The following is a 137,500-nucleotide window of genomic DNA, read 5'->3' as shown; positions in this document are numbered from 1 at the left end:
GAGAGGTAGAGTCGTGTGTCTTAGAATGGTGGGAAAGGCACGCTAAGCCGGGTATAGCAGGTTTCTATAAGAGGAAGGGAAGGGAAGAGGCAGGGTGGAGGTATGGGTTGCAAAATTATTTTGAATATCAGCTAAATGGGTGTTATGAGGAAGGGGGGGCGGCAGTACGGAAACATGGTGCAACTCAAGGACAGGTTGGCAGAGTTACATAATGGTAGATTTGATGCAGTACGTGTAAGGGCGGGAATGGAGGCTGTGCTGTGGGGGTTTTAGGGTAAGAGGTTTTAGGGTAAGACAGAAGGATTCGACTATTTTAAACTTGGAGGTAAGTGAGGATATGGGTGGTTATCACAAGGGACAGGTACTGAATACTACAGAAGGCATGAGCAATTATGCTGATTTCTGGTTCCAAAAGAAGTGGGGGAAGGGGGAGGAGGGCGATGCTATTGAGGAGGTGTGGGGGGGGGAAGAGGTTTAGGGTCATGTGGAGAGGAGGGCATGGGGATGGGAGGTGAGATTAGCATGGAGGAAGTTGAGGAGGCTGTGTTCAACATGAGTACTGGCAAGGCGCCGGGTATAGATGAGATATCAAATGATTTTTATAGAATTCAATGGGAGCACATTAAGTACTGTCTGGTGAGGGTCATGAATTGTATGCGACGGGAGGGACAGTTAGGACAGACTCAGCAAACGGGTGTAGTCGTATTAGTACGCAAAAAGCAAGAGGGAAGAGTATTGAGTGAGTACAGAGCTATTTCGCTAATGTGTGCTGACTACAAGATTTTCGCGAAGATACTGGGCAATAGGATGAAGAAGGTGTTAGGTGGGGTTATTCATAAGGGGCAGATGGGTATTCCGGGCAGAAGCATGAGAGATGGACATGGCCGCATTAGGGATTTTTTGGAGGGCTGCAGCGGAGGAGGGCTTTTGGGCATTGATTGGGAAAATGCATATGACTGTGTGGATAGAAGCTTTCTGAGGGCTAGTTTGTTGCATCTCGGTTTTGGCATGGGAGTGGTGAGGTGGGTTGAAACAATGTATTCATCTGCAATGGTGAGAGTACAAATTAATGGCAGGTTGGGAAGGCCTGTAAGGATGGAGAGGGGTTTGAGATAGGGGTGTCCCCTGTCTCAAATATTGTTTGCGTGTATGCAGCATCCATTTTATGGGCTCGTTAAGGGGAGGGGGATTTTAAATGGGGAGAAGAATGGGTGTATAGATGTGGTGGGGTATGTGGATGATACCACTGTTCTGATGGCCAGAGTGGAGGGATTGCGTACGGTGGAAAGTGTGTTGGAGCTTTTCGGGAAGGCATCTGGCATGCGGGTGAACAGAGCAAAATCAAGTTTGCTGGAGGTGGGTGCCTGGGTGGGGGGAGCTTGGGGTTGGAGTTTGGGTGGGAAGTAGTGGCTAGGCTAAAAAATTGTGGAGTTATATACATGACAGATGCGCGAGAGGCTAGGCAGGTGAATTCGGAGGTGGTGGTGGAGAAGGCAGTAAAAAGGTTAAGGAGTTTACGGGCGGGGGATGTCACCTTACAACAGCGGGCGATAATTGTAAATTCATTAGTTTATAGTAAAGTATGGAGTATGGCTGTGGTGTATCCACTGCGGACTCCAGACGTACATGAGATTCAGAGGAGGGCATTACGTTATGTTTGGGGTTTTGGGAGGGCATGGCTAAGCAAGGAGGTGGTGATGTCGAATATACACAGTGGAGGAGTAGGCCTTTTAGCGTTGGGGCCGAGAGTAAAGGCTTTATATGTGAAACAGAGGTTCGTTAGGGAGGGGGGGGGAAAGAGGGGTTAGAGTGGGGACAGTGATGAAGGATGTGAGGAGATGGTGGAGCAGAAAAGAATTAATTGAATGCGAGGATATGCTGAGGTTATTGTTATTGATTAGGGAGGTGGAAAAACTTAGGGTGGGGCGTTTGGTGACGATGAGCAGAAGGCCGGAAATCATACAGGGGGTATCGGTTTATCCCTTGTATGATTGGAGTATGATATGGAATGACTTTCGAAAGCTTAAGTTAATGCCGAGAGTACGGGAGTTTGTATATAGATTTATAATGGGGATATTAGCATCGAAAGCTGTTTTGTGTTCAATGGGATTGATGAGGGAACAGACCTGCGATCACTGTGGAGAACAGGAAACAGCTTTTCATGCGGTTTATTTCTGTGAAGAATTGAGGGAGGTAAGGGTGTGGTTAGCGAAGGTTTTTAGGTTGATGGGTGGGGGTAATGTAGAGACCCTGCGAGCCTTAACATTAGAAGTACGCGGGGTCTCCAGAGAAGTGAAAAGGGCGATTATGTATGTAGTGGTGGATTTTCTGTATATTTCCTGGGGGATGAGGGACACGGGAGGAGGAAGAATTAGGATTAGGGCAATTGCAGCGGGCATATATAGAACGGTTTGCAGAAACAAACTTATTTACGGGGGACAGTCGAGGACACGTTTTCCGGAGACCTACTGCAAACTTACGGTCAATGGCCTCATTCAGTTGGCCAGCTAATTATACGTAAAGGACTGGTTTTCTTTATAAGCGGGTTGACATTAGTTTTTCGGAGGGAGAGTGTATGAGGTAAAGGACTTGCTAAGGAATGTGAGGGTCGGGAAGGTATGTACTGAGTGGTGCTGTGTTGACATATAAGTTTTGTGTGCAAGATTTTGATTAGCTCACGATTTGTATAAAATAGGTCCTTGAGATTAAAAGAGTTATAGAAGTCACTCCATGTTGGTCTACCAGTTTTTGCAAAGATAATTTTTCTGGTATGTATTTTCGCAGTTTTTTATTGTAATTTTGTAGGGAATTTCTTTCCCCTTAGATGGGGTTGATATTTGTTTTTACATAATTTGTTTTCCATCACTTTTGTAATGTTATTAAGTTTCGTTGCTGATGCAACGTATGTTGTAAAAATCTTGCAGTTGTTGTTGCTTTATACGCTTATGTAATTTTGTGTAATGTTTATTGTTGTTATAGAGTAATGTTGACGGATAATTACCAGAATTTGTTCTTAAGTTAAATCTCATAATCAGTTGCATGTATATATAAAGTTACAAAAATTTATATTTGATCACTGCTGTGATCAATACGTGTGCGAATGATGTGGCTGTATTATAGATGAGTTTTCATGGGGGGGGTGTCCCCCCTCCAACAGTTTTGTGTGTATGTGTCAGATATATTATCATTTTGTATAATGTGTGTCAGTGAATGGTGTGTATGTATTTTGAGTGTTTCGTAATTTTTTCTCTTGCACTTGTGATATAATTCTTCGTAATCTTGTCCAGATCCTGTATTATTGTGGTATTTAATATTTTATACTACCTTGTAATTTATGATGTTTTAAATAAAATATAAAAAAAAAATACTGTAAACTTATCTAAAATATATTTAGTTGGATTAGGCTAAATTAAACTGTGCTTGTTATAATAAGGTTAGGTAACTTTTCTAAGGTTCTTTTGGTACAAAATTATTAATTTTTATATTAACATAAATGAAAATATATATATATCTTTAAACGAATAAGAGAAAATTTTAAATAAAACTTAATTTTAAATAAAGTCTTGCTAATTGACATGTTTTACATATTTAGCACGATATATATATATATATATATATATATATATATATATATATATATATATATATATATATATATATATATATATATATATTGTATATATATATATATTGTATATATATATATATATATATATATATATATATATATATATATATATATATATATATATATATATATATGTATATATATATATATATATATATATATATATATATATATATATATATATATATATATATATATATATATATATATGTGTGTGTGTGTGTGTGTGTATTATGAGGGGAAAAGTTCAATAGATAGGAGTAGCGATGGAGTATATAGTAACAATAGTTTCATTGCCGGCTACTTGTTAAGGTAGGGTAAGTCCAGCTCCCGTTATTCCCCCCTTCCTTTTTTCCCCTCCCCAAAAGTGATAGTTTGATTGCCGGCTGCTTGTTAAGGTAGGGTCATTCTAACTCCCACTATCCCTTCCCCCCCCCACCCCGAAATGTGACGTGTGGGGCTCCGGCCAAACAGTAATCACTCGACTCACAGCTCCCAGCACTACTGTAAGTACATGCCTGCCTTGTATTCTAGTGGATTTATTGGTTGAAAGCTTCACTTTTGACCAATAATAAACTTAGTCCTTTCAGTCTTGCTTTAAGTTGACTGTTGTAATAATCACCACGTCTTTTAGGTATTGTACTTATCATGGAGAGTGATTTCTTAAGCAGTGGGTAACCTATCTATCTTTCCAGCTTGGATGACAGAGAGGGTCACCTGTCAATCAGCAACTAGAATTGAAGGAGACGGACTAACGTTCTGAGATGTCCCATATTCTGATCCACTTACCTGTTTGTGTATGCAAGTAGCAGGATATAACCCCTCATCATTGCAGTGGAAAAAAAACTGCTTTCCTGTCATCTGGAAAGATTAATCACGGCTATACTGTGAAGAACTAGCCAGTGGGTTGTAACCAACACCTGCGACCCCACCCCGCACCCATCATCAGCAGCGGCTACGATTTCAACAACACGCAGTGTCACCAACACCAGACACCCAAGTTTTATATATATTAGCGTTGAATTCAGATATCATTTATATTTTTCATTTTTCATTTTCTTTAATGTAGGATCAATATTTCATATTTAAGTGTTTTATGTTTTATATTTTCTAAATAATAAAGTGTTTATGTTTGTCAGTTTTTATCCTTTTTCTATACATTAATTTTCCTGAGGAGGAGCCAGCTTTGGTAATACTCCCCTCAAGGAAGGTTCCTTGATGTTGGTGAGGGGCTCTTGATTTAGGGAATTGGATCTGTGCTCCAGTTCCCCGAATTAAGCCTGAATGCCTTCCACATATCCCCCCCCCAGGCGCTGTATAATCCTCCGGGTTTAGCGCTTCCCCCTTGATTATAATAATAATAATTTGGTAATACTGTCTTTAGTTGTTACAGGGCTGAGTAAACCTTCACATATATATATATATATATATATATATATATATATATATATATATATATACAAGGGTGTGTATGTGTGCTCACCTATTTGTGGTTGCAAGAGTCGAGACACAGCTCCTGGCCCCTCCGCTTCACTGACAGCTACTGGGTTCTCTCCCTGCTCCATGAGCTTTATCATGCCTCGTCTTGAAACTATATGTGGTTCCTACCTCCACTACATCACTTGCCAGACTATTCCACTTCTTAACAACGCTGTGGCTGAAGAAATACTTCCTAACCCATTGTTTCTGTGTCCCATCTCTGGAACATCCTGTCTCTGTCCACCTTATCTATTATCTATGTCGTTATCATGTCACCCCTGACCCTCCTGTCCTTAAGTGTCATCAGACCGATTTCCCTTAACTTTTCTTCGTAGGACATTTCCCTTAGCTCTGGAACCAACATTGTTGCAAACCTTTGCACTTTCTCTAATTTCTTGAAGTGCTTGACCAGGCGTGAGTTCCAAACTGGTGCCGCGTACTCCAGTACGGGCCTGACGTACACAGTGTAGAGTCTTGAACTATTCCTTAATGAGGTATCGGAACGCTATTCTCAGATTTGCTAGGTGCCCATGTGCCGCAGCAGTTATCTGGTTAATGTGTGCTTCCGGCGACGTGCTCGGTATTATACTCGCCCCTAGATCTTTCTCCTCTCTGTGTGTGTGTGTGTGTGTGTGTGTGTGTGTTTTGTTATTTACTTGAAACTCCTCGTTCGTTGATGCATTAATATGTGTACTGCTTGTGAAGACTTGTATTCCAAACAGGAAGAGAATGGAATTAATTCTGTCGCTTCTAGAGGCACGTATGTACTTGCATCAGGAGTAATATGTCCAGTGGTACTGGACATATTACCCTTATATTACCTAGCAGAGCTAGGTGTTTTACCGTGATCCGAGGACATACGATGGTGTGAGTGCCTCTGAGCTAATTTCATTCTAATCCCCGTTTGTTGTACTAGCTTCCACAAGCGATATATATATTATTGTAACCACAAACGAGTGGTATTTAATCAACAACACTGCGACTAGCTGAGGACTTGAACCCGTGTCGTTTTAGACCGTCTCATGGTGAACGAAAATTCACAATGCTCTAGCTCTGCTGGACAGCGTCTAGCGTGGCTGGTTATTCTGCTTGAATCTCCTCCACATCGTTAAAACGTCTCTTCTTGAGAGCCATTTTTATTTTTGGGAGGAGAAAGAAGCCACAGGGGGATAGATCTGGAGTGTAGGGATGGTGGGCGATGGCCACCATGTTGTTTTTAGCAAGTAGATTTTTCTTTCTGGTCTTGAGTCAGCAAGTGAGGTATAAATTTCACAGCCACTCGCCTCATGTTCAAATTTTCAGCCAAAAATTCTTTGACACGACCCATAAGGAATTCCCACAACACTTCCAATGTCATCTGATCCACCAGGAGGCCTGGTCACAGACCGGGCCGCGAGGGCGTTGACCCCCGGAACTCTCTCCAGGTAAACTCCAGGTCATGGACACTGACAATGATCTTCGCGAATAACCTTCCTTACCTTTTCAATATTGGCATCTGTTTTTGATGTTGATGGACCACCAGAGCGTTCATTTTCGTCAACTGATTTTCATCCTGCTTTGAATCAAGAAAATCATTCAGTCCAAGAGAGCCGTTCAACCCATTGCTTTATCGCCAAATGCTTGCTTGCTTGATGGGTTGGGAGGAGGGGAGATGGAAGTTGTTATTGTTTGGAAGGGGAATCCCCTTCCATGAGGACTTGAGGTAGCAAATTCTTTTCCGGGGTTACTTCCCTTCTTCTTTTAATGCCACTGGGAACAACTTGATAGTCACTGGACCTCTGTTGCACCAAAAATCTGTCCATAGAGCTCTGTACCTCACGTTCCTTTAATATTTTCCTAAAGTGGTTCACAGCATTGTTATTGTAAAAGTCACCAGCACGGCTTGCAATAGCTGTGTAAGGGTGATTTTCCTCCATAAAGGTTTGCACATTTGAACACATTGTACACATTTCTTTAATCGTTGAAGAAGGCAACTTCCTCAATTTCTCTCTCCCCTCCTCTGAAGCAATTTCCTCAGTTGTGGCACCTTTTGGAAGAACAGCCTCCTTGATTGCCATTTTGTTGGCCAAGATAGTAGCGATGGTTGATTGGGGTTTGGTATACAACCTGGCCAGCTCTCAGACACGCACTCCACTTTCGTACTTGGCAGTTATCTCTTTCTTCATTTCCATACTAATTCTCACCCTTTTTACCACAGGGTTGGCACTAGAAGCTTTCTTGGGGCCCATGGTGACTTACCTTGCAGTTACAAGCACTAAAAACACTGGAATAATGTGAAATGTACCGAATGTATGCATAGATGCTACTGCACTGGCTAGCTTGAAAACACTGGCACCCACGGGACAGCAGAGGCATGCTCAGGCCCCGGACGAATCACGTTGGGCGAGTTTTCTATCGTTAGGTGGGGCCAAATTTTTACACCCAAATGCTTTGTTAGGCAGATTTAACGTTATGCGATGCGTTCATTAGGCGAGGGTTCACTGTATATACGTATATATATACAGTGCTAGTCACATGACGAAAATCAAGACCTACCATACAGGGGGTCTTTTTTCATCAATGCATTATGCCTGGTAGCAGCCATTAGCATGACATCACGGCCTGCCACCACACTCTACAGTGACTCCTCAGTTTACCTGGAGAGAGTTCTGGGGGTCAACGCCCCCGCGGCCCGGTCTGTGGCCAGGCCTCCTGGTGGATCAGAGCCTGATCAACCAGGCTGTTACTCCTAGCTGCACGCAAACCAACGTACGAGCCACAGCCCGGCTGGTCAGGTACCGACTTTAGGTGCTTGTCCAATGCCAGCTTGAAGACTGCCAGGGGTCTGTTGGTAATCCCCCTTATGTATGCTGGGAGGCAGTTGAACAGTCTCGGGCCCCTGACACTTATTGCATGGTCTCTTAAAGTGCTAGTGACACCCCGGCTTTTCATTAGGGGGATGTTGCATCGTCTGCCAAGTCTTTTGCTTTCGTAGTGAGTGATTTTCGTGTGCAAGTTCGGTACTAGTCCCTCTAGAATTTTCCAGGTGTATATAATCATGTATCTCTCCCGCCTGCATTCCAGGGAATACAGGTTCAGGAACATCAAGCACTCCCAGTAATTTAGGTGTTTTATCTCCGTTATGCGCGCCGTGAAGGTTCTCTGTACATTTTCTAGGTAGCAAACCAACCATACCCCCGGCCGGGATTGAACCCGCGGTCATAGTCTCAAAACTCCAGCCCGTCGCGTTAGCCACTAGACCAGCTAGCCACAATAAGATTCATCCAACTAGGTATATTTACACCATAGGAAGGTTAGCACAGGCACCTCTGTGACCACAAATGCAAGTTTTTACAGACGAATCTCCAGCTAGCGTGGCCGTGACGAACTCTAGCTCAAGTCCCTTCACTGCCGTCAACATGACTTAAGAAATCGTAATGACACGATTGCAAATAAACCATACCCCCGGCCGGGATTGAACCCGCGGTCATAGAGTCTCAAAACTCCAGCCCGTCGCGTTAGCCACTAGACCAGCTAGCCACAATAAGATTCATCCAACTAGGTATATTTACACCATAGGAAGGTTAGCACAGGCACCTCTGTGACCACAAATGCAAGTTTTTACAGACGAATCTCCAGCTAGCGTGGCCGTGACGAACTCTAGCTCAAGTCCCTTCACTGCCGTCAACATGACTTAAGAAATCGTAATGACACGATTGCAAATAAACCATACCCCCGGCCGGGATTGAACCCGCGGTCATAGAGTCTCAAAACTCCAGCCCGTCGCGTTAGCCACTAGACCAGCTAGCCACAATAAGATTCATCCAACTAGGTATATTTACACCATAGGAAGGTTAGCACAGGCACCTCTGTGACCACAAATGCAAGTTTTTACAGACGAATCTCCAGCTAGCGTGGCCGTGACGAACTCTAGCTCAAGTCCCTTCACTGCCGTCAACATGACTTAAGAAATCGTAATGACACCTAGTTGGATGAATCTTATTGTGGCTAGCTGGTCTAGTGGCTAACGCGACGGGCTGGAGTTTTGAGACTCTATGACCGCGGGTTCAATCCCGGCCGGGGGTATGGTTTATTTGCAATCGTGTCATTACGATTTCTTAAGTCATGTTGACGGCAGTGAAGGGACTTGAGCTAGAGTTCGTCACGGCCACGCTAGCTGGAGATTCGTCTGTAAAAACTTGCATTTGTGGTCACAGAGGTGCCTGTGCTAACCTTCCTATGGTGTAAATATACCTAGTTGGATGAATCTTATTGTGGCTAGCTGGTCTAGTGGCTAACGCGACGGGCTGGAGTTTTGAGACTCTATGACCGCGGGTTCAATCCCGGCCGGGGGTATGGTTTATTTGCAATCGTGTCATTACGATTTCTTAAGTCATGTTGACGGCAGTGAAGGGACTTGAGCTAGAGTTCGTCACGGCCACGCTAGCTGGAGATTCGTCTGTAAAAACTTGCATTTGTGGTCACAGAGGTGCCTGTGCTAACCTTCCTATGGTGTAAATATACCTAGTTGGATGAATCTTATTGTGGCTAGCTGGTCTAGTGGCTAACGCGACGGGCTGGAGTTTTGAGACTCTATGACCGCGGGTTCAATCCCGGCCGGGGGTATGGTTTATTTGCAATCGTGTCATTACGATTTCTTAAGTCATGTTGACGGCAGTGAAGGGACTTGAGCTAGAGTTCGTCACGGCCACGCTAGCTGGAGATTCGTCTGTAAAAACTTGCATTTGTGGTCACAGAGGTGCCTGTGCTAACCTTCCTATGGTGTAAATATACCTAGTTGGATGAATCTTATTGTGGCTAGCTGGTCTAGTGGCTAACGCGACGGGCTGGAGTTTTGAGACTCTATGACCGCGGGTTCAATCCCGGCCGGGGGTATGGTTTATTTGCAATCGTGTCATTACGATTTCTTAAGTCAAGTCTTCTAGGTAGCAATTTTACCTTCCCTGAAAGGTGCTGTTAGTGTGCAGCAATATTCCAGCCTAGATAGAACAAGTGACCTGAAGAGTGTCATCATGGGCTTGGCATCCCTAGTTTTGAAGGTTCTCATTATCCATCCTGTCATTTTTCTAGCAGATGTGATTGATACAATGTTATGGTCCTTGAAGGTGAGATCCTTCGACATGATCACTCCCAGGTCTTTGACGTTGATGTTTCGCTCTATTTTGTGGCCAGAATTTGTTTTGTACTCTGATGAAGATTTAATTTCCTCGTGTTTACCATATCTGAGTAATTGAAATTTCTCATCGTTGAACTTCATATTGTTTTCTGCAGCCCACTGAAAGATTTGGTTGATGTCCACCTGGAGCCTTGCAGTGTCTGCAATGGAAGGCACTGTCATGCAGATTCGGGTGTCATCTGCAAAGGAAGACACGGCGCTGTGGCTGACATCCTTGTCTATGTCGGATATGAGGATGAGGAACAAGATGGGAGCGAATACTGTGCCTTGTGGAACAGAGCTTTTCATCTTAGCTGCCTCGGACTTTACTCTGTTGACGACTACTCTCTGTGCTCTGTTAGTGAGGAAATTATAGATCCATCGACCGACTTTTCCTGTTATTCCTTTAGCACGCATTTTGTGCGCTATTACGCCATGGTCACACTTGTCGAAGGCTTTTGCAAAGTCTGTATATATTACATCTGCATTCTTTTTTTCTTCTAGTGCATCTAGGACCTTGTCGTAGTGGCCCAATAGTTGAGACAGACAGGAGCGACCTGTTCTAAACCCATGTTGCCCTGGGTTGTGTAATTGATGGGTTTCTAGATGGGTGGTGATCTTGCTTCTTAGGACCCTTTAAAACATTTTTATATGGGATGTTAGTGCTATAGGTCTGTAGTTCTGTGCTATTGCTTTACTGCCCCCTTTGTGGAGTGGGGCTATGTCTGTTGTTTTTAGTAACTGTGGACGACCCCCGTTTCCATGCTCCCTCTCCATAGGATGGAAAAGGCTCGTGATAGGGGCTTCTTGCAGTTCTTGATGAACGCGGAGTTCGATGAGTCTAGCCCTGGGGCAGAGTGCATGGGCATGTCATTTATCGCCTGTTCGAAGTCATTTGGCGTCAGGATAACATCAGATAGGCTTGTGCTAACCAAATTCTGTGGCTCTCTCATAAAAATTCATTTTGATCTTCGACTCTCAGTCTGGCTAGCGGCTTGCTAAAAACTGAGTCATATTGGGACTTTAGTAGCTCACTCATTTCCTTGCTGTCATCTGTGTAGGACCCATCTTGTTTAAGTAGGGGCCCAATACTGGACGTTGTTCTCGACTTTGATTTGGCATAGGAGAAGAAATACTTTGGGTTTCTTTCGATTTCATTTATGGCTTTTAGTTCTTCCCGCGATTCCTGACTCCTATAAGATTCCTTTAGCTTAAGTTCGATGCTTGCTATTTCTCTGACCATTGACTCCCTACGCATTTCAGATGTATTGACCTCTTTTAGCTGCTCTGTTATTCTTTTCCGTCGCCTGTAAAGGGAGCGCCTATCTCTTTCTATTTTGCATCTACTCCTCCTTTTTCTTGGAGGAATAAGCCTTGTGCATACATCGAGTGCCACCAAGTTAATCTGTTCTAGGCATAAGTTGGGGTCTGTGTTGCTTGGTCCCACTTTGTTTTTGTTATTGAAGTTGAATTTGGTGAATGCTCCCTCGTGACTAATCTCATTATGTCGGTCTGGGGCTCCGCGCATACATGTCTGAACCTCAATTATGTTGTGATCTGAGTATATTGTTTTTGATATGGTGACATTTCGTATCAGATCATCATTGTTAGTGAAGATGAGGTCTAGTGTATTCTCCAGTCTAGTAGGTTCTATTATTTGCTGGTTTAAATTGAATTTTGTGCAGAGATTTAAAAGCTCGTGTGTGTGTGAGTTCTCATCAGAGCTGCCTCCTGGTGTTATTACTGCAATAATATTATTTGCTATATTCCTCCATTTTAGGTGCCTTAAGTTGAAATCCCCCAGGAGCAAGATGTTGGGGGCAGGAGCTGGCTGATTTTCCAGACAGTGGTCAATTTTTAACAGCTGTTCCTGGAATTGCTGGGATGTTGCATCCGGAGGCTTGTAGACTACCACAATGACTAGGTTTTGGTTCTCGATCTTTACTGCTAAAACTTCCACTACATCATTTGAGGCATCAAGCAGTTCTGTGCAAACAAGTGACTCTGCGATGTACAGGCCAACCCCCCCCCCCCCCATTTTGCCTTTTCTAATATCCTTTAACCCACTACCTATGTAATCAGGTAATCTTGTAAATACATGGCGCAATCACAGTTAAACGCGTTATATAGCCATACATAACTAGCGTAGCATGGTGTTTTGGTGCATAGACAACTGGTCGAGCATCAATCCATCATGAGACCACCTGGCATAATGTGCAATCCTGTGATTTTGTATAGCATTGTTGTTTAAGGTTGTGTACAATAGACTCTACTAGATAGCTATCGAAATTATATAACCCATAATTTGAGTTATATACGGTATTCCTGTCATGTTTCAAGAGAGAAGATTGTTATGTTTCTTTCTGTGACAGAACTGTTTGGTACAGTAATTTGGGCAGCATCGCATCCCGGTGGGTGATTACAAGAGCTAACCTGGTTAAAGATAGTGTTCAACTCCTGCCCTGTCCTGACTGAGTATTTATGTTGGGCTATTCTGGTTTCCAGAATTTTACCTGATTGACCTATATATGAGAGAGGACACTGAGTACATGGAATCTTGTAAAACCCACCAACTTTGTTGAAGGATGTGTTTTTAATCAGCCTTTGTTTCACTGTTCCCATGTTTTTGAAAGCAAGGTTTATATTAATCTTTTTCAATGCCTCACGCAATCGAACCAGATTTTCATTGTATGGTAAAACTAGCACATTTTTCCTGGTCATCATTTCCTTAGGTTCAATCCTGTAGAAAGTCTTTTTTGCTGACATTAGTGTCTTCTCGACAAAATCCCTGGGATATCTCAGTTTTGTGGCTACGTTGAATATCTTGCTGATTTCGTCTTCTAGGTATTCTGGACTGCAGATGCACAAGACTTTCAAGAACATTGTGAGGAACACACTCCATCTTACCCTAGTTTCATGATTGGAATAGTAGTGAATGTATGACTACACATTGGTGGACTTCCCGTAAAATGTAAATTTGAATTTTCTATCAAAACGATGGCTTAAAACATCTAGGAAAGACAAAGTTTATTTATTTCATGTTCCGAAGTGAACTTAATGGAAGGTACCAGGCCATTGAATCTAGGTAGAAACTCATCAGTGTTGTGATCTCTCGGTGATAGGCAAAGAACATCGTCTACGTATCTGAACCAACTAGCTTTATCTGGGAGAATGTCTTTAAGAAGTATAGTCTCATAGAATTCCATATACAAGTTGCTGAGTAAGGGACTAAGGGGATTTCCCATTGCCATGCCCTGTGTTTGAGCATAGTATTTCCCTTCAAACACGAATTTACAATCAATAACACAAAGTTTTAATAATTCGATTATTATTTTCGTGGGATAGGGTATAAGGAATGTTTCTAGTTCCTCTTCAACGTACCTTGACGCCCTGTGGAATAAGGCGTCATGAGTTTTCATCCACCATGAGGCAGGCCAAAGCAGCATGGGCTCAAGTCCTTGGCTAGTCACAGTGTTGTTACTGATCAGTACCACTTGCTCCTGGGCACAATAATATAAAATACTGCTCGTTGTACTAGTACACCAAACAGGGACTAGAATGAAATTAGCCTAGAGTCATCCACACCAATGTATGTCCTTGGGTAGCGAGTACAAAATCCAGTTTCGCTGGATGTGCTACTCTTAAGGATTGTGTGGTCCCGTGGATTAAGGTGTCATGAGTTTTCGCCCACCATGAGGCAGGCCAAAGCAGCATGGGTTCGAGTCTTTGGCTAGTCGCAGAGTTGTTATATATATATATATATATATATATATATATATATATATATATATATATATATATATATATATATATATATATCACAAAAATCACAAGGGTATTAAAAGAGGACAACATCAAAGCTGCTTTCATAGAAAACCTGGAAGCTTTCTACAACAGATGGGAACATAAAAAGTCTGGGCTGAATGGTACTGCCCTTGATACTGGCCATGTAGTCACAAACTGTAAGGCTGGAGGTGATGTCCTGGGAGACAGTAATAGTAAAGCTGGAGGTGCTGTCCTGGGAGACAGTAATGGTGAAGCTGGAGGTGCTGTCCTGGGAGACAGTAATGGTGAAGCTGGAGGTGCTGTCCTGGGAGACAGAAATGGTGAAGCTGGAGATACTGTCCTGGGAGACAGAAATGGTGAAGCTGGAGATACTGTCCTGGGAGACAGTAATGGTGAAGCTGGAGATTTTGTCCAGGTAGTCGGGAATTATACGCAGGAAGGAATATATATAAATGACCTCATAGGGGACAGGAGCCATAGTAGGGAAACAAGTGTAGTCAAAGATAAGATAAAACCAATATTGCAAACTAGAAATACCGCAGGAAATAGCAAACAAGAGGACTCCAATAGCAATAGTGAGGATAAATTACCAAAAACAGCTGGTGGGAGCTCCATTGTTGGTGCTAGGGAGGATAGAAGTAAGACAGGGAAACATGCACCAACAGGGAATACAGTCACAGAAACCCAAGGCAAGCGGAAACCAAGCCTGTGCACATACTATGCACTTGGTATCTGCTGGCATGGGAAATCTGGAAAAACAGATGGGACGTGCAACTATGACCACCCTAGAAAATGCCATGCCCATATGACAACAGGAAAATGCAAACTCCCTTCCTGTAAGCTTTTTCACCCTGAAATGTGTACCTCTTCAGTACAGGAAAGACTGTGCTATAACTTAAATTGCCAGGCATACCATCTAAAGGGGACAAAAAGATACAAAACATCCAGGCCATGGGAAAACCTGGGTAGCCACAGCCACTCAAGAGGGAGAGGTTTTTTAGTGCCAGGAAGGAAAAAAAACTGGCAGGAAATGGCAGAAATCGTACACCAAATCCAGTCATTCCTGGAGTGGAACCACAGTCGATGGCCTCCACTCCAAACCAACAGATACAGATACTAATGCCGGAAAAAAAATCCCCCCCCAGTACCAACAATACCACCAGTCCGATAACGTTTTTCTTTGCAAATATACAGGGTCTAAAGCCAGCAACAAACAACAAAATACCTTTCATCCGTGGACTGCTTGCAGAGGCAAAGGCAATGTTCGCGGCTTTCACTGAGACACACATAAAGGATCACTTGGACAATGAAATATGGATCCCAGGTTACAACCTATACAGATGTGACAGAGTGAACAGGCAAACGGGGGGGGGGGGTTGGCCTGTACAGTGCAGAGTCACTTGTTTGCACAGAACTGCTTAATGCCTCAAATGACGTAGTGGAAGTTTTAGCAGTAAAGGTCGAGAACCAAAACCTAGTCATTGTGGTAGTCTACAAGCCTCCGGATGCAACATCCCAGCAATTCCAGGAACAGCTGTTAAAAATTGACCACTGTCTGGAAAATCTTCCAGCTCCTGCACCCAACATCTTGCTCCTGGGGGATTTCAACTTAAGGCACCTAAAATGGAGGAATATAGCAAATAATATTGTTGCAGTAATAACACCAGGAGGCAGCTCTGATGAAAACTCACACTCACACGAGCTTTTAAATCTCTGCACAAAATTCAATTTAAACCAGCAAATAATAGAGCCTACTAGACTGGAGAATACACTAGACCTCATATTCACTAACAATGATGATCTGATAAGAAATGTCACCATATCAAAAACAATATACTCAGATCACAACATAATTGAGGTTCAGACATGTATGCGAGGAGCCCCAGACCGACAAAATGAGACTAGTCACGAGGGAGCATTCACCAAATTCAACTTCAATAACAAAAACATAAAGTGGGACCAAGTAAACCAAGTTCTAACCGATATAAGATGGGAAGATATACTAAGCAACACAGACCCAAACTTATGCCTAGAACAGATTAACTCGGTGGCACTCGATGTATGCACAAGGCTTATTCCTCTAAGAAAAAGGAGGAGTAGATGTAAAATAGAAAGAGACAGGCGCTCCCTTTACAGGCGACGGAAAAGAATAACAGAGCGGCTAAAAGAGGTCAATATATCTGAAATGCGCAGGGAGACACTGGTCAGAGAAATAGCAAGCATCGAACTTAAGCTAAAAGAATCCTTTAGGAGTCAGGAATCGCGGGAAGAACTAAAAGCTATAAATGAAATCGAAAGAAACCCAAAGTATTTCTTCTCCTATGCCAAATCAAAATCGAGAACAACGCCCAGTATTGGGCCCCTACTTAAACAAGATGGGTCCTACACAGATGACAGCAAGGAAATGAGTGAGCTACTCAAGTCCCAATATGACTCAGTTTTTATCAAGCCGCTAACCAGATTGAGAGTCGAAGATCAAAATGAATTTTTTATGAGAGAGCCACAAAATTTGATTAACACAAGCCTATCCGATGTTATCCTGACGCCAAATGACTTCGAACAGGCGATAAATGACATGCCCATGCACTCTGCCCCAGGGCCAGACTCATGGAACTCTGTGTTCATCAAGAACTGCAAGAAGCCCCTATCACGAGCCTTTTCCATCCTATGGAGAGGGAGCATGGACACGGGGGTCGTCCCTCAGTTACTAAAAACAACAGACATAGCCCCACTCCACAAAGGGGGCAGTAAAGCAACAGCAAAGAACTACAGACCAATAGCACTAACATCCCATATCATAAAAATCTTTGAAAGGGTCCTAAGAAGCAAGATCACCACCCGTCTAGAAACCCATCAGTTACACAACGCAGGGCAACATGGGTTTAGAACAGGTCGCTCCTGTCTGTCTCAACTACTGGATCACTACGACAAGGTCCTAAATGCACTAGAAGACAAAAAGAATGCAGATGTAATATATACAGACTTTGCAAAAGCCTTCGACAAGTGTGACCATGGCGTAATAGCGCACAAAATGCGCGCTAAAGGAATAACAGGAAAAGTCGGTCGATGGATCTATTATTTCCTCACTAACAGAACACAGAGAGTAGTCGTCAACAGAGTAAAGTCCGAGGCAGCTACGGTGAAAAGCTCTGTTCCACAAGGCACAGTACTAGCTCCCATCTTGTTCCTCATCCTCATATCCGACATAGACAAGGATGTCAGCCACAGCACCGTGTCTTCCTTTGCAGATGACACCCGAATCTGCATGACAGTGTCTTCCATTGCAGACACTGCAAGGCTCCAGGCGGACATCAACCAAATCTTTCAGTGGGCTGCAGAAAACAATATGAAGTTCAACGATGAGAAATTTCAATTACTCAGATATGGTAAACATGAGGAAATTAAATCTTCATCAGAGTACAAAACAAATTCTGGCCACAAAATAGAGCGAAACACCAACGTCAAAGACCTGGGAGTGATTATGTCGGAGGATCTCACCTTCAAGGACCATAACATTGTATCAATCGCATCTGCTAGAAAAATGACAGGATGGATAATGAGAACCTTCAAAACTAGGGAGGCCAAGCCCATGATGACACTCTTCAGGTCACTTGTTCTATCTAGGCTTGAATATTGCTGCACTCTAACAGCACCTTTCAAGGCAGGTGAAATTGCCGACCTAGAAAATGTACAGAGAACTTTCACGGCGCGCATAACGGAGATAAAACACCTCAATTACTGGGAGCGCTTGAGGTTTCTAAACCTGTATTCCCTGGAACGCAGGAGGGAGAGATGCATGATTATATACACCTGGAAAATCCTAGAGGGACTAGTACCGAACTTGCACACGAAAATCACTCACTACGAAAGCAAAAGACTTGGCAGACGATGCACCATCCCCCCAATGAAAAGCAGGGGTGTCACTAGCACGTTAAGAGACCATGCAATAAGTGTCAGGGGCCCGAGACTGTTCAACTGCCTCCCAGCACACATAAGGGGGATTACCAACAGACCCCTGGCAGTCTTCAAGCTGGCACTGGACAAGCACCTAAAGTCAGTTCCTGATCAGCCGGGCTGTGGCTCGTACGTTGGTTTGCGTGCAGCCAGCAGCAACAGCCTGGTTGATCAGGCGCTGATCCACCAGGAGGCCTGGTCACAGACCGGGCCGCAGGGGCGTTGACCCCCGAAACTCTCTCCAGGTAAACATATATATATATGTCGTGCCGAATATGTAAAACTGGTCAATTATCAAGAATTCATTTAAAATTAAATCCTTTCTAAAAATTTCTCTTATTACCTGGAGTTTACCTGGAGAGAGTTCCAGGGGTCAACGCCCCTGCGGCCCGGTCTGTGACCAGGCCTCCTGGTGGATCAGAGCCTGATCAACCAGGCTGTTGCTGCTGGCTGCACGCAAACCAACGTACGAGCCACAGCCCGGCTGGTCAGGAACCGACTTTAGGTGCTTGTCCAGTGCCAGCTTGAAGACTGCCAGGGGTCTGTTGGTAATCCCCCTTATGTATGCTGGGAGGCAGTTGAGCAGTCTCGGGCCCCTGACACTTATTGTATGGTCTCTTAACGTGCTAGTGACACCCCTGCTTTTCATTGGGGGGATGTTGCATCGTCTGCCAAGTCTTTTGCTTTCATAGTGAGTGATTTTCGTGTGCAAGTTTGGTACTAGTCCCTCTAGGATTTTCCAGGTGTATATAATCATGAATCTCTCCCGCCTGCATTCCAGGGAATACAGGTTTAGGAACCTCAAGCGCTCCCAGTAATTGAGGTGTTTTATCTCTGTTATGCGCGCCATGAAGGTTCTCTGTACATTTTCTAGGTCAGCAATTTCACCTGCCTTGAAAGGTGCTGTTAGTGTGCAGCAATATTCCAGCCTAGATAGAACAAGTGACCTGAAGAGTGTCATCATGGGCTTGGCCTCCCTAGTTTTGAAGGTTCTCATTATCCATCCTGTCATTTTTCTAGCAGATGCGATTGATACAATGTTATGGTCCATGAAGGTGAGATCCTCCGACATGATCACTCCCAGGTCTTTGACGTTGGTGTTTCGCTCTATTTTGTGGCCAGAATTTGTTTCGTACTCTGATGAAGATTTAATTTCCTCGTGTTTGCCATATCTGAGTAATTGAAATTTCTCATCGTTGAACTTCATATTGTTTTCTGCAGCCCACTGAAAGATTTGGTTGATGTCCGCCTGGAGCCTTGCAGTGTCTGCAATGGAAGACACTGTCATGCAGATTCGGGTGTCATCTGCAAAGGAAGACACGGTGCTGTGGCTGACATCCTTGTCTATATCGGATATGAGGATGAGGAACAAGATGGGAGCGAGTACTGTGACGACTACTCTCTGTGTTCTGTTAGTGAGGAAATTATAGATCCATCGACCGACTTTTCCTGTTATTCCTTTAGCACGCATTTTGTGCGCTATTACGCCATCGTCACACTTGTCGAAGGCTTTTGCAAAGTCTGTATATATTACATCTGCATTCTTTTTGTCTTCTAGTGCATTTAGGACCTTGTCGTAGTGATCCAATACTTGAGACAGACAGGAGCGACCTGTTCTAAACCCATGTTGCCGTGGGTTGTGTAACTGATGGGTTTCTAGATGGGTGGTGATCTTGCTTCTTAGGACCCTTTCAAAGATTTTTATGATATGGGATGTTAGTGCTATCGGTCTGTAGTTCTTTGCTGTTGCTTTACTGCCCCCTTTGTGGAGTGGGGCTATGTCTGTTGTTTTTAGTAACTGTGGGACGACCCCCGTGTCCATGCTCCCTCTCCATAGGATGGAAAAGGCTCGTGATAGGGGCTTCTTGCAGTTCTTGATGAACACGGAGTTCCATGAGTCTGGCCCTGGGGCAGAGTGCATGGGCATGTCATTTATCGCCTGTTCGAAGTCATTTGGCGTCAGGATAACATCGGATAGGCTTGTGTTAACCAAATTTTGTGGCTCTCTCATAAAAAATTAATTTTGATCTTCGACTCTCAGTCTGGTTAGCGGCTTGCTAAAAACTGAGTCATATTGGGACTTGAGTAGCTCACTCATTTCCTTGCTGTCATCTGTGTAGGACCCATCTTGTTTAAGTAATGGCCCAATACTGGTTGATCAGGCGCTGATCCACCAGGAGGCCTGGTCACAGACCGGGCCGCGGGGGCGTTGACCCCCGAAACTCTCTCCAGGTAAACTCCAGGTAATAGGAGAAGAAATACTTTGGGTTTCTTTCGATTTCATTTATGGCTTTTAGTTCTTTCCGCGATTCCTGACTCCTATAAGATTCCTTTAGCTTAAGTTCGATGCTTGCTATTTCTCTGACCAGTGTCTCCCTACGCATTTCAGATGTATTGACCTCTTTTAGCCGCTCTGTTGTTCTTTTCCTTCGCCTGTAAAGGGAGCGCCTGTCTCTTTCTATTTTACATCCACTCCTCCTTTTTCTTAGAGGAATAAGCCTTGTGCATACATCGAGTGCCACCAAGTTAATCTGTTCTAGGCATAAGTTGGGGTCTGTGTTGCTTAGTATATCTTCCCAGCTTATATCGGTTAGGACTTGGTTTACTTGGTCCCACTTTATGTTTTTGTTATTGAAGTTGAATTTGGTGAATGCTCCCTCGTGACTAGTCTCATTATGTCGGTCTGGGGCTCCACGCATACATGTCTGAACCTCAATTATGTTGTGATCTGAGTATATTGTTTTTGATATGGTGACATTTCTTATCAGATCATCATTGTTAGTGAAGATGAGGTCTAGTGTATTCTCCAGTCTAGTAGGCTCTATTATTTGCTGGTTTAAATTGAATTTTGTGCAGAGATTTAAAAGCTCGTGTGAGTGTGAGTTTTCATCAGAGCTGCCTCCTGGTGTTATTACTGCAACAATATTATTTGCTATATTCCTCCATTTTAGGTGCCTTAAGTTGAAATCCCCCAGGAGCAAGACGTTGGGTGCAGGAGCTGGAAGATTTTCCAGGCAGTGGTCAATTTTTAACAGCTGTTCCTGGAATTGCTGGGATGTTGCATCCGGAGGCTTGTAGACTACCACAATGACTAGGTTTTGGTTCTCGACCTTTACTGCTAAAACTTCCACTACATCATTTGAGGCATCAAGCAGTTCTGTGCAAACAAGTGACTCTGCAATGTACAGGCCAACCCTCCCCCCCCTTTTGCCTGTTCACTCTGTCACATCTGTATAGGTTGTAACCTGGGATCCATATTTCGTTGTCCAAGTGATCCTTTATGTGGGTCTCAGTGAAAACCGCGAACATTGCCTTTGCCTCTGCAAGCAGACCACGGATGAAAGGTATTTTGTTTGTTGCTGGCTTTAGACCCTGTATATTTGCAAAGAAGAATGTCATCGGACTGGTGGTATTGTTGGTTCTGGGGGGGTGGGATTTTTTTCCGGCATTAGTATATGTATCTGTTGGTTTGGAGTGGAGGCCATCGACTGTGGTTCCACTCCAGGAATGACTGGATTTGGTGTGCGATTTCTGCCATTTCCTGCCAGTTATTTTTCCTTCCTGGCACTAAAAAACTTCTCCCTCTTGAGTGGCTGTGGCTACCCAGGTTTTCCCATGGCCTGGATGTTTTGTATCTTTTTATCCCCTTTAGATGGTGTGCCTGGCAATTTAAGTTATAGCACAGACTTTCCTGTACTGAAGAGGTACACATTTCAGGGTGAAAAAGCTTACAGGAAGGGAGTTTGCATTTTCCTTTTGTCATATGGGCATGGCATTTTCTAGGGTGGTCATAGTTGCACGTCCCGTCTGTTTTTCCAGATTTCCCATGTCTGCAGATACCAAGTGCATAGTTTGTGCACAGGCTTCGTTTCCGTTTGCCTTGGGTTTCTGTGACTATTCCATGTTGGTGCATGTTTCCCTGTCTTATTCCTATCCTCCCTAGCACCAACAATGGAGCTCCCACCAGTTGCTTTTGGTAATATATCCTCACTATTGCTAGTGGAGTCCTCTTGTTTGCTATTTCCTGAGGTATTTCTAGTTTGCAATATTGGTTTTATCTTATCTTTGACTACACTTGTTTCCCCACTACGGCTCCTGTCCCCTATGAGGTCATTTATATTTATTCCTTCATGCGTATAATTCCCGACTACCTGGACAAAATCTCCAGCTTCACCATTACTGTCTCCCAGGACAGCACCTCCAGCTTCACCATTACTGTCTCCCAGGACAGCACCTCCAGCTTCACCATTACTGTCTCCCAGGACAGCACCTCCAGCTTCACCATTACTGTCTCCCAGGACAGCACCTCCAGCCTTACAGTTTCTGACTACATGGCCAGTATCAAGGGCAGTACCATTCAGCCCAGACTTTTTAAAGATATATTTTTTTCATTAATGTTAATGTAAAAGTTTTTTATTTTGCTCCAAAAGAATCTTAGAAAACTTACCTAACCCTATTATAACAAGAACAATTTATTTTAGCCTAACCCAACTAAATATATTTTAGATTTGTTTACTATAATTTAATACTAAACAAACACAATGAAATATATTTTTTCCGTTAGGTTCAGAAGGATTTTGGCGAGATTATTGCATACACAAATTTTCCCTTGTTCTATATGGCAAGATAAGCATTGCTATTTAAGCCAAGATCGCAAGTTCTGCCTATTCGGCACGACATATATATATATAATGTCGTGTTTGTGTAAATTCAAGGATTATGTGGATTAAAGTAAAGGTTGGATGCGAAAAGTGGGTCATAATAAGCGTGTATGCACCTGGAGAAGAGAGGAATGTAGAGGAGAGAGAGAGATTTTGGGAGATGTTAAGTGAATGTATAGGAATCTTTGAACCAAGTGAGAGAGTAATTGTGGTAGGGGACCTGAATGCTAAAGTAGGAGAAACTTTTAGAGAGGGTGTGGTAGGTAAGTTTGGGGTGCCAGGTGTAAATGATAATGGGAGCCCTTTGATTGAACTTTGTATAGAAAGGGGTTTAGTTATACGTAATACATATTTTAAGAAAAAGATGATAAGTATACAAGATATGATATAGGGCGAAATGACAGTAGTTTGTTGGATTATGTATTGGTAGATTATTATTATTATAATCAAATATGTATTGGTAGATAAAAGACTGTTGAGTAGACTTCAGGATGTACATGCTTATAGAGGGGCCACAGATGTATCATATCACTTCTTAGTTGTAGCTACACTGAGAGTAAAAGGTAGATGGGATACAAGGGGAATAGAAACATCAGGGAAGAGAGAGGTGAAGGTTTATAAACTAAAAGAGGAGGCAGTTAAGGTAAGATATAAACAACTATTGGAGGATAGATGGGCTAATGAGAGCATAGGCAATGGGGTCGAAGAGGTATGGGGTAGGTTTAAAAATGTAGTGTTAGAGTGTTCAGCAGAAGTTTGTGGTTACACGAAAGTGGATGCGGGAGGGAAGAGGAACAATTGGTGGAATGATGATGTAAAGAGAGTAGAAAGGGAGAAAAAGTTAGCATATGAGAAGTTTTTACAAAGTAGAAGTGATGCAAGGAGGGAAGAGTATATGGAGAAAAAGAGAGAGGTTAAGAGAGTGGTGAAGCAATGTAAAAAGAGAGCAAATGAGAGAGTGGGTGAGATGTTATCAACAAATTTTGTTGAAAATAAGAAAAAGTTTTGGAGTGAGATTAACAAGTTAAGGAAGCCTAGAGAACAAATGGATTTATCGGTTAAAAATAGGAGAGGAGAGTTATTGAATGGAGAGTTAGAGGGATTGGGAAGATGGAAGGAATATTTTGAGGAATTGTTAAATGTTGACGAAGATAGGGAAGCTGTGATTTCGTGTATAGGGCAAGGAGGAATAATATCTTGTAGGAGTGAAGAAGAGCCAGTTGTGAGTGTGGGGGAAGTTCGTGAGGCAGTAGGTAAAATGAAAGGGGATAAGGCAGCCGGGATTGTTGGGATAAAGATAGAAATGTTAAGAGCAGGTGGGGATATAGTTTTGGAGTGGTTGGTGCAATTATTTAATAAATGTATGGAAGAGGGTAAGGTACCTAGGGATTGGCAGAGAGCATGCATAGTTCCTTTGTATAAAGGCAAAGGGGACAAAAGAGAGTGCAAAAATTATAGGTCGATAAGTCTGTTGAGTATACCTGGTAAAGTGTATGGTAGAGTTATTATTGAAAGAATTAAGGGTAAGACGGAGAATAGGATAGCAGATGAACAAGGAGGCTTTAGGAAAGGTAGGGGGTGTGTGGACCAGGTGTTTACAGTGAAACATATAAGTGAACAGTATTTAGATAAGGCTAAAGAGGTCTTTGTGGCATTTATGGATTTGGAAAAGGCGTATGACAGGGTGGATATGGGGGCAATGTGGCAGATGTTGCAGGTGTATGGTGTAGGAGGTAAACCATACCCCCGGCCGGGATTGAACCCGCGGTCAATCCCGGCCGGGGGTATGGTTTATTTGCAATCGTGTCATTACGATTTCTTGAGTCGTGTAGGAGGTAGGTTACTGAAAGCAGTGAAGAGTTTTTACGAGGATAGTGAGGCTCAAGTTAGAGTATGTAGGCAAGAGGGAGATTATTTCCCAGTAAAAGTAGACCTTATACAAGGATGTGTGACGTCACCATGGTTGTTTAATATATTTATAGATGGGGTTGTAAGAGAAGTAAATGCGAGGGTCTTGGCAAGAGGTGTGGAGTTAAAAGATAAAGAATCACACATAAAGTGGGAGTTGTCACAGTTGCTCTTTGCTGATGATACTGTGCTCTTGGGAGATTCTGAAGAGAAGTTACAGAGGTTGGTGGATGAGTTTGGTAGGGTATGCAAAAGAAGAAAATTAAAAGTGAATACAGGAAAGAGTAAGGTTATGAGGATAAAAAGATTAGGTGATGAAAGATTGGATATCAGATTGGAGGGAGAGAATATGGAGGAGGTGAATGTATTCAGATATTTGGGAGTGGACGTGTCAGCGGATGGGTCTATGAAAGATGAGGTGAATCATAGAATTGATGAGGGGAAAAGGGTGAGTGGTGCACTTAGGAGTCTATGGAGACAAAGAACTTTGTCCTTGGAGGCAAAGAGGGGAATGTATGAGAGTATAGTTTTACCAACACTCTTATATGGGTGTGAAGCATGGGTGATGAATGTTGCAGCAAGGAGAAGGCTGGAGGCAGTGGAGATGTCGTGTCTGAGGGCAATGTGTGGTGTGAATATAATGCACAGAATTCGTAGTTTGGAAGTTAGGAGGAGGTGCAGGATTACCAAAACTGTTGTCCAGAGGGCTGAGGAAGGGTTGTTGAGGTGGTTCGGACATGTAGAGAGAATGGAGCGAAACAGAATGACTTCAAGAGTGTATCAGTCTCTAATGGAAGGAAGGCGGGGTAGGGGTCGGCCTAGGAAAGGTTGGAGGGAGGGGGTAAAGGAGGTTTTGTGTGCGAGGGGCTTGGACTTCCAGCAGGCATGCGTGAGCGTGTTTGATAGGAGTGAATGGAGACAAATGGTTTTTAATACTTGACGTGCTGTTGGAGTGTGAGCAAAGTAACATTTATGAAGGGATTCAGGGAAACCGGCAGGCCGGACTTGAGTCCTGGAGATGGGAAGTACAGTGCCTGCACTCTGAAGGAGGGGTGTTAATGTTGCAGTTTAAAAACTGTAGTGTAAAGCACCCTTCTGGCAAGAGTGATGGAGTGAATGATGGTGAAAGTTTTTCTTTTTCGGGCCACCCTGCCTTGGTGGGAATTGGCCAGTGTGCTAATAATAATAATAATAATATATATATATATATATATATATATATATATATATATATATATATATATATATATATATATATATATGCAAGGAATTCGCAAGAGCAGGCGAAATATACACAAACACTGATCTCTGGCTGAAGGAGACTCGAACCTACGAACTTTGGAACAAGGTATGCAGTGCTATACCATTCTCACCACACTGGACCAATACCTTGGCGTGCAGCTTGCGCTAGACGTTTGATCTGAGGCGGTCAGCTTTCAGGGAGAAGGCTTACAGCTTTTCATCTCATCCCCTACATGCATCAGCCTTGCATTGTTAAAATCTCTAGTAAGGCTGATGCATGCAGGGGATGTGATGAAAATTTACGAGACCTCAAGAATTATGCGTGGAGGACAGAAAAATAGAAGACTTCAATGAATCATTCACAATAACACACCTTAGTTAAGGGATGCTTACCCATAATATACAGTAGTTTTTGCATTGGCCATCGTAAATTCAAGCTGTTAGGGTGTATTCCATCAGCATTGTCTTTCAGTAATTAAATGGTAAGTGTTAATACCAGTTATGTGTACCCAGCAAGCTTTATCTTATACAGTCCACACCAATTATACCAGAACAGCTGGTTTTAACATTATAATTATTAATTTAATGTCAAGTCTAGCTTTTTGTAAGTGGTGAAGAAGTACAGTCGTGGGAGTTACAGTTCAGTGAGTTGTGGGAGTTACAGTTCAGTGACCTACTGTGACTAAGTCCCACTTACTTGCTGGTAACAATTAAGGTAATATCCTGTAAATCTCATGCAGGTAATTTACTCAATAATTCACAAATATTTTAATATTGGTGAGGGGCTTTGAATCCAAGGAATTGGACCTGCTCTCCCTTGTTTGGGTCAAAGCTGATTCTCTCCAGTTCCTCAGACGCTGTATGGCCCCTGTGGGTTTAGCACTCTGCCTTATGAATATAGCAATTATCTGCAAAATTTGGAGAGTACTAGCACACTCAGCTCACACACTAAGATCCGGAGTTCGTGTCTCCTCCGGTACGGCTGGAAAGCATTAGGGACGTGTTTCCATAAGACACCTGCTGTCCCTGTTCACCCATCAGTAAAATGGGTGCCTGGGTGTTAGTCGACTGGTGTGGGTCGCATCCTGGGACAAAACTGACCTAATTTGTCCAAAATGCTCTGCATAACAAGGGGCTTTCTATATAGTATTGATGTCAGCTATGCCAGTATACCTTGTACATGTACATGTATTTTTATATTAAACTTCAGGTGTACAGATTCTAATATTAAGAGTAAATTTATCACATTTTAAATTTTTATATATTGATGAAGCAGATCTTCTACGGTGCCTGAGAGACTGGAATAGGTTGGATGATTATTATTATTATAATCAAGGGGGAAGCGCTAAACCCGGAGGAATAGGTTGGATGAGCAAAGTGGGATTTCATGCTTTATCTGAGGAAGAGGAAGATAGTTTCAAATTCTTGGATCAAGAGCCCTTTACCTGCATCAATAATAATCGCTCTTGAAGAGCGATTATTTTCTTATTACTGATATTTTTGTTTTTAAGACACCAGCTACCTCCCATCGAGTTAGGGTGACCCAGATAAGGAAACACATTTACCGTCACTAATTCAAGTTATTTTGTACACAGACATAATTTAAAAGAACCTCCAAACATAAATATATCGCCACTCCATCAAAGTTGGGATGTTGCTGGAAATATTCCTACATCCAGGACTCAAATCCAGCTAACCTGTTACCTTCAAGTCTTTGATAAATGTTACCTTGTTCACGCTCCATCAATACGTCGAGTTATAAAAATCACTTGTCCACTCACTCGAATCAGCTAAATATAATTAATGGCTCTCATGATTATTATTACAATCAAAACAAAGCGCTAAACCCACAAGGGCCATACTACGGTTCTCATATTGTAAAGCAAAACAGGGGGATTATTATAATCATGGGGGAGCGCTAAACCTGTAGGATTATACAGCACCTGTTGCGGGGGGATGGAAGGTATTCAGGCTCAATTCAGGGAAATGAAGCACAGATCAAATTCCCTAGACCAAGAGCCCCTCACCTGCGTCAAGGAAACTCCTTTGAGGAGAGAACAAGGGGAAAATTCTTGGGTCAATGTCTTGATAGCAACTTGAAACTCAACACTTGCATCCAGTACATAACGGTAGTCTCCAAATCAGTGGGCATCCTCTCTAATTATTATTATTGTAATCACAACTAAGAGCTAAACCCACAAGTCATACAATGCTGCAGGGTAGGGCATGCTAACGGTTTAATATACTTGATCTGAGACTAACGAAGGTGGAGAGTATAACAGAGGCAGAGTTAGTAGCGGTGGTGAGGAGTGCTAAGAAGTATATAATCAAAGGTTGTGTCACAATCTTGCTGTCAAAAAGTCAAAGACGGAATCAGTCAAATTATTATCAAAAAGAAGCGCTTAACCTGCAAAGGTCATACAGTGCTGTCATCCTATCTAGGTTACTAAATACGTATCACAAACAGCACCACAGGTATGGACCATTGGTTAAGCACAGTGGTCTGCAATTTTATTGAAAATCCAACGCAAGGCCTTGATTTTTTGTAGTTATTAATTGGCACTGTAGTGAAAACTGATACCATGAGAAGTGGCATGGTTCACCTATTTTTTATATTGCAGATTAGTGTTAAAAAGTACATATATTTTTTTTAAATAGCTGTCTCTACATGGTGCTACTTACCATGATACCTTTCTAGGTGCTGGTGTTCAGTGATATTCGTACTCTAGACTAATTGTGTATTGTATTATAATAATAAAGGGGGAAGCGCTAAACCCATAGGATTGTGCAGCGCCTGTGGGGGGAATCGAAGGTATTCAGGCTTAATTCAGGGAATTGAAACACAGGCCCAATTCCCTAGATCAAGAGCCCCTCACCAGCGTCATGGAACCTTCCTTGAGGGGGGAGGGGTATTGTATTATATAAAACCTTATACAGATGTAATAATCATAACCTTGGGCATAAAAATTCCAACCACACAACAGTGCGAAAAACTATTGTCAAAGACCTGGGAGTGATCACGTCAGAAGATCTCACCTTCAATGACCATAACATTGTATCAATCGCATCTGCTAGAAAAATGACAGGATGGATAATGCGAACCTTCAAAACCAGGGATGCCAAGCCCATGATAACACTTTCAGGTCGCTTGTTCTATCTATGCTGCAATACTGCTGCACACTAAGAGCACCTTTCAAGGCAGGTGAAATTGCTGACCTAGAAAATGTACAGAGAACCTTCACGGCACGCATAACTGTGACAAAACACCTCAACTACTGGGAACACTTGAAGTTCCTCAACCTGAACTTCCTAGAATGCAGGCAGTAGAGATACATGATTATATACACTTGGAAAATCCTAGGGGGATTAGTACCAAACTTGCACACGAAAATCACTCTCTATGAAAGCAAGACTCGGAAGGAGATGCAACATTCCCCCAATGAAAAGCAGGGATGCCACTAGCACGATAAGAGAACACAGTAAGTGTCAGGGGCCCAAGACTGTTCAACTGCCTCCCAGCATACAAAAGAATTGCCAATAGACCCCTGGCTGTCTTCAAGAAGTCACTGGACAGGCACCTCAAGTCAGTACCTGACCAGCCGGGCTGTGGTTCGTACGTCGGGTTGCATGTGGCCAACAGTAACAGCCTGGTTAATCAGGCCCTGATCCACCATGAGGCCTGGTCACAGACTGGGCTGCGGGGGCGTTCACCCCCGGAACTCTCTCCAGGTATACTCCAGGTAGTAACGTATAATTAGTAAACCTGAGTAATTCAGAAGAGGTGGTTACAGCCTTTCATATTTTAAAAGGTCTAGGCCGCTAAGGGCTAGAAGAGCTTTATATGGAAGCTGGAGAGTCTGTGTAAATGGACAAGAGCAAAACACAAGAGTAAGGGGCGGTCTGTTGCATTCATGGATTCAGAAAGGGCCCATGATAGAATAGAATGGGTGGTCATGTGGCGGATGTTGCAAATGTATAAAATATAAGGTTAAGATTATTATAATAATCATGGGGGAGCGCTAAACCCATAGGATTATACAGCGCATGTGGGGAAGGGAGGTATTCAGGCTCAGTTCAGGGAACCGGAGCACAGATCCAATTCCATAGATCAAGAGCACCTCACCAACATAAAAGAACCTCCCTTGAGGGGTATGAGGTTATTAAGAGTTATTTATGCAGAGTGAGGCTTATTTAGGGCATGTAGGAGGGAGGGGGACTCTTTCTCAGTAAGAAGAAAACTAGACAGGCATGACTGGTCACCATAATTGGTTAACATAGTTATAGATGGGGATGTAAAAATAAACACTAGTGTTTATTTAGATACCCAAGAGTTGCACATGTGTCTAATTTATCAACATGTCGGTTCTCTGAACCATTCATCTACAAACACTAGTGTGTTGGCAAGGGGTGTGGGATTGAAAGGTGTTGGATTTGATACAAAGTAGGACTTATCCTAGGTGCTCCTTGCTGATGACAGTTTCTTTTAGGAGATTCCAAATTATCAAAAAGAAACGCTAAACCCAGCGCTGCAGGGCAGGGAAGGATGTGAGGGTACTGGGTAGCAAGATTTGAGAGAGATGATTAGTAGGTTATGGAGTACAGCGGGTCACTGGATTGTGCAGGGGTAAAGGGTAGCAAGAGATTGAGGTAGAAAGGGCTGAGGGGAGTGCTAAAGGTATTATCGTAAGAGCTTTTGGAGTAAATCAGCTGCTGTCAAAAAGTCAATGAGAGAGTCTGGATTAAAGGAGGGTCCATTAGCAAGAAGGGAAGGTAAAGAGAGAGCAGCAGAGTGGAGATGACGTTGGAGGTAAATTCTGTGTGCCCGTTGATAGTGTGGGCAGTCCAACAGAATGTGGCTAACAGATACTGGAACCTGACAATTCTCACAGAGAGGAACAGAGCGCCTCTCCATGAGATACCCATGAGTAAGACGAGTGTGGCTGATGCGAAGGCGGGAGAGAGTGGTCTCCCAACCTCGACACTGATGACAAGAAGATAGCCAGTAACCTATACTCGGTTTAATTGAATGAAGTATGTTATAGAGCAGATCAGACCAACGTTGTTGCCAACGGGTGCGAAGGTGGGTAGCAATTACAGCAAAATAGTCCATGAATGGAACACCTCTATATGAAACTGGGACCGCGCAGCAGTGTCCGCCTGTTCATTGCCCTGTACCTCGACATGACCAGGGACCCAACAAAAAACAATATCTTTGTGCTTGAAGAGCGAAGGTAGGCGAAGAGAAAAGGGACGGAGTAAACAGGGGTGACGAACAAATAAAGAACTGCTAACATCCGTGACTAACCTATATATGGAAAGATTGAGGTCATGAGAGTGAACATAATATCAAAGGCAATGAGCATTGTGGCAATCGGTCAAGGATGGAATATTCGTCACTGCATAGAGGCTCTCAACAGGCGAAGAGTGAAAAGTACTGAGGCATAAATGTAATCCCTGGTGATGGATGGGATCAAAGCTGGAAAGAGTTGCAGGAGAGGCCGCTGAATATATCTGGTTGCCATAATCAAGCTTTGATAAAATTAGGGCTGAATGTAGTTGAAAGAGAGTTCTACAATCAGCCCCCTCATGTGTTTTAAGGAGGTTCAGGCATCTATGACAAGTTGCCATCAGAGATGATGTGAGGTTTCCAGGATAACCTACGGTCAAACAGAAGGCCGAGAAACCTGACCGTATCACGTTCTGGGATACGCAAACCATATAGGTACAATAAATTTTCTGACAACATAACGTCTAGAGAAAGTAATTTGGTGTGTTTTAGTACTAGAAAATTTAACCCCATGAGTAGTGGCCCAATTGGAAACACAGTTGACTGCATGCTGGAGAGAAACTGCAATGAGGTGACAGCACCTGCACAAGCTATAGCAAAGTCATCAACATTGAGTGATGACCAAATATTAGATGGAAGAATAGATGCCAGGTCATTTATAGCAAGGAGAAAAAGTGTTGTGCTCTGAACACACCCCTGAGGGACACCTTCAGCTTGGACAAAGTCCAGGGACAGCATACCATTAACCCAAACACAAAAATGTCTCTCAGATAAGAAGTTCCTAAGAAAAAAATGGCAGACTGCCTCTGAGGCCTAAGGAGTGGGCCTGGGCCAAGACATTATATCTCCAAGTTGTGTCATATGCCTTCTCAAGGTCAAAAAAGATGGCGGTAACAGAGTGATTATTGACAAAAGCATTACAAAAGAAGGGGTCAATAGTAGAACGGCCCTTACAAAAGCCATATTGACTAGTGGAGAGACTATTGTGTGTCTTTAAATACCACATCAAACATCTATTTACCAGACACTCCACCTAGCAAACTGCACTGGTAAGAGCAATGGGATGATAGTGGGAGGCATCATGTCCTGTAGTACCCGGTTTACAAAAAGGGAAAACAATGGCAGATTTCCACAGCTGGGGAAGAACTCCTTACGATCAAATAAAATTAAAGAGTCATAAGAGGACAGCAAGGGCTGACTGAGGTTAATGCTGGAGCATACGAATATGAATGCCATCAGGCCCAGCTGCCGATGATTGGGAAGCGGAGAATGTTGCCTCCAGTTCCAGAAGTGTAAAAGGCACATTATAAGACTCTTCTCTGATAGAAGAAAAGTCTAAGGGCTTAAACTCTCTGGCAGACTTGGAGGAACGAAATGAGGGACATAGATGGAGCCCCTGATACTGACAAGGTGATTACCAATTTCGGTGGCAACAAAAAGATGGTTTGCTATAGCGACACCGGCAATCCGAAGAATGGGAGCATATTTGCCACTCAGTTTCCGTATTTTTTTCCAAACTGCACTCATAGAGGAAGCTGAAGTGATGGCAGAAACATAATCCCATCAGCAAGTGTGTTTAGTGTCACAGATGACATGGCGGATGACCGCTCTCTTCTCCATAAAATCAAGGAGTTGCTCTGTGGTTATACTGTACCGATACCTGCCCCATGCTGCATGCTTCGAACATACTGCCCAAGCACAAGCAGGAGACCACCAAGACATGCACCTCTGAGTATGCCTGCCCAAGGTTTGGGGTACAGAATGTGAAACTGCAGTTAAAACTGAGGTTGAGGTGTAAAAGCTCATTAATGGAGGATGGAGAAGGATTTGACATGAGTAAAGGTCCCAATTCGCTCGGTCAAATTGCCAGCATGGGCTACAAGGAGGTGGTGAATACGAAGAAGGATGATTGGAAAATGATCGCTGTCATGCAAGTCCAGGAGGACAGATCAGGTAAAGTCTAGTGCAGTTGAGGAAGAGCAAACTGAGAGATTGATGTGAGAGAGAGAATGAGTACAAGGCTCAAAATGGGTGGGAGTACTTGTATTTAAAATATGGAAGGGTAGAGAAGAAAAGCCATGGGAGTCACGGCAAGACCTCCCCAGAGGAAAGGTTGAGCATTAAAACTGCCAAATATCAGAAGGGGTGGCAGTAAGGAAGAAACCAGAAATGCTACATCCAGGATTGATAATGTTTGAGAAGGAGATAGATACAAAAAACAGATTGTATACCACTTAAGTGGATGCAGGCTGCAGTGTAATGCAGCGAAGTACGAACAAAGAGCTGATGGTATCGAATACAGGTGTGTATAAGACATGCACTTTCATTGAAGGTTCCATCGGGAACAGGATCCGATGAATATAGTAAAACATAGCCCATGATGGGATGGATAAGAGCAGAGGGTAATTTGGGTTCTTGTAAACAAACACAAACAGGCGAAAACTGGGAGAGCAACACCTGAAGCTAACCTCGGTTACATCCGAGGCCATGGATGTTCCACTGTAAATAAGCCATGATATGCGAAGAGAAAGATACAAGAAATCTGAAGGCAGAGGTATCTATGGACTAGAAGGGTTAGGAAAGTCCACATGTGGAGGCAGTGGAGGATTGGGACACGCGAAGAAAGGAGTTGTACAAATGGAGAAGAGTGAAGAAGAAAAGGAGGTGGATCGGTGTCCATCAATGATCTAGTCTCCTCAATATATTCGGAGACAGCTTGAGAAAAAACTTGGAAGGGGACAGGGAAGGAAGGTACTGTAAAAGGATGACGAACCTCCACACTCACAACAGAGCCAGTAAGAGGTGAAGAACCAGGTACAGAGACTGGAAAGAAAAAAATGTGCAGGTTCTCACCTCTTCACCTTCTCACTTGTTTCTATGTCTACAAGACCTCGTACAACAACTCCTCCCCACCGCCCCTCTACTTCTCCAAAATCCAAAAAAAAACCATTGTTAAAATCTCCTTTAACCCCTCTCTTTTTTTTTTTTTTAAAGAAGGGAAAGGGGTTAAAGGAGATTTTAATAATGGGGATTTTCTGGACTTCAGAGAAGTAGAGGGGTGGTGGGGAGCAGTTGCTGTACGAGGTCTTGTAGGCACAGAAACTCGAGTGAGAAGAAGAGGTGAGAACAGAATGAGGTGGTGAGGTAGGGGCCTCTGAGTCCAGGATTGCAAAAGAATTAGAGACGGGTGAGTGTGAAAGGGGTGACCACAGAAGAGGCTGTGAAAGTTGAGACACCAGAGGTGGGGGGTTGTTTAGTAACTAGAGAATAAGACAAATGGGGAAGTCTGCCATGGAGGCATAGATGAGAGACTGCCATAGCATAAGGAAATTATTATTATTATAATCAAAAAGAAGCGCTAAGCCACAAGGGCTATACAGCGCTGCAGGGCAGGAAGTGAGGGCATCAGGTGGCAAAAGGGAGATGGATGAGTAATAGGTTACGGATAACAGCAGGGCAGTGGATGGTGAAAGGGTAAAGGGCAGCAAGAGACTGAACTAGAAAGGGCTGAGGGGAGTGCAAAAGGTATCATCAGAGTTTGTGGAGTAAATCAGTCGTTGTCAAGAAGTCAATGAGAGAGTCAGGATTAAAGGAGGGTCCATCAGCAAGAAGGGAAGGTAAAGAGAGTGTAGTAGAACAAAGATGACGTTGGAGGTAAATTCTGCGTGCTCGTTTTTAGAGAGGGCAGTCTAACAGAATGTGGCTAATCGATACTGGAACAGGGTGCCTCTCCATGAGATACCCATGAGTAAGACGAGTGTGGCCAATGCAAAGGCGGGAGAGAGTGGTCTCCCAACCTCGGCACTGATGACAAGAAGACGGCCAGTAACCTATGCTCGGTTTAATAGAATGAAGTTTGTTACCGAGCAGAGTTGACCAACGTTGTTGCCAACGGGTGTGAAGGTGGGTAGCTATTCCAGCAAAATAGTCCAGAAATGGAACACCTCTATAGGAAATTGGTAGGTCATGTACTGCTGACCGCGCAGCAGTGTCTGCCTATTCATTGCCCTGTACGTCGACATGACCAGGGACCCAACAAAAAACAATATCTTTATGCTTGGTAGAGATACGGCGTAGCCAAAGTTGGATACAGAGAACTAGGGGGTGAGATGTATCAAATTTTCGTACAGCCTGTAGAGCACTAAGGGAGTCTGAGACTACCACAAATGATGACACAGGCATAGATGCGATACGAATAAGTGCTGCAAGAATGGCATACAATTCAGCAGTAAAAATGCTAGCCGAAGATAGTAAATGCCCTCGCACGACGCTGTCCGGAAACACTGCTGCAAATCCGACACCGTCTGAAGACTTAGAGCCATCTGTGTACACAGCGATGGCATGAGAATGAGAGTGGAAGTGATCAAGAAAAAAAGAGCGGGAAGTCACCATAGGCAGTTGGACTTTCGAGCAAGGGAGTGAGAAAGAACAGACCCGAACAGCTGGAACTTCCCAGGGGGGTAGGGAAAAGTGAGATGCTACATGAACATATAAAGGTGGTAACTGAAGGGAAGACAAGAGCGAATGTAGGCGAAGAGAAAAGGGACGGAGCAAACATGGGCGGCGAACAAATAAAGAATGCCTACTAATATCAGCGACCATTCTATAAATGGAAGGATTGTGGAGATCGTGAGAGCGTACATAGTAGCGAAGGCAATGGGCATCACGGTGATCAGACAAGGATGGAACATTCGCTTCTGCATAGAGGCTCTCAACAGGGGAAGAGCGAAAAGCACCAAGGTATAAACGTAATCCTTGGTGATGGATGGGGTTAAGGCTAGAGAGAGTAGCAGGAGAGGCCGCTGAATAAATCTGGTCACCATAATCGAGTTTCGATAAAACGAGGGCTGAATGTAGGCGAAGCAGAGTTCGATGATCAGCTCCCCAGGAAAGATGAGCAAGGGTTTTAAGAAGGTTTAGCCGGCTGTGACAAGTTGCCTTCAGAGAGGTAATGTGAGGCTTCCAGGATAACCTACGGTCAAAGAGAAGGCCTAGAAACCTGACTGTATCACGTTCGGGGATACGAGAGCCATTGAGATACTAAGGATGATCGGAGATGACAGAGCGTGTAGTGAAAGTAATTTGGTGAGTTTTGGTATTGGAAAATTTAAACCCATGCGTGGTGGCCCAAGTGGAAACACGGTTGACCGCATGCTGGAGAGAAACTGCAATGAGATGACAGTCAGCGCCTGCACAAGCAATAGTGAAGTCATCAACATAGAGTGATGACCAAATATTGGGTGGAAGAACAGAGGCCAAATCATTTACAGCAAGGAGAAAAAGTGTTGTGCTCAGAACACATCCCTGAGGGACACCTTCAGCTTGGACAAAGTCCGGGGAAAGCACATTATTGACTCGAACACGGAAGTGTCTGTCAGTTAAAAAGTTCTTAAGGAAGGATGGTAGATTGCCTCGGAGGCCTAAGGAGTGGGCTTGGGCCAAAATATTACGTATACCTCCAAGTTGTGTCATATGCCTTCTCAAGTTCAAAAAATATGGCAATAACTGAGTGATTATTTGCAAAGGCATTACGAACATACGTATCCAAGCGTAGTAAGGGGTCTATGGTAGAACGGCCCTTACGAAAGCCATATTGACTAGCAGAGAGACTGTTGTGTGTCTCTAAATACCACATTAAACGGCGATTTACCAGACGTTCCAGCACTTTGCAAACTGCACTAGTAAGAGAGATGGGACGATAGTGGGAGGCATCATGTCCTGTAGTACCCGGCTTGCGGAAAGGGAGAACAATGGCAGATTTCCACAGCTGGGGAAGAACTCCTTGTGCCCAAATAAGATTGAAGAGGTGTAAGAGGACTACAAGGGCTGACTGATGTAAATGTTGTAACATACGAATATGAATGTCGTCAGGTCCAGCTGCCGATGATCGGCAAGCTGAGTGTGTTGCCTCCAGTTCCTGAAGTGTAAAAGGCACATTATACTGTTCTTCTCTGAGAGAAGAAAAGTCCAAGGGTACTAACTCTCTGGCAGACTTTGAGGAAAGAAACAAGGGGCATAGATGGAGCCCCCGGGAAATACGGACCAGATGAGTGCCAATTTCAGTGGCAACATCAAGAGGGTTTGCTACATCAATACCGACCAGTAGAACAGGAGCCGGGTCAGGAGAGTATTTACCACTCAATTTCCTCACTTTTTTCCAGACTGCACTCATAGAGGAAGCAGAGGTGGTGGTGGAAACATAGTCTCGCCAGCAAGTGCGTTTAGCATCACGGATGACACGGCGAGTGATCGCACGCTTCTGCTTAAAATCAAGAAGTCTCTCATTGGTTCTATTGTATCGGTACCTGCCCCATGCAGCGCGTTTCAAACATACTGCACGAGCACAAGCAGACCACCAAGGCACGCACTTCTGAGAATGCTTGCCTGAGGTTTGGGGTAGAGAATGAGAAGCTGCGGTATAAACTGACATCGAGAAGAGGTGTAGAAGCTCATCAATGGAGGATGAAGAAGGAACCTCACTAAAAGCAGTGAGCTGCGAGTAAAGGTCCCAATTTGCCTGATCAAATTACCAGCGAGGGCTACGGAAAGGTGGTGAATATGAAGGAGAAGTAAGAATGATTGGAAAATGATCACTGTCATGTAAGTCCGGTAGAACAGACCAGGTGAAGTCTAGTGCAGTGGAGGAAGAGCAGACTGACAGATTGATGCAAGAGAGAGTATGAGTACGAGGATCAAAATGGGTGGGAGTACCCGTATTTAAAATATGGAGGGGGTGAGAGGCGAGAAAAGCCTCCAACTGGATGCCACGTGAGTCACAATGAGACCCATCCCCAGAGGAAATGGTGGGCGTTAAAATCACCAAGTAACAGAAGTGGTGGTGGCAAGGATGAAACAAGAAAGGCAAAGTTTGGGATAGAAAATGCTCGAGAAGGAGAGAGATATAAAGAACATATTGTAAACCACTTATTCAAGTGGATACAGGCTGCAGTGTAATGCAGCAAGGTATGGACAAATAGATGACAGTACGGAATATCATTGTGTAGAAGAAGGGCACTTTCATTAAAGGTCCCATCTGAGAAAGGATCCGAAGAATACAATAAATTATAGCCTGAGATAGGTTGGAAAACAGCTGAGTGTAATTTTGGCTCTTGTAAGCAAGCACCAACAGGGGAAAACCTGGAAAGCAACATCTGAAGCTCACCCCGATTACCCCTGAGGCCGCAGATATTCCACTGTAAATAGGCCATGACTGGCGATGAAGAAAATACCAGGAATCCGTAGGGAAAGGCACCTACGGACTAGAGGGGTTAGAAAAGTCAACGCGTGGTGGCATTGGAAGACGTTCAAGCAGCGAAGGAACGGAGCGTTGCGAAGAATGGGGTTGTGAAGATGGAGGAGAGGGAAGAGAAGGAACAGGAAGTGAATCAGTGTCCATTGAAGATTTAGTCTCTGCAATATATTCTGAAATGGCTTCAAGTGTTTCTGAACTCAAAGATGTATGGGAGACCATATTGGAGATAGAAGGGGGAGGGTGAGTAAAGATTGGGACAGTAATGGACTGTACCAAAGTAAAGGGGGACAAAAGAGTGTAAGGGACTGGAGATGAAGTGTGGGGGAGGGACAGAAGAGGCAGAAACCTGGAGGTGGCAGAAGAGGGAGAAACTTGGGAGGGGACGGGGGTGGAAGGCATAGTACGAGGAGGAGGGTGAATCTCCACACTTGTAATAGAGCCAGAGAGAGGGGAAGAACTAGGCACAGAGACTGGAAAGGTAAAGTGTGGAGGTGGAAGAAGGGAAGGAAGGGGCAAAGAAGATTTGAGCAATGTGGATTTTTTGGACTTCTGAGAAGTAGAGGGGCGATTGGTATTAGGTGTCGTACGAGGTCTTGTCGATACTGGGGCTTGTGAGGAAGGACGCGAAGATGTGAGAACAGACTGAGTTGTAGTCGGGACGTCAGAGCCAAGGACAGCAAAAGGATTAGATGCCAGAGTGGCTATGGGAGGGGTAACAACAGAGGAGGCTGCAGAAGATGGGACCCCAGAAGTGGGGGGATGTTTTGAAACACGAGATTAAGAAACACGGGGTAGTATCCCTTGGAGGCGGAGATGAGTAACTGCCATAGCATAAGGGAGACCTGCCTCTTTGAGGCAACGGATTTCACGTTCATTTAAGTAGACCGGGCAATGGCGGGAGTATGAAGGGTGAGCTTCATTACAATTAAGGCAAGATGGAGGTTGACTACAAGATGTATTAGAATGGTCGTCGGCACCACAGACTGGGCATTCGGCTATAGATCTGCAATATTTCGCTGGGTGACCAAAACGCCAGAAATTTCTACTGTTGCGGTGTAGGTATCACCTTTCGAACTTGTAACCAATGTCCCGCGACACATACAGAGGACGGGAGTTCTCGGCTGTCAAAAGTTAAACGAGCCACATTGCAAGAGTAACGTCTCAGCCCACGGGCAGGAAGGACATAAGTGTCTACGTACTTTGATGATTGGGAGATCCTGGAGTTCCAGCTGTTCAAAAATGTCATTGCCACATGACTGGAAATTCTGTTGGACTATGGTATGGGGCAGAATGACAGTATCACTACAAGAATTGAGAGAAAGATGTTTTTCAATAGTGATAGTAGTATCGATATTCGAAAGGAGAGAAAGATCATGAGCTTGGGTAGCATTCTGGACAGTGACGATGCGCGTACCGCTCTTGAGAGCATAAAATGAAATATCTCTGCCAACATGACGCAGGAGCGCTTTGCCAATACTATGGTCAGAAAGATAGGCAGAAGAAGTCGGTCTTAAAGTAAAGAATTGAGTCCATTGTGTGGTCCGAAACTGAGCGTGGAGAGGGAGTGCATGATGTGTCGGTCTTTTCCGAGTAGAATGGGAAGGTAACGAAGGAGCATCATCAGGAGATTGACATTGGCATTTAGGAGTAGGACCAGAGTTGGTCCGGCATGAAATGGGCTGGCGATTCGAAAATTGCCATACCGTAGAGGGAGAGGCCGGAAGCATAGTCAAAGGAGAGCGGAGGTCAGACAAATCGAAGGAGTCAGTCGAAGCCCCGGTACCTGAAGCGGGTGAGGAAACTGCACCAGCAAGAGGTACAGGGGCATCAGGAGTGTCCAAAGAGTGGTCTAAAAACAAGGCAGGGTCAGAATGGGGTGCGGTATCAAGAAGGGGCCCGGGGGTAGTGGGTTCATGGATTGGGTTCTCCATGGTTAGGTTACTCCTTTGCTTTTTGTTTTTAAGAAAAAAAAGAAAATAAAATAAAATAAAAATAAAAAAAAAAGAATAAAAAAAGGGGGGAGCGGGGAGGAATAGTTCCCAGGAGGAATGAAGGGGCCGGAAATCTCCCTCCGCGCCCAAGAGGACCTCCGCGCCCAAGAGGACCTCAGCACCGCTAGTAGCGCAGATGCAGCATGGAACCCGTGCCATACCCTACCCTTCATGCCAGTAAACCAGCAATCCGGGATAGCAACCTCACATCTGCCGAGTTACCTCGGTGGACAAAAGAGAGGGCGGCCGGATATCCGCCACAAAGCATACCTCCTTCGGCCACCACCCCCGGAATCCGAAAGGTGGCTTCCAGAGATACACTCGTCGCCCGAAAGACACCTAAAGCTACTCCAGGATACCGGAGAGGGATCGGGACATCCCCAGGCGATCCAGATTCCAAGGCAAACTATGCCACCGTCAAGAACCTCAACGGAATGGGATGGACCCCGGTATCCTTTCCCCTACCTAGGAACTAGCATGCCTGTGGGAGAAATCCCAAAGGCCAAAAAGAGGAAGGGCAAAAGGGAGGGGTGGGGAGGAGGAGGAGGAAAGGAAAAAGGGGAGGATGGGATAGGGAGGGGGTTTTTGGGGGGTAATTAGGTTCGGTCTGAGGAAGGAGACCGACAGGTCTGATTCCTCAGACCAAGAGCCTCTTCACCACAACAAGGAGCCCCCCCTTGAAGAGGAGCATAAGGAAAGCCTTCTGCCTCTGAGACCGGATTTCTCACTCATTTAAGTAAACTTGGCAACGGCCATAGTAAGATGGAGGGAGGTAGACTATGAGATGTACTGGTATGGTCAACGGCACCACAGACTGGGCACTCGGCCATGGACCTGCAATATTTCCTGGGATGACCAAAACGCTAGCAATTTCTACACTGTTGCGGCGTAGGGATCACCTTTGGAACTTGTAAACGGTGTCCCACAATATAAACCTGAGGCCAGAAGCTCATGGCAGTCAAAAATTAAGCAAGCTACATTGCAAGGGTAGAGTCTCCACCTGCAGGCAGGGAGGACATAAGTGTTTACTTCGAGGATTGGGAGGTCTTGGAGCTCAAGCTATTCCAGAATGTCTGGAAATTCCACTGGTATGAGGTAGAATGACAGTACACCTACAAAAATTGACAGAATGACATGTTTCAATAGTACAGGAATAGCATCTAAGGTTGTAAGGAGAGAGAGTGCAAGCTTGGCTAGCATCTGTACCATGACAATGCGTGCACTGTTCTTGAGAGCACGAAAGGATATATCTCGACCAACATGGTATAGGAGCGCCCTGCTAATACTATGATCGGAGTCAGGAGAAGTCGGTCGCAGAGTAAAAAACTTAGTCCATCGTGTATTTTGAAACACAGTGCGTAAGGGGAGTGAGTGTCATGCTGGTCTTTTCTGAGCAGAGTGAGAAGGAAGCAATGGAGTATCATCAGTTAATGGTCTTTGGTCCCACACCTGAATGCCAGAGTTGGTCCAACGTGGGACAGGTAGACAATCTGAAAATCATTGCACTGTCGAGGGAGAAGCCGGAAGCATGGTCGAAGAAGTGTGGAGGTCTGATGTATCAAAGGAGTCAGGCGAAACCCTGGTTCCTAGAGCGGGTGATGAAATGGTACCACTTAGGGCATTAGAAATGCCCTAAGTGGTTAAATAATGAGGTAGGGCCAGAACAGGGTGTGGCAGCAGAAAGAGGCCCAGGAGGAGCTGGTTCATGGGTTAGGGACTCCATTGTCAGGTCACGTTTTTTTTTTTTTTTTTTAGAAAAAAAGGGGGGGGGATGTGGAAGGATAGCTCCTAGGAAAGAAAGGGCCGTAAATCCCCTTCCACGCCCAAGAGGACCCCAACACCGCTAGTGCAGATGCGGCACGAAACCCGTGCCATACCCTACACTTCATGCCAGTAAACCAGCAATCTGGGATAGCAACCTCACATCTACCAAGCCACCTTGGTGGACAAAAGACAGGGCAGCCAGATACCCGTCATTACCCCCCAGAATCCAAAAGGCCACCTCCAGAGATACACCTGTCACCTGAAAGACACCCAAAGCCACCCCCCGGGAGACCAGAGAGGGATTGGGACATCCCAGGTCATCCAGATTCCATGGCAAGCTACACCATCATCGTGGACCTCAACGGAATGGGATGGACCATGGTACCCTTTCCCCTGCCTAGAAACTAGAGTGCTTCTGGGAAGAATCCCAAAGACTGGGGATAGGGGAGGGATGGGGAGGATAGGATAAGGAAGTGGGGATTGGGGGGTAATTAGGTTCGGTGTAAGGAAGAAGACTAAAAGGTCCAATTCCTCACACCAATAGCCTCTTTACTGCAACAAGAAGCTCCCCCTTAAAGAGGCTCCTAGTGAGGAAATTAGACATTAGTACCAAATATTTGGCCTAAGTTGGGCAGTGCAAACATACTATCCATGTTATCTTACAATATAATCCTACAATAAAATGTATAGAATTTTAAAAAGCACCAACAAAAATCTTTTTATTAGTCTCAAGAAATCCTTCAAATCAAAATGGAGAATCTCAAATGTTTATAAAACTTGAAAACCAACATAAAAACAGCATACAGATTTTCAGTTTTTCTCAATCCGTGCACTTCTGGAATTGCTGGCATGTCAAAAATTAAAGAACTGCACAACATTTTAATGTCACATTCTAATAAAATACATTTGTTGCAATTAGGAAGAACATGACAATTCCACTTGAACTAATCCTGCCTGCACTTCAAGTAACGTGTTGTCACTTTATCATGCTCACTGAAAAATAAAGAACAAATATTAGTAAAATAATATACAATCTATTTAACCCAATATTATTTCTTCAGCCTTAAAAAATTATAGTGTAAACTTATCTTAGTCGATACGAACCAGTGATAAACAAGAAAAAATCACTAACATGAATAACAAATTGTGTAAGGAGTATTAGGGAACAAACTGAAACACTAAAAGTCAAACAAAATAATACTTACATAATATGAACAACAGCTCCCCATCCTGAGAGTGCATCACGATCAAAGGCATTTACGAGTGACTGACTGATGCACTCAAACAAATCCTCAGGTTCCATATCCTCGCGCCATGTGGTCTCGCACATGCCTGAAAAAGTTTAAAACACTGATACAAAATGACAATTGGAATTACTATTTAAATAAACCACTTTTTCTTTGTTAATTTTTCCTTGTTTCTTTTAATAACCTTTAACCATTATAGCAAATTTCCTTTAAAATTACCTAGCATTAAGTCACGTGTCAATAACCTCTCTACTTGGCATCGACATTTCCAACATTCATGAGGTTATGACTAATTATGTACACCAAGAGCTATATCACATGATGGCACAGTACCAGTGGTACTAACAAAATCTACGGTAAACTAAAACATCACAAATGGTAAGTCCTCCATCCTATTTGCAAACATTCAGGATTGGAAAGTAAATAAAAAAGGCAAATTATTAGAAAATGCAATTTTTTACAGAACATATACAAGAGATATTTTGGATGCTGAGATAATAAAAAGCTATATTTATAGATGTGACAGAGAAAATATGTCACAATGAGGAAAAGGACTATGTGAAAGACCTATTTTGTTGCACAGAACCAGTGAATTCATCAAATAATACAGCAGAAGTTCTAGGAATTAACATGGAAAATAGGAATCTAGTTCTTATCATTGTATGTATATATAAATCAATATCAGCAATGTCTGAAGAATTCAAGGATCAGATAAGGCAAATAGATAGCTGCCTAGAAAGTCCTGAAAACAAAACAAAAAAAATTATCCTCCTGGGACTCTTCAACTTTCCAAATATGAAATGAAAGATAGTAAGTCACAGGATTTCTGTGTAAACCATAAGCAAGCATTCCTGGGTATGGTGTTTTAGCTGATAAACAGGAAAAAATGTTGATTTTTGGCATGTGATGATGGATTAAAAAAGGAGAGCAAGTACTATACATATATATAAGGTGGACCCAAGCATACCGTTGGCATCATATAACGTTAAATCCACATACCGATACATTTTATCGCTAAGATTTTGCCTCGCATACCGCTAAAAAACCCGCTCAACGCTATTCGTCCGAGACGCGTCTATGTGAGGCCTGAGCCAGCCTCACATGTTCCGCCGGTGGCATTGTTTACAAGCCAGCCTCCGCGGTAACATCCAAGCATACAATCGGAACATTTCATATTAGTACAGCGATTTTGGTGATTTTATCTGCAACATAAGTGACCATGGGCCCCAAGAAAGCTTCTAGTGCCAACCTTGTGGTAAAAAGGGTGAGAAATATTATCGAAATACTGTGGTACCATGGTCAACTGCTGCTGCTGCTGCTGCTGCTGTAGCACCGTCAGCTGCTGTAGTACCGTCTGCTGCTGCTGTAGCACCGTCTGCTGCTGCTGCAGTAGCACCGTCAGCTGCTGCTGCTGTAGTACCGTCTGCTGCTGCTGTAGCACTGTCAGCTGCTGCTGCTGTAGCACTGTCAGCTGCTGCTGCTGTAGCACTGTCAGCTGCTGCTGCTGCTGCTACTGTAGCACCGTCAGCTGCTGCTGCTGTAGCACCGTCAGCTGCTGCTGTAGCACCGTCTGCTGCTGCTGTAGCACTGTCAGCTGCTGCTGCTGTAGCACCGTTGTTGGTGTGGCTTATTGAGAATACCAAGAAACAATTAACCCCAGAGGGTTATGCACCCAGGATAACCCAAAAAAGTCAGTGTCATTGAAGACTAACTTATTTCCATTGGGGTCCTTAATCTTGTCTCCCAAGATGCAACCCACACCAGTCGACTAACACCCAGGTGAACAGGGAAAAATGCCTGGAACTAGTGCTCATATTGGTGAATTTAAAGCCAGCAAAGGTTGGTTTGAAAGATTTAAGAATCGTAGTGGCATACACAGTGTGATAAGGCCTGTTCTGGAAGAAAATGCCAAACAGGACCTACAGTACTCAGGAGGAAAAGGCACTCCCAGGACACAGTGTCTCATCAGTCATTGCTGCATCTTCAATAAAGGTAAGTGTCATTTATTCTTCATTTAGTAGAGTAGTACATGCACAATATATATTGTGCATGTACTACTCTACTATTGTGCATGTATCCTTCTCTTTGTGTGTAGGAAATTGTATATTTCATGTGGTAAAATTTTTTTTTCATACTTTTGGGTGTCTTGCACGGATTAATTTGATTTCCATTATTTCTTATGGGGAAAATTCATTCGCATAACGATAATTTCACATAACACTGAGCTCTCAGGAACGGATTAATATCGTTATGCGGGGGTCCACTGTATATGGAAAGTCCTGGGGATGCAATTATTGAACAGGAGAAAGTTGTTCTAGTGGCTGTAAGCATACGATTTTTATTTTGGACTCTTTTCGAGCAGGAAATTTCCGAAAAGCGTAAAATTGGCCAAATGAGCACCTTCCAGGCACTAAATACTATAGTTTTGATAGTTAAATGACAAGTTTCTTGCGATCATTCAATGCTAGAAAAATAGGTGAAAACTGGATTGGTTTGAGCCCTGTTGCATAGAATTCTCCATGACATTCAACTTTGTACCTGCATAATTTCGAAGGTACTACATCAATCTTTTTTTATTTCCGGCACCATTACCTTTAGAAAAGCATTCTATACTGCTTTAGAAGATTATTCTTTTTTTAAATTATGACACAGAGCACTTAATTTGGGGCTTTGGACAGTTTAAAGGTTAAATGAGAGTGCACAAAATTTGGGTAAAGAAAAGTGCTGCAAGAAAAATCTCTAATAATTGCTCATCCCCTGCCAACAAAATGTTTGTAATCAATCATTTTAATTACCACTTTCATCAAATTGCTCACAAGTGTATTTTGTCCTGCTTATGCTTTTCCTGAACTATTCAATGAAACTTTTATATGAGCAAAGCATATTCATGAAGGAACACTTGGCTAAGTATACAAAAAACTGATCAACAATTCAGTTTAGTTCACATGTATTAAGGTATTCCTAATGATAACTGGACATTCTCTACCTTGTTTCTCTCTCTCTGAGGTCAATGCAAAAAAAAATGTCTTGCAGTAGTATATCATCAGTGGTTTAGCATCTCTTATTGTAAATCTTCTCTAATTCTAACTAATGTTGTCTTCTTGTAGTATATACTGAAGGCATATTTACCCAATTTTATCTTGACATCTTTCATATTCTTCTTACATAATGTGGCAACACTGGCCTTTCTGGATATGTTCATTTCAATGTATTTTAATTTCTTAGATCAAATAAGGATGGAATTCCTAACTCAACTTTTTTTAATGTGTACTCCCCACACAAACTATCATTTAAGTATTCACTTTTACGTATTTAGTGTCCACCAGTTCCGGTGGTTCTGGGCTACTGCTGTAAAGTGAATATTACTTTACAGTAGTTGAGTGACTCGAAGTAAAAACTATTATTCACAGGGATACATGTCACTGCGATAGCATAAAATTTCAGTAAGGATAAGAAAACTGTGTTGACCATTATGCAGAAAGCAGCTAATTTAGTCAATTTGTTTAGAGCTATGAATCATGGTGAAAAAAATTTGTATACAGTAGACCGTCATTTAGCATGAGTTTATTTGGCATGATACGGGTACAGCACGATTGAAGAGTTGCGGGCCAATTTTATGTAACACGTCATAAAATTAATTTAACATGGTTCAGTTTGCAAGAAGGAAAAAAAATCCCTTTTCCTCAAGCAGCCGCCTTGTTGTGGATCAGCTTGGGAGACCTCCCGCCAATCCCCTGCCACCCCCCCCGACACCACCCCACCATCCCAGCATTCGTACTTCATACATGTCCAGTTAGTTCCTCTTCTCTGCTACAAGCTGTGCTTGTGAATTGTGTTTTGATCTTTTAATTACTATATCTTGTATCTGCCAAGTAATCATGACACCCAGTAGGCATACCAGTATTGCTGAAAGTGGCAAGAAAAGGCATAAGCATTGAGTCTTAGAATTAATGAAGAAAACAAAGATATTAGACAAGAGATAACTGTAATGAAGTGTTACTTTGTACACACAAAAAGAGGTAAACATGAGTTTGTGTGACTTACAGACTTGACTGAACGACTTACTGACTTGACTAAATGACTTATTGAATGACATGACTGAATGACCTAAAGTTAGACACTCCAATACAACTATCGACTTCAGTACCAGAACCTCTACCATCCACCTCAGCCCAGTAGGGCCAAAGCATAACTCTCCACTATCTTCACAATCATTCACAAACACCAGCACCCACAATTTAAGGTAAGAAGTATTATTATTTCTGTTACATTTGTAGCCTTAACTAGTAAAAACAACATAATGCATCACAACAATGAACTACAATTACATATTCACTTTTATTTATGTAAGATGTGGAGGCCTAAAAACAAAAAGTTGTATGGCTTTTTAGGGCTCCCAGGAACGTAACCCTCTTTTTCCAATAAGTTCTTCAGTTCATCTAACACAGTTTTACCTAACACGGCATTTTCAGGAACGTAACTATAGTGTTAAATGACAGTCTACTGTATATACAACATCATCAATTTCCTCAGAGGATATGAAAATGCTTTAACTGCTCATTGCTGATGCAGAAACTTGATTAACTTCATCTATGATGACAAAGTACTGTATACCCCACTTCTCACACCCAGAGATGTGAAAATGTGATTAATACAATGAAAGTATTTCCCCTTTACCCCTGCCTTATGGCCCACGTTCACTTATGGCTGGTAATATATAGTAAGCTACTTTACCCTTGGAGGGTGGGTTCCATTGGTCTACGGCATTGAAGTCAGGGTCAGTCCCGTAGTTCTATGCCATGAGCTCGGCTCACTCAGATAAGCTGTGAGTGATAAATTTGGGCCTAGATATGAGAGAATGGGTCTGTGCAGTAAGACTGCACCATATAAAACGAAATCCTGCAGCAATCACTGCATAAGGGGTGTATTTATGTATGGTTTTTACGGTTGTATTCTTGGTTTCTTGGTTTTATTTCATAGAATGGAAGATATATTACAGAAATAGAGATTATTTTGACTAGTTTCAAGACTGAAAGAAACTTGAAACTGAGCTCAAAGTAGCAGAAAATGTTTGATTTTTGTCGATATTCCAGAGTACACGTATGACATCAAACGTCCAATACATATCCATCTGTCCAGTCTAATACGCTTTTAGGAATGCGCTGACATAATATATATAATTATTACAATAATGCATTAGTCAGCATAATAGTAAAAGTCAACTAAAATGCCGGGAACAATGGGCTAGTAACCCATTTTCCTGTAAAGATTACTAAAAAGAATAAGAAGAAAATTGTCAAAGTGGGAAGTCTGAATGTGCGTGGATGTTGTGCAGATGATAAGAAAGAGATGATTGTGGATGTTATGAATGAGAAGAAGCTGGATGTCCTGGCTTTAAGTGAAACAAAGCTGAAGGGGGTGGGAGAGTTTCAGTGAAGAGGAATAAATGGGATTAGGTCAGGGGTTTCAAATAGAGTTAGAGCTAAAGAAGGAGTAGCAATAATGTTGAAGGATAAGCTATGGCAGGTAAAGAGGGACTATGAATGTATTAATTCAAGGATTATGTGGAGTAAAATGAAGATTGGATGTGAAAAGTGGGTTATAATAAGCGTGTATGCACCTGGAGAAGAGAGAAGTGTAGAGGAGAGAGAGAGATTTTGGGAAATGTTGAGTGAATGCGTGGGGAGTTTTCAATCAAGTGTGAGAGTAATGGTGGTTGGGGATTTCAATGCTAAAGTGGGTAAAAATGTTATGGAGGGAGTAGTAGGTAAATTTGGGGTGCCAGGGGTAAATGTAAATGGGGAGCCTTAATTGAGCTATGTGTAGAAAGAGATTTGGTAATAAGTAATACATATTTTATGAAAAAGAGGATAAATAAATATACAAGGTATGATGTAGCACGTAATGAAAGTAGTTTATTAGATTATGTATTAGTGGATAAAAGGTTGATGGGTAGGCTCCAGGATGTACATGTTTATAGAGGGGCAACTGATATATCGGATCATTATTTAGTTGTAGCTACAGTTAGAGTAAGAGGTAGATGGGAAAAGAGGAAGGTGGCAACAACAAGTAAGAGGGAGGTGAAAGTGTATAAACTAAGGGAGGAGGAAGTTCGGGTGAGATATAAGCGACTATTGGCAGAAAGGTGGGCTAGTGCAAAGATGAGTAGTGGGGGGGTTGAAGAGGGTTGGAATAGTTTTAAAAATGCAGTATTAGAATGTGGGGCAGAAGTTTGTGGTTATAGGAGGGTGGGGGCAGGAGGAAAGAGGAGTGACTGGTGGAATGATGAAGTAAAGGGTGTGATAAAAGAGAAAAAGGTAGCTTATGAGAGGTTTTTACAAAGCAGAAGTGTTATAAGAAGAGCAGAGTATATGGAGAGTAAAAGAAAGGTAAAGAGAGTGGTGAGAGAGTGCAAAAGGAGAGCAGATGATAGAGTGGGAGAGGCACTGTCAAGAAATTTTAATGAAAATAAGAAAAAATTTTGGAGTGAGTTAAACAAGTTAAGAAAGCCTAGAGAACAAATGGATTTGTCAGTTAAAAACAGAGTAGGGGAGTTAGTAGATGGGGAGATGGAGGTATTAGGTAGATGGCGAGAATATTTCGAGGAACTTTTAAATGTTAAGGAAGAAACAGAGGCAGTAATTTCATGCACTGGTCAGGGAGGTATACCATCTTTTAGGAGTGAAGAAGAGCAGAATGTAAGTGTGGGGGAGGTATGTGAGGCATTACGTAAAATAAAAGGGGGTAAAGCAGCTGGAACTGATGGGATAATGACAGAAATGTTAAAAGCAGGAGGGATATAGTGTTGGAGTGGTTGGTACTTTAGTTTAATAAATGTATGAAAGAGGGGAAGGTACCTAGGGATTGGCGGAGAGCATGTATAGTCCCTTTATATAAAGGGAAAGGGGACAAAAGAGACTGTAAAAATTATAGAGGTTTACTGAGTATACCAGGAAAAGTGTTATAATTGAAAGAATTAGAGGTAAGACAGAATGTAGGATTGCAGATGAGCAAGGAGTTTCAGAGTGGGTAGGGGATGTGTAGATCAAGTGTTTACATTGAAGCATATATGTGAACAGTATTTAGATAAAGGTAGGGAAGTTTATATTGCATTTATGGATTTAGAAAAGGCATATGATAGAGTGGATAGAGGAGCAATGTGGCAGATGTTGCAAGTATATGGAATAGGTGGTAAGTTATTAAATGCTGTAAAGGGTTTTTATGAGGATAGTGAGGCTCAGGTTAGGGTGTGTAGAAGAGAGGGAGACTACTTCCCGGTAAAAGTAGGTCTTAGACAGCGATGTGTAATGTCACCATGGTTGTTTAATATATTTATAGATGGGGTTGTAAAGGAAGTAAATGCTAGGGTGTTCGGGAGAGGGGTGGGATTAAATTTTGGGGAATCAAATTCAAAATGGGAATTGACACAGTTACTTTTTGCTGATGATACTGTGCTTATGGGAGATTCTAAAGAAAAACTGCAAAGGTTAGTGGATGAGTTTGGGAATGTGTGTAAAGGTAGAAAGTTGAAAGTGAACATAGAAAAGAGTAAGGTGATGAGGGTGTCAAATGATTTAGATAAAGAAAAATTGGATATCAAATTGGGGAGGAGGAGTATGGAAGAAGTGAATGTTTTCAGATACTTGGGAGTTGACGTGTTGGCGGATGGATTTATGAAGGATGAGGTTAATCATAGAATTGATGAGGGAAAAAAGGTGAGTGGTGCGTTGAGGTATATGTGGAGTCAAAAAACGTTATCTATGGAGGCAAAGAAGGGAATGTATGAAAGTATAGTAGTACCAACACTCTTACATGGGTGTGAAGCTTGGGTGGTAAATGCAGCAACGAGGAGACGGTTGAAGGCAGTGGAGATGTCCTGTTTAAGGGCAATGTGTGGTGTAAATATTATGCAGAAAATTCGGAGTGTGGAAATTAGGAAAAGGTGTGGAGTTAATAAAAGTATTAGTCAGAGGGCAGAAGAGGGGTTGCTAAGGTGGTTTGGTCATTTAGAGAGAATGGATCAAAGTAGAATGACATGGAAAGCATATAAATCTATAGGGGAAGGAAGGCGGGGTAGGGGTCGTCCTCGAAAGGGTTGGAGAGAGGGGGTAAAGGAGGTTTTGTGGGCAAGGGGCTTGGACTTCCAGCAAGCGTGCGTGAGCGTGTTAGATAGGAGTGAATGGAGACGAATGGTACTTGTCACCTGACAATCTGTTGGAGTGTGAGCAGGGTAATATTTAGTGAAGGGATTCAGGGTAACCGGTTATTTTCATATAGTCGGACTTGAGTCCTGGAAATGGGAAGTACAATGCCTGCACTTTAAAGGAGGGGTTTGGGATATTGGCAGTTTGGAGGGATATATTGTGTATCTTTATATGTGTATGCTTCTAAACTGTTGTATTCTGAGCACCTCTGCAAAAACAGTGATAATGTGCGAGTGTGGTGAAAGTGTTGAATGATGAAAATATTTTCTTTTTGGGGATTTTCTTTCTTTTTTGGGTCACCCTGCCTCGGTGGGAGACGGCCGACTTGTTGAAAAAAAAAAAATAGTAAATTTTCTATTTTTTAGTGTTAATAAAGGTTCTAAATGGAATTTATGTGTAATATTGGAGAGCCTTCGGACGTAATTAATAAAAAGAGGAAAAGGTATTTTAGCACCAGGAATGCCTGCCTTGTTTGGACCTTATTTTGAAATTGGCATGTCTTGAATTTTGTGTGAAATTGGCCAAATTATCAATGACTGATGATTTTATTGGATAGTTGAAACAGTTGTACAGGTGGTTTATTGTACTCAATCGATAGAATGGAAGGCATACTAATGAAATTGCTAAGATGTTGGTCAATTAGAATAATGTAAATGCCCTAAAATCAAACTCAAGGTGAGCAAAATCGCCAATGCATAAATATTGCTGACAGCAAAATTCGCAAAAGCATAATTTCGTCAGTTTTTTATCAAATCTGGTAGTTAATGTAATGAATGTTGCATAATTAAGGTAGTTATATTGTATAGTTAAGGCAGTTAATGCTGCATAATTAAGGTAGTTAATGCTCCATAGTAATTACCTTCGGAAAAAGAATCTATACCATTTTTTTTTTCTAAACTTTCTGACCCTGAGAATAAGTTTGAGAGCAGGGGGTCCCAATCTTCAAAGAGTTAAGGCAAAAATTGTTTTTACCATAACCTTACTGGGTTCTAATACTGATACATCATTTGGCATAAAATTTATACCTACCTTCCACCTGTATGTCATATATTAGCACTTCATGCAAGAGCTTTATCAAAGATTCTAAAGATATAGATTTCCCATAAGTTATAAAAAGTTAATAGGACTGATATGTTAATGACAACATACATACCATAGAGAGACTCGGAACAAGTTCCTGACACCACGAAGTCTGCAGGTTCACAAGGGCAACCAATCAAATCAAGAGCACAGATGTATGGTTCTTTGGTGCTAGGATGCAGTCCTGCAATAACTGGTTCCACAAAGTATGGCCCAAACCTTCTCTCATATAACAGATTTTGGGCCATGGCCATCAAGGTCTGAGGCTTCATGCGGCGTCCCTCTCTGATAAAAGAAATAAAGAACATTTAAATCTAGAATGGATTATTAAAAAAGCACCTATACAGAATGCATACACAATTTTTTTTTTTTTAACAAGTCGGCCATCTTCCACCGAGGCAGGATGAGCCAAAAAGAAAGAAAATCCCCAAAAAGAAAATACTTTCATCATCATTCAACACTTTTGCCTCACTCACACATAATCATTGTTTTTCCAGAGGTACTCAGAATACAACAGCTTAGAGGCATATACATATAAAGATACACAACATATCCCTCCAAACTGCCAATATCCCAAACCCCTCCTTTAAATGCAGACATTGTACTTCCCATTTCCAGGACTCAAGTCTGGCTATATAAAAATAACCGGTTTCCCTGAATCCCTCCACTAAATATTACCCTGCTCACACTCCAACAACTTGTCAGCTCCCAAATACCATTCGTCTCCATTCACTCCTATCTAATACGCTCATGCATGCTTGCTGGAAGTCCAAGCCCCTCGCCCACAAAACCTCCTTTACCCCCTTCCTCCAACCTTTTCGAGGACGACCCCTACCCCGCCTTCCTACCCCTACAGATTTATACTCTCTCTATGTCATTCTACTTTGATCCATTCTCTCTAAATGACCAAACCACCTCAACAACCCCTCTTCAGCCCTCTGACTAATACTTTTATTAACTCTACGCCTTCTCCTAATTTCCACACTCCGAATTTTCTTCATAATATTTACACCACACATTGCCCTTAGAGAGGACATTTCCACTGCCTCCAACCGTCTCCTAGCTGAAGCAATTACAACCCCAGCTTCACACCCATATAAGTGTGTTGGTACCACTGTACTTTCATACATTCCCTTCCTTGCCTCCATAGATAACATTTATTTGTCTCCACATATACCTCAACGCACCACTTGCCTTTTTTCGTTCATCAATTCTATGATTAACCTCATCCTTCATAAATCCTTCCGCTGACACGTCAACTCCCAAATATCTGAAAACATTCACTTCTTCCATACTACTCCTCTCCAATTTGATATCCAATTTTTCTTTTTCTAAATCATTTGATACCCTCATCACCTTACTCTTTTCTATCTTCACTCTCAACTTTCTACCTTTACACACTCTCCCAAACTCTTCCACCAACCTTTGCAATTTCTCTCTAGAATCTCCCATAAGCACAGTATCATCAGCAAAAAAGTAACAGTGTCAATTCCCATTTTGTATTTGATTCCCCATAATTTAATCCCACCCCTCTCCCAAACACCCTAGCATTTATTTCTTTTACAACCCAATCTATAAATATATTAATCATCCAGGGTGACATTACATACATGACGAATACTATATATCGAACTACAGGATTAGATCATCTCACTCAGTTAAAGAGTGAGAAGTAAATTTGGGCCTAGATATGAGAGAATGGGTCTATGCAGTGAGTGTGCACCATATAAAAAATCCTGCCCCACACAGTGCAAGATGGTAAGAAAACTGACTGTGTATTTAGTTTAAAATAGTGACTTTGCGGTGTATTTTCGTATGGTTTTTATGGTTGTATTCTTGGTTTCTTGGTATCATTTGACAGAATGGAAGATATATTACAGAAATAAGAGATGATGGAAGTAGCTTGAAATTGAGCTCAAAGTAGTGGAAATGACTGATTTTGCCGATATTCAAGAGGATACAAATTACGTCACTCGTCTAATACACGTCCAACTAATCGGTCCAATACACATTCACAAATGAGCTGGCAGGTTTTATACAATTATTACAATAATGCAGTAGTCTGCATAACAGTAGATCTTCTATTTTTGTGTGAATAAAAATTCTAAATGAAAAGTAAGTGCAATATAGGGGAGGCCTGGGGACATAACTAATGAACAGAGAAAATATTGTTTTAGTGCCAGGAATATCTACACTGCTTATTCTGTACCCTATTTTTAAATTGGAATTTTTTTTTAATTTTGAGTGAAACTGGCCTAATTACTGATTTCTGATAACTTTTTTCGGTAGTTAAAATAGTTCAATGGGTAGTTTCTTGTACTCAATAGATAGAGTGGAAAACATACTAGCGAAGTAGCTAAGAGTATGTATGATCGACTGGAACAATGGAATTTGCCTAAAATAGGACATACAGTAGGTAAAATCGACAATGCGTAAATAGCGAGACCTCTAACTTTGCAAAAGCGTAATTCCCTAGGTTTTCCATCAAATTTCATACTTTTGGTTTCATTATCTATGGAAAAAAAATGATCATTTCATAAGAAAAAAATTTTTTTTTTTTTGCAAAATTAATGGACTGTGAGAGTAATTTTCAGATCAGGGGTCTGGACCCTTATAAGTTAAAAGCAGAGGGGGATGTAATTTTGGAGTGCTTTTTTTTTTTAACAAGTTGGCCATCTCCCACCGAGGCAGGGTTGCCCAAAAAAGAAAGAAAATCCCCATAATCACTGTTTTTGCAGAGGTGCTCAGAATACAACAGTTTAGAAGCATACACATATAAAGATACACAACATATCCATCCAAACTGCCAATATCCCAAACCCCTCCTTTAAAGTGCAGGCATTGTACTTCCCATTTCCAGGACTCAGGTTTAATAAATGTATGAAAGAGGGGAAGGTATCTAGTAATTGGCAGTGTGTGTATAGTTCCTTTATACAGTGGACCCCTGGTTCGCGATGTTATCGGTATCCGATAAATCCGATAACCGATGCATTATATCGCAGAAAATTTGCCTCGGTTCCCGTTACAAAACCCGGTATGCGATACGATTCGTACGAGACGTGTGCACGTGTGGCCTGAACTGAACCATGTGTGCCAGTGTGCACGCATCTAAGGATACATTCGGTACATTCCATATTATCCATATTATCACTGTTTTTGGTGCTTGTTTCTGCAAAATAAGTCACCATGGGCCCCAAGAAAGCTTCTAGTGCCAACCCTTCGAGACAACGGGTGCTAATGACTATTGAAATGAAGAAAGAGATAATTGCAAAGTAAGAAAGTGGAGTGGGTGTGTCGGAGCTGGTCATCTCTACTATGGTGAGCAGGAAAATGGCAATCAAGGAAGCTGTTCTTGCAAAAGGTGCAACTGTGATTACGAAACAACGACCGCAAGTGTTAGAAAATGTTGAGAGACTGTTATTGGTGTGGATAAATGAAAAACAGATAGCAGGAGATAACATCTTTCAAACGATCATTTGTGAAAAGGCTAGGCAGTTGCATGACGATTTGGTAAAGAAATTGCCTGCAACTAGTGGTGATGAGTGAATTTAAGGCCAGCAAAAGTTGGTTTGAAAAATTTAAGAATCGTAGTGGTATACATAGTGTGATTAGGCATGGTGAGGCTACCAGTTCAGACCACAAAGCGGCTGAAAAATATGTGCATGAATTCAAGGAGTACATAGAGGCTGAAGGATTGAAACCTGAACAAGTATTTAATTGTGACAAAACAGGCCTGTTTTGGAAGAAATTGCCAAGCAGGACCTACATTACTCATTAGGACTTGCTACCTCAAGTCCTAATGGAGGGGGATTCCCCTTCTAAACAATAGGTTCAACACTCTCCCCTCTTCCCATCCCATCAATCATCACCAGATCTTCATTAACCCTTTGACTGTTTCCGACGTATAAATACGTCTTACGAGCCAATGTTTCTGACGTATTTATACGCACAAATTCTAGCGGCTTCAAATCGAGCGCCAAAGGCCTGGTAGGCCTACACGGGAGAGAATGGGTCTCAGTGGTCGGTGTGCACCCTGTGAAAAAAATCTGGGACCCAGCGGTGCATTGTGGGAACGCCATGTTGTCAGTCCATTTTCACCATGCCTCTTGGTAAGAAGTTCCTCACTCCTCGGCGGATTGGAGGTCTTTTGTTCCCAAGTGATAGCTCTAACAGCGATGAAAATGTCAGTGACAGTGAATTCAAGGGTTTTCAAGTGAGTGTTACCGAAAAAAGTGCCCAGGATAACGTAAATAGTGACGAAAACCCAGATGACCCACAACCTTCGACCTCTGGTGCTGTGCCGGCTTGTTCACGTTCACGTTCGCCTGTACCAGGACGAAAGAGGAAACTATTTGGTCGTGTACAACACCCTGATGATAGCAGTGATAGTGATAGCGATAGTGATTTCAAGGTCATTGAAAGCAGTTCTAGTGACAGTGAGAGTGAATATTCCCCAGTGAAGTGCCAGTATGTACGACGTAGTATGCGGTCTGGTAGTGTTTCATATGTTGTTCCAAGGGGAAGGAGAAACTCTGGGAGCACATCCCGTGGCCCTACACCACGACCTGATAGTGAAGATGACGATATTGTAACGATGGGTATGAATGGTGACAGTGAGGGAGGAGGCAGTGGTGGTGATAGTGAGGGTGGCACGGCCCATGTGGCACCATCACCGGGCCACGCTACTACCCACGCGGCTGACTCAGCAGAACAACCAGCCTCACCCTACCCCACACTGCCACAACCTGCACAGCCACAACCACAGTACAATATCCAGACCCCACCAGCAGACCGCATCTGGGATTGGCAGGACGGTGACGAGTTTGTTCCCAGTCCCCATGACTTTGATGAAACACAAAGTGGAATAAAGCCATCTTGTCCACTTGGGAACAATGCCAGTGAACTGGACTGCTTTGAGTTATTTTTCGATGAACCCCTGATGGACATCATTGTCAGGGAAACAAATACATACTGTGATTACACCATGGCAAATACAATTCTCTCACCAAAATCACGGCTACACAAGTGGAAGGAGACAACTGTGGCAGAGATGTACCTGTTTTTTGCCACAATAATGTTTATGCCACATGTGTATAAGCACACTGTCACCACATACTGGACAACAGATCGCCTGATTTCAACTCCAGGTTTTAGTGACATTATAGGTGTCAATAGTTTCCTGATACTGTTACGTATGTTACACTTTTCAGACAAAACCAGGCCTGACAGAAGCGACAGGTTATATAAGATAAGAAATGTGTTTATGTACCTGAAACAAAAGTGCTGCACGTATTTTTATCCCTTCAGGAAGCTTGTTATTGATGAGTCCTTGATTTTATTCAAAGGAAGACTCTCATTCAAGCAATATATACCAAGCAAGAGGAAACGCTTTGGTATAAAGCTACTTGTACTGTGTGATTGCAGAAGTGGTCTTGTTTTAGATATTATTGTGTACACTGGCAGTAATACTTTGAGAGATACCATGAAGTTATTGGGTATCTCTGGTGTTGTGGTTCGAACAATGATGGAACCATATCTTGGTAAGGGGCATATGTTATTTACTGATAACTGGTACACAAGCCCCTTACTCAGTGATTTCTTGCGAGTGAACTTGACAGACGTGTGTGGCACAGTGCGTGGTAATCGCAAACATATGCCAAGGTTCGACGCTGGCACTCGCAGAGGTGAGGTGCAAGCCTTTGCTGCCAATGACATCATGGCATTTCGGTGGCATGACAAACGTGATGTCACATTGTTGACATCAGTTCACACAAACGAAATGGTACCCAGTGGCAGGGACAACAGAGAGACCAATGAACCCATTCTAAAGCCTGCAGCTGTCATGGACTACAACCTCAATATGCGCTTAGTGGACAAATGTGACATGCAGATTGGGTTTGCAGACTGTGTACGCAAGAGTTATAAGTGGTATATCAAACTTTTTTTCCATCTTGTTGATATCTCTATGCTAAATGCTTATAACATATACAAGTTGAAGACCAACAAAACACCAAAATATGGTGAATTTTCCCTGTCAGTAATCAGACAAATAATTGCAAAGTACCAAGGAGCAACTCCTGCAATAGACCAGCGCCCACAGACGTCATCTCGTATGAGGCCTGGTGATCACTACCCCATACAACTGCCTCCTACTACTGCCAAGAAAAATGCTCAGAAGAGGTGTTATGTATGTATGCATACCACAAAATGCCCACAAACACGCAGAGACACTCGTTTTATGTGTGAGGAGTGTGAAGTGCCCCTCTGCATATACCCATGTTTCAAAGAGTTCCACAAGCTGCAGCAGTTCTAGGAACGTGTTTAGTGACTGTACATATGTATATATATTATGGAACAATAGTAATAAACATTGTTTTGTATTGTTTGTTTGTGTAAACAAAGTGTATACACAAACTAATAGTGATAAAGTTTGTTCTGTTATTGTGTTGTAAATAATGAGTGTATATTTGAACAATGCACCTTACATTGGTCTCACAGGCCACATAAGTTACCTGGAAAAGAAAAATATTGAAAAATGCAAGAAACCTTTGAATTAGAGTAAATAAAAGAATACCGGGTGGGCGGCAGTCGTCGCTCTTGCCATACGCACGTCAATTTCTGCAAACTTTGCGGCTCTATATCTCGGTAAGTACTGATGGCAAAAAATTTTTTTAGGCTTAAAACACTAGTAAAAGTATTCCTAACATTTTCATAAGAAAAAATAATTTTTTTTTTCGAATATTTGGCGACATAGAATGACAGTTTCAGAGAGGGGCCTGAAACAGTCAAAGGGTTAAAGGTAAGTGTCAATTATTCTATTGTTATTATTCTATTGTTATTGTTGTTATTGTAATTATTCTATTGCATTAAACTTAATATTTCATGTGATAAAAGTTTTTTTTTTCATACTTTTGGGTGTCTTGCACGGATTAATTTGATTTCCATTATTTATGGGAAAAATTTATTCGCTTTCCGATAATTTTGGTTTACGATGAGCTCTCAGGAACGGATTAATATCGCGAACCGGGGGTCCACTGTATAAAGGGAAGGAGACAAAAGAGATTGTAAAAATTATAGGGGAATAAGTTTACTGAGTCTAGGTAGAAGGTTGGTAGACAGCAACCGCCCAAGGAGGTACTACCGTAATTGTTTTACATGATGGTAGGATTACTGGTGTCTTTTTTTCTGTCTCATAAACATCCAAGACTTCAGGTACATCTTGTTACTTCTACTTACACTTAGGTCACACTACACATGCATGTACAAGCATATATATACACACCCCTCTGGGTTTTCTTCTATTTTCTTACTAGTTCTTGTTCTTGTTGTTTATTTCCTCTTATCTCCATGGGGAAGTGGAACAGAATTCTTCCTCTGCCAGGAGCAACGGGCTAGTAACCCCTTCTCCTGTATATATTACTAAATGTAAAAGGAGAAACTTTCGCTTTTCCTTTTGGGCCACCCCGCCTCGATGGGATACATCCGGTGTGTTGAAAGATAGAAGTTTGAAGGGATTCAAGAAAACCAGTTAGCCAGACTAGTTTTTTGAAGGTGAGAAGTACAGTGGCCAGCGATGTACTCGAGTACCTGACCATCACTAATAAATTACATTCTCCCTTTCTCTGGTCTGTTACTAGAGAAAATGGTGTAATATACAGTGGAAATTATAAGAAATCACTTATATTGCATAGAAAAAGCCAAAAGTAGCACGATTTTCGTGATTTTTTTCATTTTTACATAATCAGGTGTGCATGTGTTTATCTCAATATCTCGGAAGTAAGATTTTGGCCTATTTCTTGTGGTAGTGCCATTATTAACCCTCTCAGAGACTTGTTCTCAGGGTTGCCAAAATTTAAAAAAAAAAAAAAATATTTTTTCTTATGAAAATATAGAGAATCTTTTCCCAATCATAATGACACCAAAAGTATGAAATTTGATGGAAAACTTACGGAATTATGCTCTCGCGAAGTTAGCGGTCTCGACGATGTTTAAGCATTGGCGATTTTGCCCACTTTGAGCCCTAGTTTTGGCCAATTCCTGTGTACTAGTTGGCAAAAATCATAACTATTTCGCTAGAACTCTGCTTTTTCTATCGAATGAGTACAAGAAACCACCCATTTACCGATTTCAACTATCCAAAAAAGTGGTCAGAATTTAGCAATTTTGCCAATTTCACACAAATTTCAAAAGATGCCAATTTCCAAATAGGGTCCAGAATAAAAAAGAAAGACATTCCTGGGACTAAAATAACTTCCTCTGTTCATTAGTCATGTCCCCAGGCCCCTCTTACATTTCTTTTGCTTTCCACTTTGATTTTTTATTCTCACAAAAAAAAAAAAAATAAGATTTACTGTTATGCAGACTACTGCATTAGTGTAGAAATGGTATAAATAATATCGGAACACTTGTGAAAGAATATTAGACTCACCAGTTGACGTGTATTGGACGCTTAGCATGATTTGTTTACTTTTGAACTTTGGTGAAAATCTCACATTTCTGCTACTTGGAGCTCAATTTCAAGGTACTTTTCATTGTAAAATCAGTCAAAATCATCTCAATTTCTGTAATATGTCTTCCATTCTATACAATGAGACCAGGAAAACTAGAATACAACAATAAATACCATACGAAAATACAGTGCAAAGTCACTGTTTTAAACCAAAAACACAGTTTTTTTTTCTCATTACGCACTGTGTGCTGCAGGATTTTTTTTATACTGCGAACAATGACCACATAGACCCATTCTTTCATATGTAGGCCTACCAGCTTTCTCTCGCTAGATTTGAAGGTGTTAGAATTTATGCGTACTAGTACATCAAAAACCCTGGTTCGTAAGCCGTACTAGTACGGCCGAAACCCCGAAAGGGTTAATTATTATACTGAAATGATTTTCACAGGGAACATAAAACGAAGTGAATTTGAATATCTAGTGTGCAGCCATTTGGAATATGTATCTCAAAAAATATTTTTGTGTGTGTGTGTGTGTGTGTGTGTGTGTGTGTGTGTGTGTGTGTGTGTGTGTGTACTCACCTATTTGTGGTTGCAGGGGTCGATTCATAGCTCCTGGCCCCGCCTCTTCGCTGATTGCTACTTGGTCCTCTCTCTCCCTGCCCCATGAGCTTTATCATACCTTGCCTTAAAACTATGTATGGTTCCCGCCTCCACTACGTCACTTTCTAGGCTATTCCACGGCCTGACTACTCTATGACTGAAGAAATACTTCCTAACATCCCTTTGATTCATCCGAGTCTTCAACTTCCAATTGCAACCTCTTGTGTCTGTGTCCCTTCTCTGGAACATCCCGTCTTTGTCCACCTTGTCTATTCCGCGCAGTATTTTATGTGTGTGTGTGTGTGTGTGTGTGTGTGTGTGTGTGTGTGTGTGTGTGTGTGTGTGTGTGTGTGTGTGTGTGTGTGTGTGTGTGTGTGTGTGTGTGTGTGCGCGCGTGCGTGCGTGCGTGCGTGCGTGCGTGCGTGCGTGCGTGCGTGCGTGCGTGCGTATCACATATCGAATGTTTCGAAAATAAGACCATTTTTTCGGACAAACTGTATCCCTATTATCGAACGCGCCCCTAATTTCGGACCGCCGGGTACAGGACCTGTCTGCCGGCCCGCTCTGTCCGCGTCCCCGCGCAGGCGCCATGAGCAGTCTAGCTTTGTTTATGCTTGAGTGAACACTAACCAGCGCTCTCATTCACACATTTTACAATTATTTCATTGTGTTTAGTGCTTGTGGGACTGTGAAATAAGCTACCATGGGTACAAAGAAACTTGCTAGTGGTACCCCTGTGGTAAAGAAAGTGAGAAACACCATAGATGTGAAGAAGGAAATAATACAGAAGTATGAGAGTGGTGTGAGACTTGTTGAGCTTGCCAGGATGTATGGGAAAAACAAGTCAACCATCGGTTCTATCCTGGCAAAGAAAGAACAAATCAAGGAAGCTGATGTTGCAAAAGGTGTTAATATGCTAACCAAAAAAAGACCACAAATAGTTGAAGAGGTTGAGAAGTTGTTGCTGGTGTGGATCAAGGATAAAGAGTTTGCAGGCGATAGTGTTTCAGAGACGATTATTTGGGAAAAGGCAAGGAAGTTGCATGCCGATCTGGTACAGAAAACTCCTGGAACCAGTGCTGACAGTGAATTTAAGGCCAGCAGAGGCTGGTTTGACAGATTTAAGAAGCGTAGTGGCATACACAATGTTGTAAGACATGGTGAGGCAGCCAGTTCTGACAAACGGGCAGCTGAGAAGTTTGTACAGGAGTTTAAGGGGTACATAGACAGTGAAGAATTCAAACCTGAACAAGTGTTTAATTGTGACAAAACAGGCTTGCTTTGGAAGAAAATGCCAAAAAGGACCTTCATCACACAGGAGGAAAAGGCACTGCCAGGACACAAGCCTATGAAAGACAGGCTTACTCTTTTATTGTGCAAATGCTAGTGGTGATTTTAAAGTGAAGCCTTTACTTGTGTATCATTCAGAAAATCCCAGAGTGTTTAAGAAAAACAATGTCTTTAAGAACAAGTTATGTCTTGTGGAAAGCTAATCATAAGGCATGGGTCACAAGACAAATTTTCAAAGAGTGAGTCTATGAATTATTATAATAAAAAAAGAAGCGCTAAGCCACAAGGGCTATACAGCGTGGGTCTATGAAGTGTTTGGCCCCAGTGTGAAAAAATACCTCCAGGAAAAGAAATTGCCACTCAAGTGCCTCCTGTTAATGGACAATGCTCCTGCTCATCCTCCAAACTTATTAGACCTCTTGTCTAAGGACTTCAGTTTTATAAAAGTGAAGTTCTTGCCTCCTAACACCACTCCTCTCCTCCAGCCCATGGACCAGCAGGTCATTTCTAACTTCAAAAAACTCTACACAAAAGCAGTGTTTGAAAAGTGCTTTGAAGTGACCACAGACACTAAGTTGACCCTAAGAGAGTTCTGGAGGAATCACTTCAACATCTACAACTCCATAAGCCTTATAGGTAAGGCTTGGGAGGGAGTGACTTCCAGGACTTTGAACTCTGCTTGGAGACAATTGTTGCCAGATTGGGTCCAAGAGAGGGATTTTGAAGGGTTTGAGGCTGACCCTGACCCAGCTCACCCTCTGCCTGTTGTGGACTCTATTGTGGCATTGGGGAACACCCTGGGGTTGGAGGTGAGTGGTGAGGATGTGGAAGAGTTGGTGGAGGACCACAGGGAAGAGCTAACCACTGAAGAGCTGCAAGAGCTTCATCTGGAGCAGTATCAGACCACAGCTGAGGAACTTGCTTCAGAGGAGGAGGAGGAGGAAGAGGGAGTGGATGAGGTGCCTTCTTCAAAGATTAAGGAGATTTGTGCCAAGTGGAACGATGTCCAAATGTTTGTGCAGAAGTACCACCCTTAGCAAGCTGAAACAAGCCATCTTTGCAACAAGTTCAGTGACAGAACCATGTCCCATTTTAGGGAAATGTTAAAGAGGTGCCAGAAACAGAGGACTGTGGACAGTTATTTTGTGAGACAGGGGTCCAGTGACTCTCAAGCTGGTCCTAGTGGCATTAAAAGACAGAGAAGGGAAGTAACCCCAGAGAGGGCTTTACCTGAAGTCCTCATGGAGGGGGATTCTCCTTCCAAACACTAACCCCAACTCCCTCTCTCCTCCTCCCTATCTTCCAGATGCCATCACCAATCTTCAATAATTTTTTTTTTTTTCAACAAGTCGGCCGTCTCCCACCGAGGCAGGGTGACCCAAAAAAGAAAGAAAATCCCCAAAAAGAAAATACTTTCATCATCATTCAACACTTTCACCACACTCGCACATTATCACTGTTTTTGCAGAGGTGCTCAGAATACAACAGTCTAGAAGCATACACATATAAAGATACACAACATATCCCTCCAAACTGCCAATATCTTCAATAAAGGTAAGTAAAAATGTTATTTTATATGTATTACTATACATAATTAAAAACTATAGTATTTGTTGTATGTAAAACTGTAATTAATCTCTATAAAATGTATTTTTTGTGTGAATATTTTTGGGTTTCTGGAATGGATTAATTGTATTTCCATTATTTCTTATGGGAAATATTGCTTCGAATTTCAGACTTTTCGAATTTAGAACTAGCTCCTGGAATGGATTAAGTTCGATTTTTGAGGCTCCACTGTATATTACATTAATCTCCAACACCAGGTATTCAGGTTAGGCATGTTTTATCAGTCTGGAGTGTCCGCAGAGCCACTCACAGTGCCAGTACATGCCGTTATGCTGCCAAGTGTCATACTCAGTAAATATTTTTTCTCGTTTGTTTGTTGGACAATCTTATTGAAACTTTCTCACAGTTCATTAAATATATGCTTCTGAAAGTACACCTAAAATAAACAAAATCGGACAAAAAATATAAAAATTTTTTTAGACACGCCTGTCCCTAAGCTAAGCTAATGTACACTTAATGCACACTGTTCAGGTGTTGGTATTATTGGAACTGTTTACGTTGTTGTGGAGGCAAGTCACGCGCGTCGATTGGTTTGGCGCAGAATTTATATGATAAATTCTATCTCCCATAAAACAATTTTGTTCCTAATCTCTCTCCTTCCCCAGAAAAATTACACATGCAATAATTATTTTTGCCAGACTAAGGATAAACTTATAGGAGCCCTAATCTTAATATTAGCAAAAATACTGAAAGCTCATCTAGATGGACTTGCATAAACTACTAGAGGCTGGAATGTACAATAAATGCACTTTTGAAAAGCTGGGCAGGGATGGTTAAGTACAGTGAGTCAGCACTGAATCTTGTCAACTGTACCATTTTGGAAAAGCAGTTCAAGAGCAAATGATAGTGGTATGTTTTCCATTTTGGGTCATCCTACCACTGTGAAAAACAACTAATAAGTATAAATGTTTTTTCCTAAAAAAACATTCCACAGCAAATGTATATTGCAAAAAATACTGTAATTTTGATTCACCTACCTCATTTCATACATCTTGATGCGAAACTGAAGTCTTTGATAAACTGTCTGGGTGTCTGTAGCTAATCCAGGAAGGCCAATATAAAGCTGAGGACCCAGCTCAAACACTCGCTGTACGAAAATAGCATCAAAGATTAATTAAAGTAAATTACTGTATATAGAATAGAGAATCAGCAATCAGGAATGCTTGGGAGTAAACTGTATCTAGATTACTGATCATTGCAGACATGTGATTATCACTAATATATAGAAGAGCATCATAGTACGGTTGAAGTTTATCCCCTAAACTGTCCAAACGTAGATCTACGTTTGCACTGCTACTGCTCCAAACATAGATCTATGTTTTATTTTTCCTGCCTCCAAATTTGGCAAGATTGGGCTGAGATGCCTGGCAAGTAAAGAAAGGGTCTTAACACACAGTGTGCGCAGTATTAAAAAAATCTTGAACCACTTAGTACCTTGTGGGAGCACCAGTAAAATTGAGCGCCATATAGAGATAATATCGTGGCAAACACCAAGGATTCACTGATGCCATGTCATATTAACACTCCCCTTGTAAGAGCAAAGTTATGGATGTGGCCACAAGTGATTGAGGAAATATAAAAAAACCTCAATAATAACCCATGTGTAACATCTGTGCAACATCCTTTCATTTTTTATACCACTGGCTGTCTATCTGTCTGTATCTCTGTCTGTCTATATCTCTCTCACATGTACACATAAGTACAGTTATTATACATAGTGAATGGTTTACAATACGGCCTCTCGTCACTTAGCGATGTGCTCGTTCACCAATGACTCGCACTTACGACGGGCTCTCTGACCAGTATTCATGCCTAAATAATGTATATTAGAGCTGATTTCCTCTATTCTGTTTATTTCAATATACAGTGCACTACTGTATAAACATTTAAAAATATACCAGAAATGTTATAAATGGTGCAAAGGTGATACTAAAACAATATAAAAAATGGTTGACACAAACTCACTACCATTAAAGTATGATCCTCACTCAACAATGAATTCATTTAATGACATGGTCTCGGGAACAGAACTCAGTCTAGTTTAGTGAGGAAAGGCTGTAGTGAATTTGGAACGGCTGGTACTTTTGTTCAATAAATGTATGAAAGAGGGGAAGGTACCTCAGAAAGTGGGACAGAAGAGAATACAGAAGGTAACTGTGTATTCATCATCCTCTTTTCGGTGTTCCACATTTTTGTCAGCTTTCAATCGAGTCATTGTTCTTTATGTTCAGTGCTTTTACCGCTTTTCCACCACTTTCGCACATAGCTCCATAAGGGAAGGGCAACTAGTGCCACATATTAATATAAGTAGTATTGTGTGTAAACAAACCATACCATGGGCTGGGATTGAACTCATGGCGAGTGAGTCGTAAAACTCCAGGACAGCATGTAAGCCACTGGGCCAGCTGGCTACAAGAAGAGTCATCCAACTAGGCATATCTATACACCACAGAGAGGTTAGCACAGACCCCACTGTGACGACAAATGCAAGTTTTTACAGATGAATCTCCCGCCAGCGTGGCCATGATGAACTCTAGCTCTCGTCCCCTCAAATGAATCTTACTGTAACCAGCTGGCCAAGTGGCTTATGTGCTGGCCTGGAATTTTACAATTCACTCGCCATGAGTTCACTCCCCACCGGTGGTATGGTTTGTTTGCAATCGTGCCATTACGATTTCACGAGTCATATCGTATGTACTGTGTATTTAGTTTATTTTTATTTATCTGTTTTTCTTGATGGCTAGTTGTATTGAGCACTTAATATATGATAGTGCAAACATTTTATCATGTGTTTTAGATGCATTCGATAATGAAAAAAAAAACACTTTTTTCCAAATAGGACTGTCCTGTATAAAAATTATAGGGGAATAAGCCTGATGAGTATACCAGATAGTGTATGACAGAGTTATTAATATAAGAATTAAGGGTAAGATGGAGAGCAAGATCACAGATGAACAAGGAGGCTTTAGAAAGGGTAAGGGATGTGTAGACCAAGTGTATACAATGAAGCCCATGAGTGAATAATATTTAGATAAGGGTAGGGAAGTTTTCATTGCTTTCACGAATTCAGAAAAAGCATATGAAAGACTGAAGCAATGTAGCAGATACTGCAAGTGTATGGAATAGGTGGTAGGTTAATGAAATCAGTTAAAGAGTTTTTACAAGTACAGTGAGGCTCAAGTTAGAGAAGTGTGTAGGATTAGGGAGATTATTTCACAGTAAAAGTAGACCTTAGACAGGGATGTGTGAAATTACCATAGCTGTTCAATATATTTATAGGTGGGGTTGTAAGAGAAGTGAATGCTCGGGTGTTGGCATGAGGTGTGGGATTAAAAGATAAAGAATCTAACACAAAATGGGATTGTAACAGTTGTTTTTTGCTTGTGACACTGCTTTTGGGAGATTATGACAAGAGGTTGCAATGGTTGGTGGATGAATTTGGGAGGGCATTTTTTTGTTTTTTTAACAAGTCGGCCGTCTCCCACCGAGGCAGGGTGACCCAAAAAGAAAGAAAATCCCCAAAAAGAAAATACTTTCATCATCATTCAACACTTTCACCTCACTCACACATAATCACTGTTTTTGCAGAGGTGCTCAGAACACAACAGTTTAGAAGCATATATGTATAAAGATACACAACATATCCCTCCCAACTGCTAATATCCCAAACCCCTAGTTAAGAGTGCAGGCATTGTACTTCCCATTTCCAGGACTCAAGTCCGGCTATATAAAAATAACTGGTTTTCCTAAATCCCTTCACTAAATATTACCCTGCTCAAACTCCAACAGATCGTCAGGTCCCAAATACCATTTGTCTCCATTCACTCCAATCGAACATGCTCATGCACGCCTGCTGGAAGTCCAAGTCCTCGCCCACAAAACCTCCCTTACCCCTTCCTTCCAACCTTTTCGAGGACGACCCCTACCCCACCTTCCTTCCTCTACAGATTTATACACTCTCCATGTCATTCTACTTTGATCCATTCTCTCTAAATGACCAAACCACCTCAACAACCCCACTTCAGCCCTCTGACTAATACTTTTATTAACTCCACACCTTCTCCTAATTTCCACACTCCGAATTTTCTGCATAATATTTACACCACACATTGCCCTTAGACAGGACATCTCCACTGCCTCCAACTGCCTCCTTGCTGCTGCATTCACAACCCAAGCTTCACACCCATATAAGAGTGTTGGTACTACTATACTTTCATACATTCCCTTCTTTGCCTCCATAGATAACGTTTTTTTGTCTCCACATATCCCTCAACGCACCACTCGCCTATTTTCCCTCATCAATTCTATGATTAACCTCATCCTTCATAAATCCATCCGCCGACACATCAACTCCCAAGTATGTGAAAACATTCACTTCTATACTCCTCCTCCCCAATTTGATATCCAAATTTTCTTTATCTAAATCATTTGATACCCTCATCATCTGACTCTTTTCTATGTTCACTTTCAACTTTCTACCTTTACACACACTCCCAAACTCATCCACTAACCTTTGCAATTTTTCTTTAGAATCTCCCATAAGCACAGTATCATCAGCAAAAAGCAACTGTGTCAATTCCCATTTTGTATTTAATTCCCCATAATTTAGTCCCACCCCTCTCCTGAACACCCTAGCATTTACTTCTTTTACAACCCCATCTATAAATATATTAAACAACTATGGTGACATTACACATCCCTGTCTAAGACCTACTTTTACTGGGAAGTAGACTCCCTCTCTTCTACACACCCTAACTTGAGCTTCACAAATCCTCATAAAAAATCTTTACAGCATTTAGTAACTTAACACCTATTCCACATACTTGCAACATCTGCCACATTGCTCCCCTATCCACTCTATCATATGCCTTTTCTAAATCCATAAATGCAATAAAAACTTCCCTACCTTTATCTAAATGCTGCTCACATATATGCTTCAATGTAAACACTTGATTTACACATCCCCTACCCACTCTGAAACCTCCTTGCTCATCCGCAATCCTACATTCTGTCTTACCTCTAATTCTTTCAATTATAACCCTACAGTACACTTTTCCTGGTATACTCAGTAAACTTATTCCTCTATAATTTTTACAATCTCTTTTGTCCCCCTTCCCTTTATATAAAGGGACTATACATGCTCTCTGCCAATCCCTAGGTACCTTCCCTTCTTTCATACATTTATTAAACAAAAACACCAACCACTCCAACACTATATCCCCCCCCTGCTTTTAACATTTCTGTCATGATCCCAATCAGTCCCACCTGCTTTACCCCCTTTCATTCTACGTAATGCCTCATGCACCTCCCCCGCACTCACATCCTGTTCCTCTTCACTCCTAAAAGATGGTATACCTCCTTGGCCAGTGCATGAAATTACCGCTTCCCTTTCTTCGTCGACATTTAAAAGTTCCTCAAAATATTCTCGCCATCTACCCAAAACCCCCATTTCCCCATCTTCTAACTCCCCTACTCTGTTTTTAACTGACAAATCCATTTGTTCTCTAGGCTTTCTTAACTTGTTTAACTCACTCCAAAATTTTTTCTTATTTTCATTAAAATTTCTTGACGGTGCCTCTCCCACTCTATCATCTGCTCTCCTTTTGCACTCTCTCACCACTCTCTTCACCTTTCTTTTACTCTCCATATACAGTGGACCCCCGCTTAACGATCACCTCCAAATGCGACCAATTATGTAAGTGTATTTATGTAAGTGCATTTGTACGTGTATGTTTGGGGGTCTGAAATGGACTAATCTACTTCACAATATTCCTTATGGGAAAAGATTCGGTCAGTACTGGCACCTGAACATACTACTGGAATGAAAAAAGTTTGTTAACCGGGGGTCCACTGTACTCTACTCTTCTTATAACACTTCTGATTTGTAAAAACCTCTCATAAGCTAACTTATTCTCTTTTATCACACCCTTTACTTCATTCCACCAATTACTCCTCTTTCCTCCTGCACCCACCCTCCTATAACCACAAACTTCTGCCCCACATTCTAATACTGCATTTTTAAAACTATTCCAACCCTCTTCAAGGTGATGAGGTTAACAAACAAGTTAGGTAATAAATGATTAGGAGAGAGAACGGAGAAAGTGAATTTATTATTATTAACATACTGGCCGATTCCCACCAAGGCAGGGTGTCCCGAAAAAGAAAAACTTTCACCATCATTCACTCCATCACTGTCTTGCCAGAAGGGTGCTTTACACTACAGTTTTTAAACTGCAACATTAACACCCCTCCTTCAGAGTGCAGGCACTGTACTTCCCATCTCCAGGACTCAAGTCCGGCCTGCCGGTTTCCCTGAATCTCTTCATAAATGTTACTTTGCTCACACTCCAACAGCACGTCAAGTATTAAAAATCATTTGTCTCCATTCACTCCTATCAAACACGCTCACGCATGCCTGCTGGAAGTCCAAGCCCCTCGCACACAAAACCTCCTTTACCCCCTCCCTCCAACCTTTCCTAGGCCGACCCCTACCCCGCCTTCCTTCCACTACAGACCTATACACTCTTGAAGTCATTCTGTTTCGCTCCATTCTCTCTACATGTCCGAACCAGTGAATGTGTTCAGATATTTGGGAGTGGACTTGGTGGATGGGTATATGAAAGATGAGGCAAATCACTGAATGAAAGGAAGAAGGTGGGTGATGCACTGAGGTATCTGTGGAGACAAAAACTGTTATCAATGGAGGAAGAAAGGAGAATGTATGAGAGCACAGTGGTACCAACACTCTTATATGGGTGTAAAATAAGGGTTGTGAATGTTGTAGCAAGGAGGAAGCTGGAGGCAGTAGAGATGACGTGTCTGAGGGCAATGTGTGGTGTGAATATTATGCAGAAAATGCAACTTTAGATTCAGTAAAATTATGCATTGCATATAAAGTGCTGAGGATAAAATTGACAAACTCACCAGTGAGCAAAAATTGCATTTTCTATACGAGACTATATATTAGTCTTTAAAATGAGACCAGTTTGATCAAAACTGTATGGTTGGTTACCAAGATATTGTTGCAAATATGTTGCAGACATTTGTAGGTGATCTCAAATATGACATTTGGAAATTTTATTGGTTTTCTCTATGTTGCAAATGTTTGTAGGTGATTTTTTCACATGTGTGACATTTGACAAGTTCATTTTCTTCTCAGTTCCTCATATGATGAGGCATCACATCAATTTTATGTTCTTTATGGTGGCTCAATAAGCTAAAAAAAAAAATCCAGTGATGTTACAAATATTTAAAAAAAATTGTTGTCAGAACACTATCAAGAATTCACAATGAGAATATAAAGTACCCTGTACAGTAAAATTAATGAAATGTATATCAAATAATAATAGAAAATTAATAATGCATACACAAAAGTGATTAAAGGAAGCAATGGTAGTACAGTATTGACAAGTGGAAAGAATACATGAGGATGGTTACAGGTACAGGAAACATTCATTATAAAATTCTTAAAAGACAAATGTCTGAAAAATGTGCATAGTAAAAGTACTGTGTGTGTTTTTCAGCCTGATGATCAGATATAAATTGTGTTAATCTACATAATGAACAACACAGTGTAGTACAGTGTAGTATACATGCTATACATACATCATTTACATGTGCACTGTGTAATGAAATATATTCTAAGGGATTACAGTACTGTACCTCAAAATCAGTGGTGATAGTCTGAGATTGGACACCAAAACGAAGGTCACAGGCAATAGCTACACAATTCTTGCCCTTCATGGCAACCACACAACCACCATTGTAATTTAATATACTCTGCAAAAGAAAAATAAGATAACTTTGCTACCTCTTTGTATTTTATGAAGTTATACAAATGCCATATGTACCATAGTTTAAATACATACAGTATTATCACTGAGAATTATGATAATTTAACAGGAGTGAAAAATCACAAGTTTTAGCCAGATTACAAGCTAGGTAACTGGTACAGGTCCTCCATCACAAATCCGGCATCATTGGGACTTGTAGTGTGCCGGATTACCGAGTTTGCCGGATTACAGAGTGGTTAGGTTAGAATACACGTAATAAAATTAACCAACTTGACTTACACAAAGTTCATTGAACATTGGCAAAAATCGAACATTTCCACTACTTTGAACTCAATTTCAAGGTACTTTTCGTCATGAAAGCAATCAAAATCATGTCTATTTCTGTAATATATCTTCCATTCTATCAAACGAGTCCAAAAAAATGAGAATACAACTATAAAAACCATACGAAAATATACTGCAAAGAGGCGGCTAATGGCTGAGAAGTGAACTCCCTTATTTATTGTCCGTCTTTTTTATTTTTGTTGTACGTTAAGAAACATCTTTCCATCATACATTGCCCAAGTTTCAATGACATAGCCCAACAAACAACCGAGAAAAAAAAAATTATTTACCAAAAATCATATATGGCAAGCCCAAGCCAGGTACTGGAAGTAAGTCACTTTGACTTTTTTGGGTTATCCTAGGTTTTCTATACATACACTGCTATGTATGATAATCTATGTAACTGTATTTGTGTATACCTGAATAAACTTATTTACTTCTAGTATGTCAACTGAGTACAAGAAACCACCCATTCACTTATTTCAAATACCCAATAAAGTGGTCAGAAATTGGCAATTTCGCCAATTTCACACAAATTTCAACAGACGCCAATTTCAAAATAGGGTCCAGAATAAACAATGCAGACATTTCTTGCACTAAAATAACATTTTCTGTTCATTAGTCATGGCTACAGGCCCCTCTTATATTACTCTTGCTTACCATTTGGAATTTTTATTCACAAAAAAATAGAAGATTTACTGTTATAAAGACTGCTGCATTATTGTAATAATTGCATAAATAATGTCAACCCATTCTTGACTCTGTATTGGAATTTGTACTGGCAGGCGGATGGTAACGTCATCTGTTTACTCTTCAGCTTCTCTAAAGAATAAAACATTTTTGCTACTGTGAGCGCAATTTTAAGGTATTTTTTGTCATGAAAGCAATCCAAATCATATCTATTTCTGTAATATATCTTTCATTCTATCAAATGAGACCGAAAAAATGAGAATACAGTGGACCCCCGGTTTACGATATTTTTTCATTCCAGAAGTTCAGGTGCCAGTACTGACCGAATTTGTTCCCATAAGGAATATTGTGAAGTAGATTAGTCCATTTCAGACCCCCAAACATACACGTACAAACGCACTTACATAAATACACTTACATAATTGGTCCCATTGGGAGGTGATCGTTAAGCGGGGGTCCACTGTATAACCATAAAAACCATACAAAAATATACCGCTAAGTGGCCGCTAATGGCTGAGAAGTGAACTTCGCTATTTATGGTCTGATTTCTTTCATTTTTGGTGTATGTTAAGAAGTATCTTTCCATCATACATTATCCAAGTTTCAATAAAATAGCCCAACAAACAACTGAGAAAATAATAATAATAATAATAATAATATCTTTATTTCCTACACTTACATGTACAAGGTAAACAGGCCTAGCTGACACCAGTGACATACTACTACAGTATATAGAAAGCCGCTTGTTATGCAGAGTATTTCAAGAAAATTAGGTCAGTGTCCCAGGATAACACCCACACTAGTCGGCTAACACCCAGGTACCCATTTTTCGATGGGTGAACATAGACAACAGGTGTAAAGAAACACGCCTGTTTCTACCCTGGCTGGGAATCGAATATTTATTTATTTATTTATTAATTTATTTATTTTATGTCTTTGCAAACAGTACATTGAGATTTTATATTTACAATAGTGGGTTGCAATGCAAAGAGAGCCTCTATTATGCCTAGGCATTATGGGCCAACTTAACATTATTGGGTTACAGTCTACTTAACACTAAGGAGTATATCATAGTTGAACAGTAGGATAGTAATTATTTCATAGTTGTACAGTAGAATATTAATTATGAATGAGTCAAAATTTGTATAATACAAAGATATATTTATATTCAAAAATACTTTTTGTGAAGACAATGATTTAATTATATTCCTGTCAACAATGGATAAAAGGTTCAAAGTGATTGTTTCATTATAAGAGCATAAGAACATAAGAAAGGAGGAACACTGCAGGAGGCCTGCTGGCCCATACTAGGCAGGTCCTTTACAATTCATCCCACTAACAAAACATTTGCCCAACCCAATTTTCAATGCCACCCAAGAAATAAGCTCTGATGTGAAAGTCCCACTCAAATCTAACCCCTCCCACTCATGTACTTATCCAACCTAGATTTGAAACTACCCAAAGTCCCAGCCTCAATAACCCAACTAGGTAGACTGTTCCACTCATCAACTACCCTATTTCCAAACCAATACTTTCCTATGTCCTTTCTAAATCTAAACTTATCTAATTTAAATCCATTACTGCGGGTTCTCTCCTGGAGAGACATCCTCAAGACCTTATTAATATCCCCTTTATTAATACCTATCTTCCACTTATACACTTCGATCAGGTCTCCCCTCATTCTTCGTCTAACAAGTGAATGTAACTTAAGAGTCTTCAATCTTTCTTCATAAGGAAGATTTCTAATGCTATGTATTAATTTAGTCATCCTACGCTGAATGTTTTCTAACGAATTTATGTCCATTTTGTAATACGGAGACCAGAACTGAGCTGCATAATCTAGGTGAGGCCTTACTAATGATGTATAAAGCTGCAGTATGACCTCTGGACTTCTGTTGCTTACACTTCTTGATATAAATCCCAGTAATCTATTTGCCTTATTACGTACACTTAGGCATTGCTGTCTTGGTTTAAGGTTGCTGCTCACCATAACCCCCAAGTCCTTTTCGCAATCTGTATGGCTAAGTTCTACATCATTTAACTTACAAGTACTAGGGTTATGGGCACTCCCAAGCTTCAGAACCTTGCATTTATCTACATTGAACTGCATCTGCCACTTTTCTGACCAAGAATAGAGTTTGTTTAAATCCTCCTGAAGTTCCATAACATCTACGTTTGAATCAATTATCCTACCTATCTTTGTGTCATCGGCGAATTTGCTCATATCACTAGTAATTCCCTCATCAAGATCATTGATATATATTATAAACAACAACGGGCCCAAGACTGATCCCTGTGGAACGCCACTTGTTACAGATCCCCACTCGGATTTAACCCCATTTATGGACACTCTCTGCTTCCTGTCAGTGAGCCATGACTCGATCCACGAGAGCACTTTTCCCCCAATGCCATGAGCTGCCACTTTCTTTAACAGTCTATGGTGCGGAACTCTATCAAAAGCCTTACTAAAATCTAAGTAAATAATATCAAATTCTTTATTGTGGTCAACAGCCTCAAAAGCTTTACTGAAGAAAGTTAATAAATTAGTTAGACAAGACCGGCCTCTTGTGAATCCATGCTGAGTATCATTAATCAAGCTATGCTTATCGAGATGGCTTCTTATAATCTCAGCTATAATTGACTCTAGTAATTTGCCTACAATTGAGGTCAGGCTTATTGGGCGGTAATTTGACGGTAACGACTTGTCCCCTGTTTTAAAAATAGGAATTACATTAGCCATCTTCCACATATCAGACACTACACCTGTTTGAAGAGATAAATTAAAAATATTAGTTAATGGTTCACAGAGTTCCATTTTGCATTCCTTAAGAACCCTTGAAAAAACCTCATCAGGACCCGGCAACTTATTTTGCTTCTGTCTGTCTATCTGCTTCACAACCATCTCACTAGTGACTGTGATGTTACATAATTTATCTTCTTCTAGCCCACTGTAAAAATTAATTACTGGAATATTGTTAGTGTCTTCCTGTGTAAAAACTGAGAGAAAATAATTATTTAAAATCAAGCACATTTCATTCTCTTTGTCAGTAAGGTGCCCATAGTTATTTTTAAGGGGACCTATCTTATCTCTAACTTTTGTTCTATAGACCTGGAAAAAACTTTTTGGGTTAGTTTTAGAATCCCTAGCAACTTTAATTTCATAGTCCCTTTTAGCTTTTCTTATCCCCTTTTTAATGTCCCTCTTAATGTCAATATACTGATTCATAAGATGACCCTCACCTCTTTTGATACACCTATAAATTCCTTTCTTATGCCCTAGTAGATATTTGAGCCTATTATTCATCCATTTTGGGTCATTTCTATTTGATCTAATTTCTTTATATGGGATAAACGCTCTTCGAGCAGCATGTATAGTGTTCAGAAAACTGTCATATTGATAGCTCTCTTCGTTACCCCAGTCAACAGATGATAAGTGTTCTCTAAGCCCATCGTAATCTGCTAAGCAAAAATCTGGGACTGTTACTGAGTTATCGCTACTATCGTACTTCCATTCAATGCTAAATGTAATTGATTTGTGATCGCTAGCACCCAGTTCCTCTGAAATTTCTAAATTATTAACAAGGGATTCATTGTTTGCCATAACTAAGTCAAGCAGGTTATTTCCCCTTGTAGGTTCTGTCACAAACTGCTTCAAAAAACAATCCTGAAATACTTCTAAGAAGTCGTATGATTCTAAATTCCCAGTCAAGAAATTCCAATCAACATGACTAAAGTTAAAGTCTCCTAGAATTACTACATTATCGTGCCTTGTGGCCTTAACAATTTCCTCCCATAGTAGTTTCCCTTGGTCCCTATCTAAGTTTGGGGGACGGTATATCACTCCTAAAATCAGTTTTTCATGCCCCTCTGAAAATTCTATCCAAACAGACTCTGTATGTGTTACTTCAGACTTAATACCCGTTTTTATGCAACAGTTCAAGCGATCTCGGACATACAATGCCACCCCACCCCCCCTCCCAATACTTCTATCTTCTTGGAACAATTTAAAACCCTGAATGTGACATTCCGCAGGCATGTCCCGACTTTTTTAATTAAACCACGTCTCAGTTAAGGCAAATACATGTGGGAGTACATAGGTGAGTATGTGTGTACTGAGTATTTAGCATTTAGTCTAGGGTGATTAAGTGGCTTTTGAGAAAAGTCTTAAATTGATTTTCAGACTGGGTTACTTTAATATTTTGGGGCCCTTTATGTGCATAGAGTTTTTACAGTGTGATATGGACACGAGGCATATCAAAAAGAGATCTGTATCTTGTGTTGTGGTCATGTGTCCTGTTTAGGTTGGTGAGGAGAAGTTTGAGTGGAGGGTTTATATTTGCATGTATTGTTCTGTGTATGTAGTAGGCACATGAATAAGTATGGATGTTCTTAATGGTGAGCAGATTCAGACTTTTGAAAATTGGTGGAGTATGCTGGTGGGAGTGGGAATTTGTTATCATTCTTACTGCTGCCTTTTGCTGGGTTATTAGAGGTTTTAGGTGATTGGATGTTGTTGATCCCCATGCACAAATTCCATATGTAAGATAAGGGTATATGAGTGAATGGTACAGTGCCAGGAGAGCTGATTGTGGAACGTAGTACCTTATCTTTGATAGTATGCCTACAGTCTTGGAGATTTCCTTGGTGATTTGTTGTATGTGTGTCTGGAACTTAAGGAAAATCATATATTGCTAACCCAAGCCAGGTAATAGAAATAAGCCACATTGACTTTTTTGGGTTATCCTAGGTTCTCTACACATATGCTGCTATGTGTGATAATCTATATAGAGAAAATAGCTTTTTTGTTTCAGGTTTATGGTGCAGTACGAGTGTATATCACAGTTAGCCCTGTGCTATACTCCGTTTTCTCTAATATAATCCCCCAAGACAAGGATAGGAGAATGGTATTTGTATACCATATCCTCTTCATACCTCTGTCGAATTGCTCGGTGTTATGCCAAATATTATTTATTCTGGAGTATTTAACATGTTTTATGTTATTTATATTTTTATTATGTCATATCAGATCAATTGTGATAGGCAAATAAGCTGTAGTGTTGATATTAGTGTAATAATAAAGCATATTCTCCTGCATCATGAGACTGTGCTCATGGCAACCGACAGTGGCTTCAAAGCCACCTTATCTTTAACCCTTTGAGGGTTTCGGCTGTACTAGTACGGCTTACGACCCAGGGTTTTTGACGTACTAGTACGGCTAAATTCTAGCGCCCTCAAATCTAGTGGGAGACAGCTGGTAGGCATACATATGAAAGAATGGGTCTATGTGGTCAGTGTGCGCAGTATAAAAAAAATCCTGCAGCACACAGTGCATAATGAGAAAAAAAAAAACTTTGACCATGTTTTTGGAATAAAACAGCAACTTTGCACTGTATTTTCGTAAGGTATTTGTTATTGTATTCTAGTTTTCTTGGTCTCATTTTATAGAATGGAAGACATATTACAGAAATTGAGATGATTTTGACTGGTTTTACAATGAAAAGTACCTTGAAATTGAGCTCAAAGTAGCAGAAATGTTCGATTTTTACCAAAGTTCCAAAGTAAACAAATCATGCCAAGCGTCCAATACACGTCAACTGGTGAGTCTAATATTCTTTCACAAGTGCGCTGATATTATTTATGCCATTTCTACACTAATGCAGTAGTCTGCATAACAGTAAATCTTCTATTTTTTGTAATAATAAAAATTGAAAAGCCAAAGAAATATAAGTGGGGCTGGGGATGTCTAATGAACAGAGGAAATGTTATTTTAGTGCCAGGAATGTCTTTCTTGTTTATTATGGACCCTATTTGGAAATTGGCATCTTTTGAAATTTGTGTGAAATTGGCAAAATTGCTAAATTCTGAGCACTGTATTGGATAGTTGAAATCAGTAAATGAGTGGTTTCTTGTACTCATTCAATAGAAAAAATGGAGTTCTAGAGAAATAGTTATGATTTTTGTCGACTAGTACACAGGAATTGGCCGAAAATATGGCTCAAAGTGGGCAAAATCGCCGATGCGTAAACATCGTCGAGACCGCTAACTTCGCGAGAGCATAATTCTGTAAGTTTTCCATCAAATTTCGTACTTTTGGTGTCATTATGATCAGGAAAAGATTCTCTATCTTTTCATAAGAAAAAATTATTATTTTTTTTTTTTTTTTTGGAAATTTGGCCGACCGTGAGAACAAGTCTGAGAGGGCCTGTCGACCCTCAAAGGGTTAATGAATAATGTACTGTGTTGGTGCTTTTCATAACGAGAAGCATTTCTTTTATTCATTGGAACCATGGCTAGGGCTAAAAGTAAGAAGGTTAAAACAATAAATGGAGAAAAAGAAACTGGAATGACTTATGCAGCAAGTAGCGCCACCAAACAGTACCAGCAGGTTGGTGTGGTGACCCTAGAAATTTGAAATTATGCTAGCCGAAACTAGTGCCAAATAACTGAAGGAACCGAATAACTGATTGCTGGATTTGTGATGGCGGACCTGTACTGAAAAAAACATACAAGTAATGAAATTCAATTTTTTTTATTCTTCCTATAACAAGTATGAACTAACAAGAAAATAATTTTGTAATGAAACAAGGTTTCCAAATAATAACAAAACAAAGCCAAACCTTGCATCAGTTCTAAACTGAACTAGGTATTGTATATACTGAAGGCAAAATGCTTCAAGACAGTTTAAATACTGTAACTTAATATTGTACAAAATATAACAGGAGATTTAAAATTAAGATTAAGATGTTTATTTTGACATGATACATGGTTGTACAGAGGAATATAATAGTTGGGTGTACATGCCAAAAGCCCCTTTGATATATACCTTTGATATACCTTTGAATAATTCGAGAGTATATCTACTCTCTGGGCCCGGCCATGGGCCAGGCTCGTCTGGTGCTCGCCTGGTCAACCAGGCTGTGCTTTGTGTGCAGAGCATTTCGGGCAAACTTAAGATTAACTTAAGATTAAGAAGGCAATAATAGTTCATATGGCCATTAGATGAGTTACAGTAAGTACAAGAGAACTGAATATTCTATTAGGTAATGCTACATGGCTTTGATAAGTCTAGTAGAGAATTATTACACTACTGAATTAGTTTATAAAGATTACAGTATTACAATTGAACAAGTTAAAGTTAAAACAATTTACAATATGATGTATTACAGTTTAGTACTATTTAAAACAATGAAATTTGGTATTACAATGGAACAGTTTTAAAAACAATTTACATTATGAAGTATTACAATTTAGTACCATTTAAAACAATGAAATTTAGACATCCTAATTTTGAAGTAGTAAGTGGTTGAGCATTCATCAGCACAATGTGAGTAGTTTTTGAGTAATTAGTAGTGATTAGGTACAGTTTGTCTGGTTAATTTTGTTAATTTCTGGTTAATTTTGTAGGGCCTTAAACTGATTTCCAGACAGGGGTCCTTTAATACATTCTGGCAATGAATTCCAGATCTTCAGGCCTTTTACGTGCATAGCATTTTTGCAAAGGGAGAGATGGACATGAGGGATATCGAAGAGTGATTTGTCTCTTGTATTATGGTTGTTTATTTTTATTTTATTATCACACTGGCCGATTCCCACCAAGGCAGGGTGGCCCGAAAAAGAAAAACTTTCACCATCATTCACTCCATCACTGTCTTGCCAGAAGGGTGCTTTACACTACAGTTTTTAAACTGCAACATTAACACCCCTCCTTCAGAGTGCAGGCACTGTACTTCCCATCTCCAGGACTCAAGTCCGGCCTGCCGGTTTCCCTGAATCCCTTCATAAATGTTACTTTGCTCACACTCCAACAGCACGTCAAGTATTAAAAACCATTTGTCTCCATTCACTCCTATCAAACACGCTCACGCATGCCTGCTGGAAGTCCAAGCCCCTCGCACACAAAACCTCCTTTACCCCCTCCCTCCAACCCTTCCTAGGCCGACCCCTACCCTGCCTTCCTTCCACTACAGACTGATACACTCTTGAAGTCATTCTGTTTCGCTCCATTCTCTCTACATGTCCGAACCACCTCAACAACCCTTCCTCAGCCCTCTGGACAACAGTTTTGGTAATCCCGCACCTCCTCCTAACTTCCAAACTACGAATTCTCTGCATTATATTCACACCACACATTGCCCTCAGACATGACATCTCCACTGCCTCCAGCCTTCTCCTCGCTGCAACATTCATCACCCACGCTTCACACCCATATAAGAGCGTTGGTAAAACTATACTCTCATACATTCCCCTCTTTGCCTCCAAGGACAAAGTTCTTTGTCTCCACAGACTCCTAAGTGCACCACTCACTCTTTTTCCCTCATCAATTCTATGATTCACCTCATCTTTCATAGACCCATCCGCTGACACGTCCACTCCCAAATATCTGAATACGTTCACCTCCTCCATACTCTCTCCCTCCAATCTGATATTCAATCTTTCATCACCTAATCTTTTTGTTATCCTCATAACCTTACTCTTTCCTGTATTCACCTTTAATTTTCTTCTTTTGCACACCCTACCAAATTCATCCACCAATCTCTGCAGCTTCTCTTCAGAATCTCCCAAGAGCACAGTGTCATCAGCAAAGAGCAGCTGTGACAACTCCCACTTTGTGTGTGATTCTTTATCTTTTAACTCCACGCCTCTTGCCAAGACCCTCGCATTTACTTCTCTTACAACCCCATCTATAAATATATTAAACAACCACGGTGACATCACACATCCTTGTCTAAGGCCTACTTTTACTGGGAAAAAATTTCCCTCTTTCCTACATACTCTAACTTGAGCCTCACTATCCTCGTAAAAACTCTTCACTGCTTTCAGTAACCTACCTCCTACACCATACACTTGCAACATCTGCCACATTGCCCCCCTATCCACCCTGTCATACGCCTTTTCCAAATCCATAAATGCCACAAAGACCTCTTTAGCCTTATCTAAATACTGTTCACTTATATGTTTCACTGTAAACACCTGGTCCACACACCCCCTACCTTTCCTAAAGCCTCCTTGTTCATCTGCTATCCTATTCTCCGTCTTACTCTTAATTCTTTCAATTATAACTCTACCATACACTTTACCAGGTACACTCAACAGACTTATCCCCCTATAATTTTTGCACTTTCTTTTATCCCCTTTGCCTTTATACAAAGGAACTATGCATGCTCTCTGCCAATCCCTAGGTACCTTACCCTCTTCCATACATTTATTAAATAATTGCACCAACCACTCCAAAACTATATCCCCACCTGCTTTTAACATTTCTATCTTTATCCCATCAATCCCGGCTGCCTTACCCCCTTTCATTTTACCTACTGCCTCACGAACTTCCCCCACACTCACAACTGGCTCTTCCTCACTCCTACAAGATGTTATTCCTCCTTGCCCTATACATGAAATCACAGCTTCCCTATCTTCATCAACATTTAACAATTCCTCAAAATATTCCCTCCATCTTCCCAATACCTCTAACTCTCCATTTAATAACTCTCCTCTCCTATTTTTAACTGACAAATCCATTTGTTCTCTAGGCTTTCTTAACTTGTTAATCTCACTCCAAAACTTTTTCTTATTTTCAACAAAATTTGTTGATAACATCTCACCCACTCTCTCATTTGCTCTCTTTTTACATTGCTTCACCACTCTCTTAACCTCTCTCTTTTTCTCCATATACTCTTCCCTCCTTGCATCACTTCTACTTTGTAAAAACTTCTCATATGCTAACTTTTTCTCCCTTACTACTCTCTTTACATCATCATTCCACCAATCACTCCTCTTCCCTCCTGCACCCACTTTCCTGTAACCACAAACTTCTGCTGAACACTCTAACACTACATTTTTAAACCTACCTCATACCTCTTCGACCCCATTGCCTATGCTCTCATTAGCCCATCTATCCTCCAATAGCTGATTATATCTTACCCTAACTGCCTCCTCTTTTAGTTTATAAACCTTCACCTCTCTCTTCCCTGATGCTTCTATTCTCCTTGTATCCCATCTACCTTTTATTCTCAGTGTAGCTACAACTAGAAAGTGATCTGATATATCTGTGGCCCCTCTATAAACATGTACATCCTGAAGTCTACTCAACGGTCTTTTATCTACCAATACATAATCCAACAAACTACTGTCATTTCGCCCTACATCATATCGTGTATACTTATTTATCCTCTTTTTCTTAAAATATGTATTACCTATAACTAAACCCCTTTCTATACAAAGTTCAATCAAAGGGCTCCCATTATCATTTACACCTGGCACCCCAAACTTACCTACCACACCCTCTCTAAAAGTTTCTCCTACTTGATCATTCAGGTCCCCTACCACAATTACTCTCTCACTTGGTTCAAAGGCTCCTATACATTCACTTAACATCTCCCAAAATCTCTCTCTCTCCTCTGCATTCCTCTCTTCTCCAGGTGCATACACGCTTATTATGACCCACTTCTCGCATCCAACCTTTACTTTAATCCACATAATTCTTGAATTTACACATTCATATTCTCTTTTCTCCTTCCATAACTGATCATTTAACATTACTGCTACCCCTTCCTTTGCTCTAACTCTCTCAGATACTCCAGATTTAATCCCATTTATTTCCCCCCACTGAAACTCTCCTACCCCCTTCAGCTTTGTTTCGCTTAGGGCCAGGACATCCAACTTCTTTTCATTCATAACATCAGCAATCATCTGTTTCTTGTCATCCGCACTACATCCACACACATTTAAGCATCCCAGTTTTATAAAGTTTTTCTTCTTCTCTTTTTTAGTAAATGTCTACAGGAGAAGGGGTTACTAGCCCATTGCTCCCGGCATTTTAGTCGCCTCATACGACACGCATGGCTTACGGAGGAAAGATTCTTTTCCACTTCCCCATGGACAATAGAAGAAATAAAGAAGAACAAGAGCTATTTAGAAAAAGGAGAAAAACCTAGATGTATGTATATATATATGCATGTGCGTGTCTGTGAAGTGTGACCAAAGTGTAAGTAGGAGTAGCAAGATATCCCTGTTATCTAGTGTGTTCATGAGACAGAAAAAGAAACCAGCAATCCTACCATCATGCAAAACAGTTACAGGTTTTTGTTTCACAGTCATCTGGCAGGACGGTAGTACTTCCCTGGGTGGTTGCTGTCTACCAACCTACTACCTATATATTATGGTTGTATGTTCTGTTATAGTTATCAAGGAGGAGTTTGAGAGGCAGATTTACATTTGAGTATAGTGTTCTGTGTATGTAGTAGGCACAATAATAACTAAGGATGTTTTGTATATTAAGCAAGTTAAGACTTTTGAAAAGAGGTAGAGTGTGTTGTCTAATGGAGTAGTTAATAATCAATTGCACCACAGCTTTTTGTTGGGTTATTAACCCTTTGAGGGTTTCGGCCGTACTAGTACGGCTTATGACCCAGGGTTATTGACATACTAGTATGGCTTATGACCCAGGGTTTTTGACGTACTAGTAAGGCTAAATTTTAGCGCCCTCAAATCTAGTGAGAGAAAGCTGGTAGGCCTACATATGAAAGAATGGGTCTATGTGGTCAGTGTGCGCAGTATAAAAAAAGAAAATCCTGCAGCACACACAATGCGTAATGAGAAAAAAAAACTTTGACCGTGTTTTTGGAATAAAACAGCGACTTTGCACTGTATTTTCGTATGGTGTATTTATTGTTGTATTCTAGTTTTCTTGGTCTCGTTTTATAGAATGGAAGACATATTACAGAAATTGAGATGATTTTGACTGGTTTTACAATGAAAAGTACCTTGAAATTGAGCGCAAAGTAGCAGAAATGTTCGATTTTTACCAAAGTTCAAAAGTAAACAAATCATGCCAAGCATCCAATACACGTCAACTGGTTAGTCTAATATTCTTTCACAAGTACGCTGATATTATTTATACCATTTCCACACCAATGCAGTAGTCTGCATAACAGTAAATCTACTATTTTTTGTAAGAATAAAAATTCAAAGTGGAAAGCCAAAGAAATATAAGAGGGACCTGGGGATGTGACTAACAAACAGAGAACTTGTTATTTTAGTGCCAGGAATGTCTTTCTTGTTTATTCTGGACACTATTCGGAAATTAGCATCTTTTGAAATTTGTGTGAAATTGGCAAAATTGCTAAATTCTGACCACTTTATTGGATAATTGAAAATGGTAAATGGGTGGTTTCTTGTACTCATTCGATAGAAAAAATGGAGTTCTAGCAAAATAGTTATGATTTTTGTCGACTAGTATATTGGAATTGGCCAAAAATAGGGCTCAAAGTGAGCAAAATCGCCAATGCGTAAACATCGTCGAGACCGCTAACTTTGCAAGAGCATAATTCCGTAAGTTTTCCATCAAATTTCATACTTTTGGTGTCATCATAATCGGGAAAAGATTCTCTATCTTTTCATAAGAAATTTTTTTTTTTTTTTTTTGAAATTTGGCCGACCCTGAGAACAAGTCTCGGAGAGGGCCTGTTGACCCTCAAAAGGGTTAAAGGCTTAAGGTGATTTGCTGTGGTTAAGCCCCATACACAAATACCATAGGTGAGGTAAGGGTAAATGATTGGTACAAAGCTAGAAGAGTTGATTGGGGTACATAGTACCGTATTTTTGAAAGGATGCCTACTGTTTTGGAGACTTTCTTGGAAATTTTCTGTGTCTGAAATTTGAGGCTGCAGTCAAGGTGGAGACCTAGAAATTTGCCCTCTGTCTGTCTAGAAATAGGTGAACCATTTATCAATATGTTCAGCTGTACATTTGAAGCTCTGTTTCCAAAAAGCATGAAGTAGGTTTTGTCAATATTGAATGTAAATTTGTTGGTAATCATCCAAGTAGAGATATTTTTAGCAGTTCAGCATTTACAGTGTCTGTTATTATGGTTGGGTTTGGGTGAGAGAAGACATAAGTTGTGCCATCTGCAAATAAAATGGGTTTACATGAGATTTGACGTGTTTGGTAGGTCATTGATGTAAATGAGAAAGAGAAGCTTCTCTGAAATTTGGCAGATATAACTGAGACTGTTTTAGAAAACAGTCAAGCATTGTATTTAGCCAATAAAAAAAATTCAAATAGGGACTATACACAAACAAGGTGTAATTTTATCAATTTTCTACAAAAAAACTAAAGGTAAAATACAGCAATTTTGAAAACAATTTTTAAGTGATTAACAAAAATTGTTGTAGGTTTTTGTTCTGCATTTACCTGCTGATTGCTGTGTGACAAAATTTAAGCACTAAACTAAATAACAGCACAACCTATGTCCATAGAAAACGAAGTTTGCATTTACAACAACAACAAAAAAATATCTATAGCCATTTAAAGAGGAAAAACAATTAGAAAAACAGAAAAAGTAAACATTGTAGCCATGCGGCAGCACCCACTGTTGCAGTCAAGTTCTCCACAACTTTCAACTTGGCACCAGCATAATTCTGCTGGATTAAGTACATTTTGATTTCATTATATTATACAGAAAAAATCTACTCTACAATTTCAGAAGAATTTTTCAAATCACACCACAAAAGGGGCATTTAATTTCAGGGCTTTAGACATTTTTAAGGGTAAACAGTACCTGGAAGCTTGTTCCACTCTTCTAAAACTTTACTACCTAACCAGTACATCCCTATCTCCTTTTTGAATCTAAATTTCTGCAACTTAAATTCATTGCCACTCCTGTCTCTGCTAAATACATACAGCAAGTTATTTATATACCCTTCAGCTATTCCTGTTTTCCATTTAAACACTTCTGTCTCCTATCCCTTTGTGATGTAGTTCAGCTGGGCTTGTGAGGTCTCTGGGGAGACCTAATTTAACCAATTATATGGTCACCTTGCCTTGGCAAATGTCTGTCAGAGCCATGCCTTTTCAGCTTAAGACTGGGGTCTTTTGTTCTGGACGGCGTCAGACCTCGGCGTCAGATCAACACCACGTGTGCACACCTCATTGTGGAGGGTGCTTGGACCACAATAAAAGCCCAAGGAACAGCTGAGTAGAGAGCTTCGAGCGGAGCTGCTGCTGGGGTGCAGAGCTCCTGAGCAGAGACTTCGAGCGGAGCTGCTGCTGGGGTGCAGGGCTCGGGAGAAGGCTGCTGAAGTCTCTGGAGGAGACTGTTGGAGGCATTGGGCAGAGTATTGGCTTGGCGCAGCACTCGTGCTGTGTAGGTCTCGGGACCTGTGGCTTAGTTCCTGTGATGAACTGCCCTCTGAACTATATTTTAAGTTACATTCATTTTGGTCAAGTTGATTGTATTCCCTGTCTCACTGCTTATATGTACCACCCCATTTGTCTAAACCACAATAATGTTCTCCTGTTCCCAAATATATTATTGTACAAGGACTTAATAATAAACTGTGTTTGAGTAGAATAGTAATATTCACTGTCCCCGTTATTTACTCATTTCTCCATTTATTTATGTTTAGTTAAAGTAGTGAGAGGGTGAGTAGTGTGGTGGGTAGAGTAATAAGAGGTGATGGTATGGTTACCAGTGACTTCACATTAACTACCTCCACACTCATCCCTCCTACTGCCTCGCCTGTCCCCTACCTACTGACTCCCTCCGCTTACCCCATATTCCCCAATTATTCTTACGTTCCAATACCCCCCCTACATGACATGGTGTCTAAGCGGTGGTGGTTCTTATTTTTATAGTAGGAACCAGTCCCATGTGCCTTATTTTTGACTGCTCGGTTATACTTATGTTATGCTACCATTTTTTTCTTGTGTGTGTAAAGCTAAAGTAAATATCTGTATGATATTATAATCCTAGTGACCTTAACTGACTTTTTTTTTGACCGTGGGTCTGAGTAATTGTTTGGGTGTAATATTATATTTGGAGTTGGTTGTTGGTTTGAGATAAATGGTGGAGAATATCAGTGTTTGGGTGAGACTTTTGGGGGAAGCAATTACTGGCCGAAATTGAATATTTACAGAGGAATGAGAAGTCACCCAGCCCGCCTTGGAAGACTAGCCCACAACTGCCACCCATTGAAGAGCTGCCTATGATTGTTTTCCTGCCGATGTGCCAAGTCACCCAGTTGATGTGCCCCAGTAGATGTATTGCTGCCTTGGTCTGTCATCCAGTGTAGTGGGTGTCTGTCTGCTTCACCCAGCCTCTGTGACCATCACCTGCGGACCGCCAGTTACCCGCAGTTGCCAGGGATGGGTGACTGCACCTACTGTTGATGATCTGAAGTGACCTCACCTCACCTCGAGCAACTGACCATAGCCTGCTACTGCTGATGTCGGCTGCTGTGATGCTGTCTGCTATGCTGTGGCCGTGCTGTGATGCTGTCTGCTATGCTGTGGCCGTGCTGTGATGCTGTCTGCTATGCTGTGGCCGTGCTGTGATGCTGTCTGCTATGCTGTGGCCGTGCTGTGATGCTGTCTGCTATGCTGTGGCTGTGCTGTGATGCTGCGATGCTGCCTAGCTCAAGAGGAGGAGATGGCGGTGATGCTGCAGTGGTGTGTGAGGGATTCTGGCTGGTGTGCCAGGACAGGAGAATCTACTATGAAGGAGCTGCCATCCTCGGAGATGTGGAAGGACGTGAGCCGCGGAGATGGACTCCAGCTGCTGGGACCAGCCTGTTTTCAAGGGCGGTATGGAGGTGTATCCTGCCTTGCTGGTCGACCTGTATGACCGGAATGCGGGGATGTCCTGCCAGCCATGAGAGACAATTAAGAGTGTGAGATGTCCCCAGCCTACTTTGACTTGCCAGAAGTGTTAGTGTTACCTGTGTGAAATTAGGTGACCTTGAATACGGTCCAGTGATTATGGCCGCCTTGTTTTATGAGGCCAGTGAAACCTAGTAATGGCATAGGACAATGGAGGGTCTTAGCTGTGATGCCTGCCCTGTCTCGGTTTTCAGCTGTAGTGTGCATGTGAAGTGTGCCGAAAATGCGACCTTGGTGGTCGTGAAGTGGTCCAGTTGCAGTTACTTGAAAGAATGCAACCCGTTGGAGCAGTTTTCCACGCCATAGAAGCCTAGAGAGGTTTGGCCCAATGGTTAACGTGCGAGGATGACTAGCATTGGTTAGTGCATTTCTAGTAGAAGTAGGGAAGGCACTGGAGCCCGATATTTAGTTTTAAGGAGAAATGACGGGTAAGGAGGCTTTGCACCAGAGAGCAACTGTTATGCTGGCCAACTGCGAGGTGTACTGATTACGCTGCCTTGTGGTAGATGAGAAGGTTGAGGGAAATATATGTAATTGAATAATTTTGTATTATGTATAATTTTGTCTTTGTATTGTAATAAATTTAAGGGGTTAGGATTAAAATAGTCTAATAACTTAGGACAAATTGTCCTAGTTCTCAGATATTTTAAATTGGGGGAGAAAGGGGGATGTGATGTAGTTCAGCTGGGCTTGTGAGGTCTCTGGGGAGACCTAATTTAACCAATAATATGGTCACCTTGCCTTGGCAAATGTCTGTCAGAGCCACGCCTTTTCGGCTTAAGACTGGGGTCTTTTGTTCTGGACGGCATCAGACCTCGGCGTCAGATCAACACCACGTGTGCACACCTCATTGTGGAGGGTGCTTGGACCACCATAAAAGCCCAAGGAACAGCTGAGTAGAGAGATTCGAGCGGAGCTGCTGCTGGGGTGCAGGGCTCGGGAGAAGGCTGCTGAAGTCTCTGGAGGAGACTGTTCGAGGCATTGGGCAGAGTATTGGCTTGGCGCAGTACTCGTGCCGTGTAGGTTTTGGGACCTGTGGCTTAGTTCCTGTGATGAACTGCCCTCTGAACTATATTGTAAGTTATATTCATTTTGGTCAAGTTGATTGTATTCCCTGTCTCACTGCTTATATGTACCACCCCATTTGTCTAAACCACAATAATGTTCTCCTGTTCCCAAATATATTATTGTACAAGGACTTAATAATAAACTGTGTTTGAGTAGAATAGTAATATTCACTGTCCCCGTTATTTACTCATTTCTCCATTTATTTATGTTTAGTTAAAGTAGTGAGAGGGTGAGTAGTGTGGTGGGTGGAGTAATAAGAGGTGATGGTATGGTCACCAGTGACCTCACATTACCTACCTACCTCCGCTAATCATCTCTCCTACCACCTCGCCTGCCTGTCCCCTGCCTACTGACTCCCTCCGCTTACCCCCATATTCCCCAATTATAGCCACGTTCCAATACCCCCCCCCTACATGACACCTTTAATTCTATGTCTTTCCAGACATCAAATTTAATGCCTTCAGCCAATATTTGTAGGAAGGCTTTTGACACATGGGATGAAAATCAACCTTCTCTGTTAATGTTCCAGTTTGTTTAAATCCTTTCTTTAATATGGGGACTAGAACTGAGTAGCATAATCAAAATGAGGGCTTATCAAAGTATAATTTATATACAGTGGTCCCTCGATAATCATCAGGCTCGATAGTCATAATTTTCGATAATCATAACGTTATTTTCGTTAAAACATTGGCTCGCGAATCATCGTTTGACTCACGAATCGTCGTTCGTCCAGGACACGTACACATGGCTCCAAGCCGCCTCGCCCTCCCTTCCCAGTCAGTGTGCCATTGTTTACCAGTGAGTGACGATCCCCCTCACTCGTTCATACGGAATATTTCATAATATTCCATTCATTTTAGTGCTTTCAACTGCTAAATAAGCTACCATGGCTCCAAAGAAAGCTCCTAGTGCCAGGCCTTTGGTAAAGGTAAGAAATACGATTGAATTCAAGAAAAACATCATTGAGCAATATGAAAGTGGCGTACATGTGGCCGAACTGGCCAGGATGTATAACAAACCCCATACAACCATAGCTTCCATCGTGGTCAAGAAAAAGGAAATCAAGGAAGCTGTTGTTGCAAAGGGGGTAAATATGCTGACAAAAATGAGATCACCAGTACTCGAAGATAGAAGTTATTATTGGTGTGAATAAACGAGAAACAATTAGCAGGAGATAGTCTTATGCAGTCGATTATTTGTGAAAAGGCTAGGCAGTTGCATGACGATCTCCAGGGCCGGATTACCGCATTTGGGGGCCCCGCGGTCCAAGGGGTTCAGGGGCTCATCCAAGACTGTGCACATGGTGCAAGTGCAAAGGGGTCCCTACCTAAAAAGTTCAAGTTTGGAGAGTAAAATTGATTTTTAAAAATTAATCAAAACAAAAATAAATAATGAAATAAAATAAAATAAAAATAAATAAACCTAACCATAGATGGCAACACTCAACACGCCTTTGTTTACATCAGAACAGCTGTGTTTTCCCGCTAATGGGTGAGTATGGGAGATTCCTCTCCAATTTTCTGTAGTAATTACACGTTATCTAGACTTGTACTGTGACAAATTAACTAAATTGTTGTTGATAGACATTGATGTGTATGGATAAATGTTTGTTTTCGCCTCTAAATGTTAAGGGAGGTACCTGATAGGGTTACTTGACCAGTAAAGACGCATGGACCAGTAAAGACGCATGGACCAGTAAAGACGCATTTTTGGTAAAAATACTATAAAGAAAAACCTAAAAACGCAAACTGACTTGCTTTCTGTGGAGAAAATGAGGTTTTTGGTTCGGAAAACAATGGCAATTTCCTAGGGATCATAGAACTGTTAGCACAATTCGATCCATTCTTAGCAAATCATGTGTCACGCCTTGGGAATGCAGGAAGAGGCACTGTATCTTGCATGTCATCTACTATATGCAATGAATTTATTGAACTGATGACTAAGAAGGTCCTCAATAACATCATAGCAGCTGTGAAAACTGCAAAATACTTTGCAATAAGTGTAGATTCAACACCAGATATTTCACATACAGATCAATTGACATTCATTGTTCGCTTTGTCGACTCCAGTGGTAAGCCTGTAGAGCGCTTTATAAAATTCAATCCTCTTTCAGGCCATGATGGAGAAACAATAATGAATGTAGTACTGGATACTCTGCTTGAACATGATCTCTCTATTATGGATTGCCGCGGTCAGAGCTACGACAATGCAAGTAACATGTCGGGTAAATATAATGGATTGCAAGCCCGTATCAAGCAAATCAACCCATTTGCTGAATATGTGCCCTGCTCAGCACATTCTCTTAATCTTGTTGGGTTATGTGCTGCGGAGTGTTGTGTCACTGCAGTTTCATTTTTTGGACTTTTACAAGCACTCTTTAATTTTTTCTCTGCTTCAACGCATCGGTGGAGTATACTCAAGTCAACCATTCATGGAGATGTCATCAAATCATTATCAACAACAAGGTGGTCAGCGCAGCATGATGCAACACATGCTTTGAAAGACAGCTTTGCTGAAATACGTTCTGCTTTGATCCAAATAGCAGAGGATGAAGACCAGACAGCAACTACAAGAAGCGAAGCAGCCAGCTTAGCATCAAAATTGGAAGATTTTGAATTGGCCTTACTCTGTGTGCTTTGGGACTGTATACTGGAACGGTTAAATGCCACGAACAAGACACTTCAGAAAATTGAAACTGAAATGGCTACTTGTGCTAACCTCTATGCAGGCTTAGTGGAATTTGTAAGCTCACTACGCAATGATGAAGCTTTTGAAATGTTTGAAGAGAAAGCTAAACTGCTGGTGAAAGACTACAGTTACCGGGCTGATCATCAGTGGTCAAGGAAGAGGAAACGCAATTTTGAAGAGCCAGACAATGAAATTGTGTTGCTACCAAGGCAGAAATGTAAGACAGCTACATACTTCGTCATTTTGGATTCACTGATTACAGAATTGGTGAAAAGAAAAGAAATCTACCAGAATCTCAATGACAAGTTTGGATTTCTGTTCAAAATTACTACTATGCCAGATGCAGAATTGAGAGAAGCTGCATTAAAGTTGCAACAACACCTTTCAGCAGATGTTCAGGACACATTTGTTGAAGAAATAGTTAATTTTTCTGGGTATATGAATCAGATTAAAGCTCCACCTGAAAAATGTGCACCCTCAGCTGCTTTGAAACATTTAAGAAATGCAGGTATCTCAGAAACAAACCTTCCCTAATGTTGACATAGTTTATCGCCTTTACCTAACACTTCCAGCTACTAACTGTGAAGGAGAACGTTCATTTTCTGTTTTGAAAAGAGTGAAAAACCAGCTCCGTTCAACAATGAGCCAAGACAAATTGTGTAACCTAGCCTTGTTGACCAATGAGTCTGATCTAACAAGAAATATTGATTTTCAGAATATAATTGATGATTTTTCCAATGTGAAATCCAGAAAAAAGTTTATTTACGAAGTGCCTGTGAATATAAACAATTCTTTACTTTCTTGAGTTTATATGATTTGATAGTCTTATGCATGATGCAATGATAACAATAATGGTCAGTGATTTATAAAGGGAATAATAGTGCTGGAGTGGTTATGCTGAATATAATAGGTACATGATGTCACTACTTTAATAGCCTAATCTAGTAATACTACGCTGTCTTGAGTTTATTCTCTTTAAAATGCATGATTTAACAAGTTATAATGGCTGTTGGTAAATGGTTTTGGTTGTCTTGATGTACTTTTCCAATTAAATTTAATCTAAATAGCCAGAATGTATTTAATTAGACCTTAAACAGGCTCACACCAACCCCCCCCCCACCCCCAAGCTGGAAGGGGTCTCTTCGCTTACCCGTAACTCAAAGGGGCCCCGCCAATCTGAATAGCCTAGGGGCCAGAGACTTCTTAATCTGGGCCTGACGATCTCATGAAGAAATTGCCTGCAATGAGTACTGATACTGGTGAATTTAAGGCAAGCAAAGGCTGGTTTGAGAGATTTAAGAACCGTAGTGGCATACACAGTGTGATAAGGCATGGCAAGGCAGCCAGTTCGGACAAAATTGCAGCTACAAAATTCGTAAGTGAATTCAAGGAGTACATAGAGGCTGAAGGACTGAAACCTGAGCAAGTGTTCAATTGTGATGAAACAGGCATCTTTTGGAAGAAAATGCCAAAGAGGACCTACATTACTCAGGAGGAAAAGGAACTGCCAGGACACAAGCCTATGAAAGACAAGCTGACGCTCATGTTCTGTGCTAATGCTAGTGGGGATTGAAAAGTGAAGCCGTTACTAGTGTACCATTCTGAAAATCCCAGTGTTTAGGAAAAACAATGTTATGAAGAGTAAATTGTGTGTGTTTTGGAAAGCTAATACAGTGGACCCTCAACCAGCGATATTAATCTGTTCCTGAGAGCTCATCGTTAGTCAAAATTATCGTTAGTCAAGTTAATTTTCCCCATAAGAAATAATGGAAATCAAATTAATCCGTGCAAGACACCCAAAAGTATTGAAAAAAAAAAAAATTACCACATGAAATATTAATTTTAATACACACAAACTGAAGATTACATGCACAGTTACATGACACTTAACTTTATTGAAGATCTGGTGATGATTGATGGGATGGGAGGAGGGGAGAGCGTTGATCTTCTTAGTGTTTAGAAGGGGAATCCCCTTCCATTAGCACTTGAGGCAGCAACTCTTTTTCTGGGGTTACTTCCCTTGTTCTTTTAATGCCACTAGGACTAGCTTCAGAGTCACTGGACTTCTGTCGCACAACATATCTGTCCATAGATACCTGTACCTCTCGTTCCTTTATGACTTTCCTAAAGTGGTTCACAACATTGTCAGTGTACAGGTTGCCAACATGGCTTGCAGTAGCTGTGTCAGGGTGATTTTCAACAAAAAAGGTTTGCACTTCAAGCCACTTTGCACACATTTCCTTTATCTTAGAAGTAGGCAACTTCTTCAATTTCTCTCTCTCCTCCTCCGAAGCAGTTTCCTCAGGTCTGCCCTCTTGCTGTTCAAGATGATCTAGCAGCTCATCAGTGGTTAGTTCTTCACTGTCCTCCACCACCAACTCTTCCACATCCTCCCCACTAACCTCCAACCCCAAGGACTTCCCCAATGCCACAATGGATTCCTCAACTGGCATAGGATTCTCAAGGTTAGCCTCAAACCCTTCAAAATCCCTTTCGTCTACATTTTCTGGCCACAGTTTTTTCCAAGCAGAGTTCAAGGTCCTCTTAGTCACTTCCTCCCAAGCCTTACCTATAATGTTTACACAATTGAGGATGGTAAAATGATCTTTCCAAAACTCTCTTAGAGTCAGTTGAGTTTCTGAGGTCACTACAAAGCACCTTTCAAACATAGCTTTTGTGTACAGTTTCTTGAAGTTGGAAATAACCTGCTGATCCATGGGCTGCAGGAGAGGAGTGGTATTAGAAGGCAAAAACTTCACCTTAATGAAGCTCATGTCCCTAGAAAGTCGCTCTGCCAAGTCTGAAGGATGACCAGGAGCATTGTCTAATACCAGGAGGCACTTAAGGTCTAATTTCTTTTCAATTAGGTAATTTTTCACATTGGGGGCAAATGCATGGTGTAACCAGTCATAGAAAAAGTCCCTAGTGACCCATGCCTTACTGTTTGCCCTCCACAGCACACACAAATTAGCCTTGAGGACATTGTTTTTCCTGAACACTCTGGGAGTTTCAGAGTGATACACCAATAAAGGCTTCACTTTGCAATCACCACTAGCATTGGCACACATCAACAGAGTAAGCCTGTCTTTCATAGGCTTATGTCCTGGGAGTGCCTTTTCCTCCTGAGTAATGTAGGTCCTGCTTGGCATTTTCTTCCAAAACAGGCTTGTTTCGTCACAATTAAACACTTGTTCAGGTTTCAGTCCTTCACTGTCTATGTACTCCTTGAAGTCCTGCACATATTTTTCAGCCGATTTGTGGTCCGAACTGGCAGCCTCACCATGCCTTATCACACTATGAATGCCACTACGCTTCTTAAATCTCTCAAACCAACCTTTGCTGGCCTTCAATTCACTCACATCACTAGTTGCTGGCATTTTTGTAATTAAATCGTCATGCAACTTCCTAGCCTTTTCACATATGATCGCTTGAGAGATGCTGTCTCCTGCTATCTGTTTCTCGTTTATCCACACCAATAAAAGTCTCTCAACATCTTCTATCACTTGCGATCTCAGTTTCGAAAACATAGTTGCACCTTTGGCAAGAACAGCTTCCTTGATTGCCGTTTTCTTGCCCACAATAGTAGCGATGGTTGATTGGGGTTTTGTGTACAACCTGGCCAGCTCGGAGACACGCACTCCACTTTCATACTTAGCAATGATCTCTTTCTTCATCTCCATAGTAATTCTCACCCTTTTTGCTGTAGGGTTGGCACTAGAAGCTTTCTTGGGGCCCATGGTGACTTATTTTGCAGGTGCAATCACTACAAAGGCTGTGATAATATGAAATGTTCCAGTTGTATGTTTGGAAGCGACCGCAGTGGCTGGCTGGCTTGTAAACACTAGCACCCAAGGGACAAGTGAGGCGCGCTCAGGCCAAAGTGGACGCGTATGGTACGGAACGAATAGCGCTGGTCGGGTTTTTAAGCACTAGTCGAGGCAAAATTTTTGCGTTGAAATGTATCGCTAGTCAGATTTATCGTTAATCGATGCCATCGCTGGTTGAGGGTCCACTGTACTAAGGCATGGGTCACGAGGGAAATTTTCGTCGAGTGGTTCAATAAAGTGTTTGGCCCTAGTGTGAAGAATTACCTCCTGGAAAAGAAATTGGATCTCAAGTGCCTCCTGCTAATGGACAACACACCTGCTCATCCTCCAAACTTGGATGACCTAATTCTGGAGGAGTTTGGGTTCGTCACAGTAAAGTTCTTGCCCCTTAATATCACTCCTCTCCTCCAGCCCATGGACCAGCAGGTCATTTCAAACTTTAAAAAACTCTACACCAAAGCAATGTTTCAAAGGTGCTTTAATGTGACCTCAGACACTCACTTGACCCTAAGAGAGTTTTGGAAAGATCACTTCAGTATCCTCCATTGCATAAGCCATACAGGACTTTGAATTCTGCTTGGAGAAAACTGAGGCCAGATTGTGTCCACAAGAGGGATTTTGAAGGGTTTGGGGCTGACCCTGATGAACCTATGACAGTTGTGAAATCTATTGTGGCATTGGGGAGTTCCATGGGGTTGGATGAGAGTTTGGAGGATGTGGAAGAGTTGGTGGAGGACCACAACGAAGAGCTAACCACTGAGGAGCTGCAAGAGCTTCAGCAGGAACAGCAACAGACTGCAGCTCAGAATATTGCTGCAGAGGAGGAAGAGAGATGGAAGAAGTTGCCTTCTTCAGAAATTAAGGAGATTTTTGAAATGTGGGGTAAGATGGAAAGATTTATGGAGAAACATCACCCTGACAAGGCTGTTGCAAGCCATGTCAGCAACATGTACAGTGACAAAGTCTTGGCCCACTTTAGGGAAGTTTTAAAGAGATGCCAGAAACAGAGCTCTCTGGACAAGTATTTAGTGCCACAGGTGTACAGTGACTCTCAAGCTGGCCCTAGTGGCATTAAGAAACAGAGAAGAGAAGTAACCCCAGAAAAGCACTTGGTACCTGAGGTGTTGATGGAAGGGCATTCCCCTTCCAAACAGTAACTAATTCAATCTCTCTCCTCCTCCAGTTTTCCATACACTAAGAAGAATTGCCAGTAAAGGTAAGTGTTATGCTATTAATGTTTCATTCATCATGTCCCATTGTATTGTGTATGTACTACATCTACATTTCATGTAAAAAAAAATTTTTGTTTTAATACTTCTGGGTGTCAGGAATGGATATAATGTACTGTATTTACATTATTTCTTATGGGGAAAATGGATTAAAAAATCGTCCATTTCGATAATAGTCACACTTCCAGGAACGGATTAATTACGAAAAACGAGGGACCACTGTACTTATTTATGTACATGAAACTAAGAATTCTATTAGCTCTATTGTAAACACTTCTGCACAGTTGCCTTAGCTTTAAATCTGTGCTAACCAGAACTCCTAAATCTTTTTCAAATTCAGTTTTAACCTTTTCAAGATCGACAGACCCTCTCCTAAACTTGTTCTCAGGGTCAGGAATTTTTCCAAAAAAAAAAAAAAAAAAAAAAAAAAAAATTATGAAATGACAGAATCGCAACGATGTTTACGCATCGGCGATTTCGCCCACTTTGAGCCCTATTTTTGGCCAATTCCAATGGATCAGTCTACAAAAATCATAACTTTTGCTAGAACTCCATTTTTTTTCTATAGAATGAGTACAAGAAACCACCCATTTATCGATTTCAACCACCAAATAAAGTGGTCAGAAATTGGCAATTTTGCAATTTCACACAAATTTCAAAAGAAGCCAATTTCCAAATAGGGTCCAGAATAAACAAGACAGGCATTCCTGGCACTAAAATAACATTTTTCTGTTCAATAGTCACTCCCCAGGCCACTCTTACATTTCTTTTGCTTTCCACTTTGAATTTTATTCTCACAAAAAAATAGAAGATTTACTGTTATGCAGACTACTGCATTAGTGTAGAAATGGTATAAATAATATCAGTGCACTTGTGAAAGAATATTAGACTCGCCAGTTGATGTGTATTGAACGCGTGGCACGATTTGTTTACTTTTGAACTTTGGTAAAAATCGAACATTTCTGCTACTTTGAGCTCAATTTCAAGATACTTTTCATCGTGAAACCAATCAAAATCATCTAAATTTCTGTAATATGTCTTCCATTCTATAAAATGAGACCAGGAAAACTAGAATACAACCATAAATACCATATGAAAATACACTGCAAAGTCACTGTTTTAAAGCAAAAACACGGTCGGATTTTTTTTTCTCATGCACTGTGTGGTGCAGGATTTTTTTTATACTGTGCACACTGACCACATAGACCCATTCTTTCATATGTAGGCCTACCAGCTTTCCCTCGCTAGATTTGAAGGTGCTAGAATTTATGCGTACTAGTACGGTATCAACCCTGGCATGCAAGTCGTACTAGTACGGCACCAATCCTGGAAGGGCTAATAAGTTCTACATTCTTTATCTTATACATACCAGTTATTTTTTCCTAGGAATAGAACTGAACGTTTGCCTGCACTGAACTGCATCTGCCACTTCACCGACTACAACATCAACCTATCCGCAGCAGGGCTGTGGTTCCTGTGTTTGACTGCAAACAGCCAACAAGAATAGTTTGGGTGATCAGGCCATGGGCCACCAGGAAGCCATGTCTTAGCCCAGGTCAAGGGGGCACTGATTCCCAAAATCGTTCTTCAGGTATCAGCAATCTAGGTCATTCTGTACCTTTCTAGTGTCCTCATAAAAAATTTTACAACCTATCTTAATGTCAACAGCAAACTTACTTATGTTGCTGTTTATTTCTTCATGTATACAAGTCATTATATAGATTGTGACAAGAATAATAAACTTCCACTGGGCTTCTTCATCAACCTTAGGAAAGCTTTTTGATGCATACCACAATATCCTTCATCTTAAACTTTATCATTGTGGTATCTGTGGCCAAGCACTTGATACCTGAAGTCCTACCTTAACAACATACACCAATATGTCTCAATCAAGGACATAACCCCATCAACAGGACATAATGACATAGGCATGCCCAAGGCAGTGTTTTCAGCTCTCTGCTTTTCCTCATATACTTCAATGACCTTCCGAATTCATCTGAAGAACTTAATCCTATTCTGTTTGTAGATGACAACTAGTTACATCTCCCATCCAAATCAGAATAATCTCAATAACACTGTTATTGAGGAGCTCATAAATGCTATCTACCTGGATAATTACCAATAAACCCATTCTTAACAATGATAAGACCTTCTATATGATGTTTGGGAAAAGAGCTGCAAATATCCAACTAAATGTTATGATTAACAATTCTCCCACTGCAAGGCAAAATGAAGGAAACTTCCTAGGTCTGTTCCTTGACAGTAACTTGAAATTCAACACCAACATTCAGCACATAACAAAATAGGTATCCAGATCAGTTGACATCCCCTTTATATGTTACTATGTACCACAAACAGCACTACTTACATTACACTACTCTCGAATCTATCCTTGCCTCACCTATATTGTGCGCCCCTGGGAATTCACTACAGCAAATCACCTTAAGGCAATAATAACTCAACCCTTTGACTGTTTCGGTTGTACATGTATATACGTCTTACGAGCCAATGTGTTTGACGTATGTATACTCATAAAATTCTAGCGGCTTCAAATCAAGCGAGAGAAAGCTGGTAGGCCCACATGTGAGAGAATGGGTCTGCGTGGTAGGTGTGCACTGTATAAAAAATATCCTGCAGCACGCAGTGCATAATGAGAAAAAACTCCGACTGTGTTTTTGGATTAAAGCGCCAACTTTGAGGCGTATTTTTGTATAGAATTTATGTTTGTATTCTCGTTTTCTTGGTCTCATTTGATAGAATGGAAAATATGTTACAGAAATAGAGATGATTTTGATTGGTTTTACTATGAAAAGGACCTTGAAATGGAGCTCAAAGTAGGGGAAATGTTTGATTTTTGCAGATGTTCAAAAGTAAACAAATGACGTAATTGTCCAATAAATGTCCAACTAGCCATTCTAATACGCAGTCATGAATGGGTTGACATTATTTATACAATTATTGCAATATTGCAGTAGTCTGCATAACAGTAAATCTTCTATTTTTGTTTGAATAAAAATTCAAAGTAGAAAGCAAGAGTAATATCAGAGGGTCCTGGAGATGTGACCGACAAACAAAGAAAATGTTATTTTAGAGCCAGGAGTGTCTGCATTGTTCATTCTGGACCCTATTTTGAAATTGGCATATTTTTTAATTTGCATGAAATTGGCCAAATTGCCAATTTATGACCACTTTATTGGGTAGTTGAAATTGGTAAATGGGCAATTTCTTGTACTCAATCAATAGAACAAATGGAGTTCTAAAGAAATAGCTATGAGTCTGGTTGACTGGAACAATAGGGCTCAAAGTGGGCGAAATCGCCGATTCGTAAATATCACCGAGGTCGCTAACTTCGCGAGAGCGTAATTCCATAGGTTTTCCATCAAATTTCGTACTTTTGGTGTCATTACCATCGGGAAAAGATTCTCTATCAATTCATAAGAAAAAATTATTTTTTTTTCAAATATTTTGCGACACCAGGAGATACCTCAGGATTGGGGGTTGTGACAATCAAAGGGTTAATATACATAATATTCACTTATACAGTGGACCCCCGGTTCACGATATTAATCTGTTCCTGAGAGCTCATCGTAAACCAAAATTATCGGAAAGCAAATCAATTTTCCCCATAAGAAATAATGGAAATCAAATTAATCCATGCAAGACACCCAAAAGTAAGAAAAAAAATTTTTTACCACATGAAATATTAATTTTAATACACACAAACTGAAGAAGACATGCACAATTACATGACACTTACCTTCATTAAAGATCTGGTGATGATTGATGGGATGGGAGGAGGGGAGAGTGTGGATGGTCTTAGTGTTTAGAAGGGGAATCCCCTTCCATTAGGACTTGAGGTAGCAAGTCCTCTTCTGGGGTTACTTCCCTTCTTCTTTTAATGCCACTAGGACCAGCGTAAGAGTCACTGGACTTCTGTCGCACAACATATCTGTCCATAGAGGCCTGTACCTCTCGTTCCTTTATGACTTTCCTAAAGTGTTTCACAACATTGTCAGTGTAATAGTCACCAGCATGGCTTGCAATAGCTGTGTGAGGGTGATTTTCATCACCCTTTTCACAAATGATCGCTTGAGAGATGCTATCTCCTGCTATCTGTTTTTCATTTATCCACACCAATAACAGTCTCTCAACATTTTCTAGCACTTGCGGTCGCTGTTTCGTAATCACAGTTGCACCTTTTACAAGAACAGCTTCCTTGATTGCCGTTTTCCTGCTCACTATAGTAGAGATAGTTGATTGGGGTTTACTATACAACCTGGCCAGCTTCGACACACGCACTCCACTTTTGTACTTTGCAATTATCTCTTTCTTCATTTCAATAGTTATTAGCACCTTTTTTCTCAAAGGGTTGGCACTACAAGCTTTCTTGGGGCCCATGGTGACTTATTTTGCAGAAACAAGCACCAAAAACAGTGATAATATGGATAATACGGAATGTACCGAATGTATCCTTAGATGCGCGCACACTGGCTGGCTTGTAAACACTGGTACACATGGGGGAGTTTAGGTCACAAGGGGACACGTCTCGTACGAATCGTATCGCATACCGGGTTTTGTATCGGGAAGCAAGGCAAAATTTTTTCGATCAAATGCATCGGCAACCGAATTTATCAGATACCAATAACATCGGGAACCAGGGGTCCACTGTATAGTGGAACCTCGGTTTTCATATGCCCCAGTTTTCTAGGATTCAGTTTTCGACGACTTTTCTGTCAAAATTTTGTCCCAGTTTTCATACATCACCTTGGTTTTCATAGAGTTGAAAACGGTCTGTTCCACATGCACCTACCTGCCCACCCACGTCATTTGGCCACTCAAGCGCCTAGTGACTCAGTCTGCCCTTGTTTATCATTGAGTAAGCATCACCCTACCCCTGTTGTGGAATCTATTGTGTCTTTGGGGAAGTCTGTGGGGTTGGATGCGAGTGGCCAGGATGTGGAAGAGTTGGTGGACGACCACAGGGAAGAGCTAACCACTGAAGAGCTGCAAGACCTTCAACTGGAACAGCAACAGACTGCAGCTGAGGAAATTGCTTCGGAGGAGGAAGAGAGAGAGGAGAATGTGCCTTCTTCAGTGATGAAGGACATGTGTGCAAAGTGGAGTGAGTTGCAAAGTTTTGTGGAGAAATATCACCCTAACAAAGCTGTTGCAAGCCGTGTCTGCAACATGTTCAATGCCTTGTCCCATTTTAGGCAAATCTTAAAAAGACGCCAGAAACAGACCTCTCTGGACAGATTTTTTGTGCGACGGGGGTACAGCGACTCTCAAGCTGGTCCTAGTGGCAGTAAAAGACAAAGAAGGGAAGTAACACCAGATAGGGCCTTGATACCTGAAGTCCTTATGGAAGGGGATTCCCCTTATAAATTATAACCTCTCCTCCTCCTCTCTCTCCCTTCCTCACCGTCTTCCATATGCCAACAAGAGTCTTCAGTAAAGGTAAAAGTGATGTTAAATGTTCATTTATCCATTTCATTAGTCATTTATGTTTATTTCTCATTGTTTTCTGTATGTAAATCTATAGTTAATATCTATAAAATATATTTTTTGTTAATATTTTTGGGTGTCTGGAACGGATTAATTGGATTTACATTATTTCTCATGAGAAATATTGCTTCAGTGTTCGTACAATTCAGTTTTCGTCAATTTCTGGAGTGAATTAATCACAAAAACCAAGGTTCTACTGTACTACTGTGCATACTACATATAAAGGACAATCAATTTAAATATTAATAATCCTCTGAAACTCTTTCTTGACAGCTACAAAGGAACACTCATAGGTATAATACTGGACACAAAAATTTCTATGAAATTCCCAGTGTCCAACTCAACTTGTGAAAACACTCAATGTGCTTAAAAAGACCTAAAATCTAGAACTCTCTGCCTGAAGATTTCAGAGGTTCCCTCTCTGCCAACTACTTCAGAGCTACTGTTAAAAAGCACCTCCTTACCGTTATGTGATCCTGACAGTAGTTTATGTCAAACAAATACTGAAACCCTATTTTTCATCCAATATTGTCCCTGTTATACCTGGAGTATGACCAGGTCTCATGATAGACCAAGGCCTGATCAACCAGGCTGTTACTGTTGGCCACATGTAACCCAACGTACGAACCACAGCCCGGCTGGTCAGGTACTGACTTTAGGTACCTGTCCAGTGCCTTCTTGAAGACATCCAATAGGCTGTGGGAGGCAGTTGAACAGTCTTTGGCCCCTGACACTTATTGTGCTGTCTCTTATGCTAGTGGGACCCCTGCTTTTAACTGGGGGGACGCTGTATCATCTGCCGAGTCTTTTGCTTTCACATGGAATGAATGGTACTAATCCCTCTAGGATTTTCCAAGTGTATATAATCATGTATCTCTCCCACCTGCATTCTAGGTTGAGAAACTTCAAGCGTTCCCAGTAATTGAGGTGTTATTGTTCCAGCTTTCCTTCAACTTTCATATGTTACTATATAGGCCTATATTATCTCAAAATATCTGTTATTAATTCAGGTAACTTGTAATTTTTATTAGAATTATTATTTTGAATTAACTAAATAATTTTAATATAGTATAATCTATGTCTTCTCTTCTCATGTACATTGATGATTTTATCAGCTTCATTTACATTTGAGTCATTTTCACCAAATTTATTTTGTGGTGAATATCATTAATGTCTTATAGACATATATGTAAAATAAGCTTGCCCCAAATGCTCTGCATAACCAAAGGACTTTCCCACGTGTTTTACGTAATATCATCCAATTTTGTTCAAATGATGTTATCATGTGGAAATAAACTCTGAATCTGAATTTGAAAAAAAGGATCCCCATACTGAACCATCTGGCACACAACTTGTAAAGGGTCCCCATTCAGATTTCTCTCCATTTATGCATACGTACAATGTTGCCTGCAGGCAGGACTGTACCCTAGGAGATAAGTTCCCCTCGTACACCATGTGCTGCTTTCTTCATCAGTCTCCTGCGTGGAACGCGAAGCTCTATCAAAGGACTTACTAAAGTCCAAGTATACAAAATTGTTGTCTTATTAACTTGGTCTAAAACCTTGAATACTTAAGTGAAGAGGAAATTAAGTTTATAGAGTAAGAATGCCCTTTTATAAGTGTCGAGATTCATTAATCCAATTATATACACAGTACGTACCATTCAAGGTGGTTGTGAATTGCATCCACAAGTACTGATTCCACCAACGTTCCCACAAGAGAGGTTCGGCTGACTGGGCTATAAAACGAAGCTAACGACCTATTTCCCACTTTGTAAAAGGATATCACATTTGCCAATTTTCCACTTATCCAGTACAACACCAGTCTGTGGTGATCTGTTGAAGAGACTAGCTAATGGTTTATTAAATACCTCTTTATACTTCTTTAGAACTACAGAAAACAGCTCATAAATTATGCTAACAGTAATTATATAAAAATAGTAAGATAATTAAAAATATAAGAGTAAATACTAGGCTTTATAAAAATTTAAAAGGGAAAGTGTGTACTATTGATTGTTTTCTGCAGTAAAGACAATTTTATATGGTAAAAATTAGAAAAAACAAATGTAAATTATTTGTTACTCGGGACACTACAGGTATTGGTATTATTAGAGGCGCTTACATCACTGGGCTGGCTGGTCATGCGTGATGAATGGCCCATCATATAATTTACCCTATACGTTCTACTTCACGTAAAAATGGTTATCCTAGGTAATTTTCACGTACGTTACTATATGATAACTGCACTTATGTGTACCTGTACCTAAATAAACTATTTAAGGATTACTATGTTTGAACCCCTAAAATCAGTATGAAACATAATTAAATACAGAATAAGAATATACATTATTTATAATATACATAAAAGGAATGACGTGCAAAACAATAATATACAAAAAGAAAGGATATCCACATACAATGTACAATAAACGAGAAAATATACAAAATATTGAGAAATGAACATGGTAAAAGTTGTGTATTTATGTAAAACAGTAAATAATCCTAAAATATTACATAAAATACCCAGGCCGAGCATTTTTTTTTTTTAATCATTGAGATGCGCTAAACCCACAGGGGACAAGCAGCGCCAGGAAAGGTAATAAGAGTCAATCCAAGGGAAGACAGGTCCAGTTCCTTGGATCAAGAACCCCTCACCAGCATCCCTTGAGGCACTGACGGATCACCAAAACTTCAAAACGTTATTATATAACATTTGTTCCCATTACAGTATTGTAACATCCTCCAGAGGAAGCTTTCATCCTCTCAATATCATCTTATCAGTCACATACTCAAATAAACTTTAATAATATAGTTACCATTATGTAGAGTGTTAGAGAGTGTCGGTAAAGTGCTCACTCACCCACAACAAACACAACTCTTATATACAACTTGTGTTATATACTTACCTTATATAATTTACCACATATTACTATAAAATGGAATATACATCATCTTCAGAAATGCGTTTTTTATCACAATATTTTATTTTAGTATGCACTTTTATTCACATTTAAATAAATGTGCAATTTCTAGCCATAAGATATATAGATATTATAAGTTGGAATTAAAGTTATGTCTGATAAAATACTGAGCGGCGGAACCTCGACTTTATTACACAAACTCTAAAATATAAATTAATGCTGTAAGTTTATTCAGGTATACACAAATACAGTTACATAGATTATCATACATAGCAGCATATGTAGAAAACCTGAGATAACCCAAAAAAAGTCAGACAAAATACTCACCTAATTGTAGTTGCAGGGGTCGAGACTCAGGTCCTGGCTCCGCCTCTTCACTGAATGCTCCTAGGTCCTCTCTCTTCCTGCTCTATGAGCTTCATCATACCTCGTCTTAAAACTATGTATGGTTCCTGCCTCCACTACCTCACTTGCTAGGCTATTCCACTTCCTGACGACTGGTGGCCTGGTGGCTAACACTCTCGCTTCACACGGCGAGGGCCTGGGTTCGATTCCCAGCCAGAGTAGAAACATTGGGCGTGTTTCTTTCCACCTCTTGTCTATGTTCCCCATCAGTAAAATGGGTACCTGGGTGTTAGTCGACTGGTGTAGGTCGCATCCTGGGACACTGACCTAATTTGCCCGAAATGCTGAGCATAACAAGGAGATTTCTATGCAGTAGTATGTCATTGTTGTCAGCGAGGCCTGTATACCATGTACTTGTAGTAAATAAAGATATTATTATTATTATTATTATTATTATTATTATTATTATTATTATAAGAAATACTTCCTAACATCCCCGTGACTCATCCGAGTCTTCAACTTCCAACTGTGACCTCTTGTTTCTGTGTCCCATCTCTGGAACATCTTGTCTCTGTCCACCTTGTCTATTCCACGCAGTATTTTGTATGTCGTTATCATGTCTCCCCTGATCCTCCTGTCCTCCAGTGTCGTCAGGCCGATTTCCCTCAACCTTTCTTCGTAGGGCATTCCCCTGAGCTCTGGAACTAACCTTGTTGCAAACCTTTTCTGTGGAGAAATTTTCTCCAGGAGGGGGGTATCAGCCCCTTTCAGCCCCTTCAGCCCCTTTCAGCCCTGAGGGGCCCAGCCCTCTCAGAAGGGGCAAGCATCTTGTTTACTGCTACAGCAAGTAATTGATAGCAGATGCAGTATGAGTATTGGACGTGGTCGCTTCGACCGACGCTCCTTGCAGTGTTGTAAAGTGTATTTTAATAAGAGACAGTCCATCTCTTACCTTAGCAGGACAATTAAGGAAAATTCTACTCCCACTTTATAACCATGGTAAAGATAGTGTACATTGTTGTCTATGCTTTAGACAGCAAGAATCAAACATTCTGCTTTGCTTCATCGAGGAAGTGGCAAGGAAGCAAAAAGTACTAGGTCAGCTTTTCCTTTGTGCTAGGGGAGTAACGGTGTGGGGTGCTGTGGCGTCTTGAGATTACTTTTGACTCTACTGAGAGTGACACTGATGCCAGGATAACCAACAAAGAACGATCTGTGCATTAGTGTGAACAAAGTGTCTCACAAAACACGATATACACTTACAGAGAAGTGTGATCAACTTCTTAGTGATATTGTGTGAACAATTATTGATGAACAGTGTAACAACGTGTGTTGCAATCCAACAGAGTGTAGTGCGACATTCTTCAAAGAACACTATTCTTCAATCAACTCAGCGGATATCCTGGCATAATTACGGGTCAGATACATATACCCAGGTAAGTGTTCTAACTCATGATGTACTACTATTGACTGTGCAGTTGAGTATAAAGTCGTGAGTTAGTCACTTATCATAAACCCCGGTGATATGCGGACCTTCAAGTCCACACAAGTAAGTTTGTCAGCAATCAGTGAATGAAATATGCTGACATAACACCCCCTAGGGGTAATTTATTGTTTACAAATTATAACTCATTTCAGCCCGTTGAGGAATGACTTCGACAGCTTTTCAAGACCTCGTCTGCAGGGGCGGCTGTGGAGGCGATGAGCTGTCTTTCTAAGTTAAGTTTTCCCTATACAAAATGTATAAGCTTAGCTGGTAATACCATTTCTCAACATTTTGGTCGTGCTCGAACCGGATAAAGGCCACACTGTGGTCCAAATATGTTGTACTACAGTGTACAAATAACCTATGAGCCAAGGTCCTTCAAAAAAAGCTGTAAAACTAGTGTTTTACAATATAAATCAGTATAAATGAGTCCCTCCAGACTCAATCACAGAGAATGGGCAGCCAAAAGAAAACGGGCGCTCACCCAGCGTTCACCCAAAGAAAACGGGAGCTGGGTGACTCACCCAACAAGAAAACGGGGGATGGCACCCTGCATCCACTGCTCCAATCTCGAAAATCGCTGACTACGACAACAACAACCCATCTGATGTTCGGTTTGTCTGAGTGTATATACACATAGTGTTTATAATGTTTATAAACAGAAATTAAGAGACAAGATTGTGTTAAAGTTTGTTTCTTATAGATATACCTGTTATATTAAAGGAACTTATATATAAAGTGTAAGCTTTCAAATACATATTAACAGTGACATTTATGTATGTGTAAGTAATATTCACGTGTGATTTACAATTATACAGTGACATTTATAGTGTATAGTGAATGAAGTGTATAACATTATTTACGATTAATCATCGTTGTCAGGCTGACACAGCAAACTCAAGCCATAAACACCAGCCATATGAACTCTGTACCCTTCATGGTCATTGACCCTGAGGTTAAGCTTAGTAGGTCAGTAGTGTCTGACTGATTATTGCTGACTTAAGCATAACAAAAACTCAGCTGTTTATAGCAGTACAGTATTTTTTAAACACTCTAAGTGTGGTGCTAGAATTTTCAGTATACCATTAAAACGGCTTGTTTGAAAACTCAGTTTCAGTCTTTACAGACTAAGATTACACAATTAAAAAATCTAATTTCAGTCTGTATAGGATTAACTCAAGATACAAACATAGATTTTGATGATCTTGAGGTCAAATTTAAATTACTTACACGACGTCTGGAAATAATTAATTCAGACTATACACATTATGAAAATAAATTTCTTGAATCAGATCCATCTGAGGATGAAATTAAAAATGTTTTGGATACTTTTAGTAATCAACAATTAAGGTGGACAGGAGTACAAGCTATCTGCTGCAAAACTCTGTCACAGAGACCTACTGTAACTAGTGGTCAAACACCTGTTACACCTGTAACAACAACAAGTGTACCATTACCAAGTTTACCTACATTGTCATTACCTATTTCCCAAGGTCATAATTACAAAGAATTCATTAGTGGTTTTCAATCTATAGTAAATTCACGAACTGACATAGATGAGATTGCTAAGTTCAATTACCTTAAATGTCTTGTGAAGGGAGAACCCTATGAACTGATTAAGTCATTTCCGGTGGTTAAAGGTAATTATCAAATAGACTTACGTGTCTTAGCAGACAATTACTTTGATGCTGACAAGGCCAGAGTTAGACATGCAGTCTTAATATCAAGCTTGAAGCCACCCAAACATTGTTTTTCCGACTTACAGGCATTTAGAATTACATTAGACAATAGTCTCAGATCTCTAGGTGCTAAATATGACCTAAGACAATGTGATTGGTTTATCAGTGGTATTGTACAAGATAAGTTGTCACTACAAACTATTGAACGATTAAATATTATGTTCAATAAACGCTATTTCACTTGTGAAGAAATTAGCAATGGTTTACAAACAATAGTTTCATGCATGCAAGCAACGAGACAAGATGAAAAATCCACAAATCCCGTGGATAACAAACCTTCAACTCAGTATAAAAAGAGTATAACTACTCCCACTAAAACACAGAATGGGAAATCCCATATGGGCATTTATCAAGCTGTGAATACAACAGACAGTAAACAAACTGTCACACATAAACGTACTCCAAAATGTGTACTTTGTGATGGAACACATTGGGCACAGTATTATATTCAATACACATCAGTGGAGGCACGTAAACAACGTGTTCATCAGCTGAAAAGATGCATCAAGTGTTTAGGTGAACACAAGGGAGGAAAATGCTCACTGAAGAAGTGTTTTAAATGCAAGGGTATGCATCATACAGCATTATGCCCAAATACTTTTGCTGAACAGCAGCAGACTTCCACAGAATCAGGAAGTCAACAAGCAACAGCATTAAATGTGAGAGATAAGTTTAAAGCAACTGCTCTCCCGATAGCTCGAGTTGAGTTATCTAATAAATTACACAAAACCAATGTGCTAACACTATTTGATCAAGGCTCACAAAGGTCCTTCATAAGAAGAACAGTGCTGCAGAAACTGAATAAACAACCCTATGCCAAAGTACAGTTAGATATAGCTGGTTTTATCCACGATTCTGGTAAACAGACATATGACCTAGCCAGAATCACTGTTGGTCTAGGAAACAGGAAAAAGACAGTAGAAGCTGTGGTAGTAGATGCTTTGCCTAAGTCTGTGCAGATCCAGGGATTAAAAGAAACAGTTGCAGCACTGAAAGCAGCTAAGATCAAGTTAGCCTGTCCTGACATACAGACGGACACTATTAGTCCAATTGATTTAATCATTGGAAGTGATTATTATCACTGTTTTGTGCAAAATATAGTGAGTAAACATGATGTTCACTTGCTGAAAACAGCAGGAGGCCACATGATATGTGGTCCCATTCCCTCTCAAAGTGCGAAAGAAGCTGATATTGATTCAGTGGAAAATGTACTAATTACGAGAATAACCGCTGATCATGTACCACAGCAAAAATTAACATTACTGGAAGAAATGAATGAACCAGTTGATAAGTTGTGAGATTTAGATGCGATAGGTATTGATGTAAATAAACCAAGCCCACAAGAGTCTCAGACTTATAACCAATATTTGGACACTGTCAAATATAGAGATGGACAGTATTGGGTTAGGTTACCATGGAAATTAAATCCACCACATCTGCCTAGCAATTATCGCATGGCTTTCGGACAGATGAAAGCACAAATACATGAGCTCAGGAAGAATCCAGAGCTACTGACTGTCTATGATAACATCATACAAGAACAGTTGGACAATAAATTCATTGAGGAAATAGTCGAAGACAAGTTGAAGACAGACGCTCATTATCTCCCGCACCATGGAGTCAGAAAAGATTCTGAAACCACTCCACTACGTGTTGCATATAATTGCAACGTACGTGCAAATAAAGATGTAGCAAGTCTTAATGATTGTCTGATGACCGGACCCTCACTAACTGAGAAGCTTGGAGACGTGCTTATGAAATTCCGCACAAACCCATATGCCTACACGGCTGATATTTCCAAAGCTTTCTTAAGAGTAGGACTACAAGAAATAGATAGAGATTATACTCGATTCTTGTGGCCTGAAAATCCACATGATCCTCAAAGTCCTGTGAAAACTTATCGTTTCAAATCAGTATTATTTGATGCAACATCCTCTCCATTCTTACTAGAAGCTACTCTAAATACACATTTGAAGAAATCTGAAAGCCCCTTCAAAGAAATCTTAACGAAAAGTTTCTATGTGGACAATCTTCAAGGTACTGTGAATAAAGAGGAGGATTTGAAATCCTTATACAGAGAAGCTAACAAGGAGATGAAAGAAGCAAATATGCCTCTAAGGATGTGGAATACTAATTCAAAGCAATTAAGGGAACTTATCAAAGAAGATTTCCCTGAAGCTGAAATTCCTGATTGCAACAATATGCTGGGACTTAATTGGAACACACAGGAAGATACTTTGAGTCTCAAAAAGATAAGCAATAAATCATGCAGTACACTCACTAAACGTAGTTTACTGTCAGAGGTATCACAATGTTTTGATCCTCTAGGACTCGTCTCACCAATTACCATAAAGGGTAAAATACTTATGCAAAATGCATGGAAGCTCAAAATTGGATGGGATGAGAAATTGCCTCTAGAAATGAGTCACGCATGGGATGAAATATCCAAGGAGTTTAAACATCTTCATCAAATTACATTTCCCAGACAAATAGGTCAAGAGGGAAACAAGTACACATTACAAGTGTTCTGTGATGCGTCAACCAGAGGTTATGGCGCTGTAGCTTACATGAGTAATGCTGAAGGAAGTACACTAATTACTTCAAAGGCCAGGGTAGCACCCTTGAAGGTCAGAACAGTATCACAATTTGGAACTGACAGCACTCTATGTAGGTACAAAATTAGCTGTCTATCTCAACAAAGTACTTGATCATCTCACTATTGAGAAAACCGTGATCTGGAGTGATAATGAAGCAGTTCTCCAGTGGTTAAGAAATAATAAAAGTAAGTTGGTCTATGTACAGAACAGAGTAGCAGAAATAAAAGAGATGCAGAGAGATTATCTCTTTCTCCACGTCTCTACCCAAGAGAATCCAGCTGACATGTTGTCACGTGGTGTCCCACTCAAGAAATTTGTGGATAATAAATTATGGCTCCACGGACCGAACTGGCTCTCTAATGAAAATAACTGACCTCAGCAAAAGGCTCACATTATGCCAGAAGAAACAGTCTGCTTGAACACAGCAGAAATAAGTTGTGTATATACTGCAGACACAACAGAAATAGTCATTGATGGATCTAAATACTCATCTTTGGGTAAACTCTTAAGAGTTACAGCTCTTGTCTTTAAATTCATTAAAGGAATAAAACCTGATTATGAATGTCTTGAACCCATTAAATACTGGGTGAAACTAATACAGAAAGATGTTTTCTCTACAGAATATAAATTTCTAGAAACACAAGATAAATCCCCAAAGAAACCTGTCATGATTAATTCTTTAGGACTTTATCTCGACTCAGAAAATATTATAAGATGTCGAGGAAGAATTCATAATTCTTCACTACCTAAAGAAGCCATACATCCAATATTGATCCCCAAGAATCATTGGCTAACAAAACTGTTTGTGCAAAACGCCCACAGTAACGTGTTACATGGTGGGGTAGCTGACACACTTTGTCATATACGACAATCCTACTGGATACCTCAAGGTCGACAAAGTGTGAAAAAACAAATAAAGGACTATTACTTGTCGTCACTACGATATGCGAGTATGTCAGTATCCAGGTCCACCTCCATATCCCTCTGAAAGAGTTTGTCATATCACTCCATTTGAGGTGACAGGTGTAGATTACACTGGACCAATAATTTTAACCAAAACAGTTGACAAAGTTCCCATCAAGGTGTACATCTGTTTGTTCACTTGTGCTACAACTAGAGCAGTACATCTAGAAGTAGCCACTGACATGTCTGCTGAAACCTTTATCAAATCATTATTTTTCTTAACAAATTACTTAGACTATACAACAAACATTGTCCTATAAAAACGAAACAGATCACAAATAAACGGCTTGGTTGCCCATGGCTAACCGGCACCATTCTGAAATCCATTGATAAGAAACACCAATATGAAAAGCAATATAGACAGGGCTTAATACACAAAGACATTCTTAAACACTATTCATCAGTCCTCACCAAAGTAATAAAGAAAGCCAAACAACTATACTACTCCAGTAGATTCACTGACACAAGAGGAGATATAAAAAAGACCTGGAAAACACTCTCTCAGATTCTAGGGACCCACAAACTGAAAAAAACAAGAATATTGTCCTAACTAAACCTAATGAAACACCATTGCATCCCAGTGACACAGCTAACAAGATAAATGACTTCTTCTCAACCATAGGATCTAATCTCGCCAATAAAATCCCACGTACCAATGCCCATGCCGGGGACTACCTAGATGGAAATTTCCCAAATTCCTTCTATCTTGCACCAACTGAGCCCATGGAAGTCACCGAGATTATAAAGTCACTTAAAAATAACTCAGGGAATCTGTCTCATGTCCCACCATTATTGTACAAGCGAGCGGCCCATGTCCTTTCGCATGCTATTTCATTACTTTTTAACAAGTCACTAGAAACTAGCACCTTCCCGAAACTACTCAGGGGTTACACCAATACATAAAGGTGGTGACCCTAAAGATTTAAACAACTATAGGCCAATATCAAACTTACCATTGCTATCCAAAATCTTTGAGAAACTCGTTCACAGGAGACTATATTCATTTATAATGGAACAAAATATACTCAACCCCCTGCCAATTTGGATTCAGGAAAAATAAAAGCACTAATGATGCAATCATAAAAATGCTAGATCTGCTTTACACAGCATTGGAAAATAAGGAATATCCCAAGGAATTTTTATTGACCAAAGAAAAGCTTTTGACACAGTAGACCACGGCATCCTACTCCACAAACTTGACCATTATGGTATAAGAGGCCATGCTCTTGCATATTTCAAATCTTACCTTACTAATAGGTATCAGTATGTCACCATTAAAGACACAGCATCAACAACACGGCCACTTGATACTGGAGTTCCGCAGGGAAGTGTCCTTGGTCCCCTGCTCTTCCTCATATACATCAATGATCTTCCAAACGTATCCCAACACCTGAACCCCATTCTCTTTGCTGACTACACGACTTATGTCATCTCTCACCCTAATCTTGCCACCCTCAACACCATTGTTAACGAGGAACTGATCAAAATATCGACTTGGATGACAGCCAATAAACTTATGCTTAACACTGACAAAACCTACATTATGTTTGGTAGCAGAGCAGGAGATGCGCAAATTAACATTAAGATCAACAACACTCTAATTGCCAGACATAATGAGGGCAAATTCCTAGGCCTATACCTCGACAACAACCTGAATTTCAGCACCCATATCCAACACATAACCAAAAAAGTATCCAAAACGGTTGGGGTCCTCTCCAAGATACGATACTGCGTGCCGCAAAATGCCCGTCTCACACTATACCACTCACTTATTTATCCATACCTCACCTATGCTATTTGTGCTTGGGGATCAGCTGCAGCGACACACCTAAAGCCAATAATAACCCAACAAAAAGCCGCAGTAAGAATAATCACTAAATCCCATCCCTGGCAACCCCCCCCCACTCTTCATAGATCTAAACTTACTCCCTGTTCAGTACATCCACACTTACTACTGTGCAATCTACATCTACAGGACCTTAAATTCCAATATTAACCTTGACCTAAAATGCTTTCTTGATAGTTGTGACAGAACCCACAGGCATAACACCAGACACAAACATCTCTATGACATTCCCCGTGTCCGACTAAACCTTTACATAAATTCAATGTATGTCAAAGGCCCTAAAATCTAGAACACCCTACCTGAAAACTCTAGAACTGCAGACACATTCATCACCTTCAAAACTACCATTATAATACATCTTATCTCCCTGATACACCCCGTCAACTAATTACACGAATACCACCTGGTGGTTCACACTTACACTCACCCATTTGACCATAAACAGAAATATCAATCTCAATCTTAAAATAATGAATCCTAACTGGTCATAAGTTGGCCTGTGATACTCCAATACTGAAACTATGTATTGTGCCAAAACAAAAGCATTCACATTGCTAAACTCACAAACTAGTATTTAGTCACTTAGCCATAATACCAACTTACCTCATAATTTGTAATATTTTAAATTTAAGAATTAATCTAAGTCTGCCCGAAATGCCTAGCCATGCTAGGTGTTCTAGTGGTACACTCTGTAATTATTATTTTACTACATGTAAACAACACATTAAGCAAATTCTGTAAAATCAGCATTGTAATCCTTAAAGAGAATAAACTTTGATAGGAAGAGGTCATCTTACAAGAACTCAATCGAGGACTCGGACTTAGAAATGTGGGGAGCAGTTCTGGCGAAGAAGCTGTGGGACCACTCACTGGATTCCCTGGATTCATCGGACAACGCTACAAGTGAAAGCAGCTTGGCTAGTGAGATATGTATGGATGAAGAAATGCCCATCCCAACCACAGAAATACTGTATGGCGAAGGTTGGCAAGAAGTACGATCTTCAGAGTCCAAGGAGAGGCACAATGTTGCCTAGCAAATCAGTCAAGCTGCAACATCCGTAGACAACAACTTCAGACAGAAAACAGCTATAGCCAGTCACATTGAGCAAATAACAACTCTAAATATGAAGATTGAAGAAGCAATCAAGGACTGGAATCAGAACATGCACACTCGACTGAATGAATACCTTGATTTCCAAGACGACAAAACCGAACAAGATAAGTTGTCTGATGCAGTTATAATATACAGTCCACACATTCCTAGTGACATAACCCAAGAACAGTGCAAAGAAACTGCTATCAGGATAATACAGGACCATGTACAAGTTATCCTGCAAAACAATGAAATCAAAGAAACAATTTTGTTAGGAAAACAAGGTAGTAAACAAGGTGGTAAACATGGTAGTAAACAAGGTAGTAAACAAGGTAGTAAACAAGGTAGAAAACAAGGTAGTAAACAAGGTAGTAAACAAGGTAGTAAACAAGGTAGTAAACAAGGCAGTAAACAAGGTAGTAAACAAGGCAGTAAACAATGTAGTAAACAAGGCAGTAAACAAGGTAGTAAACAAGGTAGTAAACAAGGTAGTAAACAAGGCAGTAAACAAGGTAGTAAACAAGGTAGTAAACAAGGCAGTAAACAAGGTAGTAAACAAGGCAGTAAACAAGGCAGTAAACAAGGTAGTAAACAAGGTAGTAAACAAGGCAGTAAACAAGGTAGTAAACAAGGTAGTAAACAAGGCAGTAAACAAGGTAGTAAACAAGGTAGTAAACAAGGTAGTAAACAAGGCAGTAAACAAGGTAGTAAACAAGGTAGTAAACAAGGTAGTAAACAAGGTAGTAAACAAGGTAGTAAACAAGGCAGTAAACAAGGTAGTAAACAAGGTAGTAAACAAGGTAGTAAACAAGGCAGTAAACAAGGTAGTAAACAAGGTAGTAAACAAGGTAGTAAACAAGGCAGTAAACAAGGTAGTAAACAAGGTAGTAAACAAGGTAGTAAACAAGGCAGTAAACAAGGTAGTAAACAAGGTAGTAAACAAGGTAGTAAACAATGTAGTAAACAAGGCAGTAAACAAGGTAGTAAACAAGGTAGTAAACAAGGTAGTAAACAAGGCAGTAAACAAGGCAGTAAACAAGGTAGTAAACAAGGTAGTAAACAAGGCAGTAAACAAGGTAGTAAACAAGGTAGTAAACAAGGCAGTAAACAAGGTAGTAAACAAGGCAGTAAACAAGGTAGTAAACAAGGTAGTAAACAAGGCAGTAAACAAGATAGTAAACAAGGTAGTAAACAAGGTAGTAAACAAGGCAGTAAACAAGGCAGTAAACAAGGCAGTAAACAAGGCAGTAAACAAGGCAGTAAACAAGGCAGTAAACAAGGCAGTAAACAAGGCAGTAAACAAGGCAGTAAACAAGTAAACAAGGCAGTAAACAAGGTAGTAAACAAGGGCAAACAAGGTAGTAAACAAGGTAGTAAACAAGGCAGTAAACAAGGCAGTAAACAAGGCAGTAAACAAGGTAGTAAACAAGATAGTAAACAAGGCAGTAAACAAGGTAGTAAACAAGGCAGTAAACAAGGCAGTAAACAAGGCAGTAAACACAGTATCATGATCAGACTTCATTCATATAATAAAAGAAAGGACTTAATTAAATCATCAATCACAATAAACAATGGAGTGTACATCAACGAGTGTCTAACGAGAAAAGGCAAAAACCTTCTGTTCAGGTTGAGAAAACTTAAACAGGAAAACAAAATACATCAGTGTTTCACTCGAGATGGGAAAATACTATTAAGAAAAACATCAACAGGACAATAATACACCATCTCAAATGAACATGATTTCTCTACCTTAGAAAAGCTAACATTTCTGTAACAGATTAGATAAGTGTCCTTAACACTTATGTACGTGTGGTGCATATAGTGTACGTTACTATTATATTATTGCGCATTATTATTTTTTTTCTTCTTTTACTAGTTAATACCAGCTACCTCAAATACTTTTTACTTTTTAATTGCTTTTAATTGCTCATAATTTTGTGTTGCAAGTCAAATCTTACTCCAGATTAATGTTATTCATGGTTACTACCTGTCCATTTAATTCTGTTTACCACTATTTTTTAATACCTTTTATATTGTGTGAGCAATTAGTGTATATTCCAATTACATTATTGTGTGAGTCCCAAAACTATCTTTTGCTAGCTAGTACCAACTAGTACCAGCTAGTAACAACTACCTCATATTTCTCTACTTTTTATAGTGCAATTAATTGCTCAACTTATTATACATTACAAATCAGATCTAACTCCCAAATCAATATTATATCATAGTGACTATCTGTCCATTGAACTTTGTTCACCATTACTTAATTTAGTCCCTTATATATTTTCTCCTTTATTTTAGCTTATATAACAACCTTAGTTCATATATTCACAATTGTTAAAATAATCAAAGTGCTATTCTCAGGTGCTAAAGTGTAATAAGTTCACTATTTTGCCATTAAGATACTCCAGGTGCTATTGACTACCTCAGGTGCTACTGATTTTGCTTTTAATACATTCTCTTATTATTATATTCATTAGCTCCTTTATTTTAACTGTAAATATCTACTGTAGTTCATAAATTCACTTGTTAAAATAATTAAGGTCCTATTAGATGCTTAAGTGTATAACTAAATTATCTATTCTGTAATAATCCCTTTTTCTTTCAAATTTTTACAAGTTTTAGATTAATCACGGAGTCTTAGTCATAAGTCTAGTTGTAGATTCAATATAAATCTTATATCATTTTACTCAGAAAATCTAACTTGTAAAATTACTCTCATCCTGTGATTACAGACATAGATCCTGATGTAAACTTTTTACAAAATGAATTACATGAATCAACCAGTAACTGTAATTACTACACAGCAGACCAAGCAAAGACATTACTCAGTGCAAACAATAACATAACCATCTTTAACTACAATGTCAGATCCTTGAGCAAACATTACGATGACCTCAAAGCATTACTCAGTTCCCTTCATTCCAATATATCAATCATCACACTCACAGAAACCTGGCTTAAGCCTGATATTACAGATTTCTATACCATTCCTGGCTACATGGCCATACACAACTGTAGAACAGACCAGCAAGGGGGAGGAACAGCTATATACTATTCAAATCAACTCGAATGTATCAATAAATCTTGCACAAGGGATGAACATGGAGAATATATCATAGCCAAATTTAAATCAAAAGACCTGCAAAAACCCCTCACAGTTATCAACATCTACAGAGTACCACAGTCAAACATTTATTACTTTAGTGAAAAACTAGGAAACATGATTACTGATGCACACATGAATAAAGACCACTTACTACTAAAAGGAGATTTCAACATAAACATACTACACGATCAGGACCCACAAGTAACCGAATTCACAAACGCTATGAGTAACTGCCTGTTGCTACCAGCAATATCTAAACCTACAAGAATCTCCGAGACAAGCATCTCCTTAATAGACCACATCTGGACAAACACAATATCCCCTTTAAAATCAAGCATAATCACAGACAACACTACAGACCACTACCCAACCTTTCTCATAACTAATCTGGGCAAACTACCACAAGACATCACTAAAGTAACCTTCAGACTACATAACGAGACAGCAGTTAACAACTTTATAGCAGCTATGAATAACATCGACTGGCAAAATGAGCTCGAAACACATACATAAATGAATGAATGAATGTATAAATAATTTTCTAAAAAAGCCCAATGCCTCTACAGCAGACATTGCCCCAGAAAAAAACTAAACAGATCACAGCAAAGAGACAAGAATCCCTGGCTAAGACCAAGCATCCTCAAATCCATTAACACAAAGCACAGATATGAAAAACAGTATAGAATGGGTCAAATAACTAGAGAACAGACGAGAAATTACTCATCAGCACTTACCAGCCTGATAAGGTCAAAAAAATTGTATTATGAAAATAGATTACATAACATCAAAGGTGATATGAAAAAAACCTGGAAAACTATCTGAAATTCTTGGAACTAAAAAGTTATCCAAAAACAAAGCAATCAAACTAACAAAATCAGATGAACCCCTACTCACTCCAACCGAAACAGCAAACAGACTTAATGTTTTCTTCTCCACCATAGGAAAAAATCTAGCAAACAAAATACCAAGCACAAACACCCGTCCATCAGACTACCTCATAGGTACCTACCCAAATACGCTATTCCTAGCTCCAACCAACTCCATTGAAGTAACGCTCATCATAAACACCCTTAAAAACAAGGCAGGAGACATAAACAACTTACCTGCTTTTATGTACAAAAAAGCTTCTCAAGTATTATCACCAATTATTGCAACACTCTTTAACAAATCCATTGAATCATCTACCTTCCCAACAATCCTCAAAATAGCGAGGGTCACTCCGATCCATAAAGGAGGTGACCAAGCTGACTTGAATAACTATAGACCAATATCTAACTTACCACTGCTCTCTAAAATCTTTGAAAAATTAATTCATAGACGGATCAATTCCTACCTCGTTTCACACAACATATTAAACTCTTGTCAGTTTGGATTCAGGAATAATAAAAGCACAAATGATGCTATCATACACATACTAGAACTAATATATACCGCACTTGAAAAGAAAGAAAACCCCGCTGGGCATTTTCATTGATTTACGTAAAGCTTTCGATACAGTCGACCATGAACTGCTGTACTCCAAATTAATGCACTATGGTGTCAGAGGCCACTCTCTCAACTACCTAAAGTCATGCCTTAGTAACAGAACTCAATATGTGTATGCAAATGATGCAAACTCTTCCACCCAACCAATCACAGTAGGAGTCCCACGAGGAAGCGTCCTTGGACCACTCCTCTTTCTCATCTATATCAATGATCTACCGAATGCATCACAGCTACTCAAACCCATATTATTTGCAGATGACACTACATATGCCTTTTCCCACCCAAACACAGTCATACTAGCAAACACAGCCAATGCTGAATTACAGAAAATATCTGCCTGGATGATGACTAACAAACTTACCCTGAACACTGATAAAACCTACTTCATTCAGTTTGGAAACAAAGCTGCAAATGATCCAATTAACATATCATTAAATGGATCATCAGTCCCAAGACTCACAGAGGGAAAATTCCTAGGAATCCACCTTGACAGTAACCTTAAGTTCCGGACACACATACAACAAATCACCAAGAAAATCTCCAAGACTGTAGGCATACTATCAAAGATAAGGTACTACGTTCCACAATTAGCTCTCCTGGCACTGTACCATTCACTCATATACCCTTATCTTACATATGGAATTTGTGCATGGGGATCAACAACATTCAGTCACCTAAGACCTCAGTCGTCAGTACTCAGTGGTCAGTCGCCAGTACTCAGTGGTCAGTCGTCACGTGAGGTCACAGACCCTGAGCTGCTTTGGGGATTAGTGTGGACGGTTACAAAGCATGGCTTGCTTCTGCAGTGTTTTAAAAATTGAGGTTGGAGAGTTGAAGGAGGAGGTCTTGCTTCTCCAGGAGGAGATTAGGAGGCTGAAGGTCCACCTCAATGGGTCTGGGAGAGAGTGTGAGGTGGCTGGAGTTGTGGGGAATGAGGCTTCTAGCAGTGAGGTGCAGTTTGTCTCTCGCTGTGAGGAGGCTCTAGTTGGGGAGGTAGCAACGGCTACCAGCAGTGAGGTGCAGTCCAGCACCTGCTACAAGTGGCGGGTGGTTCACAGTAATGGAAGGCGCATCAGAGTAAGGAAAGTTAAGAGTGAAGATCTGAAGGTAGGAAATCGCTTCTCTGTTCTTCAGGATGAATGTACTTCAGTGGCCAGTGAAGGTAAGGGTACTACTGCCCCTGCTAATGGAGGTAAGCGCATTCTTGTGGTTGGTGACTCTCAGGTAAGATATATTGACCGTGCTTTTTGTAATAGGAATAAGAAGATGAGAGATAGTGTGCTTCCCTGGAGCTGGTGTTGGGGACATTGTCAACAGGCTGGATAATATCATGTCAGGTAATGGGAACAAGCCCATTATCTGTCTCAGTGCTGGTGGAAATGATATTGGGAAGGGTAGGAGAGAAGAGCTGCTAGATAAGTACAGGTCAGCTATAGATTTCATTAAGTCTAAGGGAGGGATCCCAATCATATGTAGCATCTTGCCTAGAAGGGGAGTAGGAAATGAATGGTTGTCTAGGGCAATTGGTGTAAATTGCTGGCTAGACAGATACTGCAAGGAACTTGCAATCCCATTCATTGACAACTGGAACAACTTTTATGGCAAACATGATATGTATGCAAGGGATGGGGTACATCTCTAGTAAGTAAGTAAGTAAAGTAAGTAAATTTATTCAGGTATACACAATACAGTTACATAGAATTATCATACATAGCAGCATATGTGTAGAGAACCTAGGATAACCCAAAAAAGTCAGACAGAGTGACTTATTTCCATTGGGGTCCTTTTACCTTATTATTATAATATAAAGGTTATAATATTTTCTTATTATTCTATAATGAAGATAACATCTTATTATCATACTAAAAAGACTATCTACTACACGAGGGTCATTAAGACTATCTACAATACGAGGGTCATTAAGACTATCTACTACCCGAGGGTCATTACGACTATCTACAATACGAGGGTCATTACTAGGGATAAGGTAAAATTTACACGTATTTTAGCTAAAAAATAGAAAATCATTCCCCTCCCTTTCTGTTGCTTCATTCATCAGACACTTTTTGGCAGTCTTCTTGAATGAAGCAACAGAAAGGGAGGGGAATGATTTTCTATTTTTTAGCTAAAATACGTGTAAATTTTACCTTATCCCTAGTAATGGGGCTGGGGTGGTAGCACTTGCAGACTCGATTGAGAAGGCCATTGGTGAAATGCCTATGATTTTAAACTGATGGAAGATAGAGGTATGGGTGTGTGTGGGAAACAAGCAGGTTGCAACACTTGGGTTGGAAACAGTAAATGTATAAAAGGCATTCAGCATGAAGTTATAAATAAAGACAATAGATCAGGTCAGCAAACAAAGGGGGACAGCAGAGGGCAGCAAGGGACTAGCTCCCTTAAGGTTTACTATACTAATAGCAGGAGTGTAAGAAATAAGATAGATGAGCTAAGATTAATTGCAAGTGCAGGAAACATAGATATTATTGCTATAACAGAGACCTGGCTCAATCTGAAAGATAGAGAGATGCCCTCTGAATGTCACATACAAGGCTATAAATTATTCCACACTGACAGGGTCAACAGGAAAGGTGGTGGAGTAGCGATGTATGTCAGAGACAATTTAAATTGTTGTGTTAGACAAGATATTAAATTAGAAGCGTCAGCCACTGAATCTGTTTGGTTACAGCTTCTCGAGGGCCGAGAAAAACTAATTTTGGGTGTGATTTACAGGGCCCCAAATCTTGATAGGGAGTGCAGTAAATTTCTATGGGACGAAATTCGTAAGGCATCTACATACGAAAATGTTGTGCTAATGGGAGATTTCAACTATAGACAGATTGACTGGAGCAATTTGACAGGAAATTTAGAGTCAGGTGACTTTCTTGATACGATACAGGATTGTTTTTTAAAACAGTTTGTGACAGAGCCAACTAGGGGAAATAACCTCCTTGACTTGGTTCTTGCCAGTAGGGAAACACTAATTAATAATCTTGAGGTTAATGATGAGCTTGGGGAAAGTGATCACAAATCACTCAGTTTTAATATATCATGGAATTCCCCTAATAGTGGCAATCAAGTCTCCGTCCCTGACTTTCGCTTGGCTGATTTCATAGGACTGAAAAATTACTTAGGTGGGCTGAACTGGAATGACCTGACTAAGGGTCAGGTAGGTGGTGATGGTTGCCGATATGATGCTTTCCAGGGCATAGTTCTAGCTGCTCAGTCAAATTATGTTCCAAATAGGGAAATCAGATCAAACAAAAATGATCCTAAATGGATGAACAATAGATTAAAATATCTGATTGGTCAAAAGAGAGGCATATATAGGCAAATCAAAAGAGGAGAGGGGCAATTGAGAAATCGATATATACAGTCAAAGAGAGAAATAAAAAAGGGAATTAGAAAAGCAAAAAGAGATTATGAAGTTAAAGTTGCAAGAGAATCGAAGACTAACCCAAAAGGATTCTTTCAGGTATACAGAAGTAAGATCAAGGACAAGATAGGCCCACTCAAAAGTTCCTCGGGTCAGCTCACTGACAGTGATAAGGAAATGTGTAGAATTTTTAACACATACTTCCTCTCAGTTTTTACACAGGAGGATACCAGCGATATTCCAGTAATGATAAATTATGTAGAACAGGACGATAATAAACTGTGCACTATTAGGGTCACAAGTGACATGGTCCTTAGGCAAATAGATAAATTAAAACCTAACAAATTTCCAGGCCCTGATGAACTGTATGCAAGGGTTCTAAAGGAATGTAAAAAGGAGCTTAGCACACCTTTGGCTAATCTTTTCAACATATCACTACAAACTGGCATGGTGCCAGATAAGTGGAAAATGGCAAATGTGATACCTATTTTCAAAACAGGTGACAGGTCCTTAGCTTCGAACTATAGACCAATAAGCCTAACCTCCATAGTGGGAAAATTTATGGAATCAATAATTGCCGAGGCAGTTCGTAGCCACCTTGAAAAGCATAAATTAATCAACGAATCTCAGCATGGTTTTACAAAGGGGCGTTCCTGCCTTACGAATTTATTAATTTTTTTCACTAAGGTATTTGAGGAGGTAGATCATGGTAATGAATATGATATTGTGTATATGGACTTCAGTAAGGCTTTTGACAGGGTCCCACATCAGAGACTATTGAGGAAAATTAAAGCACATGGAATAGGAGGAGAAATTTTTTCCTGGATAGAGGCATGGTTGACAAATAGGCAGCAGAGAGTTTGCATAAATGGGGAGAAATCAGAGTGGGGAAGCGTCACGAGCGGTGTTCCACAGGGGTCAGTGTTGGGCCCCCTGCTGTTCACAATCTACATAAACGACATAGATGAGGGCATAAAGAGCGACATCGGCAAGTTTGCCGATGACACCAAAATAGGCCGTCGAATTCATTCTGACGAGGACATTCGAGCACTCCAGGAAGATTTGAATAGACTGATGCAGTGGTCGGAGAAGTGGCAGATGCAGTTTAATATAGACAAATGCAAAGTTCTAAATGTTGGACAGGACAATAACCATGCCACATATAAACTAAATAATGTAGATCTTAATATTACGGATTGCGAAAAAGATTTAGGAGTTCTGGTTAGCAGTAATCTGAAACCAAGACAACAGTGCATAAGTGTTCGCAATAAAGCTAATAGAATCCTTGGCTTCATATCAAGAAGCATAAATAATAGGAGTCCTCAGGTTGTTCTTCAACTCTATACATCCTTGGTTAGGCCTCATTTAGATTATGCTGCACAGTTTTGGTCACCGTATTACAGAATGGATATAAATTCTCTGGAAAATGTACAAAGGAGGATGACAAAGTTGATCCCATGTATCAGAAACCTTCCCTATGAGGATAGACTAAGGGCCCTGAAACTGCACTCTCTAGAAAGACGTAGAATTAGGGGGGATATGATTGAGGTGTATAAATGGAAGACAGGAATAAATAAAGGGGATGTAAATAGTGTGCTGAAAATATCTAGCCTAGACAGGACTCGCAGCAATGGTTTTAAGTTGGAAAAATTCAGATTCAGGAAGGATATAGGAAAGTACTGTTTTGGTAATAGAGTTGTGTAATAAAGTTGGTAGAATTACCGACAATATGTAAAGTAAAAGGACACAAGTGCAACTAATGTGACATTTGTTGTAGCAACGTTTCGCTCTCCAGGAGCTTTATCAAGCCATTACAAACAATACATGGACACAGAGGGTATATAAAGGCTCAGAGTGAGGTGAATACTAGTGAGGTACCATTTCGATGTTCACTAGTGGTAGTAGTAGTAGTAGTAGTGGTAGTGACAAAAGCAATTACTTCGTACATGAGTAAAAGGATATAAAGGCTATTACTTGGGTAACTGGATGGCGAAACGTCTACAATAAAGATACCCAGACGTTGCGCATGTGTCTAAATCTTCATCTTGTCGGTACTAAGGCACTTCTCAGAGCCAGCAACAACATAACTGTCTTTAACTACAATATCAGACCTTTAAGAAAACATTATGCTGACCTCATAGCATTACTAAATTCCCTACATGCCAGTATATCCATCATTACTCTCACCGAAACCTTACTAAAGCCTGATACTGCAATTGTCTATGCCATTCCTGGTTACATAGCGATACACAACTGTAGGCCAGATCAACAAGGGGGTGGCACAGCTATATACTACTCAGACCAACTAGAATGTATCACTAATACTTGCACAAGGGATGAACATGGGGAATATATAATAACTAAATTCAAATCCAGATACCTACAAAAACCTCTCACAGTGATAAACATCTACAGAGTACCACAGTCAAACATTAGCCGTTTTAGTGAAAACCTAGGAAGTATGATAACTGATGCACGCATGAACAAAGATCACTTACTACTCTCAGGTGACTTCAATATAAATCTCCTACAAGACCAGGACCCACACGTTACTGAATTCACAAACACTATGAGTAACTGCATGTTGCTACCAACAGTAACAAAACCTACAAGAGTTACAGAGACTAGTGTTTCCCTACTAGACCACATCTGGACCAACACCATATCCCCCTTAAGATCAGGCATAATCACAGATAATACCACAGATCATTACCCTACCTTCCTCATAACAAACCTTGGCAAATTACCCCTAGACACTACTAAAGTCACTTTCAGACTTCACAATGAGGCAGCTATCAATAACTTCACAGCAGCAGTGACAAACATTGACTGGCACACTGAGCTAGAAATCTATACAGATATTGACGAATGTATTAATAATTTTCTAAAAAAGACCCAATACCTCTATAACAAGCACTGCCCTAAAAAAACTAAACAGATGACTGCAAAGAGACTGAACAGTCCCTGGCTAACACCCAGTATCCTCAAATCCATAAATACAAAACACCTATACGAAAAACAGTACAGAATGGGCCACATAACCAGAGACCAAACAAAACGTTACTCGTCAATCCTAACCAGCCTAATAAGAAGCGCTAAAAAATTGTATTATGAGAGCAGATTATCCAACTTATGAGGCGACATAAAAAAGACCTGGAAAACCCTATCAGAAATACTAGGAACAAAAAAGATAACACGAAATAGCGAAATTGAATTAACAAAACCAGATGAACCCCAATTCCCACCTACTGAAACAGCAAACAGACTCAATGATTTCTTCTCCACTATAGGAAAAAACCTTGCCAATAAAATCCCAAGTTCAGATACCCCACCCAATGACTACCTCACTGGCAACTACCCGAACACACTGTTCCTAGCTCCGACTAACCCAACTGAAGTCTCCCTTATTATCAACAAACTAAAAAACAAGACAGGAGATTTAAATACCTTACCACCCATTATATACAAAAAAGTGTCACAGGTGCTATCACCAATCATTGCAACACTCTTTAACAAATCCATTGAATCCTCTACCTTTCCTACAGTTCTCAAAATAGCAAGGGTCACTCCGATCCATAAAGGAGGAGACCACACAGACTTGAATAACTATAGGCCAATATCCAACTTACACCCTCTCTCTAAAATCTTTGAAAAATTAATCCATAAGCGTATCTATTCCTACCTCATCTCCCACAACATACTCAACCCCTGTCAGTTTGGGTTCAGGCCTAATAAAAATACTAATGATGCTATTATCCACATGCTAGAACATATTTATACAGCAATAGAGAAAAAAGAAGTCCCACTGGGGATCTTCATTGACTTACGAAAAGCTTTCGATATAGTTGACCACGACTTGCTCCACATAAAATTGTCGCACTATGGTATAAGAGGGCACTCCCTCAACTACCTAAAGTCATACCTCAGCAACAGAAGCCAATATGTGTACACAAATGGGGCAAACTCTTCCGCACAGCCAATTACAGTTGGTGTCCCACAGGGAAGTGTCCTAGGCCCTCTTCTCTTTCTCATATACATAAATGACCTACCAAATACATCGCAACTACTCAAACCCACACTATTTGCAGATGACACTACATACGTCTACTCTCACCCTAGCCCAGTCATGCTAGCCAATACTGTAAATACCGAATTACAGAAAATATCAACCTGGATGAGGACCAACAAACTTACTCTAAACATTGACAAAACCTACTACATTCAGTTTGGTAACAGAGCTGCAGATGTGTCTCTTACATAATGATAAATGGATCACCTATCACAAAACTTACAGAGGGAAAATTCCTAGGAATCCACCTTGAGTATAGACTCAAATTTCAAACACATATACAACAAATTTCCAAAAAAATTTCCAAGACCGTAGGCATACTATCGAAGATACGGTACTATGTTCCACAGTCAGCCCTCCTGGCCCTATATCACTCACTTATTAACCCCTATCTCACCTATGGAATTTGTGCATGGGGCTCAACAACAATAAACCATCTCAGACCACTAATCACCCAACAAAAGGCTGCAGTCAGAATGATAACAAATTCCCACTACAGACAGCACACTCCACCAATATTCAAAACTCTAAACCTACTCACAATACAAAACATCCATACTTATTACTGCACCTACTACATACATAGAACACTTAACTCTGACATAAACCCTCCCCTCAAACATCTGCTTACCAACCTCAACAGAACACATGACCATAACACAAGACACAGATCACTCTTTGATGTTCCTCGTGTCCATCTCACGCTATGCAAAAACTCAATGCACATAAAAGGCCCTAAAATCTGGAATTCATTACCTGTGAATATAAAAGAAACACTGTCTGTTTATAAATTCAAGTCTCTTCTCAAAAATCACTTACTCACCCACAACTAAATAAATACTGAATAATTGTATCTCATAAATTGTATCTCATATATGTATCTCATTATTGTATCTCATAAATGTCAACCTGTGACCCTATCAAACTTTGTTACTATTTAACTTCATTACCTAACATTCTACAGATTACACAGTAACACAGTAAATGACCATATGACCTGTCTTTGTAATACTCATTTGTACTAAATTGTTATCTGTTTTACAATAATTTTTGTACCACTAAATATATCATTGCTTAGTTAATCTTAAGTTAATTTTAAGCTTGCCCGTGTATGCACACCTTGCAAACGCAGCAACCCCCAACACTTTCAACACCACTATTAACGAATTATTCCGCCTTCAATTTTCCGGACTCCACACCTTCAGCCGACATCCTCAAGATCCTGCCCAACATCGTGACCCTTACTGCACCTGCAGACCTGTCTCCTGCCCAAGCAACTGCTTCTGTAACTTCTATAACCACTTCCACCGCCAACAACGATGATTATGTTGCCTCAACCACTGTCTCCAACACCTCCAAACCTGTTGTTACACCACCATTACACCTCTCCACTGCTCCTGTCGACCCTCAGTCACCTGCTAGCACAATTGTAGATTCGCCTAATGAATCCACTCCAGAAGAAGAGGAAGATAGCGACGACTCCAGTAAACCCTCATGGGAAAACCTTACCTTCTACACTTCTCCTTCAAATACTGACACCATGACCTGTACTGAACTCTACAAAATCCTCGGTGCTGGAGCAGTCAAGTATACCTGTGCATCACCTCTTCACTTCACACTCACTCAAGTTCTTGAGTTCATCAAGCCTCTACGTTTCACCTTCAGTAACAAGACTAAACTATACTACTTCTCCAGGAACAGCTTCAAAAAGTTTGAAAATGGCTCCACGGCAAACCTACCTCCTCAATTACTCCTATAACTCCTACCTGTGTGCTGCCCTCTGATGCGACCTAGCCTGCTGCCAGGTACTCAAGATTCAAGACTTCAACTACCACAAGTTCGGTGCAACAGTCCCTACTATTCCTGTTCTCAAGTCTGTCCCACAATCGCCTTAGCTGCTGAGTTAAGCCCTGGCTCTATTTCTTCGACTAAGAACACTCCTCTCCAGTGCTATGCGTCGTCTGTCCCGTCTTCCCCGCTCATCCCATTGGAATCTTACCTGCACTTGTTCGTTCGTTCGTTCGCCTCTGCTCCAGAATCTACATGACAACGGTGCTCTTCATACCAACTCCAAGGCTGAGGGACTGATTACCTCATCTTTTGTATATAGTTCTACTCTCTTCAAATTATGTCCTAGAATCTGCATTGATAAAGCCAGTGGATGGCGAAATGTCTACAATAAAGATAACCAGATGTTGCACATGTGTCTAAATCTTCAAAATACGTCTTGAAGATATCAGTATTCCCGTATCTAAAAGGGGAGTTTATTCTCACTTCCCGAAAGGGGAGTGAGAAGGTGAACGACCTCGAATCACTACTCGTTCTCATAGAACTCAAATCCATAGAGCTGGTGATAAACGCAGTATTAATGAGCTATACGCTATAAATGCCCATCGATGCAATCCACAGTAACGAAAACACCTGAAAACTGAGCGGCTCCGAGCCAAGGGCGGCAACATACCTACGAGGCAGGTCTTGATCCATCATAGAGGACCTCTCCCAGCTCAACTGGATATCGGTTGATGGGGAACCTACCAAGTTAGGACGTACAACTCAGAACCTTTGAGGTGCTTCAGGTGCCAGAGTACAACCACTTCAGCATCCAATGTCAATTTTAGTAAATATGCGGCACCTGGAGCGGGCCTCACGTGACCAAGGACTGTTTGGGTAAACTGAAGAGGGGTGAAGCTATGGAACCTAGATGTCCGAACTGGGGAAAGAAACATCATGATTGGGACCTGCACTGCCCGGAGAGGCTCCACTGTATCAAGGCAGTGAACAACCGAAAGAACGAGAATCTAGGTAAGACCCCTATGGGGTGAGCTAAGATCTTGATAGCAGGAGGAGTAAGGACTTTTTCGGTCTCCTCATCGATGGTGCAGGCGACTAGAAAGGCGTCTTTGAGGGACACGATGCCGGAGAACTTGACTTAAGGGCAGCTGCAGGAGTAAGCTTCGAGGCATCGTTTACCAAAAAACTGTTAGGTTTAATCTTCACACGATGTGACATCGTGGAAGAGAACAGGTGTCATTGTAAACTACAAAATTTCCCTCCTTGACGGGGATCGAAGGGATACTTCTTGAGTAGGAGTAGCTGTGACTGCATACTGTCAGTGCAATAAAGCAACCCCACCTCTTTGGGAACTTGTGAGATGCCCACTCTGGCAATCGCTGTTGACACAGACAACACAAGACTCCTAGAGTCCCGTTCTCACAAGTAACCCTTAAGATACACTTCTTTTTAGAATACTAAAGTATGCTGGAAATTCCTATCTGCATACACAAACTAGAACTTACTTACTTGGTTGTGGAGACTATGCTAACTAGAAATATCCTGATTCTACCCAAGCAGTCTAGACTTCTATGACCTCTCTCACACTTCAAGACGCCATGTGCACAGGACTGATTCCTGCAAATAATTAAATATTATAAACAACTCCGTCAACAACTTAGAAGTCCCTGAAGTCATTGGGGGTTTCCCTAACTAATAGTGATGTGTAAGAAACTGTTAGCTTCAGGTCTGATATTTAAGGGGAGTTACTCATCCATCTAACTCACTGACTGAGAGTCTACCCAGAGTCTACCCAGAGGCTACCCAGATGTTGCACATATGTCTAATTTTTCATCTTGTCATCATTACCCAGGTAGATCTATTTGTGACTTGATAAAGCCCACTGTGTGGGCGAAACGTAGTCAGTAACTGATCACAATGTACTGCATTTCTGTTTACTTTTCCATGGATATAAATTCGTTAGAAAGCATTCAACGATGAATGACAAAATTAATACATAGCATATGAAATCTTCCTTACGAAGAAAGATTGAAATCTCTTCAATTACATTCTCTAGTAAGATGAAGAATGAGGAGAGACATGAGTGAAGTGTACGAGTGAAAGATGAATATTAACAAAGGAGATATAAATAAGGTCCCGAGGAGATCCCTCCAAGAGATAAATTAGATTTAGAAAGGATATAGGAAGGTATTGGTTTGGAAACAGTTTGCTAAAACGTTTGATAACTTCAGTTTTAGGTTGGATAAATGCATGAGAGAGAAGTTTAGGACACATAAGGAAACGCTAGGACATATTTATTAGAAAACGTTTCGGATCTGGGACCTTGATCACTTTTAGCATACAGAGATTGTAAAGGCAGAGTGAGGTGTGAGTGAAGCATAGTGACCTGAAGAATGACATATTGGGATAAGGACAGGTAGACATAGGAATCACGTGACTCCTGTGTTAGGTGGTGCTGTGCTTGGCTAAGTATCATCCGGGATTGCAGACTCAAGACACAAGTTATCTTTAACAAATTACCGTGGAACAGTCCTCTAAGCAGTTCCTAGTGCTCCCATGTGGTGATTATGCCACAAATGCTCCCCAGGCACTTGCTAAGAACAACATAAATGTTTCCACCATAAACACACTTTTAATTAACCACAGCGGGTGTCTGTACCATTCCTTACGGATACTGTCCCAAGAAATATGTAGGGGAAACAGGACGAAATCTTTCTGTCCTGAACGAACATCGAAACGCCAGCAGCAGAGATGATTTAAGGTGCGCCTGTGTCCTTCACAGGGACTCAATGGGACATTTAATGAACTGGAATGAGGTACAGCTCGTTCTCACCGAACAAGATTTTAGACGCCGTCAATGTCTGGAAGCCTCGCTCGCTAGTCGCCGTCACCGACACCATAGAACATAATACTGGAAACCACAAAATTTCTAAAACATTAGCATATATTACGAACACAGGTATTGTGTGGCCTGCGACCTGATCGTAATGGGTTTCAAAGTGGATAAACAAACTCAGCAATAGCATATAAGTTGTATTTCCTGCTAGATTCATACACGTATGTACACTAGGTACAGATGGTGAATAGTAAGTGTACCATATGGTGACAAGATGGTAAAAGCAGAAGCCAGAGAGAGAGTGTACCGTTGTAACCAGCAGTTCAGGTAAGTCTCACAATTTGCTTGGCACAAGTGAGCCACGTTGCTTCAGCTTCAGTGGGCTTGCCTGTGATTGGTTAATGAATCGAGGTACTGATTTAACGACGGGTACTCTATGATCGTTAAACTCTTAGCACCAGGTTCGCTGGTTGAGAGGCAGTCTATATGGGAGTGTGACATACGCTGAATAAATTGTAACATACTCTTTGCATGCCACAGCATACATGATACTCAGCCAGGCAAAGCACCACCTTCCTAACAACGCAGAAGTCACGTAATCACAATATCTACCTGCCCTCATATGGTATTCTTCATGCATCACTCACACCTCACTCTCTGCCTTTGTAACTTCTATATGTTAGAAGTGATCAAGGTTCCAGGACCGAAACGTTTTTTAATAGATATGTCCTAGTGTTTGCAAGCGTGTCTTTCTAAACTAATATGTCCATATCCATTACCAAGGTTTATATCATGAGTGACAGGGGATGGATTTAAGTGAGACTTGCACATGAGTTAAAAATGTTATTAAAGCTCATTGCTTGGGTAGCATTGAAAAATGTGGGAAAAGACACTTATGTACAGTTCAGGACATTTATTAAAGGAAACGTTTTGCCACGAGTGACTTCTTCAGTCCTCAGTCTTTATCCACATCTTGTCGGTATCACCATACCATTTCCTCATTGAAAATTGGTTGGGCAAATATTTTTGTTAATGGGTTAGGTTTGAGAAGGACGCACCCAGTAAGGGCCAGTAGTCCTGCTGCAGTGTTCCTCCTGTCTTATGTTCTTAAAGAAAACCTAGAAAATAATCTAAAGATCACTGAAGAGCTTGGAGCAAGTGATCACAAATCTATTTAATATTTGTACTAGTGAGTACAAGAATATGGATAATATGGTAAAAGTCCCCTATTTTAGTTCTGCTGATGATAATGGATGGCTGTCCAGAGTAATTAGTTTTAACTATTGGTTGGACTTCTACAGCAAAAATGACATGTATACCTGGGATGGAGTTTACTTATCCAGGGCAGGTGTGGGCATTCTAGCTAGTTCAGTTGAGGGTGTTGTAATCTACCTGGAGGGTATTCTGGGGGTCAACGTCCTCGTGGCCCTGTCCACGACCAGGCCTCCTGGTGGATCAGGACCTAATCAGCAAGGCTGTTACTACTGGCCGCACGTAGTCCAACGTATGAATCATAGCCCGGCTGATCTGGCACTGACTTAAGTATCTGTCCACCTCTCTATTGAAGGCAGCCAGGGATCTATTGGTAATTCCCCTTATGCTTGGTGGGAGGCTGTTGAAAAGTCCTGGGCCCCAGACACTTATTGTGTTTTCTCTTAGTGTACCAATGGCACTCCTACTTTTCACTGAGGGTATATTGCACTGCCTGCCCAGTCTTTTACTTTCGTAGGGAGCGATTTTTGCGTGCAGATTCGGGACCATTCCTTCTAGGATTTTCCAAGCGTAGATTATGATATTATAGCTTTAAACTAAGATTAGTTAGAGGTATGGGTTTAGGAAGGGAAAATAATGTGTGGAAATATTGATTTAGACCTTGATATCATGAACCTTAATAATATCAGTCATCAAGTAACACTGGGTAATGATAACAGAAACTGTGGAAAAGCAAAGATGAATAGGAAAAAAAGTGGATAAGAAAAAAAAAAAACAGTAATATATTTTATACCAATAGGCGAAGCTCCAGGATTAAAATCAATGAATTACGTTTGATAGCGTGTGGGGGAAACTTTGGTATAATTTAAAGAGTCGGAACATGATTGCCGAGTGCCATATTCAAGGGTTTAAGTTGTTCCATATAGATAGATATAATGGGAAGTGGGTGGAGTACCATTATACCTACGAGAAAATATAAATTGTTTCATAAAAACAGGTATAAAAAATATAGTGGACCCTCGGTTAACGATATTTTTTCACTCCGGAAGTATGTTCAGGTGCCAGTACTGACCGAATTTGTTCCCATAAGGAATATTGTGAAGTAGATTAGTCCATTTCAGACCCCCAAACATACACGTACAAACGCACTTACATAAATACACTTACATAACTGGTCGCATTCGGAGGTGATCGTTATGCAGGGGTCCACTGTAAATGGTTTAATAACAGAATCTGGGAAGTGACGATTCTCTGTATATTCTCCAGACCTGCAGTTTTCCATGCATACAAAGGGACACCTAACTTGAAGAATGTAATTATTGGCTTAGCTTTTTTTTGAAGGTTCTGGTAAAAAAGAACAAGATTCTACTCATTTGCTGATTTAAAATTGTAAAAAAAAAAAAAAAACATACCACGGGCGGGATTTGAACCCGCGGTCAGAGAGTCTCAAAACTCCAGACCGTCGCGTTAGCCACTGGACCAGCTGGCCATAATAAGATTCGTTAGCATAGGCTTTCAGCTAGTCTCTGCTATAACAGTTGTAATTCTGGCTTTCAGCTAGTCTCTGCTGTAACAGTTGTAATTCTGGCTTTCAACTAGTCTCTGCTATGACAGTTGTAATTCTGGCTATCAGCTAGTCTCTGCTATAACAGGTGTAATTCTGGCTTTCAGCTAGTCTCTGCTATAACAGTTGTAATTCTGGCTATCAGCTAGTCTCTGCTATAACAGTTGTAATTCTGGCTATCAGCTAGTCTCTGCTATAACAGTTGTAATTCTGGCTTTCAGCTAGTCTCTGCTATGACAGTTGTAATTCTGGCTATCAGCTAGTCTCTGCTATAACAGTTGCAATTCTGGCTTTCAGCTAGTCTCTGCTGTAACGGTTGCAATTCTGGCTTTCAGCTAGTCTCTGCTGTAACAGGTGTAATTCTGGCTTTCAGCTAGTCTCTGCTATAACAGTTGTAATTTTGGCTTTCAGCTAGTCTCTGCTATGACAGTTGTAATTTTGACTTTCAGCTAGTCTCTGCTATAACAGTTGTAATTCTGGCTTTCAGCTAGTCTCTGTTGTAACAGTTGTAATTCTGGCTTTCAATTAGTCTCTGCTATGACAGTTGTAATTCTAGCTATCATCTAGTCTCTGCTATAACAGTTGTAATTCTGGCTTTCAGCTAGTCTGCTATAACAGGTGTAATTCTGGCTTTCAGCTAGCCTCTGCTGTAGCAGTTGTAATTCTGGCTTTCAGCTAGTCTCTGCTATAACAGGTGTAATTCTGGCCATCAGCTAGTCTCTGCTGTAACAGTTGTAATTCTGGCTTTCAGCTAGTCTCTGTTATAACAGTTGTAATTCTGGCTATCAGCTAGTCTCTGCTATAACAGTTGTAATTCTGGCTTTCAGCTAGTCTCTGCTATAACAGGTGTAATTCTGGCTTTCAGCTAGTCTCTGCTGTAACAGTTGTAATTCTGGCTTTCAGCTAGTCTCTGCTATAACAGGCGTAATTCTGGCTATCAGCTAGTCTCTGCTGTAACAGTTGTAATTCTGGCTTTCAGCTAGTCTCTGCTATAACAGCTGTAATTCTGGCTTTCAGCTAGTCTCTGCTGTAACAGTTGTAATTCTGGCTTTCAGCTAGTCTCTGCTATAACAGGTGTAATTCTGGCTTTCAGCTAGTCTCTGTTATAACAGTTGTAATTCTGGCTATCAGCTAGTCTCTGCTATAACAGTTGTAATTCTGGCTTTCAGCTAGTCTCTGCTATAACAGGTGTAATTCTGGCTTTCAGCTAGTCTCTGCTGCAACAGTTGTAATTCTGGCTTTCAGCTAGTCTCTGCTATAACAGGCGTAATTCTGGCTATCAGCTAGTCTCTGCTGTAACAGTTGTAATTCTGGCTTTCAGCTAGTCTCTGCTATAACAGCTGTAATTCTGGCTTTCAGCTAGTCTCTGCTGTAACAGTTGTAATTCTGGCTTTCAGCTAGTCTCTGCTATAACAGGTGTAATTCTGGCTTTCAGCTAGTCTCTGCTATAGCAGGTGTAATTCTGGCTTTCAGCTAGTCTCTGCTATAACAGTTGTAATTTTGGCTTTCAGCTAGTCTCTGCTATGACAGTTGTAATTTTGACTTTCAGCTATTCTCTGCTATAACAGGTGTAATTCTGGCTATCAGCTAGTCTCTGCTGTAACAGTTGTAATTCTGGCTTTCAGCTAGTCTCTGCTATAACAGTTGTAATTCTGGCTTTCAGCTAGTCTCTGCTATAACAACTGT

At 40.7% G+C, this 137,500-nt stretch overlaps 1 protein-coding gene across 3 annotated transcripts; it reads right to left on the bottom strand.

The window, feature by feature from the left end:
- Positions 1 to 42,813: 42,813 nt before the first annotated feature.
- On the bottom strand, positions 42,814 to 106,276 carry Prosbeta3 (proteasome subunit beta type-3). Of its 3 annotated transcripts, XM_070085339.1 has the most exons (7): positions 106,199 to 106,230; positions 105,044 to 105,218; positions 72,268 to 72,384; positions 65,583 to 65,692; positions 52,712 to 52,923; positions 43,313 to 43,439; positions 42,814 to 43,100 (listed from the first exon to the last, which is right to left on the bottom strand). In XM_070085339.1, the coding sequence occupies exons 2-7, from the start codon at positions 105,044 to 105,046 to the stop codon at positions 43,052 to 43,054; spliced, it is 618 nt and encodes a 205-aa protein (XP_069941440.1). In that variant the 5' UTR covers positions 105,047 to 105,218; positions 106,199 to 106,230; the 3' UTR covers positions 42,814 to 43,051. The 3 variants fall into 3 exon arrangements, with proteins under 3 accessions (XP_069941440.1, XP_069941439.1, XP_069941441.1); XM_070085338.1 differs by lacking the exon at positions 105,044 to 105,218 and having other exon boundaries at positions 106,199 to 106,276; XM_070085340.1 differs by lacking the exons at positions 72,268 to 72,384; positions 105,044 to 105,218 and having other exon boundaries at positions 106,199 to 106,241.
- Positions 106,277 to 137,500: the final 31,224 nt, after the last annotated feature.

The sequence above is a fragment of the Cherax quadricarinatus genome, chromosome 15, assembly GCF_038502225.1.
Source record: "Cherax quadricarinatus isolate ZL_2023a chromosome 15, ASM3850222v1, whole genome shotgun sequence".
Lineage (NCBI taxonomy): Eukaryota > Metazoa > Arthropoda > Malacostraca > Decapoda > Parastacidae > Cherax > Cherax quadricarinatus.
Note: the sequence above shows the minus strand (reverse complement) of the source record. Positions and strands in the feature narration are given on the sequence as shown.

Excerpts from the sequence above, each read along its gene's own strand:
- Prosbeta3 (XM_070085338.1), bottom strand. Across the intron at positions 65,693-72,267 it reads CTATCACCACTGATTTTGAG|CGAGTGTTTGAGCTGGGTCC; the intron begins GTACAGTACTGT and ends ATTTTCGTACAG. Across the intron at positions 43,440-52,711 it reads TTGTTCCGAGTCTCTCTATG|GCATGTGCGAGACCACATGG; the intron begins GTATGTATGTTG and ends AAACTTTTTCAG.